General features: G+C 45.5%; 4 protein-coding genes across 18 annotated transcripts; 1 reads left to right on the forward strand and 3 right to left on the reverse strand.

Moving 5' to 3' along the window:
- Positions 1-12,406: 12,406 nt before the first annotated feature.
- LOC1276923 (GPI ethanolamine phosphate transferase 3) lies at positions 12,407-16,769 on the reverse strand. The gene is made up of 3 exons (XM_061651450.1): positions 16,238-16,769; positions 13,099-16,164; positions 12,407-13,029 (listed from the first exon to the last, which is right to left on the reverse strand). Exons 1-3 carry the CDS (start codon positions 16,418-16,420, stop codon positions 12,835-12,837), a joined length of 3,444 nt encoding a protein of 1,147 aa, XP_061507434.1. The 5' UTR covers positions 16,421-16,769; the 3' UTR covers positions 12,407-12,834.
- A 349-nt stretch (positions 16,770-17,118) lies between these two features.
- Positions 17,119-108,046, reverse strand: LOC1276925 (tyrosine-protein kinase Src42A). 15 transcript variants are annotated; one of them, XR_009765516.1, is made up of 10 exons: positions 73,372-73,951; positions 54,647-58,943; positions 27,277-27,398; positions 26,999-27,162; positions 21,697-21,865; positions 21,424-21,582; positions 21,171-21,339; positions 20,914-21,080; positions 19,205-20,834; positions 17,119-19,166 (listed from the first exon to the last, which is right to left on the reverse strand). XR_009765516.1 is itself a non-coding variant. In XM_061651438.1 (10 exons), the coding sequence occupies exons 2-10, from the start codon at positions 104,246-104,248 to the stop codon at positions 20,626-20,628; spliced, it is 1,527 nt and encodes a 508-aa protein (XP_061507422.1). In that variant the 5' UTR covers positions 104,249-104,760; positions 107,886-108,046; the 3' UTR covers positions 17,119-20,625. The 15 variants fall into 15 exon arrangements, 14 of the variants coding, with proteins under 14 accessions (XP_061507422.1, XP_061507425.1, XP_061507431.1 ...); XM_061651438.1 differs by lacking the exons at positions 54,647-58,943; positions 73,372-73,951 and adding exons at positions 91,841-91,935; positions 103,976-104,760; positions 107,886-108,046 and having other exon boundaries at positions 17,119-20,834; XM_061651441.1 differs by lacking the exons at positions 54,647-58,943; positions 73,372-73,951 and adding exons at positions 91,841-91,935; positions 103,976-104,788; positions 107,886-108,045 and having other exon boundaries at positions 17,119-20,834.
- Positions 108,047-109,414: 1,368 nt separating this feature from the next.
- LOC1276926 (zinc finger protein 605) lies at positions 109,415-110,826 on the forward strand. The gene is made up of 2 exons (XM_316336.5): positions 109,415-110,005; positions 110,067-110,826. Exons 1-2 carry the CDS (start codon positions 109,588-109,590, stop codon positions 110,753-110,755), a joined length of 1,107 nt encoding a protein of 368 aa, XP_316336.5. The 5' UTR covers positions 109,415-109,587; the 3' UTR covers positions 110,756-110,826.
- An 8-nt stretch (positions 110,827-110,834) lies between these two features.
- LOC1276927 (mitochondrial potassium channel ATP-binding subunit) lies at positions 110,835-113,640 on the reverse strand. The gene is made up of 4 exons (XM_316337.5): positions 113,376-113,640; positions 112,928-113,297; positions 112,763-112,860; positions 110,835-112,695 (listed from the first exon to the last, which is right to left on the reverse strand). Exons 1-4 carry the CDS (start codon positions 113,429-113,431, stop codon positions 111,063-111,065), a joined length of 2,157 nt encoding a protein of 718 aa, XP_316337.5. The 5' UTR covers positions 113,432-113,640; the 3' UTR covers positions 110,835-111,062.
- Between the last annotated feature and the right edge of the window lie 30,539 nt (positions 113,641-144,179).

Raw genomic sequence — 144,179 nt, forward strand, 5'->3', positions numbered from 1 at the left:
TTTAGTATTATTAGAACAGGTTTACGCGGTATATGGAGTGATTTTGCCAATAGTAGTGCATTTTGTTGTTAAACATGCACTTTCTGGTGAATTGTAACTGGAAAGTAGTGATGGGTAAATACAATTTTTTTCCGGAGTCGGATTGATCCAACTCCGGCACCCCTCGGAGTCGGACTCGGAGTTGCTCCGGACTGTTTAGCGGGGGGGGGGGGGGGGGTGCGTTCGCCAAAACCCTCGGACTCATCGACTCCGAGTCCGAATCAGTCCGGATCAGTCCGGATCAGTCCGGATCAGTCCGGATCAGTCCGGATTACTCCGGATCACTCCGGATCACTCCGGATCACTCCGGATCACTCCGGATCACTCCGGATCACTCCGGAATTATCGTTTAGACAATTCTTGATGAGTTCATTGACTTTCAAGTCGTACATCGAATATACGAAAACTGATCCGGAGTGATCCGGAGTGATCCGGAGTGATCCGGAGTGATCCGGAGTGATCCGGAGTGATCCGGAGTGATCCGGAGTGATCCGGAGTGATCCGGAGTGATCCGGAGTAAACCGGACTGATCCGGACTGATCCGGACTGATCCGGACTGATCCGGAGTGATCCGGACTGATCCGGACTGATCCGGACTGATCCGGAGTCGAATTCAGTTATGATCCGGAGCCGGAGTCATATTATGCGCACCGGAGTCGGAGTTGATCCATGACTCCGCTCCGGATTACCCATCACTACTGGAAAGGCAAATGTGCAAATTGGCACATTTTAACATGTTGTGATGGAAGATCTCTTTTACATACAGATTTGATTTAAAATTCGCTAAAATTTGCTAAATAACTAAAAAAATTATGCAAAAATAGTTTTTAGGGTTATACATACCCTACACTAGTTCTTTAATGCCGATGTATAGGTAGTGAACATTTCACCGAATAGAGTAGTAATGGAATCGAAACTATCGAAAGAAAAGCGACTAAGTAGCGGAAAGCGGGGCAAAATGGACCTGTAAAGGATTTTGGTCTGTATCGTAGTGGTTAAACTCCTTTACAATGTTATTTTGTCGGCAATCGATACTTCAACATCTTTTTCATGAAAAACAATCAGAAGTTTACGCAATCATAACAAATATATATTCGTTTTAAACGAATTTTAAAAATCAAAGTCAAAAGTTATGAAAATGTATGGGTAAAATAGTCTTGCTATGGGGCAAAATGGTCTTACATGAAATGTCAAAACACATGAAAACAAAGGGGCAAAATGGTCCACAATATCCGGCTGTAGGCTTTGGTTATAGCTCTTGCATCTTGGTAGAATTAGGTTAGACCGTTAGGTAAACGTTGTAGATAGAAACCTACAAAATATTCAAGTACCAACACTACTTCATACGATGAACTTGAACGCTCCAACTAGGAATCAACGTACGCGTTAATATATTACCATCCGTCATCACAGAAGTCATTTTTACCCTATCAATATCAGCTAGGTGTCATAATTTCACTAATAACTACCATTTATTTGACTTCAACTTCCTGCAAAAACGAATTGTTTTGTATATCTGCGCATCTCACACCTCATACACATCTTCCTGATTAATAATGATAATATAGTCCTTAAGTAGGATATGTTGGCACATTCATGCAGGATCCTTAAGATCCCAATGAATTAATAAATAAAATAAATTAAAAAAGTCTACAGCGTAAGAGCCAAAGTTTTATTGCTCTTTTGGTCCACTTTTGTGACAGTAATTTGAGGAATTTATAGAGTAACTGAACTGTTAACTCTCAAGTTGTTTTTGGTGTACTTTTGTGTATTTTTGGATCTTTTGCTTCATACTAAATATCTCTTACTTTGCGGCCTTGCTCTACCTCGTGTTGCTGCAGCTCTTGTGTCTGAAATTGTCGACGGTCTTGCGCCTAGCTGAATATCTCTGAACTGTTTGAAGATGATAAAAAATACCAATTAATCCTGATTAATCCTCTATTCTTAAATTCGATACAGGATTTACCGAGCAAATCGATAGCATCGTCAACGAATATCGTGTTTTTGATGTATTCATGGAGAATTATTGTCAATATGCTGTTTGAAACTTACTTCCTTTAAGACTTTTGACCTTAGTTTGTTAGATTTAATGTCAGTGTCTCATACTTTCATAAATGATAGTTTTATGAGCTGAATGTGTAAAGATGATAATTTCCATTCGATTGAAACCGTTGAATCGTGCTTCTCGTCATGGTTAAATTATCTTCTTTCCGAACATTTTGAAGTTTGTTGTAATTTTAGGTCCTTACTATGCCGCTGTTAGGCGAATGCTCAACATAAATCTGCTTCCAACACCAATTTACCATGCGATCACGTACAGACATGCAAACGTTAGCGTAAAGCGTGAAAGAAACATGCCCATCGCATCGTAAACATATCCAGATCATTCGACCTTCCAGCTTCCAGTTGTTTCGCACAGAGCAAAACATAATTTTAACACAATGTTTTGTGCCACTTCGTTTGCAGCATCTGCATTTGCAATACAGTTTTCAAACTCCCCGAAAAATACAAACTTATCAATCATTCTGGTGTGGTCCGATAGCTACCTCTCCCCACCACCAGCGGGCAATGTGCGAATAATTGTTTTTAAAGTTCATCAACGCGTGTCCGCCCTCGGTTCGTGGCCCACCGAAAAACTGTGTTTTTAAATGAACGCTCATTTAGTCTTGATTTTCGCTTCCCAGCACGTTCGGTCCGCAGACAGCGCGTGTATCCAAATTGGATTGGATTCGAAGCTTTGGCTGCTGCTGATTCACGACCGAGCGGTGAATATTTAAGCTGGACGGTTTTGGCTTGCCCCGATTTCGCCGGTGGCAAACGTTGGTTGTGACGGCGAAAGTACGGCCATGACGGTGTGTCTGACGGTGTGTCTGACTGACTAATCAACCAACTGGGCGGCATATGATGAGTCAACGGTTGTAAGAGCCAAAAGCCCGTCCGTGGATTTCGTGGATGGTTTAAGGAAGGAAATTAAAATAAGAACGAAACACGATTCATGCTACCAATTCCACCGTTTCAGGGGTCGACGTTCCCCCAAAGAAGAAGAAGAAGAAAAAAAAAGAAACCACCGGTTGATTCTGGCCTGGGGGGCCTCTCATACCGTGTCAAAGAACGCCGTGGCATGTTCCGTTCTATTTTCATGCATTTTTTAGCACAACCCTTCCCACCACTCGGCCCGCAAACGCACGACGACGACGAGGACGTTAAGCGCAGTTCCATGGCGTTCGCGAATCCGCACCCCGTTCAATGTCCACCAGCTGGCCCCCACGTTCCTATCATCCAACCATCCGTCTATCCGTCACTGTGCGTGAAATGACACGACACGACACGATGTCTGTTCAGTCGTCCTCGTCGTCGTCAAACGGTCACCCTGTGGGCCTGTGGATTGGATCAGCGCGATTTTGCTAACCTTTTTGCCACAAACACACACACACACACACACACAGCCGTGAGGTAGTGGAGAAGATGAAATAAAATTAAAAACAAACAGTACGTAAACATCAAAATGTTCTGCGACGTTTAATGCGTTCCCGGTGCATTTCGCGGACGTCTTCTTCTGTCTTCACCACTTCCCATCGACTTCAGGGAGGCATTACGTAATGGCATCAAACGGGGGAGCGCTCATTATACGCCACATGGGGTGGGGGGATGCATTTGCGCAAAACGCAACATTTAGATGCCGACGAATATGATAAGCCGTAAAAGTGGAGGGAATGTTTTGAATGCTGCCGTATGGAAAATGGTTACAAATGGTCGGCGAAAACAAACCGGTGGTCTATTCGTGGGGCAGTGGTTAGTTGTGTAGTAGTATGTTTACTTAACCATTTTATGTTGTTCGGCGCAAAACTGACAGTCAGTTTTTATTATTAACGTAATTAATTTTGGTGCGTAGACTCTTGCTATGCGCAATTTATTGCATCCCAGAAGTTGAACTGATTGTTCTGGCTCAGGGTTCAAAAATACTATGTTGAGACAAACATTTGAGAATCGTGAGAATTTGGAGATACTTCTATGAGACTTCTACAAGCTATTTACACGCTGGGTGTTCTATAGACTTGAACACTTAACGCTGGTTGTTACTATTATTTTTCCCAATGGCTCTGGGTAAAATCATTCTAATTTGGAAATCAGACCATGAATCATAGTTTCTCAAAGGAAGTCGCATAAGCTAGTAGATAGTAGAAACGCACATCCTTCATATATGCGTAGGACCATACAGCAAAAAATCATTTCAGTTTCTCTAGATTCAAAAAGACACACTTGTGTTTCGAATTTTCTCTATCATGAAAATAGTAGATAATTTTAAAGTTGTGATGTTAATTGAGAGAACTACTAATAACGAGCGGTGAATTTAATAGACTATATACAGGGTTTCCTACGATTTATTGGTTGGTTCCCATCAATTTTTGGTGGGTTCCAATTTTTTTTTGGTGCGTTCCCACGATTTTTTGGCCATTTTCCAGAATTTTTTGGTCCAATTGTATTGATATCCAATCGGAAAATACCAATAAATTATGGGAACGAACCAAAAATCTATGGGATACGATCAAAAAATCGTGGGAACGCACCAAAAAATCATGGGAACTTACCAATAAATCGTGGGAAACCCTGTAATAGACATTAGCAGGCAGTACCTCCAATGTCAACAGCAAAAATGCAAAGATGTCTCGCACGATCGTGCACATAATCTTTATCATATCTCTGCGAGTTCTACGAAAATGCATCACTGTGCTGATGTCCAATTGTGACTCAGTTTTGTCCACCGGAACTATTGGGAGCAAGCTAAACCTGACATACACGGTGGCGTCTAAAGAGGCATAGCTTCACAATGTTTCTCACCAAGCACCGTCAACTAGCCAAAGCCAACCTCAAACTCAACTGACAGACATTGAAGGCCAGTGTTGGATCTTACCGTAATACTTTTGCACCATTCTACCGGATATATATCAGCTTTGGCCTCCGCTCATTCTATGTGCTTTTTCAATTTGACCTCAAAAATCATCACACCTGTCAAAACAAAAAGCGAATTACCCAACATGAGGATACTTTTTCGTGGATTTTGACCGTATCCGAAGAACAGGGAGCATTTCACGAAGTTCGATCAGTCGGGATGCTTCTGGCTACTCAAGTATAAAAAAGAGAAAAATGTCATTTATATTGCATTCTTGCAATGGAATAATGAGGTTATAATTTGAGCCCCGATGGGTCCCCATTACGATGTGCGAGCAACTGGTGGATAACGTTTGGACAATTTGTTGAATTGAGCGAGTCTTTTATCGCAATTTAATATGTTTTGGCTTTTTTTGGTATCATCTTGATTTATAGTACTTTTTGGATGGTTTAAAATACAGTCTTTCCCCGAGTTACGCGACACTCGAGTTACGCGAATTCGAGTTACGCGAATTTTTATTTTTGACAGTTCAGATGTCAAATCAGTACAATTTTCTCCATCAATTGTCAAATGAAAAATAATTACCGATAAATAACTAAATTTTCTACACCAATTGCATCAAATAAGTATTAAATTACATAAATGAACTAAATTCAATAAAAAATTATGATAAATAAAGTATATTTTTGCTGTAACATGTGATATTCGACTTACGCGAAAATCCGAGTTACGCGAATGTCTCCGGAACGCATTATTCGCGTAACTCGGGGAAAGACTGTAGTCAAAATGCTAGTAAAAAAAACACATGTTTAAGAGGCAATGAATGCAAAGTGATAATATTTCAGTTAATAATTATTAACCGTAGTTAATAATTTAACAAAACATACAACATAAACCCGATTAGAGCGGTGTTATAAGGCGGCATTTTCTTTAAAAAAACACCAAAAATAAACCTCCTTCTATCACTCTCAATCGACCCATTTCGCACGCATTGAATAAACATTAGCACCTTTGTAATTGAACCGGCGATGCACGGAAGCCATTCGGCTGTCGACTTCGGCCAACATTATGTGCCATTTTCGCTGCTGCTCACAGTTCATTAATAACGCTTCTTCTACCATGCGCGAAACGGTCGCCCTCCTTCCCTGCCCATCAGGGCCAACGTAAACAGACCCGCGCCACACCACCCAGCCAACACACACATGTGTGTGCGCAACCAACCTCCTTGAATTCTTCCGTTTGTGCGTTCTTCGGTGCGCGAACCCGATTTGCAATCGTTTTCTAGTGCGTGCGTGCGCTCGCTCGCTTCGTTTTCTTTCTTTTTGCCCTTTTTCTGGCATGCGTGTGTGTGTGTCTGGTGAAAGCAGCATTCTGTGAGACATATGAATGCCACATTTGCAAAAAAAAACGAAGTGAATGCACTGCATACCCCGGACCCCACGAACGCGAAAACAGGCAACTCGAGGAAGGGTTCCTAACAACGCCCAGATGTTGGCTCTCGAGAGACGACATTCCGATCTTCATTCGTACCATCGGCAGTTAGAACGGTACTTTCACGAGGGCAAAAACGTACCCTATTTCCCCTCCATCTTTTCCCCTTCTTGGGCTTCCGATGGGTACTGATAATCAATCAATTTGTTGCTCCACCACGTGGCTGTGAGCGAATATTGCGCAAACGTCGCCAAGCAAACAACAGCAAAGCGGTAAAGTCCGCCACATGATGGTGTGTGATCATCTTCGGAAAAAGAACAAGAACTTTCCCTTCCCTTGCGACTGTGTATGATGACTGTGCGTGTGTGTGTGTGACCATTTATCAAAAGATTGCCATCGAGGCAGCAGCTTTGACAGGGGCGTGATTTGAGCCAGCCAGGGCAGCCAGCCACGTGGCGTTACGGGTGGGTTTTTTTTTCTCCCCCCAATGGCAACAGACCAACGATATTCTGTCAGCGGAATTGGGTTAGAATTTATTGCCTTTCGCACAATGTACCACTACTGGCAATGGCCGGTGCGGGTTGTTAGGGATGTGGTGTTGGTGTATGAAACGAAACAATTTATCAGAGTGCATGCGTGCGTGCGTGCCGTGTTCTTCTCAATAGTTGCGTTGTGGTTGTGTTTATTTACGCATCGTATTTTGACAGCGCAAAACTCTGTGCGTTACTGGCACTGTTGATCGCTAGGGGTTCTGTTTCCGGTTACTACCCCTTTGGCCGATGGTGGAATTCCGTTGGCCGTGAAACAAAAACAAGATGTTCCTGCGTGACGATACGCTGGTGGGTGGTGGGGTGAATAGAGTCGATTGATTTGATTCGGTTCGCGGTTCAGGACGAAGAGGGAGCGTGTAGGGAAAGCAAATAGACGAGGAGCAATGTGTGCAATTGTACAACCATACATTGTGTTCTGTTTAGAGAATTGGAACGAATTTAGCTAAAAGGATGTGTATTTGTGATTACTGTATTGTTGTTTAATCAGTACCGTTTGCTTTAGTTTAGTTAGTATCAGTTTAAACTGTATCAAGAATGTCCTTCTGACGTTTTTTTTTCTATTTGGCGTAAACGTCCAACGCGGACAATCGTTCCTTGACAGAAATAGATCCAGATATAGTTATCTAATTACAAGAAGTGCAGTATCAGTTCCAGCATCTGCTTCGGTTCAGAATCAGTTTTAAGACTAGTATGGGTTAAGGAACATTTCAAGCGCTGGTTTGGGAGTAGTTTGAGGATCAGTGTTGCGAACTGCAACAGGATTCTTTCTTTCAGCCCAAGTAAATTGTTTTTATCAAATCAAGCGTTTTTTAAGCATCGATATTTTTATTTGCGAAGCTAAAAATCCGTCGCTTGTCTCGGGGTTAGGAGAATGAATGAACTTTGTTCTCTCCTGCAGCTCCGATCGTAAGCGTTCGGGAATACTCGGCCCGATCAGCGTTGAACGTTGACCACACTATACGCGGGCCGTGTCGCCCTCTATCGATAATTACTGGGAACAACACCTTGCGATCGAATCGGTCGTTAATAATAATTAACAATCAGTATGAAGTCAAGATATGGTCCAGGAGCTGTATAGATGAAAGATGAATTCTTTATAGGGATGAGCGTTCAATTGTAAAAACGATATAGGTTGGGGATCAGTTCCAGGAATAAGAAAGGATTCACATCTGTCTTAAGTACCTGTATATGTTCAGGGATAGTTACAATACTTGTATGAGTTCTGGATCAGTTCCAGAAATGGTATGGGTAACCCGCTCCAGTATGAGTCTCCGGTGTGAGTTCAGTATCAGTTCTAGCAACAGTACAGGTTGGGGGTAAATTCCAATTTGGGTATGAATTACAGATTAGTTCCAGGACTTATATGGATTCAGCATCACCTTCAGAACTGATATCAGTTAAAGATCAGTTCGAGGACTCGTATGGGTTTAGGACCATATCAAGAATCAGTACGGATTTGGGATCAGTTCAAGGATCAGTATGAAGTAAGGATATGTTCTAGGACCTGTAAGGATTCAGGATCAGGACCAGTATTGGTGCAGTATAAATTCCAGAAACAATATGAGTTCTAGATCCGTTTCAGGATAAATGATGTTGGTTCAGGATAAGCTCTTGAACTGGTTAGGGATCAGGGTCAGTTTTAGAACCGGTATCAGTTGGTTGGGGATCAGCTCCTGGTATGGTATATGTTAGGAATTAGTTTCAGGACCTATTTGGGTTCGGGATCCTATTCAAGATCGCTATAGGTTCAGAATCAAGCTCAGAACTTCACTTCCGGTAATGTTTCATAAAGAGTCATCCATTAATTACGAAACTCATTTTTTTACCCTGCCTCCCCCTTCACCAATAAGCTTTACGTAATTGATGGATGATGCCTAACAGGAGATCATCTAAATCAGGAGGAAGATCTATCGATCTACTCGTTATGTATCGATCCACTCGATCGACCCTAGATATGTATGTCCCATCCCGACATACTCGCTATGGTGCCAATGGCCCATTTTTAAGGGCATTATCGGCTGTCAACGATTCGTACCACTTGTTGGACTATAACTTATCTGTATCTTGTTTTCGTTCACGGCTTCCAAACCACATCTCTTCCTTTCCTCCATAGTCCTTTTCCCACCTTGTTGTATTTTCATCTTTACCCTTTTCCTTTTTTAAATGGATGGTTAATGATATAAATGATAAAAGTAATCTGATTTCTTTGAAATATGCATTGTGTAACAGCTCCAAGAATTCTATCTACTGACACGAAAATGTTCACAGCATTTAAATTACCACACTCTAACCCTGCCATTAATCATTGTTCACCTTTCTGCGTTCAAGCGTATGCGTGATGAAAGCATCAAATCGATCAAGTGTGGTAAACAAACGCGCAAGAGTGTTTTTCTTTTCTCCTCGAAAGCTGCTAGCGAGCAATACAGGCGGCTGCCCCGTGTCTAGCGCCACTTAACACTAATGGAGACGCTTCTTCCCACTGACAGGCCGATGTCAAAAGCTGTGGCCCAGGTGTAGCGAAGGAGACAGGTCAAGTGTGGCAGACAAACGGCACCATCGGCGAACCGCAACGTCATAATTAAACACTCCATTACTCGGATCAGATCGGTACCGGTAAGTACGCGACTCGATGAGGAGGGGTTGTGCGGATCTCGATCACGATCTCTTGCTCATACGTCTTAATCATCTAGCTTACCGTGTACACATTTTTGCTGTGCCTGCACCGGTTAGCAAATGTAAAAATTAATCATCTTTCAATCGTTGACTCATGAAATTGGTATCTCTCATCAGGCTACATTTGATTCGCTTTTATAATACGGCATAACACACCGAACGAACGGTGACACTAGACTCTGACCGTGATCTCCGTGTGCGACATTAATGCAATTGCAACGCTTCTGCACCGACCGACTGCGTCACCATCTTGTTGGGCGTGCACGTCGCTCCCATTACAACGGTGGCTACACCTGGCCTCCACGTCCACCATGTCCACCCGCTCAACGAACACGCCATTTAGCGATGAAGATGGATCGTTTTTGACTAGCCTGGTCACAAAAATGGCAAAGCGCAAAATCACACCACCAATCAAGCAGCTCACCATCCATCTCCAGCTGGTGGTCCCATCGGGGTGGATGGTGCTGATGGGGCGGTGCGCAAACTAGTTGACACAATTGATGGCAGCACGTGATGCATATCGATGATGGCAGATCCCGCAGGCAATCGGCGTCGTACTTTGCATACAAACAGGGAAATGGGGAATGCGCTTTGCTTCGATGGCAATCGAAACGACTCGTGGTGCACCACCGCAGGTCAATTCTACGCGACTAACTGTTAATGACTTTGGACCAGAAGGTGATCTAGTAAGTGGGCTTTTCTAGGAGCAAAACAATAGGTTCAGTGTGGCGTAGCCAGGAATGATGCGATTGGAATCTCGCATCGATCGATGTTTGTGCTGCATTGTTTCATATTTGGTATGCTCCTTCAGCACCTGGAATGCAAGGGCGGTTCTATTAGTTTAACACGTTTTGCCACAGGTAATTTTGTGAGTTTTATGGTTTTTCGAAGCAAATGTTAACTATACTTAGTTGTGATCAGTTTAGTATATAAATGACTATCATTATCCCCTGAGAACTGTGTCCAAACATGTGTTTCATAGCAATTCTTGTGTATTCTGTCATATTACAGGGTTCTCATAGCTGTGGGACACTTAATGAACTCTTTCTAACGTGAAATGAATTTAATGTAATGGGAACTGGACTCTATAGCACCCTTGTTGGACAAATCCAATAGGAATTTCCTAGGGGTTTGTCCAAAAAGGTTGCCATAGAGTCCAATTTCCATTATATGAAGTTCACTTCCAATTAGAAAGAGTCAAGGAAGTGTCCCACAACTATGAGAACCCCTGGAAAACCCTGTATCGTGTTATTATAGGCATAACTGAGGTATTTTCTCATGATTTGGCAATTGACAAGGACTACAGACAGCATTTAAAACGTCTAATCTAAGCGACCGGCTAATCAGCCAGTCTCGTGGTACAGTCGGCAACTCGTTCAAGTACATACCTTTAAAGAAATTTTCCACATCCACGGAAACCAGTGGATACTATCTCATGTTGGTTATTTCACACCAAAATCAGTCAGTCAGTGTCTATGATAGAGGCAGGTTGCGCCACAATGAGCTGGCTTGAGGCTCAGCATGCGAGCGGAACTTAGGAATGGGACAAACAACAGTTTTAACTATTTTCGTGTTTTAAAACGCTGTTTTAGTAGACTAAAACCACCGAGCAGTTATTGTATTACTATTATTTAAAAAATCTATTACGAATAGTTATTTAAAAAATCTATTACGAATCTTTGAGGAGAAAAGATTCGTTACCTGTTACACGTAGTGTTATTATTGCCATTTTTATGCCATGATTGTTTCCTTTTTTTTATATTTTAAACAGAAATTCTATAAAACATGCACATTTTTTACTTAATACATGATGTTTGTTGACTAACCTCTAGACTTTTTTGAGATTGAAACGGTTATTTTCATTATTTTATTCAATTATCTAGATTTAAAAGTCATTAAACTTAACAGCGATAAATGATTTATTTGCAAAATATTGTATTAAATGTATTTTTTTTTAAATTTCAGCTTCTTTTTGGGATAATTCCTAAAAATTTATAAAAACTGAGGCGGCGCTCTGGGACCAATCGAACGAGACAAACAAACACGACTCTGTTCGATAGGTGCTCTGTCAGCTGTTCGATGTCTTATAGACCTGTCATGATGCACTGTAATACGCCTATGTTATCAACTCGAAAATGAAGCATTTTCATAGTTTAAATGAACATCCATCTGCAGGGGGAAGATTCAACAAGTAATATACTAGTTATTCATATCAAAAATAACATAAAAATCATTCAAATTTATTATTGAAAAATGTAAACAAACGTCCATGCCAAAACACATACAGTGCATATACATGCATTGTGTACACGTAATAGTTTTATACGTTTCAAACCTGTATATTTGATGTTATAATTGATTGTGAAGCATTGCAAATATTATTGATAGCTATTCTAAATATTTTGTACGCAATTTTAAGAAGAAAAAGTGACAAACTACGTAAAAAAACTTGAAAATGTCCCGCATTGAATTCTATCTACTGTAGCTGTGAAGCGTTTGACAGCCAAGGTACTCACAGCACAGGTGGGTATCGAACATCACAGACAGAATCAACTGACATGTTCGACTCGAGGTTTGTCTTGTTTGTTTGTTTGTGTCTGACAGTGCACCTCCATATGATTATATGGGTTTGTTCGTGTCTTATGTCGTGTTCGATTGCTGCTAGAGCGCCGCCTGAATCCGAAGCACATGAAGCGTTTCTTCTCAAGCGTGAAACGCTTGCCGCTGCAGCTAGCGCCCTCTAGCTGTCAGTGTGTGATATTTATCATTACGAAAGAGAAGAGCGGATTTCAACCAAATGAAACACCGAGAACAATTAGAATTAATTCTATCAATCGAAGGCTGTATTTGTGCAAATGCAAAAGTTAACAACGAAAAAAAAAACATAAAAACACTAACTCCATTGTGCCGGACGTGCTGGGGTGAAAACTTCACTCCACACAGTACAGCAAACTGTCGGTCAAATTCATTACTAGTTTCTACTAAAAAAACAAAACCTTATCTAACAATGGTGTCTCAAAAAATCCTGTTATGGTCAGTGAGATACAATACCATATATTACGAGGACCGGTCCTCCCTTACTACAGCGACGAGCATTACGGAAGGCTGAGATACTGAACACAAGACTAGAGCAGGTGATGGTGGTGCTGGTCGTCGTGGAGGATGATGGAAAGGAGATCCTACCTCCAGGGGAAAGAAATGCAAAAGGCGCTACCCTAACTTACCCTCGCTGCCTACATGTCCTCGGTCCTATCGGCTCTTGTTGATGGCCGTTATAAGCCCACTGACGGAACGATGCACCCGTAGCAGCAGCAGGAAGCCCAGCACTACCCCAACAAACATGACGTAGCTGGCGATACCTTCGTAGATGAACCGGGGGGCAAAGATCTTCCACACCATCAGATGGCGACAGTGCAGCGTGCAGGCAAACATGGCACAGAATATCTACGGAAAAGAACGAGAAGAAGGGTGTGTTAATTAGCTCTCCTTTTAGGGGTTCTTTAAGCAACTTACCCTCAGCGACTGCAGCAGAATCAACTGACAGCCCGTCTTGAACACGGTACCGATGAACAGCTTCTCATTCTCGTACAGATTCAGCTCCCCCTTGGTGATGTCAAAATCGGCCGCCGACACTTCGCCCGTCTCTTCCGCCTTGTGCACGGTAACGCTCCGATACTCGACACTGCCACCGTCGGCCGTCGTTTTCCTCAGCGTATTGCTCGTCTCGCCCTTTCCGCCGCGAACGGGCGGCGTCGTGGTCGAAGTGTTCGGCGCTCCCAGCGGTGTCCTGGGAGCGCTGGTGACTGGTCGCTGTGCCAACGTTGGCCACATGGTGTACACACAGAAAGGCACAAACACGAGCAGCGGAAACAGCACCGACAGCAGAAACGTCACGGAGAACGTGTTGAGCAGGACGAGCGTACCGGACAGGAGGTTACTGCCGTCGAAGTGGTACGTCCGACCCACGAACGCCGCATTCCAGTCGATCTGCGACAGGGTGGGCTGGTGAGCGGTCGCAAAGAACCCGTACTGCTGCAGTATGACCCAGGTGAGGAGCGTCGGGAAGGTGGGTTGAATGCATCCGGCCAAACTGGTGTGCGACTGTTCGTACTGCAGGATGGAAGCGATAATGCCGTACGCAACGGCCACGCAGTTCACGATGATTAGTCCCATCGTGCCGTGGGAGCCGAGCAGCAGCGCCAGCGTGATGGTGAGCAGTGCGCCGGCAGCAACGAACACGGACGAATAGACCGTCCCAAGACCGCACACGATCGGTATATCCGCCGGGCTGACATCGTTGCCCGACCGACCGCGAAAGTTTTCCTTCAGCTGACGATAGATTTCGGGCGCCAGGTTGCTCCGCTCACCGCCGTACAGGACGTTCAGCACGTCGGTGCGCTTGGGCAGGACGTACAGAAGGAGGGGCGAGCCAACCAGCACACCCACCTGCACCAGCAACAGCGCGTACACGACCCAAGCCAGCGCGTCGACGTGCAGCTGCGGCACACCATTTTGGACGCCCGTTTTCGACACGGTAAAATGCGCACAGGTGCACACGACGGCCACGGTTGGGCCGTACCGGGCCAGCAGCACGTTCACGCTCGTGCCGGTCAGATTGCCGCACGCTTTCAGGTACATGCGGCTGCAAACGATGTACAGGACGAGGGCAACGCATGGCAGTAGCCCGATGTCGGCGCTCGTTCCACGCCTTCGTTGCCCTTCCGTGGGTGAGGTTGTGCTCGGGGCTTTCACGAGATGATCCGTACAGTTCGCTTGCTCCTCCCGGCAGCGGAAGTACCCGCCGGACAGGCGTATCATCACCAGCGCGAACAGGGTAAGCGCAACCAGCTTCGCAAGCGTTGATTTACGCACCGCCGCCCAGCGCATACGGGGGAGGGCGAACCGTCCGCCTAGGCGGTGCAGTTGGTAGAGCGCGGTCAAGAAGAAGCCCATCAGCACGTACGAAAGGATTTTCTGCTCCTGCACGATGAAGCTGTTGGCGAAGAAAACGCACGTGGTGAAGACGAACGAGACGCGCGTCAGTAGGTTGGAGGACCGTTTCCAACTCGCCATGTTCTCCGAGATGGACGCCCAGTGGCGTATGGCAAGCAGGGCTAGTAGCAGTACGCTTGATACCGATCCGAACATGATGACGCCGTGCTGGGCCGAACTCAGCCCAAAAAGCTCATGGCAAGCGTACCCGGTTTGAGCGGCAAACACCACCAGCAGAAAGGCGTACGAGCTGTTGTTGCCCTCGGTAAACATGGCCACCAGTTGGTGCGCGGATGAATGCACAATTAGGATCGCCATTGAGAAACAACCGAGAAAGGTGATGAGCAGTCCGTGCGAGATGAGTTGCGGATCGAACTTGACCCAGATGCGCCGGTAACCGTCCAGAATGCCGCGCAAATAGTGACGCAAATCGCCCGAGAAGCTCTGGAAGGCGGCCTCCGTGTAGACGCTGTTAACGCGCTGCGTTAGCATAAGGAACAGGTTTTCCGCGTCGTCCAGCTCCTGCTCCTGGTCCGGTTCGAGCGGGTCGGTTGCGTCGGCGATCGGGCGTGGTTCACCGTACTGTTGGTAGTAGTTCTGCACTTGACGCGCGTTCTGCCACAGATGCACCAGTGCCAGCTGGTAGCGCAGGAAGCTGTCAACGCGCTTGTCGGGCAGCAGCTGGAACATGATCTGTCCGAGGTTCGAGTACGGCACCGGTACGCCCAGCAGGGTGGCAAGCGTCGGCACGAGATCGATCTGTTGCATCGTGTCCGCGTGTCCATCGTACGCCCGCGGCAGCAGTGGACTTCCCTTCGAGTAAGCGAACAGCAGCGATTCCACCTCATTCTCCGTCTCACCGCCATGGTCACCGGTTTGCGTCATACCGTGGTCACCGATCACGAGCAGCGTCGTACCGTCCGCCATCTGCTCGGTAATGTTCCGGATGACGTCGTTCATTTCGCCCAACTTTCTCCCCATCTCATCGTGCACCGGCCCGTACCGATGCCCGCAATGATCAACGCCGAGAAAGTGAGCCACAATCAGATCCCAATCCCCGCGGGCCATCTCCCGCGGCAACTGCCGCTCGATCGCACTGTCCACCGTGTCGAGATCGTAGATGTTAAAGCTCGGGTAAGCGTACTCCCGGGTAAACCGGTGCGGGAACAGCTCCGTCCACGTACTGTCCCCCAGGAACACACTGGTGCGATTCGCACGCACCACCTGATCGATCAGATTGTCCTCGTTGATTTCGGGCGACGCAAAGTTGGAGCCAATGTCGATGAAGGTGGGCAAACTGCCGGTCGTGATGCCCTTCAGCCGCTGCATTGTGGTGGTCGGTGGATCGGCCACGAACTTCAACCGCCTGCTATGATCCGGATGCTTTCGCAGCAGCTCCGTCATGATCGGAAGCTTGTTTTCGTACGGTGCCGGCTGCGGATTGTCCGGATTGTACAGGCCAAAGTCGTACCGCAGCGCGTCGATTACGAGCAGGATGACGCGTGCCTTCGGTGGAAAGCAAATGCCGGCCGCAATGTCGACGTCACGCAGTATCGAGGACGCCTTCTCCGCACCGGCACATTCACTCTGTGTGTGAAAACAGGGGAAAACAGGAATTAGCGAAATGGAACTGCTAAGAGCAACGGGTGCAGTGGGTTACCTTCTGGGTGGAACCATTTTTGCCATCACTTTCGCACCGATACTGGTCGTAGTTGATGCAGCTGCTCTCGTTCGTCTGGGCGACCCGGGTCAGCAGGAACCCCTTGGAGAAGAGATGTATGCCGGCACTGATCAGCAGGGCGAACCACACCAGCACAAACACAAAGTTTCTACTCTTGGCCATGGTCTGTCTTCTCCTCGGTGACCGCCGGTCACCTTAGTTTAGGAGTTTGGTGGGCCCACACACACTCACTCGCTCGCTCGCTCGCTTGCCTCCTTAGCAAATCATCTAACTTGCGGCACGTCCGTCCACGGATATTGCACAACTAAAGCCGACTGATAGGTGTGGTGCTCGTCTGGCGCAATCCACTATCAGAGCAAACAGCAGCACCACCGCACAAATGCGCTAATTACGGTGATAATAAAGATATTAAGGGATTGACGGGAGGGAAGTCCTGCTAGCGGCCAGGCACAGGGACAGACAGAGTTGTTAGCTTTTTTCTTGCTAGCCGACTTGTTAGTCTGTCTCTTTCTTTCCTGTGGGGTTGTGGGGAGTGTTGGTGCTGTCTTTGTTGCACATTGTATTTTGGTTTAGCTGTCATCGCTCGCGAGCAGTTACGTTTATGCGCATGGGTTGAGCTCTCTTCTAGACAGCGTAACGTATGTCTGTGCACTGTCCCAATCAGCTGATTGATTCAAAAAGCAGAAAAACCGTTGCGAAATCGTGTAAATTGTGCAATTGTTGCTCAATTCAACGGATATTATAATGAATTTGATTTTATTTTGTTTTTATATCGTAATATAACAAAAAGTACTCTAATATTTGTTCAATTTGTCAAAAAACTCAAATCGGAAGCGATATAAAACAGACCGCAAAACGCATAATGTTCATATAGTTCTATATTTTATTTCAGTTTTCTGCGTCGAATTTAAATCGCGGGTGACGCCGATGGAGGGAGAGAAGACTATGGAAACCTTCAACTATCTCCCCATCTGCCACCCGCGTATCATTATCCTTCTTATCATCCTGCTGCAGTACACGTTTGTTTTCGTTTGTTCTGTTTCGTATGATTTCTCTATTATCCCTTCTACCCCGGTTTTGTCTGGTGTCAAAAGATAATAGTTTTCCGTTTTTTTCCGTTTCACTTAACGCTATAATTATGCCGAGCCTTTGCTTCAACTCAGCTACTTGCATATTTGTTTGCCCGTTTCATCAACACACATTTACACTTATACAAAAAAAAACAGAGAAAATCCTATCCATAGTGTATTATATTCGACACGCGCTGCTCTCTGCTTGCCTTCACATTTAAAAAAGAACGCGTGAATGTGTATGATGGTGTTGGCTGCTGCTGCTGCTGCTCCTATTAGCGCCTACTAATGAGAGCCTAGTGCTTTTGGAGAGAGAGAAATATATGTATGTATGCATGTATGTATGTATATTGCGTATATATGCTATAGAAGATGAAACTTTGCAAAGCTTTATACAGGGTGGGGCGACTTCAGCAGTGTTCAGAGTGTGTTTGAAAAAAGTTTGTCAAAGTTTGTCCCCGCGTTCTCCCTACTACACCGGATCACTTGCTCAAAACGATCACTCGATCAACCCTACGGAAAACATACAGTTGGGCTTTTGTTCTCACTTTTCTCACGCGTCTCTCGATATATTTATATATATTTGCACAAAACAAACACACACACAATTACGAAATTGTGATGCATTTTGCTCCTTTAGCGAAGGTTGCAATATGGGCTCACTGTTTTTTTTTTTTTGTAATATTAATATCATTTGTATTTATGTTTACGTTGAGTGTGTCCTTGTATTCGTCCCATTGTCTTTGTATGTGATTTATTGTGAAGGGGTCAGGTTTTTTTTCGTTTTATTTTCCATTACAAATAGCATTTGTAAATAGGTTTCATCATATCAAGTGAAATTTGCTTTATTATGTTTCCTGTCTGCTCTCTTTCTCTCTCTACTTCCTGCTTCTTGGCGCGCAAAACCAATTGTAGATCATTCATTTTACTAGCATGCCAACACACGTCACATCCCTATATCCGTTAAGAACTTTGTATCAGGGACAAACTGAATTCAAGATAAAAGAATGAAACAGAAAGAAACACGTACATGAATACCGATATCGGCTACTGGGGTCACTAACAGGGGAGATGATGTGTACGAGAGGGAGATAAAATATGAAAAAGAGTGATCTTCATTCGAAAAAATAGCAGTAGAAGCATCGATCGTAACATATTTACACTTACATTATATACTTGTGTTTGTGTGTGTTTTCGTCGTATAAAGTTCCAGTTTTTGCTTTAAATGAGTAATGGGATGGTGGTGAAGCAAACGGAGGAAACTACCACTAACCACTAAACTCTGCCACTACCACTGATGATACTGAGAAACGATTAATTAACACGTACCGAGAGAGTTTGCTTAAACATAAATGCACCCGCATTCCACTGTTGCTTCCTTTTGCTTACCCACCCTCCTCCCCCCTCCGAACCCCGTACTCTTCTGATGAACGTGAGTGAATTAAGAGATTGATTGACTTTTGATTGTTTCATCCACACCACGTGTCTCTAATCTCGTTGTGTTCGTTCCCCACGCGCGCGCGCCCTTTTCGTTTAGTAACTTAAACAAGACACAAAATTGGAAAAAGGAAAGAAAGAGAAGCGTTTTAAATCATCAGCAAACAATGCTACAGTTTAAAAGAAACAAACAAACGAATATTTAGTACCACATTGTCGTTTTCTGGTTCTATGCTCCTTGTATCGCTCTCTTTAACCGATCGTTCTCTCGTTAACGCTAAGCTTGATCTCTTCCTCCCGCGTTACGATGTAAAGCTACAGGACAGGAATGATACGACAGGCTCGTGTTAGTAAGTGTTTAGACAAATAGATACTTTGAAGCTGCTCTAACGCTTTAAAACCTGTCAGCGATATTACGAACGAGGGACCCAAAATACACACGCACACACCCGCATGAAGCAGCTGCCCGAGGAGTAACAATTAGAGCAATCGTATTAATGTGCATTTAAAAAAAAAAAACAAAACAAAACTCAGTAAAAGCAGCATACTACAGTAGAACCTACACAAGCTGATGTTGTTCAATTAAGCTAACACTGCACGCCTGTGGACGAAGGTCAAGCAAAAACGTACAGCAAAACAGCACAGAGCGTCCACGACACAGAGTAAAAGCAGAGTAAGCAAACGATTTGCAAAAGAAACAAGCGCGCCGATTTCTTCAACTAAAATCAAACAAAACAATCCTCCCAAAGGGGGACATCTCATACACGGAGTAGTACTGTGAACTTCAAGCTACTATTGAACTGCGATCCGAAGTCAGCATAGCACACATAAAGCATTCACTTACATTCGCGAACTGTAATGTAAAGTAGTGGACGTACGTGGAGAGCAACAAAACGCGAGCATTAACTATCGTAAACGCGAAATAAAGCGGAATTAATAGAGAAATCATCTACGTGCACACCAACGGGGGGTGTTAAGGAAAGGGGGACAAAAATTAACACAAAATACCACAAAAACCCCTTGCCGCATGGTACGCACGGTCTTACATCCCCCTTTTTTGCGCTAATAAATCACACTACTACTGATTGACCGTGCACGATTGGCATATATATCTTTCTCTCTCTCTCTAACGTTCACTAAATACGCTTCCACGCTCAGTCCGGGAAAGGGTTGCGTCTTTCCCTTTTGTTTTGTTTTTTTTTTAGCTAAACGATTCGGGGGGGACGACTTCAGCATTGGCAAAACACTAAACTCCCTCCCTGACTCAAAACGCGTTTTTACTTTTTCCTTTTTCCCGTTTTATCTTGCTGTCCCACACCCCGGGTTGTGCGCGCCTGTGACACAGTTTTTTTTGTTTGTTTTTCGTCTTCCCGCTCTCGTAGTAAACCTAGTTTTTTTTAATACGCCATATTACATATTACAGTATATGTATATATGAGAGCTAAGCAGCGGTGAATGTGTGTGTGAATGCATCGTAGAAACCTAAATAAATAGCCGAATAGTTGCTGCATTGCCCCCACCATTCAGGCTCTCCGGAGCCCCACCGCATATGAGTGATGTTAGTTAGCAGCGTCTCTGCGTCTCAATTAAAACAAACGACCCGACCCGGACTCGGGTGTACAATGTATGTGTACGGGGAAGAGGAAGAAGTGCCACGGTCCGCTGTTGGCAGGGGGGAATTGGGTAGAAGAAGAAAGAAAACGAAACCCGGAGGGAAGGGTGGACTGCGCGCAGAGATACCGGTTGTTAGTTCCGGGCTGCAATCACTGCTGCTGCTGCTGTTAATGATGATGATGACGAGGTTTGCGCTCCGGGCGACGGTAGCGACGTTGAGGGATCGGTGGCACGGCCGGACATTTATCAGAAGGGTGCGGCCTCCTTGTATTCACTTGGGTCCATGGTGAAGAAGTCTTCCAGCTTCCACTGGAGCGTCTCGAACGTGGGTCGCCTCATCGGGTCCTTGTTCCAGCACTCGAGCATTATCTCGTACAGCGGTGTGTTGCAGTTCTGCGGCTGCGGCATGCGGTACCCGTGCTCGACCTGTGTCAACACTTCCGCGTTTGTCATGCCTGAAGAAGGGCGAATGAAGAAGGGTACATACATTAGCATAGGCATTTAATGACAAAAACGAAACCAAAGAGCACTTACCCGGATACGGTATTCTGCCGTACGTGACCAGCTCCGTGAGCAGGATGCCGAAGCTCCACACGTCGGATTTGATCGAGAACTTGCTGTAGTTGGCCGCTTCCGGAGCGGTCCACTTGATCGGGAACCGGGCACCGACCCGTGCCTCGTATTCATCCTCTTTGATTAATCTGCAAAATTGACGGAAAAGAGGCATTGTGAGTGAGCAAATCCTTCTTTTTCTTTCCGGTGTGGCTTTCTGCCCTTCCCCGCAAACGTACCTAGCTAATCCGAAATCGGCAATCTTGACGATATTGTTATCACCGACCAGCACGTTACGTGCGGCCAAGTCACGATGGATGTAGTTCTGGGACTCGAGGTACGCCATGCCGGCCGCAATCTGGGCCGCCATATCGATGAGCTGGGGCAGCTTCAGCGATCTGCCCTTACCTGTGTGTGTGGTTTTTGTGAGGGGAAAAATGAATGATTAGCAAACATAAGAATTGGTTTGCTCTGTTTTCTGTGCACACTTACCCTGCAGATAGTCTAGCAATGAGCCGTGCTTCATGAGCTCTGTGATGATGTAGATCGGTTCCTCCAGCGTGCAAACGGCGTACAGCTGGATCAGCTTGACGTGCCGCAGCTTCTTCATGATCTGTGCCTCGGCAAGGAAATCCTTCGGATCCATCGTGCCTGAGAGAAAGAGAGAAAGAGAGAGAGAGAGAGAGAGAGAGAGAGAGAGAGAGAGAGGAAAGAATGGGTTAGGTATTTGACGGGAAAGCCTTTTTAATGCTCCTTTTTCCTTACCTGATTTGAGTGTCTTGATGGCAACCGGGGTGGTGTTGTTCCAGAGTCCTTCCCACACGTCGCCGAACTGTCCCGAGCCGAGCTTGCGCACAAACTTGAGGGACGTTCTATCGATTTCCCACTGATCGCGTGTGCGATGAGATAGACCATCCGTGACAGGTTTCTCGATCTGTGTGGAAGGAAGAGGGTCGTTTTAGTACACATGTTTCGTTTTGGTGTGTTGTTGTGCTTCATACTTAATAGGCGTTAGGCGTTGTACAATACAAGGGAATGAGGGGAAAAATATTTTACAAAAATAGCAAGCAAGAAATAAACGATTTAGCAAGATAAACAGTCACATTGAAATTCAACATTAATGTGTAAAAATGAAACGAACGGACGAGGACGGGAGAAGGTTTACACTATCAATTATGCGTACACAGCAGCGAGGTAGGTCTTCGTTCCGGAAAGAGACACTGGTGTGATTTGGTTTTGTGAGATACGAAACACAGACACACACACACGGGTGTAAGAAACGCCTCGCAACAACCATTAGACACCGAGGCGACAGCAGCAGCTCGGAATACCTTCTACCACCAGCGCGCGCGCGCGATCGTGCGCTAGCATCAATAAATACTACAGGACAAGAACGGTGGAATGCGACGACGACGTTCTTTCCTTGGTCAATGTCCAGCAAGCAGGTCACAACGACGCCAACAACCCGCTTCGAATTCGAATTCTGCTCGTTCGTGAAGGGATCGCCGTGTCGTGTCCCGCCCAAAGTGTAATTAAACTTGCAAAACGATCGTGTGTGCGTGTGCGCGAAGAGGTGTGGTGGCGGCATTGTGCCGGTGGGTAGGAAGAAAGTCGTTTCAATGCAAATGCGTCCCGGTACACCACACAAGAGGTTGCACCGTGGCAGAAAGATGAGCTGTACCACGCTGACAGACACACACCCAACAACGAACAGTGCGTGTGTGTCAACTAAAGCGCACCTTAGGCTGAGTAGGCGAGGAAGCTAAAACAAAAAAAAACATCCGCTCACTGTGTCGTTGGCCGCGCAGGCGCAGCGTTTCTTCCGGCAATGTACAAATAAATTCGCGCGCATGAAGGGTAGGGTAGTAGGCGCAAAAGGAGGATCATCTTCTTGCGCACACACGAAAACGCGCGTACGGAATGTGCGTTGCTAATGGGGTAACAGCATACTGTACGCTTCCGCAATCGGTTTGTGTGGTCTTGCTTTTTTGCCTTGCTGTTTGTATATTTCGTTCTAACATTTTAAAGCAACAGGTAGCACAATTCCTCTCGCCTGAAATGAAAGTGAACGCGCGCTGGCGACGGAAGGGGCAACCGCACAAAGCCTTACCTTTGTACTACACACCCCGTGCACACCACCATTGACGTCACGCATTAAGCAGCGTTCACGCTCCGTTAACTTTATATCGCTCGATTCTGTTCTGTTCCCAGCAATAAACAGAAATTGGAAGTACAATTTACGTTTTATTCATCTTCATTCCAAGAAGGGTTGCTTCTTTCCTGTGCGAAGATCACGATCGCAAGCAAGGGGGGTTGTTGAGGGTGTTTGGGGTTGCAAATTGCGGTTCGTCGCCTTAAGTCTTCCTGGGCGCTGCTTTGTTGCATTGGCGATGCGCGCGTTTGAATAAAACGTCCATTTCCGGAGTTTCGTGCGACACAACCGCAGAGTGATCGTGTACGTCAATCTCGTCCGAGAGAGATTGATCTGTGTGTGTGTGTGTGTGTGTGTTATGTGCCCATCATCCTGCATCACCATCGTTCACCCTTGCTCCTTGCCTTTTCGCTTGAAAATAGTGTAATTAAAAGGCGTAGAAGTTATTTTTCAATCTTGTAGCTGAAACACCAGGAAGAGATCAATCAGGATAGGGGCACATATTGAGCCGTCGTTTTGTTTCTTTTCCATCGGCAGCAATAATCACGCAAAGCAACAAATGCATTTCTAGAGAAGATGTATGCAGTGCAGATAGCAGAGGTATGCCCCTGTGGACTGCATGCATATGTGTTATTGATTTTTGTTCTGTTCTTTATGATAAATTGCAGTACATTTATCATATGCCATTCGTTGGTGTGGTTGCTGCGGGCAGTCTCCTCGGGTACGTCAGAAACACCCGACCGATGGGGCTGCTGTTCAGTTTTCTACCAGATAAATTGGAAACTGGAAATTGACCGTGCTTGCTTCTTCATACGATTTATTGATTTGCCTTGCGCTATTGGTTCGTTCACTTCCGTGTGTCGAGCTGCAGGGGGTGCTTTTAAATTAACCACACACAATTGTATGTAAAACAGTTGTGAAATATTGTTCAATCGAAAGCGGGTAGTAAGCGGACGAAATTTATGTTTCAATTAAAATAATCAAACATATGTGGTCAATCGGATTGGCTAGAACTTGTTCTAGAACGTAGAACAAATACGCAGTACGGAGCTTTATCCGATAATCATCCATGTGCGACATCGCGTTCTTGTATAGCTTTGTGTACCGCGATCGATTGAAGCTCCGATCGAACGGTCGCAGGGGGGCAGTTAAACGGGTGCGCGCTCGTGTGTGTGTGTGTGTATTTTATGTCTTGAGTCGAGCATCGCATATCAAATGAGATGATGATGCTCCGTTTTCATGACGTTACGTTTCTTTGTGTGCCTTTTTTTTTTGCTCGCATGCTTGCAAAACAAGCCATGACAGATCATCCATCGAAACGCCACGATCGAACGATCGGAACACCACCGAGAGCACACCCTACACAGGTAGCAGGAACAACGTGGCCCGGGAATGTGTACCGGTGGTGTGTGTGGTTGTTTCCCTTTCCTTCCCCTTCCACCAACCTCCCAGAGCAGCCGGCAGGAAGCCATTGAACGCGCATTCTTTTTTTTCGGTGTGTTTTTATAGCGGCTTGGCTCGGCGGCGGCGGCGGCGGTTTGGCCCGTTAGGATCCAAGGCCGTTGGGTGCATTGAAACAACGCCGCACGATCGCGGCGTCATTCGCGAAGATGACGTTTCGTGGCGTGGGGTGGGGTTGGGAGAATGGTTGAGTTACAGCCCCCTCATGGGTTAGAGCTGGGTACCGTTAGGTTGGGGAAAAAAGGAGGATCAACTGTGCCGGTAAAGCCTTGCACGAGGAAAAGCTTCTATTGGAAGGAGTAGTTTATTTACAAAGCAAGAGATTGAACAATTTATTTACACAGACAACATAAAAGTTTAGGAAGTATAATTTAAACATTTTATAAAACAAAATAAGAGACTCTTAAAAAGGAACAAAGTTTAACACTAATTGTAACCATTAAAATCAACACTCAGGCCTAATCTGTTAACATTTGTACACTAAGGGAGGCAAACTACGCAACATCAACTAACTATGTTTACGTTTACTGTACACAAATTCATTCCAACGGATAGCTGAAGACGGTGGAATGGAGCATTGCATGGAAATTCTATGTTTAATGTTGATTTTTTTTAAATTGATCATCAACGACTGAGTGGAGGGGGCGGGAGAGTATGCTGTAGTCAAACAAACACTGCTTCCTACCTCAAACAGCTGATAGTAACGACTTGACTGTGCAAATGATTGATGTTGATATGTTGAGGTGACGAATGAGAGAAAAGATGGTGAGGTTGTTGTAGTTGATCGGTTGGTTGATTTTATGGTCGTTTTGAGAATTCCATTTATTGGTTCTCGTTCGGTTTGTTTTGTTCAAAAGTGAGGTCGATAAGATTTTAACCGATTTGAATTGATTGATTTTGATCGTTTTTTCATGAGTGCGCGTTATTGCGTTTAATCCGGTTTGTTTTGTGTTTTAGTTTGATGAAGATGGTGAAAATGTTGACAGTGAAAAAGGCGCACCAAAAAAATGAAGACGATAATACACCGCAACCGAAGGTTAAACAGAGAAGCAAAAGTAAAGAGAGAAAGAGAGAGAGAGAGAGAAAGAGAAAGAAAGATCTGGTTAGAAGAAAGCTCGGGACGCCCTTGAAAGCGGAGAGAGAGAGAGAGAGAGAGAGAGAGAGAGAGAGAGAGAGCACGGACGCGTTAAGGAAGAGGAAGTACGTTCGCACGAGCTAAAAGAGACTTTTTAAACGCCCAGCGACGAACCTTTCCGAATGACGGATGGTGGCGCACCCCAACACACCCACCTACCCACCGACCGCGCAACCAGGACGAGTCAATCGCCGTGTGGTTCGCGAAAACGTTTCTTCTTCGGCCTCCCTGTCCGTCCGTCCGGTTTGACGTAAGACTTAAAACCATTTGTGAGGTGACGATGAGCGAGGAGAGCGATAAAGGAGCGATCATCGCGAAACATTCGGTCAGCGGAGCAGCACTAATGGCGTTTGGGTGTGTGTGCTTCTACTCTTCACCTCCAAACTCTCGCACTATAAAACGCAGACAGACAGGTGTGGCGGTCGGTGGAGCTGGTGTCATTTTTACGAGTTGGGTTAATTGGATTTTTAGTTTTCCAAAAAGCGACGGGAGTTCAGTCGATTTTAGCCGTCAAAAACTTAACCATTAATGGTGGGTTGAGCCGCGGAGGGACAATGTAGGGGATTTTTATTGTGTTAAATCTACCCAACTATTGCTTGATGGCAACGACAGCTCCAAAACGGGACAGTGCAAAGGAAAAAAGGAAAATGGCATCAAAAAGAGATTTGGCGAAATGAAGGAATAACAGCTATAAACCGAATCTAAACAGGGGAGGAGTGTTTTAGAGGCAAAGAAAATCAATCAACCAAGAAAGCACCATTGGTCATTCATGTGCTGTCTAGCTGGAGGAACAGTATGCGGGAATCGTCAGATTTCGTACTGAGCTGTGAATTCCACCGTTTTGGGATTTATATGGGATGGCACAAAATCAAAGCAAAGAGTGCAGAAGACGCACATGTGGGTATCTAACGAGTCAGAATAGGCATCTATAAACATTAATCGTTTCTTGTTGTGGTGTAGAGAAGAACCGCTGTCATTAAATGTTCTATTTTGCTTGTAAAAGAACACATTCAACATGGAAAGCGAAACTGAAAGCAAAGTCCACAACAAAACCGTAACGACAAAACTAACGCAAGAAACGACCAAAGCATCACAAACACACACAATTCACATGTGAAACAGAAGAAATTTGCGCGAAATAATAGAAAAGTTCTACCGATTAGAAGAAGCGACCGAGAATGAAACGATTTCACATAGAAAACAAAAAAGAAAGAAGCAAACTCTCGAAGCATCTCACATGGGAAGAAGGAAAGCGAATTCCGTATTGCATGAAACCGATTAAAGGATAATAAATGAGTAACACTTCGTTTGCGCCTTACCTGTACGCACGGTTTGCAGAGGTTCACGCACAGCCCGTCCGAATCCTTCGAGTAGTGCTCGACCAGCTCCTGCAGCGTGCGGAATGTGGTCCTTCGGGCGATGAAAAAGCCGCCCTCGTCCAGCTGCCGTATGCGGTAGTGCTTGACCGTATCGCCATCGCGCACTGGAAATGGAAATGGAATTAAGCGAATTAGCGATTATTAACCGTCAATATCCCTGCTGCTGCTGCTGGCCCGTCCATCAAGAGAAGGAGCAGGAAACCTCAAGATTTACTTACCGGATAGGGAATAATCATTGTGACGGCTTTCCGAGTCGCGGATCAAGAATGCGCCGTGTTCGTTCTCCGGTAGCAGCAGCTTCTTCTCCGCCTCTATTCTTTTGATCTTGCGGAAGTACCATCTAACGAGAGAGAAGGAGTAAGTAAACGAACAGATTAGCAAAATGACGTAAGGGGTTTGAATAGAGTTTTATTCAGTACAGCATGGCTCTATCGGTGGAACTTTGTATAGAAAAAATGTTGAATTTTTGTCCACAAATTAGATTTTCCGAGCTGAAATTACTAGTTCAGCATCTAAATTGAGCTAAACTTATTTGCATATTACATTTATTGCCAATTTAGCAACCATAACCTAACATAAAATTTGTTTATTGACTGTAATTATTCCTAATACAGTGACACAACCAAGAATTCATCAAAAAAAAAAAAAAAAAATAATCCAAGAATTGAAGGAATAAAGTGAAAGGAGAAAAGCGATTTATTTATTTATTTATTTATCTATTTATTTATTGAAAATATCAACATGGCTTCTTATGTGGCCCAAGCAACTTGAAATCTATCCTATACTATACTGCACTATCACTTGATATCCAATCAATAACTGGAGTCATGTTGAGTAAAAAGAGCTAGTAAGGGTTTTTTTAAGAATTAATAGAGAATAATTAGAATTCAAATCAGAATACACATGGGATAGGCCATGGACAAAAAAAGGTTCATTAGAGTTTTACTGACATCTCCCAAAAGTTAATACTTGAGAATTCATTACGTCTTAGTGTCCTAGTTCTAAGACCAACAAATAAAAAATTTGCATTTCTGTAGTTCTTGTGGGTAATAATTTTAACATATTTCTAAGAGTTCTTATGAATTCTGATTGGTTGGTTTCTGTATTTTGCGACAATTGTACATGCTGAATAAACTCTCCTGGTAGTCTGAAGTTTTGTTCCAGCACCATTTCTGCAGGAGTTACCTGTAGGTCTTCTTTATGAGTTGCTCTTATTCCTAACAGTATTAGAGGCAGTTTTATCGACCAAGGAAGTCTTAGTCTTAGTCCTGTCCAAATATTGAGGTTAATTTTGGCCTGCAGATATGAGGAGTCAATTGAGTTTGAAAGTAATTTAGCCCCAAATACATTTTGGGCAACCCTGTATTATCAACATTAAATATTGCGTATAAACGAGTATATTTTCTTTGAACTGGCTTAACCTTATATTGAACCAGACAATCTAATAGGAACACCAAATAAGTGAACAATACTCAAGTACAGACCAGACAAACGATAATGGAACGAGGACATGCTCCGTGTTCTCCTTTATATTTGCTCTAACCTAATAACATTCATTGCAAAAAAACCCTAATTGCATTACAAAAACAAGGTGTAAAATTCATAGGAAATCATAAAGCGAGATTAAAGGGTAAAACTGTAACAGACGCGCGAAAAAAAGGGCAACACATTCCGACGGTGTTAGGAGGGCTTGATTGCAGTTGCTATCCCAGCAACCACCATCACCACCACCGCCACTACCTACACTACTCTACTGCCGGACTTCATTTGCTGGAATGAACGACCGCACCAACTCCCCGAAGGAAAGGCCCGGAGGAAAGTTAATTAGCGCCTGCCACACGCAACCGAAACATCCTAGGGACGGCAGCAGCCGCTGCCCAATGGGTGTCGTTGGAAATTGTCCATTTTGGACAGGTGACTATCATGCAGGCGGACGTGGCCAATCTAGACCACGTGTGGTGGACCCCTTATACGGTGGCGGTTGACGGGCGGGCTGGTAGGATGGCCATTTCTCCCATCACAGCACGCCAATCGCTCCCAAAGGGCCGAGGGGAGAGTGAGTGCGCGCGCGCCACCCGCTTGTTACGAAGAAAGTCTATAATTACCCAGCACTACTACCCATCCCTTGCAGGCAGGCAGCCAGGCAGGGTGTGTATTAGATACATTTCCCGTACCGCGCCTTCCATCGCAGCCCCGCTCCTTTTTGCTTCTCTTGCCACAGGATGGGCGATCAGCGTTTGACATATACAGGGGAGGCCAGTGATGAGGATGGTGGTAGCAAATCTGCATCTCTGTGGTACGGTTAAAAAAAAGCTAATCATACAAATACGGCGGGCCCGGGTGTGCATAATTCGCAACGATAAGGCTCGCAGCAGCAGCAGCACGACCCTATCTCGCCCTTAATTGGCATCAGGGCGGCAGATGCATTTTTGCCCATTTCGCAACGCAACTCCGGGTGAGGTGGAGACAAAATGGTCCTCCATCCTTACGAGTGACATAAGCTGCGTTTTGCCTTCCAGGCCCTTACGCCGAACCTTCCCGCTCTTAACACTACGCAGCGTTTTTGGAAAGCTCTCGACATGGGGGGCTTGTCGATGTATTAAACAATTTCTATTGGAGTACAACCACCCAAAGCGGTTGATGATGATGCTCCTCTCCGCACAAAGTGACAATGGGGAATGTTTTGCAATTTTCCACCGATCGAAAGGGACCATCATTTTCTCTTTGCAATCCACAAATAGATGGTGGCGTTGTTAGGGGACACATTCGTGTCTTTCATTTGCACATCTAATTGGGAACTAGTTTCTAGTGTTGGTGGCTGGAAATTTATGCGTACAGCAAGATAGTGTGGATAGTGTTTGCGTTGGCAATTGTCGAGCAGTGCGCCCCACAGGTTCCGGTGAGAGAACAAAACTGCGCGATACGGGGGGAGATGATCACGCGCCCATCATGTGTGTTTCTCACGCATTGCGGCAACTGATGTACTTTGTGCCGAGGGGATCAATTATCGACCCAAAGTGCAGGTTAAAAATAACGCCACATTAAATCAGCTTGTTTGAGGTGGGCGATGAGGTGGTGGTGGTGCAACAATATCAAAGCCCCGCCGCAGCAAAGTGTATCATCATCATCCGGTGGCGTGCGAGTAGAATCACTGTAAACCCTGTGCAGGCTTACATAAAACCCAAGCCCGAACAGGATGAAAGCACACTGTTTCCATGGGTACAAGTTCCTCATTGGCGTAAATAATAATCAATGATTTACATGCCCGAATAAGTTACAAGCGTGTAACAGAGCTTTAATCTTGCCAGAGCTTGTCGGCACTTGCCGGCAAAAGAGTAATTGTTTTGCACACAATTTATCTGAACATCCACAAAAGATAAGCCAGATGCATTGGTAAATTATTCGAAATAAGCGCATTAATTTGCCACGACTGCGAGACGCTCGGTGCCATCCACATCCGTTCGATGCAATTAATATCTTTCGATGCAGCACACGATGTGCGGCGCAGACAAATTGTGAACCCTCCTCTCTCTCTCTATCGCCTCACTAGCAGCGAGCTTTGAGACAGCAGTAACTATGTACGGGGCTCAATTTACGCATCAATCAGACCCTGCTCAGACCTGTTCAGGTTCCATGTTCGTGACTGTATGATAAAGCACAAAAATTCGCACACACGATCAAATGCACGCAATTAGCAAAAATAAAGAGGGTTACTACTGCACAGTTGCGCCTTGTCGATGATGATTCCGCACGAGACGGCGAGCCCAGCAGCGATGCTGCTGTTTATTTAATTTATTGTTTTGTTTCGTGCTGTTGCCATCATACGGCTGATAGACAGCGAGACGAAACTCACAACTCATGGGACAATTATTTGTTTGTCAGATTGTGTTCAGCCACTGTACTGCACTATGTGCGTGTGTGAGTGTGTGCTGGTAATTATATGCCCTCAGTTGTTGAATGTAATGCTGCTGGTTTGGTTGGTTGGCGCCAAAACAAAAATTAATTGTAAAAAAAAAAAACAAACCCAAAGAGCAATAAACCACACACGTAAACGTTAAAGTGTCTGGAGCTTATTTGCATTAAGCAATAAAAAATAGAAGCAGAAAAAACTAGTCTAAATGAACGCGTAAAAAGGTGTGTTAAACACGAAAACGGTACGTAATTGTGTACGGTAATTGGAAGCACTTTGGCAGTTTAGCGAATTGTGACAGACATCTTTTTGTTGTCAGTTGCTTTGTTCGGAAGAGAGCACAAACACACCAGACAGCACAAAATAGAAAGAGATCTTTGCGATTTTCCCTTATTGAATTAGAGACACATGACAAAGGGGAGGAGTTTGATCAAAATCATCACACACACGCGCCTGTAGTGGTGCCTGTAATTGTCATTAATTTACATTTATGCACGGCTTATCAGGCTTAGCTTGGAAATTACAACATTGCAACCCCGAGAGCGTGAAATTGTGCAAATGTGAGGCTAAAAATAGCTTACAAGTGGAAATTTTTCAAACCAACCACCATCGTGCATCCGCCGACAATGAAATGTCGCCTCCCTAACCGGGGAGGTGACGACGATCGGCTGATAGGGCGTGAAAACTTTCCACCATTTTCCAGAACAGTCACCAGACAAAAGCAGACAGATCGCAGATAGGGTGAGTGATGTACAGTGGCGCTGATCTTTATTTTTAATGCCGGTGTTTGTGCCACTATTGAAAGGGCAAAACAATGGCGAAAAACAAGAACGATGGTCGTTAAAATGAGGGTACAAACATGCACAGAATTTCTGGAAAATGTCACACGTTTCTGTTGGAGGGATTTCCCAGCTTAGAAGTTTGCTTTTACAGGGTTTCCCACGATTTATTGGTTGGTTCCCACGATTTATTGGTGCGTTCCCACGATTTTTTGGTCATTTCCCATAATTTTTTGGTAGCAACCCACGATTTATTGGTCGGTTCCCAAATATTATTGGTCGGTTCCCAAATATTATTGGTCGTTTCCCAAATATTATTGGTCGGTTCCCAAATATAATATAATATAATACCGACCAATAATATTTGGGAAACGACCAATAATATTTGGGAACCGACCAATAATATTTGGGAACCGACCAATAATATTTGGGAACCGACCAATAAATCGTGGGTTGCTACCAAAAAATTATGGGAAATGACCAAAAAATCGTGGGAACGCACCAATAAATCGTGGGAACCAACCAATAAATCGTGGGAAACCCTGTATTGCTGGCATTATGTAACAGCGTGGTTTATGAGGCTGTGGAGAAGTGAAGAAAACAATGTAAGTAAAAAAAGCACAAACACGTACACCCTCACAGAAGCAACAATGGCGGCGCAAACGGAGCTTCAAAATGTTGCTTTGCATCATCAATATTTTGGTATTTAATTTCTTCAACATACCACACTCATTACATCATCGAGGCGAAATAATTTTCGCTGAGATCAGCGTGGCAGCTCATCATCTCTGCCTCTGTGGCGGTTGTGGTAAAGGCAAAGCCTTAATTTCAAATTCGAACCCACTGCTGCTCAATTCTTAAGACTCATCCGATCTATTCTGGTGCGATTCCGTGCGTTGTTTGCCTTTCGCTGTCCGCACATTCGACGGGTGTGTGAATGCTCTTTGCATCCGTGTCTTGACGCAACTGTTGGGAAGAATTTGCTGTGGATACTGTAAGCCCAACGCGTATAGGAACAGTCTGAAGCTCATTGAAGGAAGGTATTCGTATGGCCAAAAAAAAAAAGCCTGTGTAAATCCAAACACAGCAACGCGGAAAGACTCAACCCGGACCGTGACGGCGCGATCGAAAGAGAAATCAACTGGCGGACGGACGAAAACAGTAGCAATCATGGGGCGATTAACGAAGAATTGTGAAGATCATTCCGTTTAATTGAATTATCGTGGCTAAGGTGTGGCGTAGTACTTTCCGGGATTTTCAGCAGTGGGAATTGTGAGGTGCTGCTGAGTATCGAAAGAATGTTGTTTGAAGCTCTCTGTGATGGTAAATCTATTGCTAGTTGAGCTTTTGCGTAATGTGGTGAAATGCTTCCCGAACTGGAGAGCAAGCAGTGAGATATTAAACGACTTATTTCATTATTAAAATCTCTTTGTCCGTCCGAAAGCAATACGTAAATGATTAATAGACCTCCCTTGAGCAGCTTGTACTGCTGCCGTTTGCATTTGTTTGGCACAGTTGAGGGCAGGCAAAATTCGCACATTATTAAACAGCACACACTGCTAATAATAACACAGATTGAATGGCGTGCGATCAATTGAACGGACGATCTAGAGCCGCAAAAAAATAAGCAAATTACATGCAATTTATGCGCTGGGCGTTGAGTAATCCACAATACGCTAATAAAAAAAGCCTCTTACATCTGCCCAGCGGCACCAACTCGGAGTTAATTCGCACTTTTGGGCAGGCAAACGATGACGGTATAAATAAAGCATGTATAGACGCACGCAGTTCACGCAGAAAAAAAAGGATCGTGCATTTGAAAATGAGACTAATCACGGGTGGCGAGCGGTGTAGGCTTAACCCGGCGCCGCCGTCATCGGGCCTACCGGTGTTCCGTGTGTGCCGGAAGTGTGAGATCACCAGCACCGCCAAAGACAAATGACCATTAGTTGCGCAGTTAGAAAAATATAGTTTGACAAAAAAATGGCTTGATATAGGATGTTATTTTTACAGTTAAGAAGTTATATTTATATTAAGTTAAAGCTACAGCGTTGAAAGCAGTTTTTCGACTAATTAAGAAATTTATAATAATTAACCTAGGTAAATAAAATCATGAACGTAATAATGTTAAGATTAGGGAGTAAAAAAAAACAATGGTATAACAAATATAATAAGCAGAAAGGATGTAAAGATGGGTTCAATTTGAAAAAAAAGACTCATAAAACGAAACGAATGAAACAAAAAAGCTTTTTTTGATCGAACAAAAGCGATACAATGCAACAACAAATTAAAAGAGAAAACAATAAACCAAATTGAGCTATTGAGCAAGAAGAGGCAAGATAGTAATTCTAAACAAATAAATGTAGTAGAATTAATTTAATAAACAAGAAAGGATGTAAAAAAACAGGAAATCACGAAACAAAACCAATGAATCGAAACGAATGAACCAATTAATGATATTTTTAAATAAAACTAAAACAATATAATAAAATAAAAAAAATAAAAAGAAAAAAACTACATCAAACCAAGCTATTGCACGACACAACAAAAAGGCAAACCGCAAAAGATGAACATGAACAGCTAAAACACAACTATAAATGTATCCTTCACAATTGCACGGTAGACACTTTCTCACACAATCGTCTGGCATTTGACCAAAAACGGAAAACTTATGTGCTCATTACACGACCGCCCCGATAAACTCACCGCGATAAAGTGTGAGCCCATATAATTGGCCACTTTATTGCGGACAAGCCCATCTTGTGCAGCGGTCTCTAAATTCTACCCGAGGAGCAACAGCACAGAAGAACACACACTGCATTATGCACTCCAAAAGGAAAGCATTTATTTGGGAGGGAAATAAACTCAACCAAACCTACACAGACAATACGACAGTGCAAATGAAGCGCTCCCCATATGGGTGGTAGTGGCGACCTATTGGCGTCATAATTCCTCCCCAACAATGCTGCTGCTGCTGAATTTGCAGGTCGATGTGGCCAACCAATGCACCACATCTCCTTCTCCTCGTCCAGCAGGTGGATGTGCCAAAAAGCAGACACGCACGCACTGGTGTGCATTGGAGCTATGGGGCCAATCGGAGGTTTTCGCACGTCACAGTGGCCAATGCCAAATGCACCGATAAGGGTAACTGAAAACAGGGGACAGAGAGAGACAGGAGGAGGCGCAGCCGTGTTCCAACTGGGCCATAAAGCAACAGAGTGAATGGGGGAGTGGGATGGTAGATTGTTTGAAGTGCAATTGCACACTGTTTGGCATAGTTTTGTGTTTTGTTGTTTCTCCACTTTTTGTAGATGAGGGTTGAACCCGTAAAAACAGGTGCATTACTGTTTTATCTATTTTCGTGTGTGTGTGTGTTTTTTTTTTTTTCAAATCGTTTCGAGCAGGGTTAAAGCACTGGAAAGATTTTCAACGATGCGTGAAACAAAGCACTGACTTTTGCGTCCCTTCTTTTCCCCCAACTGTATCCGCCAATAAAAAATTATGAATTATTTTGACAGCCAACAACGAGGGTGGCGGCGATGACCTAGGCAAGCCGTAAAAGAGCATTGTGCGTTGACCTCGTTTTCCATCGCTGCAGTTGTCGCATAGAACGGCACCAACCAACCATTGCAACCCCTTCCACCACACCTCCATTGTTGCTTTTTGCATATCAGTCGTCGCCACGTGGACCGATATGAGTAATGGGGTTGTGATGGGCTTGTTTCCTTCCATCCGCTCGGTCGCGGAGGTTACAAAACGCGCTTTGCCCATGTGTCACCACCGAGTGTGTGTGTGTGTGAATGATAGTGTAGTACGGGGCTTCTCCTCCGCAATGTGTCACTGAGAACCACCGTGTGTCTGTGTTCTCTTCTCTGACCTTCCGCTCCCCCGTCTGCTGAAAGGTTTATTGTGCGATTATGACGATGTTGATGATGATGACGATGAAGCACGAGACGCGGAGATGTGTTAAAGATTCACATTAGTGCGGATGGTAAGCAGAGGGCACCACCGGCGCACGACAATGAAGAGGAAATAAATGTTTCTCCACTGTTCTTTTTTTTTCTGCAAAACACACAAACGCTGCACACACATAATTGCATCACACACGTCCGGCCACGAGGAGGTCGGCGCATCGTGCGGCGAGAAAATCGAAATATTAAACGTGCCGTTCCGTGGGAGGGTAAATTAGCTTGCGCGGTAAATGGCTGCTTAATGCTCGTCAAGGGAGTATGTGTCGTTAATCGGCAACGGTCGCTAATGGATCGTGTGAGTGTGTGTGTGTCCTTTCGGAAAAGGATGTAAATTAACACCACCCCACAGGCAATGTGTAAAATAGTGTAAAAGTAATCGACAAATGGCCTTTTTTAGCGTAGTAAATGCGTTAAAAGCTCGCTTTATTGTAATGATATTTAAAAAGAGGGTAAATCAATCTGCTGAGTGGTATTAATTTCAATTCGCAGTATTTATTACACGTACTCGCGCCTCACCTAGATTGCACAGAGATCATTAAAAAAGAGAAGGTGATTATGTGCACACACAAAAAACAAAACAAAAGCCAAACCACACAATCTTATTTTGCCCATCCCGATTTCTAGTGACGCAGGAAGATGGAGCTGCATTCGCGTGCACGGGGATGAAGTGAGTGAAGTTAAATCAATCAATTCAAGCGTCTACCCTGTCATTAGAACGTCTTGATCGGGCTGCAAAAAAACAGGCTACACGGATAGAGCTAATAGGCTCACGAGCGAATAAACAAAACAAAAAACAACCTAACGACCACCGGACGCAGGAGCAGCTTTCCAGGGCGGCGGAAGATGCACCGAAACGATCGTACGCCCAATAGTAATTGCACATCAAAAGTCACATTTTCAACCACGTTTTGCCGCCAGCTGGGGCGTGTGCGAATGGGCTGACGACGGACGAGCAGAGTCATAATTGGATTGAGCGTCGTGCCAGTGTGTCGAACTCATCCTTTACTGCTGCTGTTGCTTTGTGTCCGTTTGATTCAATCGCAATTCGTCGATGGGAAAAATAATCTCGCAATAAACAAACGAACCCTACACCTCTCTCCTCCCGTACTCGTTTTCCGTTCCAACGCGTCAACGGGGAGCTTGGTCGATTCTAATCACTATCAATTCCGTTGCTGCAGCAGCATGTGCGCTCGATAATTGGCGAAAAATATGCACGAGATGCGCGCAATGCAATCGGCAAGATGCATCCGCGGAGTAAGTGTAATATTTCGCACACAGACACACAGGCCGCCGGCGCGCAAAAATAAGATCACGATCGTTAGAAATGATCGGGAAAGGGTGCATGTGGTGTGAGAAAAAAAGGAAGGGAAGGAATCTATCGCATCCAACAACTCTATCGGCTGTTGATTCGTGTCGCGACTTTGGCATCGAGTTGATCGAGTTTGGATGAATTTAATTCGCACGATTTTGCTGCTACCCACTTCCCCTGAAGAGTCAAGGTTAGCAATGTTTTGGTTTGGTTTGTTTGTGAAGCGCTACACAGAACGGTAGCAGTTTCTCATCCCTCTACCCCCTTCCTCCCCGGGAGCAGGTTTTGAAATTTGGAAGCGCGCTTGATTGGAAAAAAAGAGGTGTGGTGTCTCGGCCGTTCGTATGACCTCAAATTCGTCCCACAAGTAGCAAACACCCCTGATCAATGTCTGGCGCCAGGAGAGTTGGCCTGTTCGTTTGGCGCCCGTGCTGAACATCTGTGTCTTGCTTGTGTGTTGGTGTGCTCTTTAAATGTTAAAGCACTTCATCACTGTACGCGAGAGAGAGAGTCTGCCTGCTAATAACAGTGATGCGTTTGACAGGGGGGGGGGGGAATCAGAATCAATCCTAAGGGATTGATGCCGCTTGTACAGCAATCTATGCTGTATCTCCCGCGTAAAAAAGCAACACAAACTCCAAGCACTTCCCAGCGGCCGTCCCCGATGTGCTGCTCCCGAGTGGTGTGCCTATTCCCTTTACCCACTTTATGACACCCGGCGGACAATCGACAATACTGACATCAATCGACGGTAGAGAGGCATGGGCAAGTTAAAAAATCAATAGACATACAATACACACAAACACACACGCATACAGAAGATACGATCAAATGATACGAGTTGAAAATAAATGCTCCTTTATGTTGGCCCGGGTAACGAGTGAAAAACGGTACATAATCATGCTGCTTGCTCTGGAGGTAGGATCGCGATTAGGCCGAAGAATGGCCGATAGAAAATGGTCAGATTTATCGACCATAGAAATGCTCGCCGGGAAAGAAAGTTGTCTGGCCGATCTGACCGATTGCAGAATAAATTTATGATTTCTTTGAAAACGGAACGACTGAAGCCGTCCGCTGCCAATGGCTGTCGTTGATGTAAAGAAATCTGTTGAAGCTTTTATCGGCGAAAAATTACAATATTTTCATTTGTGCATTAGAGATCTTTTCAATTAATGCTTTCTATATCGTATTTTAAATTATGATATTTGTGAAACCATTTAAAAATATATCTACTTCTCTGCATTTTGTTTTAGAAACTTAGTATTATTTGAGTCGTACAAAAAGAACGCTTTTGGTCGATTTGAACAATGCAAAATTTCGAATGAACAAAGATGTTTAGTTCTGAACCGTATAGTGTGGATCAATTTAACAAATTGTAATAAAACTATTTAAAGCTAGCTCTATTAATTGCTTCATATTAAATAAAATGCGAAACAAAAAATAGAAGATGATAGCTAACCCTATTTACCTAAATTAACTTGATAGAAAACGAAACCAAATGGCTTTTACTTCTTGTCACTTTTCCGTTCTACACAAATTCCTAAGCTTCCTGTGATTAGAAAGGTAAACGAGAAGTTTTTGCTCAAACAAATCTCCAATGCACATTAACAGCACTCAACCCGACAGGAGAAGCACATGTTTACCAATGCTATTATGCTACTCTTCACGCGTTGTGCCGCACTAATGGCTCTTTTCACGCGGCACCGCGTGAGCAGAGCAGTGTTTCTCTTCGCGTGTTGCGGGCAAGAACACCTCAAACAACTGTCAAACGAAGGATTGGACTATTGGACGTTAGATTAATACACACACTGGTGTCGTCAATATATGCGTGTATTTGTCCGATCAACCACTGTTTTAGGGATGAAAATCAAAAGTTAGAAGCAAAAATAAGGGTGAAAGAGAAAAAAAACAAGCCACCACTACACGCCACCAGGCGGACGACACACCGCACTCTCCACATTTTCGTACGAAACTAGGTTACGTTCACTTTTCTTCATCCGTCTCTGTCTTCGCGCCAGAGCCTCCGTACACCACAACCGAGCCTTTACTACTTTTTCCCGCAAAAAAAAAAAAACACCCGATCGCGATCAGAAAATGCTGTATCGCTGAACAAGCAAACTTCTGACGACTACTGTGCGCTTCCGGTCGACGGTTTTGGGGCCTGCGACCTGGTGCGGCCTGGTTTGTCAGCCAGATTCCGTCTCATTGCAGCCCCACCACGCCGTGCAAAACATGTTTCGTGCTTGCAAGCAGAATCTGAAATGTTTTACATCGCCAAAAGCGAGACACAGTTACTAACCGGTGGCCAACCCTGTCCCTGGCCAACCCTGTACGTAAAAAAAAAAATCTCCCAACCTCCATTTAAGCGAGCATCCGTTTCTGCCTTTGCCAATCCATCCCACCACAACTTTGTAGCAGGTGCGAAATAGCTCAAACATATAAATAAAAAACCAACCCCAAGCGGCACGAAGAAATGTCGCAAAGGAAATGCGAACCGACGGCGCGATTAAGATCGCGATCGTGGCTCGCGCGCGCGTAAACTTGCCCTGCGCTAAAGGCAGAAATGCCGCCACGATCGTGTGCGCGCCCTCGGGGCAGGAAGAAAGTTATATGACAACTGCGCGAGATGAAACACGGATGCCCGCAACGCAAAACAACAGCACGGCACAGAGAGGAGTTCAACATACACGGGCGGGCTTGTTGTTTTTGAGCGATGTCTTTTTTGCGATCGCCGCAGCAAAGCATGTAAAGCAGAGCAGTTGGCAAGGGTAAGGTGTGTGTGTGTGTGTGGCAGGGCCGTCGCCAGAAGGAAGCAAGCAAAACAAGTCGTGTGGCCTGCTAAAAATAGCAAATGGCAATTCGCGTGTCGCGCGCATCGAGAGCGGGAACGACCATTTGTTGTGACTGTGTTAAGTAATGTAATTTGATTTCTGTCGCGCTGAATTGCCGTTCGGAAGGACGGACATGATGCTTCCCTCCGCGGACCATTCGTATGCGCCCGTGCCGGTGTGCCCTGCCGACGCCTCAACCCAGTTGATTTGTTTATCGCGACCAACTGTAATTGCACGACAATTACGCACATCACTACTGGCCCGGGCGAAAGGAGTTCTCTCTCCCCTATCGTGGGTATCATGATCAGGCCTGTTCTGTGACTTCTGTGGGACGATGATACTGCTGCTACTGCCATTTGAGCCGGAGCAAGAAGGAGGCAAAAGCACCGTTAGCGTTATATTGCGTTTATGCATCCACATTCGAAACATCGTGGGACCTGAGCACAGACCGACCGCGATCGTTTGGCGCTTTGCTACTTCGCGTGTGTGTCTGTTTTTATTTATTTACTTTTTTTGCGCGCACTCGCGTATCTGCTAAAGCTGGCAGAATTGCACAATCGTGGCCAATATAGTAGTGCTGGCGGGCGAAATCAAAACACTAATCGGTCCGGCACGGCATCGGCCACCAGCCGCCGAGCAGGCAAAAGAAGAAAGACGCGAGATTGTGTGCGACCGAAGCGACAGAAAATAGGCCATCGAAGGTGCTGTGGCATCGGCCCGGGTGCCCGGAGAGAAAGATCATGTTATCATCATCATGGCCTGGCGGTGTGCTGCCTGCCCTGATATGGGGCTGGCAGCGGAACGCATCTTCGCATTCCGATCGCACTGGCGCACGGAAATGAGGTTAATGCGCAACGAAATAAATCTCGTCCTAACGCGGCGACACTGGCTCTCTTCCACGTTTAAGGAAGCGCGCGAGGGCGAAAAAAATGCGCAAAATTGCGTGCAAGAATGATGAGGTTCGTCGCTTAAAGTCTTCTGTTTCGTTGATGACATTTTTAACCGGATATTACCGGGAGGAAATGCTTGAAAATCTCTTTATCTCTTTATCTATGGGTGAAGTTTTTGGAAACAATAGCTACTTCTAAGAACCAATAAAACAAAACACAGATTAATCTTCATAAAAGAAAAAAAGAGGTTCGTCGCTTTAAGTCTTTTATGTTCACCATGAAGGTTTGATAGCAGAAGATGCGATAAATATATTTATTTAATTCAAAGAACACAATCTAGGCTGGCTGGTTGATAAACTCTACCCAGCTCCCCCCTTCCCCATTTCCAATTAATGAATAATCAATCCAAACGAATCAATTCGCAACCGCTTCCGTCCTCGAGAAGGACGCCAGAAGACGAACGAAACAAAACAACAAAAAACATGTCGCAGTGCTACTTGACCACATAATATTGGCGCGCTCCCTCGGGTCCACCGGTCAGAGCGGCCGGGTGGGTGGGGGAAGGAATGACGCTAATAATTTCTCTCGAAGAATTCCTTTGCAGCAAGGACGGTCGCACCACGTGAAAGCGCCTGGCGCCAGCCCACATCGAATGAAGCAATAGTTGAACGAATGAAAGAAGAAAAAAAAACACACACACAGTTGGACAGAGAGGAGTGCGGGGCGTTTCCCGAAGGTTGCTACCACACGCACAAGGAGCCAAACAGGGCAGGGGCAGAGAAAGGGGGGGGGGGGGGGGTCGTAATTTTGCTGCAAATGATATGGAATCCCGCACATAAACCTCTCTCCCACCCGCTTCACAGCTAGTTCCTTCCTCGTAGAGTGGCGCGACCTCGTGGCGATTCTCTGACTGATTTTTTTTTGATGATGCTGACCACCAGATGATGCTGTTATTTGACGCTCCCCACGCATGGCCGATGGGGTGGTTAGTTTATTGAACGGTGAGCGAGACAGATGGATTTCCAGGGCCGTCGTCGTCGCCCGGCGCGCGAAGAGATGGCGCCGGTAAGATATGCAGGAGAAATGCACGGGAGAGAGGAGGCAACTAGAGGGGCGCATTTTTTTCGTCTCTCCCCTCCATCCGACCCGAGGGCACCGCGAGGAGAAGGCGATGAACTAATTTCTCGTGTGTTGGGGAAATACGCCCTGCCTGTCACACGGTTCGGGGAATCGAAAGAAACACGCGCGTAAGCTTTGCCCCCCATAACGATGATTACGGCTGTCATTCGCGATGAGCGCAGAGATCTGTGTGTGGTTTAGAAGGTCCGGGTCCGCGTGAGCGATCGACCGTTTCCCGAGCCCCCGTGTGTCGGTCCGCCGGAAGGAAGTTAGCATTAAGAAGGTGAAGGATAAACACAGTTTTTCCCCGTGCCACAGCGGTGTTGTTTGCCTACGTTTTATCACACGGCTGTGAATGGACGCAAAAGGGCTCGGAAAAGGGTGTCATCTTTCGACCCACATAAGCTTCACACACACACTAATGGTGAAAGTGATTTGGGGGGTGCTTTTGTTGCGGGTTTGATCTGCGAGCCGAGAGATTACCTGTCGGCAATTCCGACGCCTGCGATTGTGTGGTTGCTTCTGCGGCACAAACAGAAAGAATGACATTTACAATTACTGTGTATGTGTGTGCGTGTGTGTGTGTGGCACCATTATTATCTGCACAAACAACACGACGGCGGCGATGGTGACGAGCCGCCTGCACCGCCACTTTCACGCCATAGACACCGCCATCAGTCAGCGAGGGGCGCAGTAGCTGCTGTGGCTGTGCTCATTATAAACCCATTTGCCGCGTTGGCTTATCGTTTGGCAGCAGCGAATGGGACTCGAATCGAACGGTAGCTGGGTGCCACAATTGGCAAAATTGTTTCAGATTGTGCAACACAAAAACGGAGCGCGAACAACAAATATACAATCGAAACATTCAAGTGTCGACACTGGGCTAAACACAATGCACGCTGCTCCCACAGCGTAGCATTTTTCACCATTGCCATACCATCCTCAACTGTGAGCTCTGTTTCACCGTTGTGGATTGTTACCAGCGCGTCATAAATCCCGCCGGACAATTTGCCCAAAACTCTGATCTGTCCAGAGCAAAGGCTCACTTGCATAGCGCGCGCGCTCGGTGTAATAATCTTGGCGCCGCCTGACACGCCACCGACTTTTGATTTGTGTCGGCGAACTTTTGTCGATTTGTCGCCATCCCCCTTACGCCCAAAGGGGCACATTGGCAAAGAGCATTGGTTGGAAGAAATTGAATTTCTACACATGAACGGTCGTACACGCCGTGGCACGCCGGGCAACACGCGGATCGTGATTCGCACTAAATATAAGCAAATAACGAAACAAAAATAGGCAACGGCGCACGGCAACATAACAAAATCGCGCACCGCACCGGTCGCGTCAGCTGACCACCTTAAAGCTGGCTTAAAGGCGGATTGCCCAGCCACCAACGGGGGACCAACCACCACCAACCAAGGTGGCACAATGGTGCAGGTGCGGGCACAGGCCAGCAGTTGCGTAATGGGCCTATTGCGAGGTGGATAAATTTATCAACCTGTCAACGGTGGTATCGGTTATCGGTGCTGCTGCATCAGCGTCGTCGTCCACGCTGCACTTGAACCGCAAACCACAGTCGCACGGTGCAGTCCGCAGCTAGCTTGCTGGTACATTAACTACCCTTATCTGTAATGCTGCTGCAGTGAATATAATAATTGTGACGTCACCGGAATATCGCCGTGTAGTTTGAGCGGTTTTTTTTTCTCTCACCTGCAATGCCAAATCGCGTTTGCGATGCGTTGGAAATCCCAACGCAACCCGTCTTTTGCAGAGAACGGCGTTCTAAATGCGGCGCCTTCGCAAACATGGAAGAGAATTTGGCGGAACTGGTTTTGCGCTTCATTGCGAGGGGAAGTTTCGTTTTGAACACGCGAAAAATCCATGAGCGACAACAAGTGGGAAATAACCTTGCGTAGGTTGAGTGGATTAACACTGAATGTTGTGCAATCTTTGTGCTAGCTTAGATAGATAATCATTTTAAACCGTTTTCGAGCCCAAATAAACATTGTTGAGCAGCTTTTGTACATTGTTCAACTATAAGTAAACATTTGACGTTCAACTGAAATACTGCTGCGTATCTGAACTTCGTTCAATCGTAGCTAAAGAAGTGGATCTTGTGTGTATGCCTTCATTTACAAAAAATGTTAAATTATTTAACAATGATTTATCCAAATACTTCCCAAATTAATAATTGACTATTAAAAATCAATACAAATGAAACTTCAAACAATTTAGCTTCAACAAAATAAACATCAAAGAAACGAGCCCGTGTAATATAAACGTACCTTAATATTGGGAGAAACAAATGTTTAGAACAATGTTCAGAAAGGCATCAGAATTTCAGTTGGCCGTTAAATGTCTACTTGCAGTTGGACAATGTTCAAAAGTACCTTAACTAAGGCTTGAAAACGGGTTAAGTTCTAGCTTTATGTGTAATTGGACTAGTTTTATGGTGTTTTAGTTGTATTTTTGTTTTTTTTTTGTTTTTGAACTATTTGTATGATTTTTAATTCATTTATTCATGCATTTTTAATAAATTGAAACAAGCAGTTGGTTTCAACTTCCTAGGTGTTAAAGGTTCCAAGGTGTGTTCCTAGGCCAGTTAATATTTGGTAAATTCAATAAAATTCTTCAATTAGAGCTTCATAGAACAGGTTTTTGTGAAGTTTTCCAACCGAAATGTCAATTTGGAACATTTTAAATCCATCAAAAAGACATAAAAGCTCGAATGTCTTGAATATTGACCATAGCCAACATAGAATTAGAAATAGCTATGAAGGAATGACGAATCTCTTCATATAAAATGCCGTCATTTTCAAAACACAATGTGAAGCATCCGGGGGTAAGTCGTGCACATTCCATTGATCGAATTAATCGCGTAGCAATTAGCGCTCGGTTGCAAAAAAAGAGGTTAAAATTGCGCTTCCGTCACCCTGCTGAGAAATTAAAACAGAAAAAGACACACACAATGCTTCCTCATAAAGCAAATTTCCATATTTAAGCCTCAGCAAAATGAATGAAATTTCCGCAGTAGCAAACCAGTCTCCACCCATTTGCGCGCTCGGGAGAGAGAGAGGGGGAGCTAACAGCACACCTAGCAACAGCTGCAACCATCACACCACACAACAATACCAGCTTCTAAACACTTCATTCATAAAAGTGTGATTTGCTGCTGCACGCAACGTGGTGCACAATCTTGTGTGCTTGATCAGTTGATTTCTCTGCCTTCGAAAATCGGTCACGACAACACGAGGAGGCGGTGGTGGCAGAGCTCCAGAGAATAGCAAAGCAAACGAAAAAAAAACCCACCATGAATCACAAACCTGTGAGCGTCGCTCAATTAGCAGCACAGCGCGACGTAAACACGATGAGCAGAAGGGTGTTGTTGGAGATGATATTAGGTGTGTTCTCCGCTTAGTCCGTTTGCACACCGGCCAGCTTTTGCTTAACCAAACACACGCGATCACGCGTGAAACTTTAGCTCAATTTTCTGTTGAATTTGAAGCGAAGTTTAGCCTGTTTTGTTCCTGTAAAACCCCAGCAGCGCGTCAATTGCATAGTTCACACCGTCCGGAAAGTGAAACTCGACTGTTGCACGGGCGACACACATCGCTGGTACCAGAGCGCATAATACCTTCACTGTAAGCTGCGAACGATTGTGTCCTTCGCCGCCGGCTCGAAGGCAGCACATGGCATTTTCGCGCACAAAGAACAAACGGGCATGGGGTTTCGCGGCAAGCAAATTTACGGCAGCGACCTTACGTTTTGGCACTGTGGTACGGCTCATAAGCATGGCAACACTGAATGGACAAAAATTGGAACGACAAAACAACAGAAAAACAACTTCTTAAACACGATAGATCTTCTCCGTCCCCTTCACCGTTGGAAAACCGTACCGATGAAATAGTACCAGGTTGCGAGGTTGCGGCCGCAGCCTTGCCCTCCCGTACGGCCAGCCAAACTCAGCTGTCCCGTGATGCCAGCAGCATGCCCCATGTCAGTCAGTCAGTCAAATACCTGGCTCTGTTGGACATGGCTCGACGCGATGGCTGACAACGTTGATGGATCGCATAAGTTATTCTTCACTATCGCTGCGCGCGCCCGCGTTTATAACCTGTCACACACACACACACACACACACTTTGCGAGCGATGTGGCCGTTTTCACCGTGCATATCCTTTGCAAACATTGGCAAATGGATTTATGGTACCATCTCTCCAAGCGTGTCGGTCGTTCGTTGATAGAAGAATGCATAAAAATGAAAGTTATTGATATGGCGCGAATTGACACGATGTCAAGTGGCAAGCGAACCAGTTTCCTTTCATTACAGTGAAGCGATAGTGCCGGAGGAATGGCAAGTTAAACTTTGGTGATAAAAAAATGCTTTAAAAGGTAGTCGCATGCTTCGTGGTTCGTAAGAAAACTTTGCTAAATTTTACAACCTTCAACCAATTTTTGGTTTTTTGTTCAATTTTTTTATCCAAAATAATGATATTTGTTCAATCTATTTCAAACTATTTGAGAACATCATGTTCAAATGCACTTACACGACATAAAAGTTAAAAAGCAACATGTTCGCTGATGCATCGTTAACTGCGCTTGCCAACACGAAGGGTCATTCGCTTTACATCCGCACAGCTTCAACCCCGTTGGAACTTCCACTTCCGTCGAGGCGATTTTCAAATACCCATTTGTTTTTGTTTCTCTGCTTTCCCTGCTCACCACCACAGAGCGGTGGTTCAGCCTTACCATTAGAGCATATTTTAACGCTTCAAGGCATGCAATGTCCTCTGGGTAAGAGAGTAAGTAGAAGGCGTATCCCTTCCCATATCTCGTCAATCATGAGCGTCAGCAATTCCTCCGACGAGCGGGCTCTCCGCGTGCGCATCGAAGCAACGGAGATGAGACTTGTTTTGCACAGCCCCCCAACCGGGACCACATAGCTCATACCGCCGCAACAGCCGCACTGGGAGTATCCACTGGACGATAAATATGCAATAGATAACTAATAATATTTCCCCCGTCCAAACCCACTGCTCCTTTCCAGGCAGGCGCCAGTTGCTTCGTCGATCGTCGAACGCTTCCCAGCACAAATCGATCCCCCCGCCCCAGCCCTGTCCCCCACCGATCCGTTTGTTACCCACCTGTCCAGGTTGGTTAGCTCAGGCGAGCGTGTGGAAAAAGTGGAGAAAGGTTGCAGCGGCCGTGTCACGGTTGCCCCACCAGGCTCGCCGAGTAGACCGCGCCAGAAGTCAGGCCACGGACCCGAGCGCCTGCTATTTTTAGCGATGCATTTTTTTTTCTTTTCTAATTAAAATGCAGCAAATCGCCCGCTTTGATAAGCGACAGCCAGCGGGCAGGAAATGAGGTGCGCATCGAGCGAAGTGACATATGCTCGGGGAAAGGAAAGGGGTTGGGGCTGGCTGGCTGGCTGGATAACTGCACTGTTTATAGTGCACGGATAATTAAACTGTTTTATCTTCACCATCGCCCAGACTCGGCCGCCAAACCGAGGCCACCAAAGGGCGGTGAGGAGTGAGGGGACCGTCTCTTTCGCTGCATTTCATTTACCCTTGGTATGTGTGTGTGTGCGTGCTTGAACAGCGTACGCGTCAGGACGCCCTCTTTGTCTGTGGAGAAGCATTCAGGTTCGTCTTTCTCCTCAAACGAAAGCTCCCGCTTCAGTCACGGAGAATTATGTCCATTAAGTGAAAGATTAGCCACGTCCCAAGGTGTCCCAAGCAAGAAGGCCAGGGTCCGCTGGCAGGGCGACAACACAGGCTCCCCCAATCACCCCCTTTTTCTCCTCTAAACTTCCCTACCGTAGCGAGTACAGTGCCTGCTGCTGCAAGAGGAGTGAAAAAATGCGTCTTCCTCCGTCATAAATAGGCGCGCGCGTTGCTTTGCCATCGATCTTTGGCAGCACACAGACTCTTTCTTTGCGCACTTTATTTTTTCTTCTTCAGCTCCCTCTCACGTATCTTCTAGCGCAGAAGAAATGCTTCCTCATCCTAACATCCTGGTTGGTGTGCCCGCGCTCGCGCATGCCATTTCTAATTACCATCAAACGGCACTGAATCAGTCCGCACCTGGTGTCCTCTCGTGCGCGGCAACTATTTATAGCCAGAATGGACCGTGTCTCTGGTCACTTGATGTACGTAGAAAGAAATGTGCTGCGACACGATCAACCGCGCCGTTGGCTGTGGTCGCGGAAACTGGTCGCGTGATCGATCGGGGCGCACCACGGTTTCCAAGTTTAAGATCGCTTTTTAAAGCTCTGAACCATATCGGGAGTGTAGGTATTTTTAGCGGACCACCCGTAGTAGCAACCACCTTGCACGCACAACGCCACCGATGGTCATTATGGAAAGTTGGTGCAGTTGTCCTACATAGCGGCATCTCTAGCGGCATTTGAGCCTGGCAGCTAGGTCGATGTTTACAGATGTTAATGACGCGTACGGATGGATGACAGACAGAACGGTTGTTGCTCGCTTGCTTGCTGAGGGGAATGTTTTCTTTTCGCTTGTGTTTGGTTTTGGATTGGTTAAGCTTACCCGAGGAGATAGAGCCATACACAGAAAGGCACACAAAGGTTGGGAAAGGTTGGCAAACTTACCTAAAAAAGAAAAGAAATGCAAAAAAAGAACAAACATTAGTAATATATTCATAATATTTTAATAATACTACATATTTCAGTCAATAAATTGCCCTTTTTACACCAATGATCCAATGGAATGATCAAATTTATCGAATTGCAGTTTTTGACGCCAAATTTTGGCTTAACGGCACTAGTTTTTGACTCCAAGGCACTCATTTTTTACTCTAAATCACATATATTTGTTTGTAAGTCAACAATTGTTGACTCTTGTAGGAATCATTATAATTTTACAAGGTATTTGAGCAGATTTATGACAATTGTTTAATAAGCAGTACAAAAATTTATAAATTCATTTCAATGTTTTGAAAAATACTAAGAAATATAACAAATTATCAACACATAATTTGCGTCTAAAAATACATGCCATTCTTTTCACTTTATTAAATCGTTAAAAATTGTCAAAATAGTTGATTTTTTTTTGAAATTCTATCAGTTCTATTATTAAACACAAAAAATAATTAGAATAAGTTTGGCACACACAGCAAGGAATTTTGTAAATAAAGCGATTGACTCTCACAGTCGAAAATTGATGCCTTAAAGACAAAAATTGAGGAGAACTGTCAAACATGTGTGCCTTACAGACAAAAATATGTGAGTTAGAGCCAAAATGTTGTGACAACGACAGTAAAACGTAAAAGAAATCAATAAAAAGTACTAAAAACAATTAAATAGAAACGTACGTTGAACATATTCAAACTCTCAAAACAATAAAGACATAAGTACTATACAAGTCTTAGAGCAAGAGCATCACACGCGCTTGGCGTTCTGAAAATAGAAAGTATTGAAAGCGAACACAAGCATGCGGGGCGTTGTTCTGCGCGAAGATGTCGTAATAAAGTAGCTACAAAGTATTGCCCGCTGATCATTATCCTACGGTTACACAGTGTTGGTTGCGTGTGTAACATTATGCACGCGTATGCCCATTAACATAAGGATATTAATTTACCTCATCATTCTACCACCGCCTTCTTCCCAAACCCCCGCCAAGCGGCCTCTAACGCAGCAGTGAAAAAAGGAAAACCGTTCTATTCTTGGAAACCGATCGCCCCGCTAGGTTCATTTGCCCCGGGGCAAAGGGTATTATACCTCGCGAGATTTTCCACCCCGCTTTCCATCCCCCCATTTCCCTGTGTCTCTCGATCTCCTGTAATCACATAAAGGGAACACTTTTGTGTTGTACGTGTGTGCTTTAATCGCAGCCGTTAAAGGGCCCCGCGTGATTCCTTTTTTCGTCACGTATCGTAAGCGCAAGATGCGAACAGAGGGAACACATCACACACACGTCTCCCCCTCCTCTCTTCCCACCACCCCAACAACACACCATGTGTGCGCGTTATAAATTATGATTCGTTTAATGTGATCTGATGCCCTCCGATCAGTGCGCGAACAAAACGGGGCACACTATTCTGGCGGTGAGCAGCATCATTTCCATTGCATCATTCTGTCGCCGCTATGCGCGCGCGCGCGAAGAAAACCAAAACAAAGAGGCATACACAAACGCGCGAAGCCAAACGATCGCAAAACGCAATGTAGTCGGGTTCCACTACCCTTTCTCCCCCCACCCACGGGAGGATGATGTTCTTGACCGGGATCCGGGATGGAAGGAAGACGAAGACGACCATCACCCATTAGCAACGCGCGCAACCAGAACACAACGGCATCGCGAAGGCGCACCCGCCGCGAGAGATGGGCTCTGCAAAAAAAAAAAAAAAAAAAAATGGAAGAAAAAAACATTGCCCGATGGTGCAAGCGACGAACCCCGCGCGTGGTGTTACTGCACTCGATGGCCGATGCACTCCCCCCGATAGCTGGTGCATTGTGCCGCGGATGGATGGAGTCGTTTGCCGTGCAGCAACAGCAGCAGCAGCAGCAGCAGCAAAAAAGCAGGGAGAAATAGAGGGCAAACGAGTGCCGTCGGTGCTGCTGCAACTGGTTTCGAGGCGGAGGCTAAAGTATGTTTATTGGCCGTATTCCTTCTGCCGATGTTTCCCCGCGTGTCCGTGTCCGGCGGAGAGGAGACTGTGTCGCTTTGTCTTCCCTGCAGCAATGTGCATCGCAAGTCGATCGATGGCATAACCTTTTTTTACCTTTCCCCTACTGCCCACTACTCCGCCTGCGGGGAACGGGATGCTTTTGCTCGTTGCATCCGGAAAGTGTTGTGCGCTCGCGGATGAAGCCACACAGCGGCGCAGCAACAACAACGGCACCACCAACCGGACTGAATCTCTTCGGCGTAGCCGTACCATTGCATAATAATACTACCATCTCTCCTTGCTCCGGAGTGTTCGGAGTGCCGGTCGAGTCATCGATACGTGTCCATCCGGATGGGATGCGATACAATAGCGCCTAGCTACGGGGCACGATGACGCACGGCACCGGCCACATAATCATAGTCGCAGTGAAAAACCAAAAGGGAAAATAAATTCTGCCGTTAGGAGTTGATGCACTCGCTCGCTCGGCAACGTTCGTCGCTTGCTTCCAGCAGAGCCCGTGCTTCTTCTAAGTGGATGCTATTCTGCGCTGATACTATCCACGTCCGAAAGGTCTATTAAAAGCATAATGGCTTCCAATCGAGGGGCCAACAGCCCTCTCGACCGGGCGAAAGGCCCTTCCCATTACAATACATTTGCTACAACCGAGCAGGGTTCATTGTTGATTATCGTAGGCATAAATGCAGCATTCATTTCCAGCATTGCTGGAATTCTCTAACAACAACACCGACCCGGGCAATCAAACACTGAAGCGTTCGATAACATATGTGCTTGCGCTCTGGTGGGTATAGGAAAATCCCTCCGCCGCACTCATTAGAATAAAATGCTCGTTTTGGCTTGAAACCGGTGCATTTTCGGCGGCTGTCCGATAACCGATGAGGGTGTAATATTTCCAGTTTAATCGGTCGCATACCACGGCATACAAATGTGAGGGGGTTCGTCGCTTGAATTAACATAATACGCGCAGCACTGGGGAAACGTAATATGCCATTAAGAAAGGAACCAGTCGCACACCGTTACCGTTGCGTTTCCGGGACCCAGTAATGGCGGAGGGGGGAAAAGGGGGCAGAAAATGCTGTCGCTCCTTTCTCCCTCCGCGGTGGACACACCGCCGCATTTGCTAGAGATGGCCTAATTTTGGTGGTAAATTTCTTTTGTGTGAACCACGGCAAGTAAGAGCCATTCGATCGAGAGGAGTGAAGAAGAAAACCAAAACCGGCAGCACCATTCAGTGGGGATGCCGCGGTGCGCAATCTCAGCAGTGCCCCCGAGCGAAAGTGTCATGTTTAATGGAAAAGCACACAAAGAAAAGTGCAGCCAGTTTTGTGCAATTTTCTATTGCCCTTACCCGCCCGAGACGGTTGGGGCTTGCAGCAGCAAACGGAGCTGCACCTCTCATGGCGGATGCATTTGCTCACACCACCAGCATCTTTAAGAATGAAAGTCATTTTCGTTTAACCTACATTAACCGTCCATTATGCTCAACCGGAGATATGATGCACACGCTGGCCGCTCTAGTGAAAGCGACACACAAGGCAAGTGATTAATCTCTGTCGAGCCGAGCAACAGCAAGTCCGGCGGTGTGGTGTGTTCAGCAGCAATCAAAGTTATTTTTAAAAACACCAGCAAATATTACTACCACATTCCTTTCATCACCTTTCGTCGAATGAATAATCGTCAACAGCAGCAGCAGATCGTTTTGTCACGAATCCACGATCCGTTCGCTCATTCATCGTGTCAACACATTTGTAATAATCAACGCGCTACATTGATCATTGATCGAGCTGACTGTGTGTGTGTGTGTGTGTTTCTTGCGAGAATGAGCGCAATTTACATCAAGATGCAAAAAAGACGCATCCCATGGCGAAAGAAAATTACGCTTTCCCTTTACCTGTGTCCAACATTACGTACCATTGGTCAGCTTCAAAATGGGCGAAGCAAAAGGCGCTTATAGCGTGTGTGTTGTTTTAATCATTTAAGGAAGCTTAAAATTGATTGGTCACCATTAAGCGCAAACTAAAAACACACAAACAATCGCTAATTAAATAACAATATTGTCCTGCTGTGTGGGGCAGTGAGTGAATTGTTACGAAAGTCCTTGACAACTTGTCGTCGGCTCGCCCCGACACTTGTACCGAGGATTTCCATTTCCGTACGGATATGCGGCTTCGTCGAGGGCAAGGTGCGTGCGTGCACAGAAAGGTCATGCCCGTGGCACAAACCCCCAGCCAAATTGGTGTCTTGTTTCCTGTCGTTAAATAATCGACCAATCGAACGAACACACTGGAGGACAGAAAAGTGATAATACTGATACGGCGTGTGCAGTTTTGCTCGATGTTGGAGCGGTTGTTGGGTGCACCAGATGCAAGGGAGAAACCAAAGCAACCTCAAAACCAGAAGAAGGATGCTTCGATTCTGGTGGTTGGAAAACACGGGAAACCCCTCAAGCGCAAAAGGGAACGACGAAAAAAACCTGTTCTGCAGCAGCCGAAAAGTGGACAGCCCCAGCAGTGTGTCCAACGGGCTATCAATATTTACTTGGGCGCTTGGGCGAAGAAGTTGGCTCGACCATCAACCCAACCCAACAGGCGATCCCGTGTTTCCAGTTTTGCTCGGAAGGTTTTTCGGGCCATTAACCAAGCCAAAACGCGCGAGGGAAAAAAGCAACCGAAGCAAAGAAACCCACAAAATAAAACTGGAAATCAAACTCCTAGCAGCACCGTATCGGAAGGAAGAGGAAAAAGAACCGGGGCGTAAAACGTTTTCGATGCCTTTTTGACGCTTCGCAAGGCCGCACTCAGTGCGTTTGCCCATGAAAGGAGGTCCGGGCCACTCAGGGCCAAGATCATGTTTTATCCCTTCTCAGAAAAATTAATATTTAACAACACCAGCCCCATCCCCGCAGTATCGATCGCCCAAAAACCGATCACGTTTTTTCGTTCTTCTTGCGCATGCTAGCAGGCCGTTTTTTCCCTTCTTTCGTTTCGCATATTTTCTGTATGTCCCACTTTGCTGCCCTGAAGGTAAGAAGAGAGAAGAGGTTTGCGTTTCTTCTTCTCCTGTTGGGGTTGAATTTTTGTGGTCAACCAACTGCACATCTCGCTCGAACCTGCCAGAAACGTGTCAGAATGGAGAGTTTAAGAAAATATCAATTCCTTTTTTCGAGCAAGCGTACACTCGCTGCTCGCCCGAGGAGGGGGGCAAACAGGAGGGCTTAAGATTACATCCAAGGGCCCACACCAACACCCAAAACCTAATGAAGAACACCGTACCGCGCCGCCGGAGGAAACAGAACATCGGGCCATTTGGGCTTTTGGAAATAATTTTTAATTTTCATTTGGCCGTAGGGAAGAGTAATAACTTTTCATTTCGTTTTGGTGGTGTATATTTACGACTTTGCCCGTTGGGGATGGTAGGCAACAGAACAAACCGGTCCCCCCGGCCGGCGGGTGCATTATTCATATTTATTTCCTTTGCAGAAGATGCTTCTGCAGCACAATAGGGCATTGAGGAGCATTGAGGTGGAGTAGCCAAAAGCACCCCATGCCGTGATTTTGAGCGTTTAAAATCGAATGCACCACCGCCATGTCCCGAGCGAAGATGATGCTGCTGATCGTGCTTCAAATTTGTTTTTTTTTTTTTTGGCAAAAATGATGCACCGGCAAAGGTCAGAGTCCTGCCGGCCGGAGGCCGATTATTTATGTGATCGGTTTAGCAGTGCTTAAAATAGCCCCAAAAAAGAAGCATAAATTGACCATCCGGAGCGGAGCTAATTTATTCTTCGGATTGGGCGGAAATGAGTGTTGAGCAGGGAGAAAAGCGAACCATGAGAGCTCCTGTGTGGTTTAATTTACAATTTGAAATGCATTTTAAGAAGAAGAAAAAACAGTGGCACGAAGCATGATATGTTCTAGAACATATTACAGAACCTTTTGTTGGGAAAACAAATAATAATTAATTAATTTTGGTAACAACGACCATGCGCCTCCATTGCATATTAAAATGTATTTTAAACTATTTAAAATCTTTTTCCTCCATTTTAATTATTTTAGAACACTTTTCATAAAGATCAAAAGCAAACAATATAAACCATTCACCCCCCCCCCCCCTCCCCAAAACTCTCTACTTACGGTTTCTCGTTGAGAAATTCGCCGCGCGTAAACTCGGACAGCCGCCTCGTGCTCTTCTTCTGCTCGCCCTTGCGCATCGGCATGATCAGTGGGGACAGCTTGCGGATCGGCCCACTGAGGCCGCTGGCCGCGTCGTGCACGTGCTTGCTCCAGCGCGCCGTACGCGACAGCTTCTTCGGCGCAAGCATGTCCAGCGAGTTCGATTTAAAGATCGTCCCGGGCTGAACGACATCCGCCGCCGACGCTAACTGCCGCCGACCGGGCACATCCAGCAGATGGTGCTGCTGCTGCTGCGGCCGGGTCGGTTGCAGCGGTTCCAGCACCTTCACTGCACCACCCTCCACCATCGCTCCTGCTTCACCCGTTTCGCCAACAACTTCGTCGATCTTCGTACAGAGCGCCGACGCGACGGTGGCCGATTTGCGCATCTTGCCGATGCGCGCGTACAGCTCATCGACCGACAGCTGATGGCGCTGGACCTGCTGCTGGGCGGCCCGCAGCTTCGCCGTGGCGCTCTTGTACAGGTCCTCATCGCTGGCCGCTATCTGCTTCAGCCGGGCACTGTCCAGGCGGGGCTCTTCGGCCGGCGCTGTTAGGCTAACCGTTGGGCAGGACACCTTCGGCGACGGCGAGTGCGACGAGCTGTAGGAGAGAATGTTCGAGAAGCGGCGCGTTCGCGTTGGCTTTCTCGCTTGACCAACGGATTTCGGTGTCGTGTAGTCGGGTGACGGTGGTGCCGTATCGTCACCAGTCTTTTGTGCAGCAGCTCCTTCCAGGGAACTCCCCTTGGCAGGGGTTGCTGCACTGATCGGCACTAGATTCAGCTCGTTACGATTGTTCTCATTGCTCAGGTGCAGCTCCTCCTCGGTGATCTTCTTCACCAGAAACCGATTCTTGCCGGCATTATCCTTCGGTGAGGCCGCCGGATCGGCCGCCTTCTTCGAGTGGATGATGTCGTAGATCGTGGACAGCGTAGGCGGCGGCTGAGCATCGTCCGGACCGGCGGGCGCAGACTTCTTCCTCGCGTTCGTCCCTATTGGCAGCTGCTGCTGGTGCTGGTGCTTGCCCTGCAGTATGTCGTAGATCGTGCCCAGCTTCACCGAGCCGTAGTGGGTGGCCGTACCACCGACCTTCCGCTTGGCGTACTTCTCCGACAGTGCGCGCTTGCGCAGAAAAACGTCCTCGGCCGCGTCCGACTTGCGGTGCAGTATCTCGTAGATTGTGCCGTACGTCATGTACTTGTCGTACCGCTTGTACGCCTTGCTGCCGTACGAGATCAGCTTGTCGTAGATCTTGTAGTTCTTGCGGTAGATCTCATCCGCCGTCCGCCGCGTGAGTGCCAGCTGGCCCAAATCCTTGATCAGCGGACTTGCCGCCGTCCCTGCCGGTGCCGACGACTTCCGATCGCTGCGCAGAATGTCGTAAATGGTGCTCCCCTTCACCAGCTCCCGGCCCGACGCCGACCGCTGAATGTCTGCTGCGGGCGTGCCGCCTCCGCCCGCCGTCGGCGGCTTCTTCAGGCTGAGGCGTCGCGAGTTTTTGCGCTTCATCTTAAACAAGTTGCCGACTGCCGAGGCGCCCGTTATGGTGCTGGCGGCCGATGCGGGCAGCGTTGCCGCTCGTTGCGCCCGCGCATCCTGCTCCTCCTCCTCCTGCTGCTCCCTTGACTCCCGGTCCGGCTCTTCCTCGGCCGTCGTCTTCAAACTGCTAAAGCTAGTATCACAAATTTTGACTAACGCCTTGAACTCCTCGTATGACTTGCGGCGCGCCTTCACGCTCTCCTTCTCGTCCACGCTCGGCAGCGGCAGGCCGGCCGTGTTGCTGGCCCGTCCAGCGTGCCCAACAACGTCACTGGCCGGAGCTGCTGCTGCTGCTGCCGCCGCCGCCGCCACCGCCGTCTCCTGCCGGAACAGCGACTTGAACTCTTCGTACGACTTGCGCCGATTGCGCGACTGCGTCACCAGACACTCTTTGATCTGCACCTGCGACAGATCGTTCAACCGATCGTTTCCATCGTCTTCCTCCTGCTCACTGCTGGCACCACCCTTCGGCTGGCGTTCCTCCACCGTGCTTTGCTGCTGTTGCTGTTGCTGTAGCTGCTGCTTCAGCTGCTGCCGCTGCTGCTGATCGATGAAGCCCGAATCCATCGAGCTGACGGTGCAGGTCGAGTCGAAGCTTGTCTTTCTGCTCGTGCTGCCGAGCGGCGGGTGCTTGAGCGGCGAACCGGACGCGCCGGAGATGAAAATTTCCGGCATTGCCGGATGGGCGCCGACTTCCTCCTCCTCCACCACCAGCTGCTGCTGCTGTCTGTCGCGCGGTTTGCTGGGGCGCATGCGCCGTCCCTCCACCATATGGCCGCTGCGCCGCAGCGCGTCCAGGCGCGACTTTAGCTTCAGCTTCTTGTTCACCGTCGCGTACACTGGCGAACCTTCGGCGAAGTGTTTCTTCTTGCTGCCACCACTATTACCACCTCCACCACCATCCGGGACAGTGGTAATACCTGCTGGCGTAGTGTCTCCCGCACCAACAACACCAACACCACCACCGGATCGATCACTTCGGCTGGAGCTTTTGCGTATGACCGGGCGACGGCTTTTGGTGATTTTGTAATTGATGAAGCGCTTAAAGTACAGGTTGGAGATGCTGTACACTGGGTCGCAGTAGAGGCGCGCCTTCGCCCGCCCGTTCAGTACGCGCGACAGCAGCTTGGAGCTGTTGTTCAGTGCGGTCAGGCTGCGCGTGCGCTGGCTGGGCAGGTTGGAGCAGCTGGACGTTGGGTCGTTCATGCATTTGGCACAGCACAGAAATTCGTACAGCAGCTCGGGCCCGAGCAGTTCGGCACCAAGCGACGAACCTCCGCTTCGCTCCAACGCTCCCTGCTGCTGTTCGCCATCACGGTGCTCCTGCTGCCGCTCTTCACCGTCCACGTGGTTGGCAGCGTCGTCGATTGGAAAATCAATCATCTCCTGCTGCTCACCAGCACCTAGACGATCGTCTCGAGCGTCTGTCGCTTCTTCTACGCCTCCTCCACCGGTTCGCCTATGCTCCACCTCATTCTCGTCCTGCTGTCGAGGTACCGTTGCATTCGCCCGATTCGGATCAATGTCCCCCCGGCCGTCCAGCTGCTGTTCGAGCATGACGCGCAGCTTCTCGGCCGCCTCGAGCCGCCGCCTCCTATCACTACCAGTCGCTGCTGCTGCTGCTATTCTATCAGACTCATCGCTGCTGTCGCTACTGCTACTATTATGATTATTACAGTCTCCTCCTTCCACCCCGTCGACCGGCGACGGTTGGTCACAATTATTGGCAGCAGGCCGATAGGGCAGAATTGATTTATGATTGCCGGCCGCTGGTAGTAGCAGCTCGCCATTTGCTGTGCTGTTGTTGCCAGCGGCTGCAGCGGCCGCTACCTCCTTCCCTGCCTTACCCTCGATCACCATGCTGCCGATGGAGAGGCCGCAGTCGAGCAGGACAATGGCACCGTCGGTCGGCAGCAGCAGCCGGCCCTCCGACGCCGCATTGATCAGCTCCTTCATCGCGAGCACATGCTTCTCGGTGATGTTGCCCTGCAGCTGGATGCCCTGCAGCGCGAACGGTTGCTTCTTTTCCGACGAGTTCGGGTCCGAGCACCAGACGACCGGTACCGCGGACATGGCGGCTGACGGTGAGCAGGATCCGCGCTAAAATATGAAATAGAGTTCGATTTTGGGGACGCGGCCCCTCACACAACGCGCCTGGTGTACTGCGCTCACTCACTTACTCGCTACGCTGTACTGCAACTTGCTCTGTTGCTACTAAGGCACTGAACTCCCAGGGCGAAATTACACACTTTGATCACTTCCACAGCGTGGCACAACGAATCAGTCACATTTGAATGGGTCACAATCGTTGCGGATCGATCGAATGGAATTATGGTTGGGTGGGCACTGATATTGGCGGTTGGTGAATTCACGCAGTCTTCTTTCTTTCCCTTTGTAAGATGCTTTTTTAAATATTTTTTTAATGCACTGCGCACACACGACCAATATAATAAGGGAGCTCTAGCACACACTCACAAATAGGACACACACACACTAGGAACAAAACGGAGCAATTCCTTGCAGGAACTACGAGCTAATGGCAAGATGGTTACAGGATTCGTATCACTGCTTATCGATTGTACTTTGCACGTGTATGAGAGAAAAATAGGGTTCGTCGCTTTGTCGTCGTCGTTGCACCAAAAAAACACTTGCTATCACACTGCACGTTCTGCACGTTCGTAGAGGTCACAGTGCGATGGACGATGTTACTGTGGGTTCTGTGGGTACACACGACGCAATTTGTGGAATTGCGGGAGGATTAAAATGATTAGTTGCGATGTCGTAACGCTTCGAACGTCGACCCCATCCCCGGCGCGGTGGTAGCATTAGTGTGTGTACGTGTTACCGCGGCGCAGACCTATTTTCGAACCTCGATCAGTGGGGAGACTAGATCCTTAAAGTCGCTGTGCGCGCGTTCGTTTGCGGCATTATTTGTGCAATGTATTACGATCGAACACTACTCAACCTACTTCGCGCTTTTATGTGCATTAACACGGGACGAGTGTGTGTGGAGTGAGCTGGCTGTAAATCTAAATATAGATCCGACGGGGGAGCAGCTAGTTTGGTATGCAGTAGTAGCACGCCATGTGGTGGAGCGGACTTCAAATTCATTCATCCGCGCCGAAGGTTCAAACTGCTGCTGAAATTGCCAAAACTTATCTAACATTACTAATTGCGTGACACCATCTTGGGCGGTGCTGTGGGCAGGTGGGTTTGATCGTGTCACCTACCCCGATGGGAGGGTGTGTGCGCGCCATAGCGCCATTTATGATAGTCCACCAACGCTTGTCGAGTGTTTGACATTCAGCAACGACTGCCCGCGATTATCGTGTTTATTGCCCAAACATGGCGATTTCAACGTTTTGTTTCAACCGGGAAGGGGAAAAATTTCACTAAATTGAACTAATTCGTTTGATGTAACCATAAAGTAAACTTCTTGACATCAGTTCCAATCAATATTTGATACGGCAAGGTCACTCTCATTGAATAATAGACAAAACCACGCTAAACAAGGTAGCTGATGTAACAAAAAATGCGTTATTGCAGGGATCTCTGCAAATGTGGATAAATGTTCCTGAGGACCCTATTGGACACATTTCAAGAATGTTAGCAAATAATTTTCCATCGCTTAAAAGCTAGGAAATATGTCCGAAAGGGAAATTTGGGAATTTGTCAACAAGCGACGAACCCCGTTAGTTCACTTTTTAAAGAACTGCATCAATGGCATCCCTAAAAAGTACTAAAAACACTGAAAATGGAAGTTGTATCCCCTCCGCTGTGTAACCCAGACATTGATTCACAGGATTATTGTCTATTCTATATGATAGTTGGCAAATTTGTTTTGAAATTTCACGATTTTGTGTAACACTAATGAACAAGTGCAAAAAGAATGAGCAAAGACCTAGATATCAAAATCACTATAATCTCAAATAAAATATCCCAAACAAGGCTAATTTCAGTCAAAGAAGAATATTACGTAGCCGAAAAGAAGAACGAAGCCACAAATTAAGTAACGACAGATAATTTATGAAATAATGCCAACCGCAACGCCTCGCCCTACTCCAAAGCGCCCCCGCACAACTAGGACGACGCTATTATCGGTCGATGATTTGTGCACCGACCTGATGCACATCCAATTCGATGCGATGCCATTATTTGCCTATCGGTGCGATATAATTGGTGGCGTGCAGTGCCTTCCCAAAACCACGACCCGCTGCAAGGGAAACCACACGCACACACACATACACACGCACGAAACGTGCTTACCGCGTGATCAGGTGAAACCCCTTCAAGCCTGCCTGTGGTGCTGCGTACTTAGTATTCCGGCAATGAGTTCTACTAAAGCGGCTCCCACCACCCGTGCGGCGGCCCATCACTCACGCCCTGGCTACCGTTATTAACCCTGCGCAGGTACCCCGATTTGGCATTGCAATGCTACACAACAACAGCGCGCTCGGCCATTTCGGCTGCCTCTTCCTGTCTCCCAGCCAGCATTATTATACGGCGATGCAATCCGATGGCTGGTGGTGGCCGCCGTCGGGCGAATCGTTCGGCCATGGATCGACGGTGAAATAAAGCAAAACTAAAGAAGAAAAGCAACTCCTCCCCGCCCTTCACTATTGGGGGTGCACCGGAGCGTGAAAAGTAAACACTGCCCGTACTGTTCGAGAGCGGTCTACAAATGGTTTGAAACTAAAAGTCAGTGTGGTCCAAGCGCACAAGCGCACAGAGGAGGGAAAACGCTGCTTTCGTGTTTTTCAGCGGGGTTAGATGTCAATAATTTTGTTGCATATTTACAACACACATACCTGACGGCGACGAGATGTACGAAAAAATATTCGCCACAAAAACACACCAAACAGTTGGCCAAACACCCTTGTGCGCCCTCTCTTTCCGCTCAACGTTCTCCCTAACGCCGCTAAGTTCAATACGGTGAGCGAAACGGATTAGTAGCCGCGATCGCTACATCACACACACGCACACGTACGTACACACACACACACACACACTCGATCGTGCGCACGCGTGTGCAGTCGCCGCGAGGTTAGCCAATTTAAGATGGCGTGGAAAAACCTTCGGCCGGTCATCTACCGGTGGGCGAAAAAGGAGGTCCGAAAAGTTTTTCACGGTGAGCGTGTGCCACACCGGGTGAAGCCCTCCCTCCGCCCCATCTCCACCTTAAAGCCCCTTCTTCAAAGTCGATCGGATCGACGCTCTGTCATGGTGGATTGCTTTATGGGTGGCGGTAGCAACAACTAACGGCAAGCGACGAACCCCTTTGGCTATCGATGCAACAACACACAACCGAAAAAAAAGATTGTGGCCACGAAACTGCTGGCGTCTTGGGAGCTTTGGGGGCGTTTTAGGCGTGTCGCAAGGTACACTCCAAGCAGGTTGCATAGACAGGCGTGTATAAAGTGTAGCGTAAGATGTATGATTTGCGATTCTGATTTGTTTTGTCCCTAAATGCTGCTGCTGTTTTTGAAGATTTGCTCTAAAAAGCATCGTAAAAGGTTGGAATTTTCCTGAATTTAATGTCCACGCGTCGGTATCATGCTAGATCGCCTTGTTGGCATACTCATGCGAAGTGCTGAGAACATGGTTTTTAACTCGTTTTTTTTGTAATTTTGTTATTTAGAGCAATGATGCAAACGATTTAATTAATGTTAAATAAAAATCTATTGACAAATTCTGAATTTGGTGCTGCTTGACAAGTTTGTATGTCAACAATTAACATGTCTGACGGAAAAAATCCACGCAGTTAAAGGTTCTAATTGTTCATTATCACTACCATTAAACAAAGTGAAATCTTCAAGATACCTGGGGACTTTAAATCTATCGTTAGCACAAGAAGTGTTAAATACCTCTAAGAGGTGACATACTAAATAAAAGAAAAGTTCTAATAGTAACAGACAGCAAATGAGTTCGGTTTTTGTTCTTTTGAATTTCAAATGAATTTTGTTTGAATTCTGATGAACGTAAATGATTTTATGTCTTCAGTTAATGCCTTTTTTACTTCAACCTTCTTTTTGTTTTAATTCACGAATAAGGTCTAGGACCTCTTAATTCCCTCAGACTATCTTCAGACAAGTCAAAATGATGTCCTAACATAAAAAACAACCTTCTTGCATACACATGTATTCTAGGTGCTGCGTCGTGATGAGTGGTTGTATAAAATCAAATACTCGTTTTCATCACTTTCCGCTAAGTCTAGGCCTCGATCACCGTGCCAACTAAAGCCTCGATCATGAACTACGGCTCGTTAGGTACGCACCCCCAACACCATTCACTGAGCCGCATTACCTCCTCTACGCCCCCAACGCTCCACCACCAAAAACTGTTGGTGAAATCGAAATGTGACGCTCACAGAAGCACGACGGAGTATATCTACACTACACACTACCGCGGTCCATCATAAGCGTAATGGGGCGCGGAAAATCAAGGGTTGTGTGTGCAGACGACGACGCGCACGCTAGAGAGTGTGTTGAGCTCGAGAGTAATCGCGCTCGAACTGAGAGATTGCCCCTCTGTGCCTTCGATACACAATCGATTCACAGAGCACAATGACCTTGAAACAGTTTCATACAGGGGTGGTAAGAGGGACTCCAACTCCATCCAACACATACACACACACGCGTGTACATAGCACTTCAATCAGAGCTCCACGCGACAGAATTGGAAGAACCAAACCCTTCGCCCAAACCCCAAAACGCCAATGTGCTGGGGGTGAGCAAGTAGCGCGCGCAAAACCTTGCCGAAAGGGGGATGTCGGTGGATGGCCAGACCAGGCCAGTGTTTAGTTGGCAAACTTTTTCGCCCCATAAATTGCGCGCAAACCCCCGTCCGCCGCGGAATGGTGCGAAAATGTGTGTGAATAATAGAAGCACCGTGCTCCGCTCACAAACACCAACAACTTTTGTCACTTTCGTGTGCGATCTATATGCTTTGGAAAGGGTTGCATAGTTTGTGCCCAGTGAATGCACAGTTTGAGCGCATATTTTTACTCTTTTTGCAAATGCAAAAGCTTATCCGCAATCGTTTCCTTACTGTTTCATTAACAGTATTAGTTTGCATTTCAGCGTACATAAACGGTACGGTAATAATGCATTTCAAGCATTGTGCACCATATCTACGAGCAAGAATCATAAATTAAACTTGTTCTGGGTGCAAAATACCGCTGCTGTGCGCATCCAATCGTAGACATTTTGAAACGCACCAGCTCCAAGTCACAGGCATGCCAAAAGGGAAATCGGCGCGCGCTGTCACCGTTGACGAATGGCGTGAATCTCGCACGTCGCTAGCAATAATCATTAGCATAAGAGCCAACAAATAGTTCTGATGAGCTGCAGGAGCGAACGAGGGAAGGCTGCAGGAGAGCGTGGTGCGGAAAATCAAGATTACACACTGATTTGCATAAGATCGGCGTCGAGCGGTGCGTCGAAACGGAGACAACTCTGGCTTCCCCGCAGAACGTTAAAGCCAGTCTACTACTCCTCCTCCTCCTCCTTGCTGGTGGTTAGGATTAATTTGTTGCTGGCAGCCAACTCTACCGGCATCTGACGGCGTAAAGCTCCAAAGGGTTGACTCATAACAGGGGTACACACAAAAAAAACTTGTCTCTGTGTGTACGCACGGGACGCTTGTGCGCTTGTGGCTGCCACGGAGAAGTGGTTCTCGTTTTGCTGTGACATTTTTTCCCCTATCCTGCCTTGTCCGCCGTCTACTATTTGCTACCGGAATGATAATCGTATGCAACCTGGGGAGTGGTGTTAGGGTGCACATTAAGTCAAACGATTATTGGAGGAGGTGTGTTTGCGTTTTTTTTTGTTCTGCTTCAAGTCAGATACGGAGTGTGCCACACGCGCCTTTAAGTGATGCGAAGTAAGAAATCAGAACTCAAGCTTGAAGCTATGGAAGTTCTTTAGAGCAAAGTTAAAAGAAATAATACACATTTGCTCGATAGAATGAGATGTAATGTAAATAACAAATTGAAGAAATAAAATACTCTTCATAATTTATTCTTGCTTCAGACGTATTATTACAGCACCCACGCTCCTGCCCAGAGCCGCATTATTATTTCACAATGTGACACAAGACGTTCCCTTAATGGTAAGATATTATTCAACCCAGCGAATGTTTCGATGCGCGAAGCACCAGAGCAGCAGCCGCTTATCAACGGAACCACGTACGTGCAAACGCAGCAACAACGCAAACGGCAAAATAACAACAAAAAAGGAACGGTTGCCGTCGCTGCTGCTGCCGCCTGTCGAAGCTCTCCTTGCAAACCTTTGGGCCAAGAGCTGGAGCTGCCCATACGGTTTCCACTGAGACGGCATTTAACCTTGAAATCCAAATCGCACACTCACATACTTCCACTTGGAGGCAGGCAACAGCTCCAGCGGTGCCCACCGGTAATAACTTAATGGTCCGTAAACGCTTTTATGAAAAAAGTCATAAAACGGCTCCCAAGCGACCCAAAAATCGTCACCAGAGTATGAGAGAGCGGTACACCAGAACCCCCAACAGCTGCTTCTTCTTATAGGCAGACACTTTTGTTTTGCAAATTATGAAACTCCATTCCACCGTGTCTGTTTTGTGCCTTCCTTTCCAAACCAAACCCCTCGAGAGCAAAGCAAAAATGCCACAGCAAATGTAGTTCTACTGCTTGAGGAGCGCTGTTCTGCTCTAACCACGCTATACCACCTCGGTGGGGGTTTAAAAATCAGCTGTTTCCATGCAAGCGCTACGCCACTCACTTCCTCGATTGAACCGCCGCACCAACACCGAACACCGAAACACGACCCGGCAGCAGCAGCAGCAGCGGATCGGCATTCAGCCGCTCGTTGCTGCGAACTTTCTATCGGCGGTCGCTCGCTCCCCGAACCTGAAGCTGAAAAGGCAACCACAGGTCGACTCGGTCGTCAACGATCATGCTGAAGCTGTAGCTTTGGTCTGGCGGGGCAAGATCTACACAAAGCACAATCCACAACAACTCGCAGAGGGCCAAACCCTCTGTTTGACGTAAAACGGGAGAAACCACTTTGCACCAACACCGTCACAGGAAACGCACTTCAACAAACCAGCCTACACACACACACACACACACACACGCGCACACAAACACACAAAGAAAACGGGAGTGGTTTGTGGAGTGAAAAGAGAAAATTCTAACATCCATTAGATTTATGCTAATTGATTTCACTGTGCCCGACACTGGTAAAGGCAAATAAAGGGCACAGCGCGGCAAGGGTGTGCAATGCGATAATGAGACGCATTGGCAAATGCCATCCCCTTCCCTTTCCCGCTCGTTGGTGCAGAGGAGTTCGATTTCCAGCCAGGCTGCGTTAAATGTCACGCAGCACACTGCAGAACTGCGCTCGCCCTAACGAGAATCCGTTGTGCAGCTACTAACAAGCTTTATGCAGCCAGTCTGTAAAAAAACAACTGAAGCAAACTATCCTCGTTGAAAGGGCGACAATCTGGAACAATTCCGCAAGCTCAATGTTTCGCGATCAACCACCGCCGCCAAGTGTTGTGCACCAAGCAGCGAACTAGGTGAAATTTGCTCAACCCATCGAGATTGGCAACATTGTATGCTCCGTGTGTCGTGTGCCCACAAATGAGAGCATAAATCGAGTACCACCAAACCAAAGCGAGGAAAAGCGGACACAGCGAACTGTCTTCGATCGGAAAGCAACACCCTTTTGCACCGACAATTTAACCATTTTCCCTTTCTTTACACCACACACTTAGGGACTCGGTTAGAGCTTCGTGCGATCGATTGAGCGACCGTTGATTGAGCGTTGCGCTCTCTGTTTAGATTGGCATTTCACAGCTGAATGTGATTAAAGAGCGATTTAGCAAGCGCTCGCGTTAAAGAGCGCCCCAGTAATGCATTCAGCAGTATTGCATTGACGATAGGGTAAATCAATACATCGTTAGTGAGCTCAAGGGAAAATTAGAAGGACGGCAAACTATACTTACTGCAATTTAATTCTGCATTAAGCAGTATGATGTATTAACGTTTAAATATTCCTACATGATATTGTATGCAATAGAAATTAGAAATCTCTTCATACAGCGAAGTAAAGGTTCCCAAATTGAAACCCTTTTTTATTTTCAAAAGCAACAGCCTAAACACACCGCTCAGAAGCTCCCACCATTCACGTAACGTGGTGGTTGTTCAAACGTAAACCTCTGTGCAAGCGAGACAGCGTCACGGGACGGACAGTGAAAGGAAGCGAATCAGCAACACCGGAAGCTTAATTGCGAACCAAATTGCAAATTGCTGCTCGGGAGTTGGATGCACTTTTTATGCTGCTTTGGTGCTACGATTTATTTCGGTTGCACCGACAGTACACCTTTCCCTCGTACCTTTGCAACCCTTCCGTTCACTGGAGTTTCCAAAGAGTTCAAAGACATCAACACACACACACACACATACATGTTGCGATGGAATTAAAATTCAAACGTATTGTGACGAAACCGACTGACCGCGTAGTTTACTAATTAGTCAGAGAGCATTCGCTGCGATGCAATATCGAACAAAAAACGATGTGACAATCGAAAAAAGAAAACTAAAACATGGGGAAAATTGTAACAAGTCACAAAATATTACACACGCAACTCATGCGCCGGCCAGTCCGCAGTAAAGCGACGCACGCATGATGGAAGGGGAGCATTGTAAGCGTGTTTGTAAGTACGCTGGGGTGTTTGAGGTGCTACCCCACCGTTCCGTTTGATGCAGCCGTTACACGAACGGTGAGATGTTTCTGCAATCAGCGTAATTTACTTACAATACTATTTCTCCCCCTCTCGACTGGACGGTTTGGGTGGATTGATTCTCATTTCAAATGGACAAACGGTAGGGTGTGAAAAGGGGATCTATTCAATTGGAGGTTTAGAATAACACTCAGATCGCGTGAGTGTTAGAAGGGTTGCTTAGTAGCGTTTTGCGTCGAGGTTAATTTGATGCTCGATATTTTTGAGAAATTATAATGCAATCAAAATCACAATGCACTTGTGTCATGTATATAAGTGGTGTGCTCTCTGGACCGGACCCACGACTCCGGCTATTATTAGTTCAATTTCGACTCTGGTAGAATCTAGTACCGCCTGGAATCAGAGTCATCCGGAGTCGTCCGAAGTCAGAGTCTTCCAGAATCGTCGGGAGTCGGCTTGAGTCATCCGGAGTCATCCGAAGTCATCTGGAGACATTCGAAGACATTCGGAGTCATTCGTAGTCATCCAGAGTCGTCCGTAGTCGACCAAATCCAACTTTCGACTCCGGAAAAATCGTACCGCCCTACTACCGCCTGGTATCAGAGTCATCCGGAGTCGTCCGAAGTCAGAGTCTTCCAGAGTCGTCAGAAGTTGGTTTGAGTCATCCGGAGTCATCCGGAGTCATCCGAAGTCATCTGGAGACATTCGAAGACATTCGGAGTCATTCGGAGTCATTCGGAGTCATCCGAAGTCATCCGTAGTCATCCAGAGTCGTCCGTAGTCGACCAACTCCAACTTTCGACTTCGGAAAAATCGTATCGCCCTAGTACCGCCTGGAATCAGAGTCATCCGGAGTCGTCCGAAGTCAGAGTCTTCCGGAGTCGTGCAAAATCGGAATCGTTTGGAGCCTGCTAGAGTCGGGCGCAGTAGTCCAAAGCCGGATTAGCCAAAGCCAAATTAGCAATTTGAGTTGGACGACTCCGGATGACTCCGGATGACTTCGGATGACTTCGGATGACTTCGGATGACTCCGGATGACTCCGAATGATTCCGGATGACTCCGGATGACTCCAGATGACGCCGGATGACTCCGGATGATTCCAGTTGACTCCAGTTGACTCCAGTTGACTCCAGTTGACTCCAGTTGACTCCAGATGACTCCAGATGACTTCAGATGACTCCAGATGACTCCAGATGACTCCAGATGACTCCAGATGACTCCAGATGACTCCAGATTACTCTAGATTACTCTAGATTACTCTAGATTACTCCAGATTACTCCGGATGACTCCGGATGACTCCGATTTCGTACGACTCCTACTTCGGACGACTCCTACTTCAGACGACTCCTATTTCGGACGGCTACTGCTTCGGACGACTCTGGGCGAAATTAGCATTAATTGAGAAATTTTCATTCAATATTGCAATTGACGCATATTCTTAAAAGCGTGTGCTTTCCTAATTGCAGCTAAATCTCAGCTGAACCATCCGTCATTTCGCAAACTCCCCCTGTACCTTCTCCATCTTCCAACAGTAAAAGTGTGTTTCACGTTCCCTTACGATTAGTCACGAACATCGGCAATGGTATCCCACGGGTGGTCACGAACGATATGGCACGGGCCACACCGAACCACTTGCGCCAGCTGCCACCAGCCACCAACGAAGCGGTTTGCCACTGATGCCATTAATGGCGGGTAATGCGCACCAACTAATGGGCAAATAAAAATATCGTTTTGATTGCAGTCCCTAACACCGATGCCTCTGCCCGGGAGGAAACATTGGCGCTGGTGTTGCATCTTCCCGGTTGCGCGGGATGCGTTCACAACTCCTCAGGGTAGGGTGGGGTTTCGCTTTTTCCCTGCTTTGTTTTATCCAACGGGTCACGTTGGTACAGGGATGAGCACAGCAGACACACACACACGCCTGCGAAGCGATCAATTCACACTGCACGATGCATTCCATCGCTAATCGCCGGCCAGTTAGCGAGACGCGCGATCACGTTGATAGACAACCTCTGCTACCCCTTTTAAAAGGCCCACCAATGGGGGAGAGTATGGGAAGCGGCACCACACTCCCAGGCACGCACAGTTGCGTTACACATTAAAACACAGATCATCGCCAGCGCAAAGGAAAGGCTGAGTGCTATTGTATCGATTCATCAGCTAACGGTTGTGTACAACATGCGTTGAACAACGTGGAGCAAAATTGTTCCCAATTACCTGCCCAATGCTTTCTTTGCGGAAAAGGGCAGCCGAACAGGCGAACCCAAAACCCCAGGCTTAAATGTGGAAAATGAGCGAATTTACAATCGAAAAGCGTTTCCGGACTGCGTGAGAATTTACACAGGAATCACGCAAAGTTTCATCTCGCCCAGCAGCGTTGAAACAAAGTTGAAACGAGCGATGCGGCAAAACACAATGACTGCAGAAAGTTAAGCATACAACACACATAACACACACTAATAATAATTTAAGCATTTGGTTTCTGCATAAAATATTACCATTGCAAGAAACCAATGCCAGACGTTTGTCGTCTCCTGTGGGTTGCCTGTGATGTCTGAGCAAAAAGAAATCAAACTAACCACACCAACCTTCCCACATCCGCCTTGGCAGCCAAGGAGACTGGCCAGCCTATAGGCTCTGGCCTATGGTAATGTGGAAAGTACAATAAAAATGCACACATCCGGTGGTGCAATAAAAATAAATCTTACCAGACTCGCAGAAACAGGACTGCAGCTCCAATCGGAATCGTTTGAAGGGGGTCTAGGCGAAGGAATAAATAGCCTTGCAGCGGCGGCAAACCGCCGTGATCGTGTGGCCATCATCATGCTCTGGGAAAAAGGGGGACCACGACACATTTATTGTTTTATTGGGCTGGATTGGGCTTTACAATCCGCGCCAAAATAGGAGAACATGTGCAAAACTGAAAACGTTGGCCCACAGGCAATGCGAATTTTTCATTCAATTAACGTTAGACAAAACGATGTTTCTTCCACTTGATCGTATCAAACCAACCCATCAGTGTTGGTGGCGGTGGTCGCCTTCTTACTCCTTACTGTGCTGCTCAAGCTCTTGTTACAAAACGCTCCCCCAGTGACAGGGGTTGTATAGATTGAAGAGCGTTTCCTGGGCTGCTTAGGGCTTCCAAAGTTGAATGGCACCATGGGCAACTCTGGCCGGTCGGTTTTGCAGCGCTGGCCCGGCCCGCTTGGCATGCCGTTCAATGCGGTCAGCGGCGCGAGCGAGCGCGCGCGCGTTAAATGCATTAAAAATCATGTCACATAGCGCGTGGAGACGCATCGCACTGTGACAAGTAAAAGAAAAGATACTGCTGCGAGGCCACAGCGAGGTGGAGAAGGTAGCATTACACAAGATGGGGAGAAAGAAAGACGAACTGTATGTTTCCAATCAGCCCAAGGCAGACGAGGTACGAGGAGCGCGCGAAGGTGTGAAAGGGCGTTACTTTTGCTTTTACCTGCGAGTGAAAAGGGACAGTAAGGGAGCTTTTTAACCTGAAGCAAATTGTGAGCAAAGCTCTTCTCTGCTGATTGCTCAAAGGTGGCACAAAGACACAGCAAGCAGCAAAATGAAGCACATTGAATTCACAATTTTGCATTAGAAATTGGCGAAATGTGAACGCTTACGTAACAGAGCCAGAGCCACAGACAAACTCGTTGCCCGGGCGTTGCAAAATTGCCATTTTCGCCAATATTCATCCCACACGCGCTCGCCCGCCCGCAGCGGGATGGGGTCTATGGTAGCAAATTTTTGCAAATACGCCAGCCCGACCGGTTCATCTTTTTTGTCTGCTTCCTACATGTGAGCCAAAAAAAAAATGAAGAAGCAACAAAAAACCTTTCATACACACACTACGCCCATCGGAAAACGACGATTCAACGCTAATGATTGATTAATGAAACAGCCACGATGTGTTCCGAGAGGGCGCTAGACCAAGCGGGGTTTGTGTGCAGAAACAGAGAGGCTGCGGGAAATGCGGGAAATAAAATTCCCTCAACTCATCGCAAATGGCAATGGCGAAGGTCTTGAAGGTCAATCGCCGGCTTAAAGTAGCGTCGATCGCTCGGCACGGGGGTTCGAGAAAAAAGGGTCCAATAAAAGTAATAACGAACACGAAAAAAAGCACTCCAAGACACACACAAAGATACTTTTATGGTGAGAAAACATGGACGGCGTTTAGTTACACACAACACACACACCCAGCTCGTACGCGTCCATCTTAGCATACTTTCACGGGAAGTGGTCTGGAGTTTAGCTGTGCAACACTAACAACTGATATGCTGATTGCGAAGCTGGCACATAAAGAAACAAACACTTGCGCGCGCACAGACACAGACACACACACACACACACACACACACACACACACACACACACACACACACACACACACACCCAGCATCGCTATGTTGGAGTTGGAATGGCTCCAAAACTCTTGCACCCTTCTGTTCTTCCGCGTGTTTTATACACCGTGCGCTGCGCTGCGCTGTCTCGTCTGGATGCCAACGGCTCGAAGCGAGTTGTTGATCCCATCATCCCCGTCTGTCCCAGCGGTGGTTTGATGGTTTTCGGTTCTCTCGGTCTTGCGGGCGGACCCTACACCGTTAATCATGGGCAGGGTTGAAACACACGCGGTTGGAACGTCATCTGCCATCGTCGTGTACTGCGCGCAGCCGTACAAATGGAAACAAATGGAAGATTCCACCGATGAACCGAGCGAGCAGCGAAATGGAGTTGGACGCGTCTACCAATGCACTCCCCTGTTCTCCCCACAGTCACCACACTAAAAAAAGGGATGTCTTGTCCATCATAAGTTCGTATTCGGGCAGTTTTTTCTTGCCCATCGTTCACTCCGAGCCGTAACCACTCCGGCAAAAACCGCCGAAGAAATTGTACTCCGCTCTCAGCATTGGAGGTTTCTGCTTTTCTTTTCCCATTCCCAGTTCAACTCCACCAAAGCCACCAAGGCCCGGCCGTCTGTGTTAGCGGTTCTCGCCGACCGTTGTGGCTGCCGTGAAACACACCCAGCAGGAGCAGGAAGGTTGGAAGGCAAGTCCGTCACAAGATCGAAACCGGATCGAATCGACCGACGGGCAGAACATGATGGCTTTAGTTCGTTTTAGAAAGAAAAAACGGCACCCGAGTAGCTCAGGAATAGAAGAAAGGAAAAAAAAACAGTAAATAGACGGATCGATAGTCTCCCCCACTCTATACAAAAACGAACCGAAGGAGCACACACAAGCAGCTGACAAAGTTCCTCCGTCTGCTGGTGGCTAAGCTTCCCGGGAGTACACAGCGGTTTCTGTCCGTGCGACTATCCCATTACAACCAGATTCCTCAGCGCGGTGTTACTAGCAGTAAGTGAGCAACGCAGAGAAGGGGTGGGGGTATAAATATTCAACACTCTTGGATGGCTGACTTTTCGCACCTCCCCGGGAGGGGAAGGCGATTGAACGATGGTCTAATCTTACGCAAAGACACAATCTCTATTTCCATTTGCAAAAAAAAAAAAACCCTGCGTACTCTATTCCCCCAGCTTCCCTCAATGTATTGCCAACTCAAACAACCACTAAACTAAACATAAAAATACACATCAACATTAAAAAAGAGGTGCAGCAGCAGCAACAGCGCCGCGTTTGTTTGTTTGTTTGTCCCCATAACGTGATCATACACAGCTCCAGCACACTCTCACACACATACACATACAGGGCACATGGATACACACTGCACATAGGCCCGTAGCATTCGACCAAGAGTCAATCAAGCATTACCAATTACTTTTCCTTCGTGATGGTTCTGGTGCGCGTTCACGTTTACCGTGACGGCGAGTTCGTCGCTTTAAGTCTATTGTTCAATATTAAATTGTTTGATTTTTTTTTCTTCTGCCTCTTCTTCTCCCTGTTGAGCGGCGTTCCGCGTTGAATTCCACCCGTAGAAACACGTTAAATTCTGACACTGATTTTTGTTTTAATTATTTATGTTTGGCCAAATTGTTAGCTTCGCTGGGGTGGGTGTTGCAAACCGCCGTCAGTTGCTGCTAATTGAACGGGTCGAAATTTTCCTCTTTTGCTTCGCCATGCTCACGTTGCTGCAGTTTTTGCTTGCTCAAGATCGCGGCGCTAATGTTGGGGCTGATCGAGACATCATAAAGAACCACCGTACACACACCTAAATACCGTCGTGGGGCCCACCAACCACAAGCTACCGTGGACCAATTGCGCACACACACACACACACACACGATTTCACGTACACACTCTATGCCACCACCACCATCGTCACCCATGAACTGTGTCGCTTCGGTGGAAAGCGAAATGTGGAAAAGCCAGTGTGTTTGCGACCAGGCGGCCACAAACACATCGGCAGATAGATATATCTTAAGCAGTAGTAAATGGCGTACACGTACACGCGCGCAACTCACAAAACATGCCCTCCCCCCCGGTCGTCCGATGGGGTGGGTAGGTTCACTACTCGGTAAGGCGCGCTGGCGACTAAAATGTAACCGTGTTGCAGGTAGGGGATACGCCGTGAGCGGTTAGGCAAGAACCGAAGAGGGGAAAAGCGCCATTGGCACCAAGTATATATGCTGCCCTCCTCCCTGCGCCCGAGAGACGACCAGAGGGCGCACAATGCACTAACGAACTGTAATTTTGTTTTGGTGTGTTATTAAACACTGGGTCAGAAATCTAGCTCGAACAAAAAACCAGCCACTGCTTTTTAGACGGGAAAGCACTACTACTTTAGACGTTACGGTTTCGCGCGTACTTGCCCGGACGACGGGTGGTGCTCTGCGAGGGAGTAAAACAACGCCGACAGACCAAACAAACGAGCAGGCACAATTTTAGTGCTGCCCGAGTGCGAAAGAAGGGGGTGTGTATAGAACTTGAAGCGTTTTTTTGTTGTGTTTGTTTGTTGGAAAAACCGTAAAACTGTCGCGACGCAGACGACACACGTCTTCACTGAGCGCGCCTCCGAAACTGACTAAGTGGTAGGAGCGCTCACGCCTGCACCCATAGTCATAGAGCCGGGGTGTAGTGCCGGCGCTTGGCTCCGGCTCACGAGAGTGAGAGCGGAGAGACCGCTGAGCGAAAACTCTCGTAAGCGAGTGAGAGAGTGGCCGAGAGCTTCCCTGCCGAGCTCGCAGGGAAAAGGCACGATCGCGATCGATTTGAGCGTTCGGAGCGCGATCGCAGTAGTGACCAGGGGATGGTGCAGCTTTTTGCAGAGAGGGTTAACTCCAAGTGCGGTTTTCCCAAAGCGGTTTATCATCTCGTTCGATGCTGCAAAAGTGATCTCTCCAAAGAATTACTTTTGCTGAGAGCATAGGAGATGAGCAAAGCAGTGGAGAGACAGAGCTCCACGCTCATCGAAAGCTCACGCGGCTCGGAAGCTTTTGCCATGACGAGCGCTGCTGCCCAACATTCGAACGAGCAACTTCTCCATGATGCGGCTAATGAAGGACGCGAGCAAAAAAAAATTTTTTTTTCTCACAACCTTTGCATACTACATCCCCTCCCCCCTCCCCCCCACCCTGGCAATTCGATATGGTTCAAACCCCGTTTGCATCTGGTTGTTGCTAGCTGCTGCTGCTGCTGCTGCTGCATCATGCGAAGATGCATCACGGGGTCTTCTTCTTGAAGTGGCAGATTTGCTGCTCGAAGCAAACACAACAAACGATGCAAAATGGATTTAGAGCTGCGCCATAAGCTTTTATTAGCGAACAGAACAGAGGAAACAGGGGTTTAAGGAACGGGTACCATGAAGAGATCCACATTTGGGCTTAATTTAAGTTTTTTGTTGTTGATAGTAATATAAGGTATAAGAGATCTCATTCCAATGGACTCGATGTAAAAAGGGCTTACCATAACACTAACTGAGATAGAGCTTAACCACTTTAAATGAGGATCTTGTAAACTTACCTGAAACAAGAAAAAGATAGAAAAAAAAGATTTGAATAAAATGCTTTCAGTCGAAGAGGCTTAATTTTTACATGAAATAAATTAAATAAATTAAATAAAGCGCTCATGAATCCTCCAATTAGCTTACACGACACGACACAACTGTCCAGCTCAGCTTTATCATCGTTTCCGCACAGGCTAATCACATTCGCGGCTGGCATCCGTGTGCACAGACAAGCATGAGCGGCTTTGCTCGTCGTCGGCATTACACTCCTCACGACCAGGATCTAAAACCGATCTTGTAACAAGACTGAACCAGCCAGCTAGCCTACCTCCGCCAGAGGCATCACTCTACCGCAGGGGCGACGGGCAGGACGTCTGAAGCAATGATGTCATTGACATCGATTTGCAACGTCATACTAACAAATGTGCGAGCAAGCGCGCGCCCGTTCGTTGATGAGAAGTTGCACAGACATTAAAAGCCACCCAGGCGTTAGAAGACAGAATTGATTTGAAATTACGATGAAAGTGGTTCCTTCTTTTCTATTTCCATGCACGGTATCATATGCATTGAATAAAAGCGGCTCGATCGATAACAGTTTTTGCATGATCATCTCCATGTGCGAGTATCGATTTATGTAAGACTTCACAGTGCCACATGTTATTTAAAGTTAGGGAGCGGCATGACGACTTCGTGAGATCTCCAATATTAATGCAGGTTATAACTAGCGTGCTTGAAGATAAACGGGGTTGCAGTTACTTGATTAGATCTGATTGAAGTATTCAATTATACATGGGTGCATTTTTAAGAAGCTTGTATCATCTAATGTTTTTTTATTGCGGATCTGAGTTTCAGATCAATTTTCTTCTTAATAAATCGGTTTGAGACACTTATTTACATTTAAAATTATTCTTCAAATTGTTGTTTATTATCGGCGTGTTATCTGTTTGTGTTATCTATCGATTAAAAAAATACTTAAAATCGTAAAAGACGCACGCATTGCAATACGAATTCATTTTCATTTTGTGATAGTTGTTAATTTTATATCGATTGTTACTGTACACTAATTGGATAAAAATGTGATCGAATGCCAATCGAAGCTAATGAACCTCTTGCTATCTCATTGTTGTCAAACACGTGTCTGGCCACCGCGTAATCAAAACACCAATCTCTCGGACGCCATCTAACTCACCAAACACAACAACATCATCATCCCTTGCGAATAACACTCGATTCGTTACTAACCTTCCTTTTTGCGCTGCCGCTGCCTAACGTTTACCAAGCAAATTAGCAAACATTCGCATTCGACCGCAGATACCCCTACCTACCTACCCACCCGCAAGCTAATCCCGAGCCTAGAGAGACCTCTCCCTCCGCCCACCTCCTTGGGCCCCACGAAAATGAAAACTAAAAACCGTAAGCTGCGATCTTCCGTTACCTTTTTCAATGTCATTTTGGCGATCGGAATGAATAATGCCCTCCCCTCCCCATGGCTCATGGCGCACACGGAGATACCGCCCCCCCTTTCCCCGTTCTCATTTCACCACGCACATGGGAGCAAGTTTGCATGTAATCATTCAAACAAAATAAAAAAAAAAAACGAACGAGCGATTGTTCTCCCTTTTATGTCTTCCTTCTTTGTTGGTTCGTTTGGCGTTCGTTTGGTTGTTCGCGCTTGCATGCCCCGGTTAATGTTTGGCGCGGTGTCTCGCTGCAAACGGCGGGCTGTACCCCAGACGAAACTGTAAAAATCTATCAAAACCGAGCCACCCAAACGCCAGCCACAAATTGGCCGCGTAGCGGGGGCCGTCCAACAAACAGGACAGTTCGATAATAGGGAAGGCAGGCGACCAACGAGTTTGTGTTGGACTGCTTATAGCGTGCGGTGGGAAGCGGCGAACGAAGCTGTGCACACAAAACAACACGCGTCTGGAGAAAAATTGTGTGAGCAAAAAAAAAACACGCACAAACAACACGCACACAATCTGACGCTAGTTCTATTCTGCCCGCCGATGATTCACCGCCCAACGGTTCGCATTCACAGTCACGGAACGGAAATGTGTGCGCATGCAAAAGCGGCCCGAGCCACGACTCCAGAGAGCACACATGCGGCAGCATCGAGCGGTGGCGGGAGAGTAGAGGATAGAGCATTCTCGCACCAGGCACGTACTGCGAAGAATATTTCGAATTTAGTGATAGCAGCGAAGGGCGCGAAAGGGTGTGCACCTGATGCGCTGGTCGGCCATCGGTCGAGATGATCTCAGACAGCCCAGATAGAGCGAGAGAGCGAGAGAGAGTGCAGCAACAGCCGGCCGAGGGACAAGAATTTTGCCACATTTTTTTGACGATGCCACACAAATCCGTGTGCGCTTTTCCAGCTATCATAAACGAGAAGAATCGCTACCAACCTTGTAAAATGTAAATTGGTTGTTAAATTTGAGGATATGGCTTTATGACAGACGGTGGACCCGGGTGAAAACGAGCGCACGATGGCGATTTTGGTGGTTCCTTCCCCATTTTCGGTGACCCAATTCTACGCCTAAGCCAATGCTTTATGGCAAACGATGTGCTAATTTTTGCCACCAAACACACATATCCCGTGTCCCCCCCCCCCCCCGTGTATCGGCGGCGAAGCAGCAACAGCAAGCAGCTCATCTCGTACGGACCCCGCGCCCTAAATCGATAAGTGTGCCACACAATCAGCTGTTTTATCACACATTTGGCTGCTTTGGTCTTTGTTGTCGTCATAGGGGTTTTTGTACAGCACACTTCCAGGAAGCAAACCATTCCCGAAGCTGATTTTATTTAGGTCAAAGTTTAGTCAGGTGAAAAACAAACGCTCACGTTGGAAAGTTCTACATATGAAGTCTTCGATTTAACATTTGTGTACGTTTTTGTAATGGATTTTCCATCCATATTGTTGTTGACACAGTTTTTTGTTACACAAACAAGAATTACAAGATCTTTTTATCTCTCTCTAACGTCGCTAGGTCCAACAGTAGACCAGAAAATGGAACATTTTCTATAAATCGTTAATCCTTTCCATTGAACTTGTGCGTGAACTCGATTGTCACGGTCGCGCACAAATTGCAAGCTCAGCACACACTCAAACGTACACGCGAGTTAAGGTAGGGTTAACCTGTTCGCTTTCCACGCACATTAAACGGTTTGACATTCACGCAAGCCGCTTAATTGCGCGCCTGTGTCATTGTGAACACAAATTATTTTGTCATTTAGTATCATCACTATGGCAGAAAAAAACGAAATGTTATGTTTAATTATTTCCACTGAATACTTTCCTCGTTGATTGTTTGATTTTTATAGAACAGAATCTAGATCACGTTAGGCTCATACTACAATGCCAGACACTTTTATATAATTAAATGCAATTATTCATACTCCACACTCTGTCCCATAGTGCGCCTGGGTGCAGTGCGCGGGGTGCTGACATTTATTTGTCCGTAATAATGCGTTTAATGCTTCAGCGAGACAGCTTCTGCTTCACTCGGGGGCTTGAAACAAAAACGATAATGCTAATCATTGAGACTGCTCTGCGATACCGCAAGCCCTTATAGAAGCGTGGATAACGACGATCAACAAATCAAACGACCGTTCATGTTTAACATTTTGCTCAGCTCATTTGCAATGCAGCCAGTCTCCATTTGCTGCTGAATGCAACGATAAAAAGCGGTTGACTTGATTTGTTTTCCATCATATTACGACTTTTCTTAGGTTTCTAACCCAACCGTACTGCGACACTATCGGGAGCCACGTATCGTCGAAGGTAAACAGACCCGTTTAAAGAATTACTCATCATGTGCCGGCTTACACGCTGGTTAGTAGAGCCGAGCGTCCGGATGTCACCAGCCGTGGAGCTGACAACGAACTCCCGTCTACCAGTGGCAGTGTACTAAACAGCGGCAAGAACAATATTTGCACCCCGGCTCCACACGGATGGTGCCCAAAACGTGTGGGGCGACACACGCTTACACCCTCTTTCGGTGTGTATCCCGTTTCCTGCGACAATTGTGTATCATTTTGCGCACACGAAAACACACCCTCGCCCGAGCGATACTACAGCCCAGCTGTGCAAATTGCGAATGTTCGACGAATCAAAGCGGTTGCCTGTTGTAAGGGTTTTACTCTTTTTGTAAGCTTTTCTTGATCAGCCGGAACCATCGAGAAGGAGAACCTTTTATTTTAGAGTTGATGATGCTAAACCTGCATTGGCAAAACGGTTAGCTTTACACATGGTTTTGGGAAAGTCCCGGCCACTTGTGCTCGTTTCACCCAGCTCCGCCTAGCAGTAGCCGAGCACAATTAGACGATTGATCGTTGCACTTAGTCGCGCGCGCGCTCTGGGTGGCCCCAGGACGCACCAAACAAGGGGCAACAACAGACCCGCCGATGGATTGCCATGTTACTTAATTGCTCGATCATCGCCCGGTGCATTTGATCGATTAGTTTTCCATTCTCAGCGTGTGGAAAGAGCGCGCTGCTACACCCGATGGGTGGTATTTGTTTTTTTTTTTTCTGCCAATGCACCGGCCATGAAGTGCATCTGTTTGTCGCGTGGATAATTTTCACCCCTTTTGACGGGTAGAACCTACCAGAGGTTCGTTGGAGAATGTGCCCGACCACAATTCCTCTCCATTGTCATCGAGCAATGCAGTGAAAAAACGTCCAGAGCAAAGAGTGATTGCTTTTCACTTGCAAACAACTCAACCGAAGCATTGGATGATGCAAAAGAATCAATCCGCCCACTGACAGGCGATGATTTGTGCTACGAGCTCTGACAAATTGCATAATACACCGTGCCGGACCACAGCGAGGCCGTTGAGGGAAGTGATTTTTACGCAATCACGGTTGACTCGGGACGCTTAATTACTCAGCATGCTTGAAGGGGAAGGCATGTTGCGGTCGAAGGGGACTAGGACAATCGATAGAAATGCTAAGTTGCTAAGACAAACACTCCCCGGGAGCGTTCTATTGCAGTAGAAAAAGAGCAGTATGAAAACAAAGAACCTAACGGAGTTCAATTATCTTTCATATGGTAGATAGTTTGTTTAACATTTCAGCTATAATAATGTTTAGTTAATGATATAAATGACACACACCTTTAAGCTACTGATAAATGTACAACTTTTTACAAAGAGGTTAAAGTTTAACTGTCAGCTCCCATTATCCTGACGTCGCTTACAGTTGGCAAAAGATTAAATCCAAAAACCCTACATCGCGCGGTAGCTCATCTACTTTAAAACGGCTCCTGAAGCTATCGCTATGCTCTAATCCTCAACGAAAACAATAATATTGACGAAAGCCAGCAGCAAAATCTAAAGCGACAGAAGCAAAAAAAAAACATAATCTCCAACGACACTTGTGCCATGCTCCGACGGCAATCTACTGAAAAAGAACGTGCACAAGACAGTCCCCCAAAAGATGAAATAATACTGGCTCATACGTAATCCTCCTTTTCTCACACCACCGCACTTGCTACCCACGACATTCCCAACTCGTCATTGGAAAGAAGCATACAGTATAATGAGGATATTCCGGGAAATGCCATTTCCTTAAGCTTTGGGGGGGAAACCGGGACGAGACATTCCATATTTCCCATCAACGACGTGATGTCACCTTCAGGACCAGCGAATATAGAAGCTCGTCTGCTGAAGTAAGATGGAGAGTTTGTGGAAAAAGGTAAGCAAAATCCTCTTTTAATCGAAGAGAATCTAGAGCAGGGAAAATAATTTTCCATTTCCTGTCCATTCTAGCCAACCGTACCTGGAAAGCAAATGGCAGCTTCTAGGGTTCGCTTTCGTCGGTACGGAAAAAAAGGGAAAACAGTGATGTGGTGGTTCGTAGAATTTCTCTACATTTGAGGCGCAAGTTGCATTTCGCTGCAATTAGTGTAATGGTGAAATGTTAAGAGCGTCATTGCAGTGTAATTATGATAGGAATGAATATCTTCTCTCTGCACAAATCGTAATCAGGAGGGGTAAAATCGGTTGAAAACATGTTCTACTACTATGAAAATAGAATGCTTCTTCAAATGCATGCATGCATTAAAAGATACAAGTGTTCAGAGACAAGTACTGTACATATGAATAATGTAAACATATATTTGAAAGAATTTTTCCACTTCAAAATGCAACGAAAACACACTACCGTCGTAAAGAAAGCTGACTGTAGTGGCTCATAAAACCCAAAGTGGAAGAATGATTACAGACGACGCAGCGAGGGACCCATCTCACCAGTGACACGAAATGGCCATAAAGTTTATCGATCCATTCCCGCGGGCCCGACCGCAAATACACCCAAAGAGCGTCATCAACCGCGAAAGTCATCAACAAACTCGCACCCAGGCGCGCCCGAGTTGGTCCTCGGGGTGCGCAAATGGTGCGAAAGCAATTAATCGAAGAAATTAATCGGCCCCGTCCAGGCTGCGCCTTGGCAGAGCCCGCGGTCAACACCAGAAACAAAATAGAACACAAAAAGGGCCCGATATAAAGGCACACACGCACATAAATGCAGTGCTGTAAACAAAAAGCAAATCAGCGCACGTACAGCTCTCCCGCCGTGTAACGAGAATCGATTTCAATTAAAATGTTTCACTCGACTGGCTCGTTGTACGGCGGCGGGGCGTGAATCACAGCTCACCCGTCCCTACAGCTTGCGCGACAAATTATTCCCGTCCCGGGACGGACTGGTGCGTCCGTCGCGTCCTGCCTCGGGAAGGATAATATTGCAATTTAATCGCGCTCAATAAATACACGCGCATCGGACTGGCGACACCGTTGTGTACTGATCTCGGTAGCAAAAGGGCTCGGACAACGCGCGCGCGATTTGTGGCCCCGCAATGGGACGGCGGTGGCCGACGACCTGTTATCTACCTGCCCGATCGATCGCACGGGCACGATAAATCGGTCGCAAACCTCCGCACCGGACGCACCGCAGGCTCAATAATTTATTGATACGTGGCGCGGGTCGCGATCGTTCCCTTTCCGTTTCGTCCGTGGTGCATCATCCGCAAGCGAGCATCAAAGGGGAGGTTGGATGGGGCGATTTGCCCGAACAAATATTGAAAATGTATTGGCAGCTTGACGACGACGACGACGACTGCACGCGCAAATAATGAGACACATTCGGAAGAGCCAGTGCGTAATTTGCATGGAAAGCGAAGGAAAAACTTAATGTAGAACTTTACAGTGCGCGCGTCCTTGCTGGGGAGGGGACACGCCGCGAACAATCGATCCGCGAACAATCGGTAATTGCACATTTAATGCCAATATTTGCGGGGCCTCTGGCAGTTCTAGGCTTTAGCATGCCGTGCCACAAAACCGATGGGTGGAGAGGAGCGCGTCAGCGCAATAAAACAATATTTGTCCGCGCAGCGCAGAAGCGAACAGCAACACGCCAACAATTGCACAAATTTCAATGTCAAAAACAAAGCTCGCCTACAAAAGGGTCTCGGTCGCCCCTGGCGCCCGTCCCGAAGGATACATATCTCATATTTGCATTTGCAGCCCAACCCACCACAGCGGTGGTTGTATGGATGCACGTTGACGTTGGCGCGCTACCATTTCCTAGTCGCATATATATTCGTCCGGCGAAAAATATTTACACAATTGCTGCCGGTACCGCGCGGCGGTTAAAAGGTAGTTTACGACGAATGCCCGCGTTTGCACGAGGCCAAATTATAGCGGAATTAATTGAGATGCGACCGAACGGCGAACGTGGACGGGGGGGGCTGTTGGCTTCCCCAGTGCCGATGTCGAACGATTTTAATTATGATAATGTAAAACGATATAATATTGATGTGATGTTGATGAAAGGGCATGCCTAATGCTGTTGACACACACGGTGATGGGACCGCGAAGCACTGAAGTGCAGTGTCCGCAAGATGCGCAATCGTTTGACGGAAGCAAAACATCGCTTTTTTTCCTTGCACGACATAATCAACAGCGGCGAAGAGGAAACAATTAAATGCAACTGCGTTAAACCGGGTTTCGAGCTAATTCGAAGGATGTAGTATCATTTTTAGAGCCCAAAAACGACTAAATTTCAGAACAAAATCCAAACATAATAACATATTTGGATTTGGAGAGCGGTTTCGTAGCAACAACAATACCCAATACTTCTTCAAACTTAACTCTCTGTTTAGCGTAACCTTAAACTACTCGTTCGAAAGGGGATTGAGCAATTCAGAATCCAAAATCCATTAGCTGAACCCATTTTTTCCAGGTCATTCTACTGATCGGGACAGTTGCGAAATGGAAACAAGTGGAGCGATCATAGGCACAGGCAGCGGCGGATATCGCAAAGTCACTCGAATTGATCATATCTGCCGCCGCGGAGCATAACAACGGCACACATATGTATGTGCCAGCACAAGAAACGCGACCCGACTGGTGTACCGTTAAATTTGCCGTATTTATGAAGAAAGGACTTGGCAAGAAAAAAAAACTCAAAGAGGACAGTTGGTGAGGTCAAAGGCCTTGGACAGATAGTTGAGTTTAAAGTTGGAAGGGAAAATTCAATATATATTTCTTTGTTGCAACAGAGCGTTGTACAAAACGATGCCAAAACAATCTTACATAAGGCTAGCATTTGCCAACAAAAGCGACCAAATCTAGATCTTCCAAATACGTTCTTTACTTTCGGTTCAAGTTACCCTTCTTCCGTGTGCCGGTTATAAAGACGATCCAAACAAAATTGAAGAAACCTACTCACACACCACGTCTTCAACAGACGACGCGCTATTGAACTGCACTAACAATTATCGATCGCCACGTTCCAATCGCGGTGGCAGGAATGCTGCCTGCTGTTGCCACCGTCGTTTGCTTGCGCGCTTGCCTTGCTGAATGTAAAAAGAAGTCCCCACCTCCACTTCACCCTTCGCAAAGACGATCTTGTCCGGGCATCGGGTCGCCATGACATTCGCGTTGTTGCACGTCTCATTACGTACGTCTCGGAAGCTTAAGCATGTAGCACACAGAACACACACACGCAGACTTGTTAGACGGAAGGTCAAATGTGACCCGACAAACATTCCACGTGAGAATCGAACAAGAATATTTTACAATGCCGGAATCACAACCAACCATTCCTAGAGACCGGGGAGGTATCTGTTGTGACATTTATCACCATTTGTACCAAAACATACCGACATGCATGCTTACTCGACAATCAATAAGCGTACACCGTACAGAAACAAGTACGAAAACGCAAAATCAATCATATGTTGAGGTAAAACGGACTCCAATCCATCCACAAACACACGCACGCAACGGTAACGGGGTTTTAGGGTGGGTGCGAAATTCGGCTACACTTCCCGTCGTCCCCGGTTGACCCTGAGGCGGCGAAGCACGGATGCACGGCACGCAGGACACGACGCTGGTTTTGTTTACCACCAAACGCCAGTTCCTTCGACCCGGAGGCGACCGACAACAATACCTCGCGCTCGCGCACACACACACACAAACCGGTGGCTACGTGCGCCGGAAGAGGTACAACTCCAAATCGGAACCAAAGACTCTTGGTGTTCAATGGTGATGATGATGTTCCGAATCAGATCCGGATGGTGTTTGACGGTAGAATTTGTGGTAGAAATTAAAAATGGATGGTATCATTTGATGGTTTTGATCAGCAGAAGGACGGCATAGAATCGGCGGTACGAGCATGGCATACGGAATGGCTTCTTAACAGAGTGTTTCAACATATCCACAAGGTAAACATCACAACACAACACATTACTTTTGTTTCAAAAATCATGACCAAAAACAAAGCTGTTGCAGAGTACAAATATTTGACTGGAAAGTCCTCAGCAATGTCCACCCAAAGCTGCCAGCTTGGATCAACTACTCTCTAGCAACCCTGCAACGACTTCTTCCGTGCGTTTCGCACATAAAATTCGATTCGGAATTGGAAAACCCCACAACTGCGGGCAACCCCGCGAGAGGGAGTGGTGCATTAAAGCAACTACCACTACGCGCGCTCCATAAAGACTCCTTCTCCCCGCGTGGTCGTTCGGTTCCATCAGCACCATCGCACCATCAGCTGACGAGCCCAATCATGCTGATTGAACTGTACAGTTGACCGTCTTCAGGGCCACCAAAGGCAAGACGAAAGCACGCCACCACTGCGTCCCAACGGAACACAACACCTCCGTGCTCCGTCCAAAGTGGTTGTTTCTGCGTAATCCTCAAGCACCCCAAAATACAGCCACCGACAGCTAAAGGTCGTTGGGGCCGAGTGACTGAAACAAAAATGGATCCTGCGCACCAGACACACACGCACACACACACACATAGGGCATCCATTCCGTTGCCACTTACACACTTGGCTCATTACCATAGCGAGAAAGGTTCTGGCCTTGACAGTGAACTGGCGCAACCTGATGGAGCGGCGAAACGTCCACCCATGCCACGAAACCCGGCTTTTCTTAACGGCTTTTGTTCGTGACCGAGTAAAAGGTCGTAATGTGGGAGGCATCTTTCCCCGGCCGTTGCGCAACAGTAACGAAGTATCAAAAAAGGGTCAAATGATGTTGGGTTTCTTTTTTTTTTTTTTTTTGGGAACCACATAAGGACACCGACCGGTCGGTACTTTAGAGAGATGGCACTAAAAGATCCCACAACATGAATCAACAACTTCGTGCACTTTAGTGCTAATTGAAAGTTGTTGCTATGTATCTATACTTGCTCTGCTCAAATTGAACTACCAAAAATTGTCGACAACGCAAGAACAAATTAGAATGCTTCTAATTTAGCGTAATCGTTTCCGAGAATCGACGGAGGGCATCGCCAACGGAGCTGACTTTGAAAAAGTTGTTCTGGTTTTCCCACCCGTCTGGATTCTGGGGCTCGTGTTAAAATTCTTTCATACGCATCGAAGGAAACTACAATCGAACGAGATGATGAATCAGAAACACACGACCGCACAACGCTTCCACCCACACCCCCCAATGTCGACTTGTTTTGTTGTCTGGCTTGGGCGAAGGCCGCACACGACCACGAATGCAATGTTGCGTGCAAGCTTGAACGTGCTGCGCACGTATGGGCAGTGGGAATTGCCTATCTTCAGGCGCTTATTTGGAGGAGATGGAAGCTACAGTGATTGCTAAAATTGTCGCAGATTCGTTGGAATTCACGCAGAGTCAATTCAGTAATTGCTCGTTATTTAATAAGTTTAATTTAATTAATTTAAAAAAAAGAGAGTAATGCAATTTCAACACCTCAGCTCTGATGTGTTGAATTTAAAACACTTAATAATGTATGTTAGTGAGATCCATGTAGCAAAGTTTCACAAAAAAAAAACTCAATTATTCAACAGTTGCAGTTGCTTATTGCAGTTTTTCTGAGTATTCTTCAAGCCATTTTTAATACCATTGATAAACAATTATATGATATTTTCAATTCTTCAATAGGCTTTTAATAGTACATGTTTAAAATCAAATTGTAATTGAAAAACTGGAAATGTCTAGCATTAACACCCAATCTGTAAAGTACATTGCCGTAACTACTATCGGACAATACTTCCAGCGTTCACCCTACGTTTACAACGACAGTATCCACACATCGCGTTACGTTTCGTTTTATCACATTTTCATACCCATTGATGACACACCGAGCAATGACTATTAAAAGCCATGGGGTGCTTTTTGTCGGTGCAAAGTGAGAATTGCATGTCACACGATCATAAAAAAAACACTTGATCACAACTTCCACGCGTATGGACAGGTTGGTGCATTGTGCACATTCCATCCGATTGAAAGCGCACGGAAACGTAAACAGAATTAGACGCAAAAGGCAAAAGACGCATCATGATGCGTTGTGCTCAGTAGGTCAAAGTGCACCGCATACTTCCTCCCGCGCCCGATGAGGAAGCAACAAAATAATGCCAACTGTTATATAAAAAAACACGGCCCGCTACGCAACGGGGAAGTGAGCGGATCGCCGTCCAATCCAATTCGTCATAGTACACATATTTAATAACACACTTACTCCACACCACCGGCTCTAATCGGCTGGATGAGCACAAAGGACGTGCTTGACAGGCAAAACTTCGCCGCTACACGCTACAGTGCCTTCTGCTTTGGGTTGCTTGGCAAACCGAGCAAACCCGGGGGCAAATATTTCGACAATCGTTACTGTAGAGCGGCGGCGCCACCACCCGGTAGCGAAAACACATGCAATAATCGCACAACCAAACTCACTCGCACATGAGCTGCAAAAGCCTGCAAAAGGACAGTTCCAGTGCGCGAGTGGGGGGGAGGGAAGGAAATGGTTTCGTACAGACTCGTGAAACGTTAAATTTACCCATTAGTTCGACCAACGTCTTTTGAACTAGATGGTCGACTAGACACACACACACCCAGCCGCACATGTGGGGCGATACGTCTAAGCGATGTAAGCGGTGGATAATTCGAAGCGGAAGTTACCGAGCAACGAAACCATGGCGGCAAAAGCACATCAGTCGTTATCGTTGCTGGTGTAGTCATCAAGTCATCGTTAAATGGCGCTGTTCTGGTACAACATCCTCTAGGTTTTTGTGTATCATTACATGGCCGTTGGGCGCCGGTAGAGAAAAACTGTTTACCATGGCACAATTTATCCGCGCAGGAGCGCAGGTGGTTGAAGGACTTCATCAGCAACGACACAACGGAAGTGTTTTATTATGCAAAAGCTTAAGTAATGTAGTGTCGTTCTATAAAAATCTTACATAATTATCATTACAGTTGGTAGCAAATCAAATTGAAGTGCATACTTTTTGCTAAATCGACGACCATACATTCATCAGAATTCCAGAACGAGAAATATAAGATATTCGTGAAGATTTTTCTATCTGTTTCCATTGCCATCTTTTTCACCAGATGTTGTGTATGTTTTCTTTTCTTTTGAAAGCGAACGTTATTGTAGACTTCGCCACATGTGGAATTAACTGTTTTTATTTTTTTATTACCTCCATTGTTTAACTATAGAACTTTTGTTATGTTTTAAATTTTAAGTAATTTCTACTGCAATACACACCAGGCAAACAAAGTTGGAAGAATAATCAACAAACCAATATCCAAATAAATACAGTTAATAGGTACAGTTAAAGGGTTTGTTACTCCCTTTTTTAATTGTACAAAATAACAGAAAGCATTACTGTAAAACTACATGTTGTGTAATGGTTTATTTTACCTTTTTTCAAATAGCGAAATTAAACATTTAATACCTTCAACACTGGTTTCGTATTTGTTTGATGCAAATCAATGGAAACGAGCAGTAGTTGAAGCTTTCGCATTTACGAGGCATAATGTACTTCATTTCATGGTACAAGTATCAAAGGTACAGTACGGTACAATAACTACAATTACATGCCAAAAAGGTAAAAAAGGAAGTTGAATAAATCACCCCCCCAAAAAATCGAACTCAATTTCCCGCAACTCATTGCCCGCGGCTCTGCTCGGAACGATTTGTCTTACTGGAACATTCAGGCACATGGTTCTATGGGAACTGAGCCGGCAGTCGAGAACGTAAACATCATGCTGGCGGCCTCGCTCGGTTTTATGGGAGTTTCGTTTACGTCGGTACTAAACTCTTCTACCCGTGGTTCAACGTTCCACTATTGTGTTGTTCACTAAACAAGCCGCCAAGAAGGAAAGGGACAGCAAGTGAAAGGGTTTTGAGGCGAAGTTCAAAAATAGTTTTCTCCTCTCGCCCGTGAAAGAAACGGTGTGTACTGTCCGATCGATTCCAGTTTACTGACCGAGGGAGTGTAGTTATTTTTCAGCTTCACTGTTCACTTCAACATGAGATACATCCTCATCATCATCATTTATCAATTACAGGTTCCATCCCAACTCCTCGAAGTAAGTTTGCAACCCCAAGTGGACTGCGTTTCCTCAGCGTCCATCACCAACAACGTCATGAACTAATTTCTCTTGCTCTTTCACCGGGGCCGGGGTAGGAAAAACGGTTCGGTTTACCAGTGGTGGTCGTCTTCGTGGCTGGTGAAAAACATGCTCCACGCAGCGACGTACCCCATGTTGGACGCCACCAAGGTTAAACCGCAAGCTTCGTTTACCGCTCACAACGTTAAAAAACTCCTTCCTCGCAACCGCAACATCGAAGCTAACGGACCGTTGAAACGGACACAATCTTCCAAACAGCTCAGAAAAAAAAACACAACAGCAAAAAAATGTAACTAGAAAAAGAGAGTAAGTGAGCTGCAAAGATTCCGGATGAAAAGGAAACGGGTGCGAAGCAACAGCCAAGCGCAACGCAGCAAAAGTGAATGCATGCGCAGCAATCATGCCGAAACGCCACCAACATTACGGTGCAGTTTCGTGCCATCATCTTCATACGAGACCATGGACTGGCCGTCGTTTAAATTATGCTGTATGCCTCCTGTATGAATGCACTTGTTTATCATCAACCGTGCTCTCGCTTTTCTTCACCCGTCGGCTTACATTTTCACTCGGCAAAGCAAAGGAAAACAACAACAAAAAAGCCCGGGAAGCGAGTGAAATGTGTAAGGAAAGTTTTGGCTTTAAATTTTTAATTTTCACTTTTCCGCAGGTCGTTAGCTTTTGAGAGGGGCAGGGTAAGCAGAGCGGACAGCAGTAATTCAAAATAAGGCGGCATCTTTTGTCGGCAGTCGACACGAAAAGAGGATAGTGTTAGGAAAATGATAATAGGCAACCCGGTTGTACGTGAATGGGTAAAATTTGATGCAAACGTTGGCAGCGCGTTTAGCAATTAAATTGTCAATCTGTGTTTTTACAAAAGTGAATGGAAAAGACGACAAGCGAGAGCAGAATACGTTGTTAATGTTTGAATAACCTGTACATATAAGAGAAACTATATTAAACATATCTTTTATCGGCATTGCTTCGCTTTCACAGCCTATTCTGCTTATTTGCTACACTTCAAGGACATTTTTGTTAATTTCCCATCGGCTGCATTCCTGTTTCCGATAGAAGCGAACCGCTGTAAAAAGCTGCTGGAAAATGACACCGACCAGACACGGCAACTAATTTATGCAGCGTGTGACCCGACACCCGTGTGCACAAGCGCAGGTGGATATACTTTCGTTTACCTTAGCATATAATCGAAAATTTAATTATTCATCCTTCAGAAACTCCGGCACCGGCCACAGCATCTGATATGCCAGCCTCAGAATGGAGATGTGCACGTGGGAAATTCAGTTCATGCGACCTACATACTTCCCTCCCTTCTTGAACCAAGACTCATTTTCATCTCCAGCAAAGCGCTTGTGCGCTCCACATCTTAACGTTTTCCATGGAAATACTTAACGCTTTTGAAAACGAAAAATCCTCCCCCAGCCCCATTCCAAACCACCTTGAACCGTAACCGTCTGCACCGCATGTTTGACCTATCGCGTTAACCCTTGGAGAGCCGTTGTGCAAAGAAAAAACGCGAGTGTGCGCGAGCCTAAAATTTGCCAAATCCATGTCTCTTTCTTACCAACTGTGTTGGGACGCGGTGGCTGCTGCTGCTGGCTCCACGAGTTGAACCCGTTGCATATTTATCTTTATGCTGCTGTTGGGCTGGGCCCGTGTTTATGCTTCCAACACGGACGGCTCACCAATCCGTGCAACAGCTGGCATCGTTTTTTTGGGGAGCGATGTTTTATTTTTGTTTCCGACTTTTCGAGACGATGGGACACGGCGGCCGTTTTCCATGCTCTCTTTCTATTTGTTGTTACTTTCAACGAAGCTTGTTCAAAAAAAAAAAAAAAAATAACAATATAACCCCTTATTGAACGTGTTCAAGTGTACAAAAGAAAAATACAACCGTGTGTGTATGTCTTTAATATGCGTGTTGCTTTTGCTGCATCTTATTACTTCGCTCAACTCAGACAAATTGGCGAGACTTGCTGCTGCTGCTGCTGCTGTGACGGTCCCATTTGGGAGATGTAAAACTATGCAGCGCTGGTGCTTTTCATTAAGACGCCGCGCGCCTATTTCCCTCCAAACGCTGCGTTGTTTGCGCTCTAGTTTGCCGCACCCGGCGGCACCCGTTTACCCGAAGATGGTTTGGGCTGGGTGCACGCGTTTTTCATCATCTGCTTCATAGCGGGTCGTTGCACACACATCTTGATGCGGCGGCGGCGGTCTTTTGGCCGCACACGCACCATATGACGATTGCGATGTGGAATGTGTTTTTTTTATTTCTTGATTTAACGATGCCCAATTGTTTGTGAGAAGCGAGGAGGGACGATGATTTAAATAACGTCCAAATTCCAGCAGAGAGCGAAGCGCAGAATGCACTTTCCACACTGGGTTTTCCATACCGTGGTGTGTGAAGAAAGTGCGGCCTGATGAAAGCAACCACAACAATGCATGTACGAACAAATGCGTTGATGTAGTAGTAAAACGATTGGCCTCTTATTTTCATAAACCGGTTTATGTTCAATTGAGCAAAACTCCAAAAGCAAAAGATGAGCTGTTGAGGTGCCGAAACAACAACCTGAATGCCCAAATCAAATCACCGACCAAAAAAAGAGGAGAAGATTTAACACGTTAAGCCGATTGCACCGCCAACACGATCGTGTGCTGTAAAGTGCTGAGCAAAAAATCATAAAATTATCAGACCGTGATTGATAAATGAATTAGCTTGCAGAGCACGAAACACAGGTCGCGCGGCATTAGCTGCACTCACGCGAGAAGATAAGACGGAGGAAACCAGGGTGAGCATCGCGCAATCGGCCCCTGAATGGGATTTACGGAGTGAATCTTTGAAAGGCAACACTAACGAGAAGGCTAGAAACATGTAATTAATTGCTGCAGATAACGCAGCCGGCGACCGAGGTCTAATCAAACATTGGGTGGATCGTTTGTCAAGTTTAAGCTGAAGACTGTTATACAAGTGTTGGGAGACATTCATCGCTTTAAAATGGAATTAAAAAGTGTTTTTCGGCTTTGATTGCAAAAAAAAAAAAACTGAATTAAAATGGACAATACTTACGGTTCCGCTTCGATGGATTTCAATTTGGCAACGTAGTTTGACGGAATGTAGCCTTCCTGTCGTGTCTTTTTACTGCGAGCTAACCACCAGTCTCCCTGTGGGGCAAAGAGAGTAAGAACAAGAGAGGATAAATCAATGAGAATAAGCAGAAGCTATTAAACGAATGGTCAAATCAGGAACCCAGTTGAGAATTTGTTAATCATCGATCGATTCATTAGCGATCGAACGATCGATCAGCAGCGGCGAGCGGCAATTAGAACTTTCACGCACAATCAGTGGTGCGTTTTTTTTCCTCATTCACTCCCTGGCTAATCTCTTCCATCGTTAACCTTCCACTGTTCTCAAACTACAACCCCAGAAACGGTTTCTACCATATGTGATACGGTTTCTACCGCCTTCTGTAGGGTTTCCCCGTGTGTGGTACCAGTGGGCACCTCCGTGTAACACGCACGATTGGAGCTGCCAATGCACTTCAGGTAAGCACACATTTAGGTGAACGGGCCAGGGCTAGTGAAATTGTACCATACACCCTAGCTAGCACTCGGCACTAGCAGCCGTTCTGTGTGTTTTGCACAAACCGGAAGCTACCACTTGTAATTGCCGCCCGATGCAGCCAGCGCTTGTGGGTATGTATGCGAGTTGTTGTGTGTTATGCACACTTCTTACGAGTAACGTGCGCTCGCGTTACGTTTCGAGAGCGATCGCGTCTTGCCCCCGTACTCGCGTGCACTTGGGATTGGATGACGTGTGCCAGTGTATTTTCAGTTAAGTGAATAATCGTCAAACATACACGCCGGTAGTGGTAGTGCCCTTCCACCTACAACACACTGGTAGAGTGAGGGTTAGACAAAAGGCCCAACAGGCTATCGATGTATCCATTCGATCGACATGAAGATATGATCTGAGAACAGGTTTAAGAGAAGACTAAAAGAAGGTTTTGGAATTAAAATAATCATCAATCATAAATAATGGTTCATTACACAAAAAAGATAGAGGATTTGTAAACAAAAAACTAACTTTCACATATATTTCAACAACTAGCATTAGAGCTAAAAAACGAAAATTAGAAATAATATTAAATCCTTTTAATAAGATAAAAAACATATTACCAAAATGGGATGAAAATAAGAACATTTTCCACACGAAAACAATAATGACGAATGTAAGAGGTTTCATCAGGTAAAAGACCATAAAACTGTTACTTGTTCACAATAAAAGTAAAAAACCATGTGTACGTCATCTGCAGCAAGCAATAAATGTTTGCAAATTTACACCAGACGCGGGGTGTAAAGTTGTCTGCAATTTGATGTGCAATTTCTAACAAATAACGCTCCTCCACATCGCTTCAACTCTCGTGCGTCTATTCGTACAGAAAGAAAGACATTTCTACACTTTATTTGATGCGCCAAATGTTTATTGGTTCAATGATGTTACACGTCGTACACGGCCCCTTTCAAGAGGAAACATTGGCCCCACGTATCACGCAACTTCCTGGAGAGAATGGAACACAAACCTCCTCCTGGACAGAAACAGATAAATGCCGGGGCCGATTTGCGCAAAACCTGCGCGACGACCTTGGAGCTGGTGTGGTCAGTAACCACATTTTATCATCACGCCACGCTTCATCGACCCCTAGGAAACAACCACCCGAGTCGGACACATCAGAATGGCACCAGCCAATCGTTTCCTTTTATTTCATCTCCTGAACACATGCAGCAATTGTTGCACACGAGAGAGTGGGTCTGTGTGCATGTATTGCGGCGGCTGGCAGCTTGCCGCAAAAACCCTTTTTCCCCCTTTTATTTTGTTTTGGAGACCACCACTTTTCGCACCGTATAACTGGTGCAAAACAATGCAACACACAGCATTTTGCGCCCTGCACAATCCACCAGCGTGAGAACTAAGCCAACCCTCCACACACACACAGACACACAGACGGAAGGACGGACGGACGGATAGACGGGTCGGACTGGTGACAGCCGTGCCGTTGTTACAACTTTTTTTATTTGCTTCATTCTTATTCCTATTCGAATCCACCTGTTTTTATCGCACTGTCCGTGTGTCTTTCGCTACAGTACTGCTCACTTTTTGGTGACATGTTAGTTCTAGGGCTTTTTAAACATAAAAAAGACGTTTCATTGCATTCGATTTGGACGCAACAACTGTTGCAACAAAACAGCTCGAAAGGAAACATCCAACAAAAAAGGTTTTTTATTTGTATAAACATTTGACAGTTCGGTCCGCCATTTTGGATTTCAGCAATTGCATAAAAACAAAGATACATTTAAATTTGTTTTTTTTTATTAAATTTTTTTTAAATGCGTTATATTACTTCAGAAAAAAATTCAATCATTTATGAGCTAACCTGATCACGCCTGCGACAATATCGGCGTTTAATTACATTTTTTCAGGCTGAAATAATCTAGACTGAAAATCAGAGTTTTGTGTGTGGTTTTGTATGGAGTGTTGACATGATTTCAGCCGCCAGTTGTCAAACTCCATATAAAACAGCTGGCTGATATCGTAAAAGTCCCCAAAAAATGAAATTCTCCTTAGAAAGGTTGTGTAATAGAAACCATTCTTATCGCTCTTTAAAGCAGCTTTATGATTTTACCATAATATTCAAACGAAACACTGTGCGAAATGCTTAACCGGATAGCCATTTGTCAGGCAACAGAACGACACTAGCGATCGATCCGGTTAGCATCCGGTATGGTCAAGCCGGGTCGGTCGTGCTCGTCCGCTTGAAACAAAATGGCACTGCTACAATCGCCGGACAAGGATGACAATGAGAGCGAACCCCGTACACAACGTACATTCGCACGGAGTGTCTGTATGCTGTTCTGGGCTGCCGGGCTAGGAGGAGAAGATCATCCGCGAGAGAAACGAATAGAAATAGTATTGGCAAAAGGTGAAAATATACAAGAGCGCAACAAATATAGCAACAAAACGATTCTCCTCGCACACACAAACACACACACACACACACACACACACATGACTGGAGCAGCATCGAGTAGCTGGGACGGGCCGAAGTAGCAAAGTCAGCCAGCCGGGGCCCATGTCGAGCGTGAGCGGATGAGATGTCTTCCCAAACCGGTTCCTCTTCCACCATCATCGTTGACGTGGGGGCCGTCTGTCGACAGTAGAAGAACAGGGCGAGCACATGTAAGGTCAGGTGGCTCCATCCCCAACGCCCCCACCCCACCCAACCCCCGTGTGCCACACTCCCTTGGTCGATTGGTCAGCACGGCAAGATAATCAGCAAGGGTATGTTTTTGGTGTTTCAGCTTTTATCAAAGTTCGCCGACGCGTACTTATGTACATAGGCAACTAGAAGCACCAAGAATCGGCCTTGCAGAAGTGGCAGAAGTGGCGTTTTGATAATTGAAATATTCCACGCCCCAGCTCTAACGCTCACACACGCGCACAAGTACTACATTATACGTCCCGGATAGGAGCAACACACCCATGATGGATCGGCCTATGCTGCTTCACAGGGCATTCCCAAGCACTGTTGTTGTTTTGGAGTACGAGGAGGTCCCGCAGTCCATCATTCAACACAAACACACACACACAGACGCACACACAATGAAGCGAGCACCATATTCCAAAGACCGATGCAAAGCACTTTGTGGTGGTGGTTGTTGCGAACAATCGTGCCCTCGTGTCCCGACATTTATTATACCAAGTCTCACCAAGCACCACCAAGAAGTCGGCAAATGGATTCAAAACCTCCGGGAGACACGCGGGACCATGGCTTGGGACCCAGCGCAAAAGGAAAAGTCCGGTTTGGACGGAAGTCAGCGACTGCATCACTTGCTTCATTCTCTCACGTTCTGCTGGAACGGGAAAGCGATGGATCGGATGGGATTGGGAGATAAGGTTTGGGAGGAGAAAGCAACGACGACGACGACGACGACGACGTTGTTTATGTCACATTAGGCGTACGAGAATGCAAAACAGCCTTTGCTGTTTGTTGATCAAAACCGTTTCTTATGCTTGCGCTCAAACTTATGCAGACCAATGAAAGGGTAATAACGATTGGACTGATTGTTTGCATTTCTCAGAAATTTTATACGACAAAGTGCTATTTCATTGGTGTCTACAAATATTGCACTCACAATGTTGAGATCACTGAACATTTATAACTAAATTTTAAAACAATAAATATATTGCAGGCAGAAAACACATACAATATTTCAAAGAATTACCAATTGCTTGCTAATTGTGCAATGAAGCTGTTTACAAAACTCAACAACATATTAAAACCTACTAATTTATCTGACAAACATAACGCTTTGCCGCAATCGAACAGCATCGCATGAGCGTGAGTAACCAAACCGGAACAACTAAAAAAGAAGGTTAACAGCCGTTTGCGCTGCCCATAGCACACAAGCACACGCACAGACAAATTAATTTAATTCACGCCTAACGCTACTATACGGCGACCAACGGTAATCGATCCGCGGCGTGCCTGTGTGGCTGTACATTTCAAATGCAAAATGGCCGATGACTTCCGTCGCATCGCAAGTCCGGGCCTGTTCCCGGATGATTGACGTGTTTCGAGTTCAACTCCAACGTTGAGCCACGCTGCTGGCGTGCGTTGGACGCGGTGGCCAGAGACGGGGTTAGAAGATTGCGCGACAAAAAAATGATCACCACTGTTGTCACGACCACTTCGAGAGTTCTAGATAGATAGATAGATCGCTTGCAACTTCTGCCCGGTGCATCTGGATAGAGAGCCACGTGCAGCAAACACGGTGTGGTGCATCGATACAATCAAGTTGGGAATTTCCCACGGGAGAATGGCTTTAATTTATTGTCGCTACACGTACGCACTCCCAACGGGTGAACCGGTACTGGCAATGCAGGGACGTGATTTACACATCGTGCAGCAAGGTTAACACTAGTGGTGGGTAAAGTTGGCAAAAATCCGGAGTCGACTCCTATCATACTCGTCTGGAATCGCCCGGAGTCGCTCGGAGTCATCCAGAGTCATCCAGAGACATTCAGAATCGGAGTAATCCAGAGTCATTCAGCATCGGAGTAATCCGGAGTCGGAGTGTTCCGGAGTCGTCCGGAGTCATTTTCAGTCATCTGGAGTCGGCCGGAGTCGTCCAGAGTCATAGTCTTCCGGAGTCGTCTGGAGTCATCTGGAGCCTTTAAGAGAAATTTGGAGTCATCCGGAGTCATTAAGAATAGTCTGTAGTCATCCGGAGTCGTCCGGTATCGGAATCGATCTGAGTCGGACGGAGGCGGTCAGTTCTGTTTTTGCTGTCAGGCATTTCATCTCCGACACCGACCGACTCTGGACGACTCCGGACGACTCCAACTCCATAATATCCTCACTACAGACTACTCCGACTCTGGGTGGACATGGTCGAAGTCGGATCAGAGTCGAGGAGGCACTCCAGTGAACACACCAGTAGTTTGAACACATAAAAAAGCCTTTCTCTTGATTGGTTTACTAGCATGGATGCAGGAATTTCCTCTGATGCATCATATTCTTATCAGCATGATTCTTCTTAAATGTTGACCAAAAATATAGTAGCTTGGATACAGGACTTTCCTCTGATGCATCATCCTCCTATCAGCATGCTTCTCCTAAAATGATGAGTAAATACATACACTGAAAGTCCTTCTTTCAAATGATGTGCTCCATGTAGCACAAAACATCCTTAACACCTAAGCTAATTGAATGTTCAAGGTTCAAAGTGTTGCTTTAAATCGAAATCTCGTCCTAAGCAAATTCCACACATATCAATCATATTCTCCTGCTTCACCAAATCAGCAGGCAGTGCTATAATCATACACCAACACACCAAGCGAGTGAACAAAAAAAAAACCAAAACAACTCACATAATCCACACACGAAGGAGAAAGTAAACTGCAACCGTTGCTTTGCTTTCGTTTCACCCCAGCTTCGCTCAACTACCAGCCTTTCCGCGTGTCTACATGATGCCCATCGCTAGGGCTAGGGCACGGAACGCGCTGACGATCCGCCATTTAGCTCGGGCCATTATCTAATCAACGCAACCGGGTCCGCCGGGACGAATGCGCTTCACGAGGCGGAAAAAAACGGCAATGGCAATGAAAGCATAACCGGCACTCCCAACCGCCACCCGCACACACACTCCTACAGGCAATGCATGCGAACGCTGAGCAGACAGTTCCTTCTTGGCTCCCCGGCTCCGAACGGAGACAGACCGTCCAGGGCCTTGCGATTTGATGAGCCGGCGCACGGAACGACCAATCATCATTGCAACGATTTTTCACTTCTACTTGGCACAGTGTGCTTGGTGGGGCGCGCTTCTGCTGCGTTTGACTTTTCTCCGGCTGTCGCGCTCCTTTCCCTACGTTCGCTTCGTTTGGAGCATATGATTTGCGCCAGGGAGAAACTTTCGTTTCCGGTGCAGACATGGGCCGTCCTGCGCTGCGATTGCTCATCGTCGTGGTCATATGTTGTCCCTTTATAACGGTGTGTGTGTGCCATGCGAAACTGTTTCCATGACTGTATTAAAGGGTAAAATAACAACGAAATGACATACACCGAAGGAATTTGGAGCATTATGGTCTTTGTACAACATGCAGCGAGTTATTGATAGAACAAAATACAATAACATTGCAAATTAAAAAGATTTTTTTAACAAAACCTTCCATACATTAAAACCAAAAATGAGCTTAATTTTCACTGTTGAATAACAATTGTATGAAATCTAATTTAATCAATTGGTAACGGTAAACTTAAGCAGCGCATAGTTCCATGATTAACTTAACCCACTTTAAACAAGCAATGAACAGCTAATGATTTTTGCCGCAATTGTTCGAGAAGATAACTATCGAGAACTAGCAAACTTGTGGGGAAATATAATCACTAAAAAATCAATACCGATTTCACACCCAGTCTAGACCACCCTGGTGCACACCCCTCGCCACCCAGTCCAAGGAGGGTCCCGGCCTACCAATGCGCCTTGTACAATCGTTGAAAAAAACATTGAATAATGTTACGGTTCATTGCCCACCACACACTCGCATAAGCACACACACACACACATACATACAACAAATTGACGTGCAACATTGGGCAAAAAATAAGTGTGTTTGTGCAACCCACTGTACTTAAACCCACCAACACACCCGCCGCGCGCGCGCGCTCCACGAGGCACGTTGCAATTTTGCGCGCTTTGTTTGGTGAGGCATCAACATGGCATGAAAGGATGAGTGAGGCGAGAGCTGTGGGCTGCTGATAATGTGCATGTGCGCGATGATTAAGATCATTATGCTATAACGGTCGTAGCATATTACTCACGCAGCTAGTAAGGCTCAATTTATGACTAATCGTCAAACAATATTTGTTTAACAAGCTTTGATCTTTTGTACTGTGTTTTGGACGGTTTATTTGAGATAAATTTTGAATTTTAAACATAACATTGACAAAATGATTTTAACGGGAAGAAAAGAACATAGATTTCCTTGGAAAAACGGTCATTAAATCGACAAATTATCTTAATCACACTTTAACTAACGACGCAAATCTATCATTTAAATAAAAAAATATATATAGGTCATTAAAATGATTCATCTACGTGTCACAAATGACCGGTTAAAATCAAACTATGAACTGTGAACACAAAACTACCCTGTTTGTAATTGACCATCCAAAATGAACAACCAAAACCGTTCGGCTCATCGTTTAATTTAATGTTTGCGTTTTTCACGCCCTAATACACACTTAACGAACAGCGCAAACAGTTGTCACCGAACCGAAATCATGGCCGAAAATGAAGGGGGGGAGGGGGGGGGGGGATTTTCGGTCACGCATGAGCAGCGGTGCCGTACAATTAGTGAGCCAGCCAGCCAGCGTTCCCCAATTGGCTGTGATTTTGCGGCCCGGCTCAAACTAAACCGGCAGCCAATTATAGAGAATAGACTAGTCGCTAGTAAAGCAGTGATAGTAAGTGGTTCGAAACTAATCAACGCACATTTGAAAACTCCATTCACTTGACATGCTTTTAGTTCAATAGTTCAGATAAAGCAAGCGATTGAGAAGCACGCTTTGCTTTCTATATTGTTTATTTGGACACATTTGCCATTTCCACACGAACTTATTGTTATCAAACGAACTGGAATTGATGAAATGGTACAAATTATCACTAAATGCTCGCTAAATACATGTTACACGTAATGAACAAATAAAATTACTTTATCAGTTGCCAGAAAAATGGCTATTTCTCAAAAGGCAATACAGCATACCGACTGATAAGCAAGCGCAATGCCAGCAATCCCTAAATTGTACGTCTCTATCGGTCTAAGCAGAAATAAAATCCACCCGATTAGGCGTCAAAGGTATAAAAAAAGGCAAGATAATACTCAATGTTGATCGCTATCATGTTCTGCGAAGGATTTGCACAACATATTGACATACGGGTTGCTCAAAAAAGGGTAAACACCACGATATTTCGATTTTGCAAATCAACGGAGCGTGTAACCAAACCTTGCAGAAAAAGCTCAACCGCCAACGTTCACTTTCCACAACACGGGCCCAAGAAGGCCAACAAAGGGGAATGGATGATGTTCAAGATGTACACCAAATGCTTCTCCCCACCACCACCACCATCTTTCTGTGTGGTCGGGGGGAGAGTTTGCCGAAACACTCTTCATTTCACCGACGAAAAGAAAGGCCTAGAAAAGCGTCTTCTGCTTCGGCCCATTAGTTTGCTAATAATGCTAATGGACTGGGGGCCACTGGTCGGTCCACTCGCACGCCGTGATTGCTCTCGACAGCGTCTCTCTCACCCGCCCCGATGTTTTCTCAATTGACGCACCATCACCAGCACCACCACCTGTTGTTGGGAGGGACGCAACTTTTGCAACAAACTGTTAAAGACGCCACCCGGTCAGCGCCCTATCAGGGGTACAACAAGAGGAGCGCTGGAAAAGCGCACCGTCGTTATGATGCGATTAGACGGCAGGCTTGCCGCTAACAGTGCAGGAATGAGGAGGGCCAAGCGGGCCGAACAGAGCAGCGTAGAGCAGCCGATAACGATTTCATGGAGAGAGAGAGAAGGGGGCTTTTTGATTCGCATTCAACCGAAACAGTACCACAACATATCGGAGGAGCGGTCGCCATCGGTCGAGCCGAAAAACTTTCCCTTTCGATGCATACGCGGGACCAACGAACACTCCGATGGCGTTGGCGCTCCGTCCGTTGGGCAACACACAATCGATAGTGAGCATTTTAGAAACATTGGCTGTAGTAAAGCCATGGAAAAAGACGGAGATGAAAAGGCATACAAATTATAATTCCGATTTGAACATCATCAGCGCGCGTGTAATTGAGGTTAGAGAGAGAGAGAAAGAGATCTCAATGTTGTCGGATGATTGCGACAGACACCTTTCGAATCCTGCCAACCAGTGAGCTCCATATCGGTGTGTAAAAATAGCGCACATTACAACACACACGACTACACGTGTTGCATGATATGATTTATGTATTGATTTTAACCAGTTTTCCCCAACAAACACATAACTGAATCTCCGATATCTATCCACTGCATTGAGCAAAATAGATAACAGACAAGAGATCCACCCAGTTTGCTTGAACGATTTCGTCATTCCACGGCACCATGGGCAGAAAGCAGAACACGGAATAACTCTACCCGCAGCAAATGTGCTCATCAACATCATCATCCAATGGAATGTGGTCGATCAGGAACCCGACATACCGACATACCCCTCATAATAGAACGTTTGCCACCAACACCCAGAGCGAGGCAAGCAGCAGTCGGGCCAAATCGTTCCTCATCCCTAATGAGGTTTAGTAGTCCGGGGCAGTTTTCTCCCTCTCTATATACCTCTCTCTCTCTCCCTCTCATTATGGTTGCCAACCGAACCAATCGAGGCTGAACCTAATGCAGGGTGATCAAACTTACACGAAACTACGGCTGCTACGGTTTGAGATATATTTAACCTTCTAAGCGGAACCAGATGGCATATACGTTCAACCGTTGCATTGGTACATCATTGAGTCAAGCCGGCGGCTGCTGCTGCTGGTTCGGTCCGGGTTCCGGGGTCCCTCGGAGGGTTCGTTCTTGCCGACATGTTGAACAAATTACTGTACACAATATGCATGGGACCTGTCCGAGTTCCCAAGTTGCGTAACAAAAAGCAAAGGGTAGTGTATGTCCCAATGCTGCATGCATTTGGATTGTCAAAAATTTCCGAATTTAACTTGTTTTCAAATGTTTCAAAGGCATCTGGCCACTTGGATGAGTCAATCGACACTCGATTATTCCATTGATAATCGTTTTGCAAAAATGATTAATTCTTGCCATCCAAAGCAATTCAGCTTGATAGTGAAAGAAGATTCTCAGAACCGGTTCAATATTCCCCAATTACTTATTCATCAAACTCATAAATGATCACTAAACAACGACCCTTCAGATGAAAGGGTGTAGTTTATTCCTTGAATTCTTCTTTATGGCATAGCACCCTACGCAGTCTGACCGGCATTATAAAGCTTTCTAGACATGTCGAAACCCTTTACCACATTGTTAACCCATAGCTAAAGAGGAGAAGGTCTACGCACCAGCTTGCGGCTTCCATAAGACTTCCAACAAGTTCTCCTGAACTTTATCTACAGTTTTGCAAACACAATATCATTTTATCCTTCATTTTCTGAATGATGTCTTTATCTGTGGATCATTAGATCTGATAGATTATCAGCTTGTTATGTTAATATAATAACTACTATAAACTCAAGAACCAACGAAAAACTGAAACAGTCTAAAAAGGAACAACGGAATGTCACTCAATAATTCGCGCTACAATCAAAGGTTTAGGTACAGATAGTTACCGAATGACAATAGCCAGCAACAAAAACCATTTTAGAGCCATCAAATGGTTCTGAGCCCGCCAAAAAAGTGTCTTTCTATTGTGACGAAAGAAAAATTGCCACTAATCGTTCCTCCTTTCGGCAATTTCACCTCGTCATGTGGTGATTATAGCGGCAATAACAGCAACAACAGTAACAGAAAGACCAACATCAAAGGCCTCAACCCAACCACCCAGTTTTGAATTTACCTTTCCGCTCTTCTCCTAGAACCTAAAACCTTCCATCAAAGTTTCGGATTACCGAAACACAACACACGCAGACAAAAAAAGTTCCAAAAGCGACACCACTACAGCTCGCACAACAAAAAAGAAACGAGCTCCAAAAACATAAACATATGCACCCTGGAACACACCGAGCAGTACCCACGATCAGTGTTACTACCCCCTTGCGTCATGATCAAATCCAGCGCCCAGGCCAGCGCCAAAACAGAACCAAACAAAACAGGAAAAAACGCCAAACAGCCCGTAGAGCAGGCACGGCCAGGGGACCGGGGCGAGCACACTATGGGCCCACGATCGGTGGACCTTTTAATGAAAGATCATCGGGTCGGATACGAGCGTCTGTGTGTGTGTGTGTTTGTGTGTTGGGAACAAGTTCTATTCATTCTCATTCTCCGCTCGCATCAAACAAACCAACAAAAAAGGCACCAAATTCCATCCCTCTGTCCCTGGCTTATGCCTTTTTTTTTGTCCGTTGGTTGTTGCTCTGTGGCAACTTTCCATTCTCCATCATCATCATCAGCCTGCGTTCAATGCTTCTGATGCTGGCTGACTGGCTGGTGGCGATAATTTTAGATCGAGACATTCTCACAAGACACGATTGGGCCCCGATGGCCGTCAGCAGAGAGCACAGACCACAGCCCAATTCTTGCTGTGCTTCTCATTCTCCCTTTCCGTGTGTTTGTGCTGTTTGTTTGTTCCCTTCCTTCGGGTTCTGGGCTTTCAGCTTGGGCAATCATCGTGAGGATTTGGTAATTTTATAGGCTTCCCGCGGGTCCTTCTGCTCGTTCGCTTCCCATCCCTCCTTCCCAACACCAACAAACATCCTCATGCGGGTTAGTCTTCGCTCCGATAGTTTACTGTTCTCACGTCTACATCCTCCCAAGAAAAAAAATGATTTCGATCCTGCGCATTTAAAAAATCTTCAATAAAAACCGACCACAAGTCCTCTCCTGTGCTCCTTAGCGGAGTTTTATTACAACCTTCCGCATTCCCACAGCCACCTTGCTGCACACCTACCTGAGTGTCGTTGAGTATCTCCAAATGTTCGCCCTTGCGGAAGCTCAGATCCTCGTCGGTGCGGGCATCGTAGTCGTACAGCGCGACGAAGATCTTGGCCGTGCTGATCGAATCGTTGCCCGGATCGGGCAGGGCCGGCATCGGCTGGCGGATCGCTTCCTGGGGCGGCGTGGCCACCGGATTGCCGGCCAGCACCGGCTCGCTGTCGATCGGTCCCGGTCCGATCGGGTCCTTCGGGTCGGCCTTGGCCGTGCTGCTGAAGCAATTGCCCATCGTTCTGTCGGAAGCACTTCACAAAATCGACGATATTTCCCGTGGTTTTGCGGGAATTCTTTGTTGCCAAAACTACGGACACACACACAGACACACACACACTTATGCCTTTCCCTTTTTGCTGGGTTGGCGAACTTTTATTCAACAATTGGCAAGTGTAATCACACCTCGATAATTTCACTTCACATTGGGGCTTTTCCCCAAACCGTTGAGCCGATGGGATGGGAGGACGGGAGTGTTTGCTTTCTCTCGTTCTCTCTGCACTACTTCTTCTTCTTCTTCTTTGCTACACTTTCTTCTTACACTGCACTAATCCGCACAAATCTACGACGCTGTCATTTCACCTGTTGGTGCGGAGGAGGTTGACTTTAGAGACGGGTTTTCCAGCTTTCCCGTTGCTCTAGCAGCCTAACTACTACACATGCTCACATACACTGACACGTCTACAGACGATTACATTTCACATGTACACACATACAAATCACACACACACACACAAACACGCACTGTTGCTGTTGGGACAAAGGGAAAGAATAAACACTTTGAAATGAAACACTTTAGTAGGATTCTTGTTAGAAAAATGTGAGCCCACATTGGAATTGTATGACTTCACACCTAGGCGAGGCCCTATTGGACGCCTGTTTTACGCACTCTTTCTTGCGGGTGTGGGTGGGTATGTTTGCCTTGTTTATTTTTTTCTAAATTCTTCACATTTCTTAATGCACACATGAACATCTACACACTCGCAGAAATAAGGGCAAACACATGATGACACATACGCAACGCCCGCTGCAGTTCGGGAAGGATAATTGTCACAAACCGTTCGAACCGTTCCACTACATTGACACCACTCACAATCAAAGTAGGCCTGAGACCTTTCCTCTATTTGCTTACTTGCTCATTTTCATCCCACCGCCAAAAAACAAGAGAGCAACCACGCCACTGTTCTCCCGCGAATGACCTCGAAATTTTCACCTCCCCCTCCCCCTCCAAAACATGCAGCTTCCCTTTCGCGGGAAGGATATCCCGACATTCACAAAGAAAATACAAACAAAGCGGCACTTTTTTGTTTGTTTCTTTGAAAGTTTTACTTCTCAAAGACACACACGGGAGCATAAATATGCTGCCCTGATATGGTGCACTTGTGCACTTGTGCTTTGTGTTTCATCTGACCTCATAAATTCTCCCTTTTTTGACGCTCTGTATCGTCGTCCTTGCTGTATCCCGAGAGCGTTGTCGCACCAGTTTGAACATGAACAAAACCAACCCGACCCCACACAGCGCACCTTCCCTGCCCTTCCAACTTTGTCAAACATATATTACACACGCACACGCTCACATACACATACACACCCCTATTCATCAGGGGAATTGCTCAAAACAATACCAAACTTGTGATTTACTGTACGCTGAAGAATGCAACACACAACACAGCATCCCGCCGTCTTCACGCACTCTCACGGCCACTGCCCACTCGTTTTTCTTTGGGGTTTCTTGTGTTTTGGACACACGGCACACGACACCGAAATAGCAAGCAGAGCGTTCCTTCTTTTCACTGTGTGTGCGGCTGTGTTGTTGGGATATAGGAATAAGAAACACAAGCAGCATACACACTTGAGCCAATCTAGCGACTCCTTTTGGTTAGCTGGCTTTTGCTGCTAGTGCTGCTGCTGCTGCTGCTGCAATCACGCACCACCAACACATTTGCGCCACACATACACGCGCACGAGAAGGGTGAGGAAAGCCGGCACGCACACCACTGCACTATCGTTCATTTCAATCGATTGGCTTGCAGGGTTTGACAGCAGCTAGCATAATGTTAGAGCGTGACATTTAACTCATTGGAAATGATCGTATTTCTAATTTTTTTGATTAAAATTTGTTTTGTTGAGTTAAAGTAAAGTTTATTTTTGTAGTCATTTACTCAAGAATACCAAAAGGATAATAGTTCAAATACAATTTCCCAAGAAATAGGTAGAGGCAGAAGGACAACATTGTATCAAGCGAATGTCTCAAAAAGTCATTTCTTCAGGCAGTTGCTTTTGTATTTTAGGTTCAACTCTTAAGCTAAAAATTTCTGTTATTAAACTTAATACTTGATCTATAACAAAGCACACAATATTGGTGTGCTTTGAAGAGAAATATAAAGTTTGTTGGGCTTATATTCAAAATATCTTCTATAATGAGTAAGTACAGTGAACTCTCTCAAATCTGCGACTGCTTCAATACGAATAAAACACTCTTAATTGAACAGTTTTGACAGTCCGGTCTCGTGGTACAATCGTTACCTCGTACGACTGAACAACATGCCAGCAATGGGTTCAAGCCCCGAATGGACCGTGCCCCCATACGTAGGACTGACAATCCTGCTATGTGTAATTAGTAAGTCACTGAAAGCCAAGCCCATTAGTGATAAGCCTTTACCGACCACAGTTCTTGACCCATAGAAGAAGAATTTGGAAAACCTCTGAAATCTGTGAAACCTCTTATTTGTACATGGTGTTGTCATGTTTATTGAATGATGTATGTTCTAATCTGCAATTGTGTTCGCAGTTCCTTAGCCTCAGCCAAGGCTGCATATTAAATGTTCTATGTCTTTCTAGTTTGTATGAACATTTCATTCACTTTCATTCTCTCTAATTTGAAACCCCCTCTAATGTGAGTGCCATTGGCTCTCCAATAAGAGAGAGTTGATTGTAATTAAGTAAGTTCACGAGTAAGTTCAGCAATAGCTAATACTGAACAATGCAAATTGTCCAAATAAATTGAATCGTTCTCGCACTGCATTGAATTACTCTTCAATAAGTAAGTTATTTTGCTAGTGAAACTTGGGCAAGTATGGGCAAACATTAAAAAAACTATCCACTTTACCAGAATACTTTGTGAGCAAAACTTCATTTTTCCAACTCAATGCCTTCAACAAATTGTCTTAAGAACCCTGCAATCTCGCAATTCGTACACATATTCACCCACACATACACCGTATCCACTTTGCTATGTGGCCCCTTTCTCGTCGTCGTCGTTGTGTGTCGTGGCTGTGGTGTATTTTTTCTCTCTCTTTCTCTCTCGCCTATTTGTCACCCTACCAGAGGTCCAATCACTCAATTACTTTCTATTGCAGCGAAACATAAACACGTAAATGCACTTTATTGAATGAAAACTGGCCCAGTTGGTCGGGCACGGATCGGCCCCGGGTTCCCGGAAGCAGCAGTTCTGCCTGCCTTTGGTTGCCCCTTTTTTGGGCAACACACACCACTGGGGACGGTTTTCACAGAGCACGCACGACGGGACACGGGGGTGGTGGATCGTTCAAGTTTAACCTTTCACCGAACCGAAAAACCAGCCCAATGGATAGAAACTTGAACAACCACACACTCTGCAAGAATGCATACTTTTCACTAGCAGTTAATCAGCAAAGCAGTCGCATCCGAAAGGAGACACTTTTCTATCGAACGGGTATCGCTCACTATCTTTCTCACACTGCACGCACGGACCGTCCCTGCCCTTGTCAAATTTGGGCCGAATTCTGGAAGCCACGGGGCAGCTACTGCACACAGTCAAGGCAGCCTCGGAATCACACGCCACGACGATGCACACACATTGGCAAGGCTTTGGGTTGATTTTCTCTTTCTCCTACCTGTCGGCCGAAACGAAGCGCTGCACGACGCGCCCACCACTTGGAGTTGTTTGCCTGACTCTTTGTGAATTGTGCTCACGTTCACAGTCTGCCACACTCACACGCGCTGCCTTCGCTGGGCTGGCTGATTTTCGTATGACCCGTCTGGTCGGGGTATTGTGTTTACGGATTGGCGTATTTGCGTGTGTGTGTGCCTGCGTTGCTTTCTGTTATTTTGTGTCATTCCGAAACGTCAAATATTTTTTTGGTTTATGGCAGTGAGTTGTATACTTTCCGTGCGAATTGTGATTTATCGGCATTTTATTTATTTTTTATCTTTAAAATAAAGTAACTTTTATCGAAATTTATCAATCTTTTCATAATGATGTTAATTTGTTTGCTACAATGGCTGTAAATTATTAAAAACAGCTTTTTTTCGAAAAAGGTTGCGGCTTCTTGTTCGCTCTAGTACTCAGAGTGACCAGAAATACCGATTTATCCATATTCCTACCGATTTTTGATATGCCTACCGACTCACAGATGAGCCTCCTAAAACTACCGATTTTTCATTTCTTCTTCTCTCTCTTTCTTCTTTGGCTCAACAACCGTTGCCGGTCAAGGCCTGCCTGTACCACTTGTGGGCTTTCAGTGACTTATTGATTACTCCCCATAGCAGGATAGTCAGTCCTACGTATGGCGGCACGGTCTATTTGGGGATTGAACCCATGACGGGCATGTTGTTAAGTCGTACGAGTTGACGACTGTACTACGAGACCGGGTTAATTTTTCATTTATCCTACCGAAAATCACAGATTTTTTCGTAATACTGACCAAAAACTCATAAAACCATTTCCCAAATCACTTAATGTATTAAACTCTATATGGAAATCACGAGCAACCAGAACCAGAAATTCAACAGAGAAAACAAAGAAGTTCATGAGATGCGATGATACCGGACGCGCTGATAAAATTGTATATGGGATTTGACAGATAATGTAAGACGTGCGATTTTGTCATACGATGGAATCAATTCAGGAGTCATTTATACAGGATTTGTAGAAACCATCTCTAATTTATGTTTTGTTATCATTTAAATTACCAATTCATCCAAATAATCTAAATAGTTGCTGACAGCACATTCGATTTGCACTGTCCTAAGCGGCCGCGTGGAGCCCCGAAAAGGGATTCCTCAACGCTCTGAAGCAAATGTGCATCTCAATCATTCGTTGGGTTAGATTCCCTAGTACAATTTTTAGATCGACACTACCGAAAGGCCTCATGTGACTGCTATGAACCAAATATAAACTATCTCCTTTGAATAAATAAAGGATGTATTTGCTCATGCTGCTGAACCTTTGTTGAGCAGATTAGCTTCCATCTAGACTACTCTCCCCCCCCTACCCCCCCCCCCCCACTCTTCGTGCTCAACAATTCAAAGCCTACTGAAAACTACCGAAAAAATCTGAATCTCCTACCGAAAACTACCGATAAAATTTTGATGCGCCTACCGAAAATCGCCAAATTAATCTGGCCACTCTGCTGGTGCTGCACTTGCCAACTGTCAAGCAGGTTTATTTGTAAACAAAACAATTCCGAAATCATTCCAGCGCAAGCAAATCGATTACAGAAAACGATAAAAGTTGTTATTTCAAGCAATGGCTAAAGATTTTACTTCAGAGAACAAGTAGAAGATTTCTTAAATCAACGCTCAAACAATAACACCATGCAATCTGAGCTACACACGAGCAGTTATTCCACAACCAAAACGACAAACACAACACCGGTACGACACCAAGATGGATATTCGTTGCAGCTTCCAGGCCGAATCAAGATAGAACGCTTACCACACGCCGAAATCCAACTCAGCTATGCAAAAATGATCGCCAACTATCAAATTAAAAGGGAAAATGATTCAACTGAACTATTGCCGCAAACGATTGCCGATGGAACAGTGAGCGAAAGTTACTTGCTGGCGGCAAGCAATGTGCATTCAACGGAAAGTGCCGGAGAATCCTCGTTTGTGAGTGAGATTGAAATCGGTGCCACAACGATTGCGTCTCAGTTTGAGGAAAATGTACAAATCAAAAGGGAATACAGCTCCAACGACGAAGGTTCGTTGGAGCAGCAGCTAATAACGGACGGTAAGTTGACAAATGAAAAGAGTCAATAGAATATATGTACGAATTATCTTCTTTTATGTAGATCATACCACAGAACACTTTACAAGGACAACGGATGCAGAAAACCAGTCGCTTCCATTTGGATGTGAATATTGTGACGCTTCGTTCGTGAACCTTCGCCAGCTGAACAACCACCGGCGTAACCACCAGCTGGACATGTGTCCCGTATGCAAGAAAACCATCGTTGCCCGGTACCTCAAGGAGCATGTAGCGCTAAACCATCCCAAATCCGACGCATTGCCTCAGAAGCGCATCTACAAGTGTGATCAGTGCGAGAAGCTGTTCTACTGCAAAACGCTGCTGATCGATCATCAGCGCAATCATCAAACGAAAGAGTGTCCTTACTGTAAGCAGATGGTAAAGCTGCGCGTACTCAACATGCACATCGCTCGGAAACATTCGGCGATCGTGTCGCAGGCCGAACATTGCTCCTTTCCCTGTGATCAGTGTGATCGAGCGTTCGGCACAAAGGCGCTGCTCGTAGACCATCAGCGCGATCATCTGTCGAAGAACTGTCCGGAGTGTGGGGTGAAGGTGTTGGCGCGCTGTCTAAAGAAGCACATGGCCCGGAAGCATCCGCCCGGTGGGTTAGGTGTTAAGGCAAACCGGAGCTACCAGTGTGAGCAGTGTGATAAAACTTATTCCAACAAACGAACGCTCATCGTTCATCAGGCAAAGCATCAAACGGAGGATGAGGGAAAAATTGTGTGAATGCTGTAGTTAACAAGACATAAACCTGAAACTGTTGAAAAGACAATAGAAATAAACGATTGTAAACGTTACATTTGAGTTTGTTTTAATTTTTTTCTATGAGCAAAGGCACACAATTTCCTTTATCTCGTCGTTTATTCGAGCCAAACGCAATGCTAGCATTTGTTTCGTGTAATAAATAGCCCCTAGTGTGCATGATGTTGCTTCATTAAGCAATAATTGTCTTTTGATTTTGCTAAACTCCCGGCCCCAACCATTCAGTAACAACTAAACCCTTAACCAAGCGCAACACACTAACGCCCACCCTCTAACCGTACGATCGTGCATCGTGCTCCTGCCGCTGTTGGCGCTCCTGCTGCTTCACCAGCTCGTAATAGTATCCCTGCGCCTTCAGCAAGCTGTCATGCGTGCCCACCTCCACGATCTGTCCCTGATCCAGCACCACTATCACGTCCGCATTCCGAATCGTCGACAGGCGGTGCGCAATGACGAGCGTGGTCCGGTCGAGTACGGCCGCATCGAGCGCACGCTGGACCACCGCTTCGCTGGCCGCATCGAGCGCACTGGTCGCTTCGTCCAGGATGAGTATCGTCGGCTGCTTCAGCAGTGCCCGGGCAATCGCGATCCGCTGGCGCTGGCCCCCGCTAAGCTGTATGCCTCGTTCGCCCACCATCGTCTCGTACCCATCGGGCAACCGGCTGACGAACTCGTGCGATTGTGACATTTTGGCCGCTTCCATCACCTCCTCCCGCGTCGCATTCGGACGGCCGTAGCGAATGTTTTCGTAGATGGTGGTGCCAAACAGGACCGGCTGCTGCTCGATGAAGCCGATCAGTTCCCCCCGCAGCCAGCTCGGCGCCAAATGACCCAGCTCGTACCCATCGATCGTGATGCGACCGGCCGTCGGTTCGTAGAATCGTTCCAGCAGCGCCGCCACGGTCGACTTGCCACTCCCGCTCGCGCCCACCAGTGCCACCGTTTGGCCCGGTCGAAGCACGAGATTGAAATCCTTCAGCACGCGCTGATTGGGCCGAGTGGGATATATAAACTGAACTTCCTCGAAGCGTATCTCGCCCCGCAGATTGCTGTCCGGGATGATCAGGCCATGCTTAAGGTCGACCCGCGGCTCCAGGCTCAGGAACTCGAACACACGCGCCCCCGCCGTCATGCCGCGGATGACCGAGCCGAGCAGGATGGAGCCCTGGGCGAGCGATCGCTGAACGCCCTGGGCCGCCACCAGGAATGCCATCAGATCGCCCGCGCTGATGGAGTTCGCCGACATGAAGTGGCCGCCGAGCAGGAGCGTCGTCAGCACCATCCCGTTAAGGCACAGATTGCTGAGCGCTTGAAAGACGGCAATGCCGGCACCGAGCTGCTGCGACAGGACGGCCGATTTGTCCGTCTCCACCCGGAACAGCTCGATCTCGCTGTACTCGCTGGCACTAGCCCGTACGGTGCGAATGTTCGACAGTGCCTCCTCACTCACCGATGTGGCTCGCTCGGATTGGGCCTGTGCCTTCTTGCTTAGGTGGCGCAGCGAGCGCCCGAGCAGGGAAAACATGGCCACCGCTACCGGGACCGACACGAGCGCAATGCTGGCCAGCTGAGGCGAGATCCAGAACAGGGAAATGCCACCGCCGACGAGCTGGGCGAAGCTGCGCAAACCCTGCGAGATGCACTGCTTGAAGCTGGACTTGAAATCTTGCACGTCCGCGGTCAGCCGGTTGACCAGCTCGCCGGTACGATTGTGATCGAAAAACTCCAGATCTTGGATGATGATCTGCTTGAACAGGTCCTGCCTGATGCTGGCCGCCATCTGCTCGCCGATCTGGCTGAGCAGCAGAATGTACAGGAAGGTAAAGCCGGACTGGGCCAGATACATGCCGAACAGCTGCAGCGCAGGGCCCCGCATGTCCCGAAAGAAGCTTGCGGTATTGATGCTGGGGGAAAGTGAAGAAGATGGTTTGAAGTTACGTTCCCCATGATTGAGAAGGTGATTTTACTCACTCTTTAAGGCTGCTGCCTGCATACCGGGCCAGCTTGTTAACGATCACTCCGAGCAGATTCGGTATTTGAATGTTGAAATATGCCACGGCAAGAGCAGCCTAGGATTCGAAACCATTTTTAGAGCATTATGTTATGTTAAATCACCTTTTGCATGTGCTTCCTCACCATAACGGCACCAATCAGCTTGCCCAAATGCCGCCTCAGGTAATGCCAAAACTTCCACCAATCGAACCGCACCGCCCCATCGTCCACTAGGTGCCGCTGGCCGGCCAGCCGGTTTACGGACGCCTCACAGTGCACGAACGACTTCCGGTACTGATAGCCCAGCGTGATGCTTACGACCGTTCCACCCAGCAGCACCCTTATCAGTCGCGATCCCTGTGAACTGGTTTTCGTAACCGTGTGCGAGGGCCGGACCACCGTTCGCTGGATGGTGTTACGGATCGGTTGCAGGAACCCACTCCTCCCCAGTCCGAACGATTGAACCGTCTTGTGGAGCAGCACATTCCTTCCCTCCGTGCTGTATGGAGAAGACCTGAAACAAACAAGAAATAGCAGCAACGGAACGAGGTTGAGGTTATGCAATCTCTCTACAGAATCGGCCACTACCGACCGAGTCAGTCCCTGCCAGCAACATTGTCGGTGCGGGGAGAGTAGCAACTTCAGCATTGCTCACGAAACCAGTGCAAAACACGTCCGGGCGTAGCTCGTAAGCCACGGATTGTTGGCCGCGCTCGGAGAACGCTTCTTGTGTCCGGTTGGTTTGAAAACAACGCAACACTTTCGCTGTTGCACAGACTGTTGTGATTTGTGTTATTTTTTTGTCCACTGCTTTTTTCGTAGTTGTAGTACATGTCAAAAGTACCGGTGTAAACAACAGCTGATTGTCAGTTGCGCACAATGGAGCGGTAAAAGGATTGTGCAGCGTGACATTCAACGGCAGGAGCTTGAAATGTTTCCATGTTTTCTGAAATGTTTTGTGAAATATTTCCGTTTTTTCAAAATGTGCAGTTTATCTAAGTACAGTAGAACGTCGATTATCCGGGGGCGGATTAACCGGCGGGCGGCTTAACCGTGCGCATAAATGTGACAGCTGTTCAAACGTACAGCGAACATTTGCAGCGATAGTCAAGTGGGCAACCAGATTTTTGTGCAGCTCTAAAGTGTCTAGTGATATTTTCGATATTCATTTTTGTTCATGAACAGTTGTTAAACCTATAGTTATTGATTAAAATAATATTTTACTAACGATTAATCGATTTATTCAAGTTGGATTAATCATAAAACTAATAAAAAACTAGTAATAAAATAATTTTTATATGAAAATGACATTTCTTGGACCATTATCCGTGCAAATCGATTAACCGGCAACCGTCCGGTCCCGAGCTGCCCGGATAATCGACGTTCTACTGTAATCCACCGTGCAAATAAAATGAAGAATAACGCACATTAGTTTGTTAGTTCCTAGCATGTAAGGGAGCATTTTCAGGATCGATTTGGGTTCAAGATCTCTTCTAGGAATAGTTTGGGTGCGGATTCTATTCCTGGAACTGTATGGCTTCAGGGTAAGATTCAGGAACGGTGTAGTTTCAATATAAGTTCCAGGACCGGCATGAGTATATGGGTTCAGATCGAGTATTAGTTTAGGATCCGAATCAGCCTATATGGGGTTAGAATAAACTCCAGCGTTGGTAAGGGATAAGGATTTGTTACATCAACAGTATGTTTTCGAGAGTAGTTTGAGTTCAGAACTGCCATGAGTTCAGGAACAGTTCCACAGTCGGTATGGTCTTTAAAAATATGTTTCTGGAAAAGTAAAAGTTGGGGATATGTTCGATGACTGGTATCGATTTGAGATTAGTTCCAGGTGTGATATGGACTCAGAATCAGTTCCTGAACAGTTAAGGATTTGGACTGAAATAGGTTCAGAATGAGGTCCTTGTGCTTAACAATATGTCTACCCAAGTACCACAAATCCACTGAACGACCATTAAACGGGTTCTAAACGGCTCAAGTTCTTAACCCAAAAATAAACTAAAAAGACTTCGTTTAACAGACGGTGGCCAACTGGTGCATTCTAAAAATAGCAAAAAAGCTTATGGTGCCATCTGCTCGTGGGATAGCCACACAGTGGAGCTTTCCTCGCTTTGAGAGTTTTCTTCTTCCTTCTGTACTGTTCAATGGTTTCGCATAGAAGTTATGCATCGAAACTAGAACGGCGAAACGATTGTTTAAATACTAAACTCCAATTTCACTCACTAGCATTGAAGCAAGTAAAAGAGACAAATGTAGTCTAAAAGACTCAAAGTCTCTATTATCAATCAAACAAACAAACAAACTAACTAACGTTGTGGAACCTGGGCAGTAGTTCCAGGGCCAGCATGAGTTCAGGAACAGTTCCAAGATTGATATGGTTTCAAAATAAGTTCCTGGACTGGTAGAAATTTTGGAAGTAAGTGCTCGAGGAATGGTTTCGGTTAGGGGTCGGCTCAATAAATAGTATGGATTCAGGGTCAGTTCTAGAACAGTTGTGGATTCAGGCTTATGTAGATTCGGAACCAGCTCTATGACCAATATGGCTAAAGCATCATTTACAGGACCAGTATGTTTACATGATCAGTTCCAGGATGAGTATGGACTAAGGATCAGTTTCAGGAATGATATGAGGTGAAGATCAGGTTCAATAGCACTTCAGGTTCACTGGTACAGGTTTAGGATTAGTTCCGCTAACAATAAAAGATACGAATTTTGCTCTCTTGATGAATTATTTAGATTGCAGGGGCATCTGAGAATTCATATTTCTAAATATCTTTGCCTACTGTAGTTATTTTGATAAATGAAATGGGATTTGTTAGATTTTGAGATAGGCAGAACACACCCTTAAGTTAGGCAATGAATTAATAACGCCCATGCATAGGCAACACGCATTACATATATTTTCCGATTAGACAGAAATCCCATTTAAACTAGAATCCAGTTGGAATAGAACCCAACATTCAACACAACGAGAATTGAAGAAGAAAATGTATGTATCGTTAACGGAGCACGTAGGCTCCTGATAAGAACACCCCTGAAATTACCAGTAAATCAAGTTAAAATTCCAGTGTAGTTGACTAAGATCTTACATCAAGTTTTTGGTGAGCAGTGCTTTTATTGGGAAGTTCGATTCTCAAAAAGAGTGGCAAGACTATTTTTGGCAAATTCCGTAGTTAGCTTGGCGGAAATTTGCAAAAAATTGGGGTGCCAGCCTTTTTTAAGGCTATTGCTCGGGAGTACTGCTACCTCACTTAATACAGTCCACGAGACGGAGTAGGCCCTAGGAACCTACAGGATTAATACTGCTATATATATATTTATTTATTAAAAAACCACTTGTGAGAGATAACAATCCCGAACTCAGCAATATAACACTCGACATCTTCTATCGTCATTGTAAATTCTACAGCTATAATGATTCGGATAAAACTATTCCACCAAAATTACAAACAATGAACAACCTTCTCACAATCGTTGCAAAGAGTGCACTCAAATGAAGTCAGCACGATATTCCACAAACAAACGGTTGCAAACGAAAGTATTAAATTAAAACAACTCCGTTGCGCGATGAAGTGAAATGTGCACAGCTTGCATACCATTACTGTCCAGTATGGCAGCACATCCAACGGGGAACCATCTGGTAGCCTGCAGCGCTGGCAAAACCTTTACACCGCCCACTGCGCCTAAGGCAAGCGCAATATTCAAATTCAATTGCCGATATGCTTTTCCACTCTACCCCGTCCAGTTTCGGTGCGTGCAATAGTTGTTTTTACGTTGTTGTTGTTGTTGTTAATTCTTTTCGAAATTAAATAAATTCCCATAACTTCACATGACACAGCAAACCCGAAAATCCTGGTCAACCCGGCGTGTGCCCGGACCACAGTGTGGACATACAGTGCAGTCCCCGGGATCGTGCGTCCCAAAACAAACGTGCGTGTGTTGCGGGTGCAGGGTGGTAAAGGCAGGAAAGGGGGTAGTTCCCGGCTAGGGATAGAATTATTATCTTCCATGGAAAACGCTCGAACGGTCCACTGTGGTTTGCGTCTGCATTATGAGTGTAGCCTTTCGGGGGAATTGCACTTGTACCACATACACAAACACGCTGATGCGTTTCGGCGCATCCCATCCACCCGACCCACCCAAAAAGTGCCCCCCCCCATTTCAAGGGTCAAATTTTTGGCCCCATATTTGTATGTTAGTTTTGTACGGCGCATGGTTGTGGTAGGGAACCGCACGTTGACACACGGCCTTTGCGGTTTTTAGTGGCCCCGTTTTCCCAGCCCTGGTCTGGCCTACAGGGACCATTGTCGCACAGACACACATCTACACATGCAGCACCCAGTGTATCCTGCAAATTCCCCCCTTTCCCCCCCCCCCCCCCTATCAACCAATCCCCTGGGTGCATTTGTAGCAGTGTTTTGGAATGCATTTAAATACAGAACGTTTTCCCACGGGACCTACGGTGGCGCGAGCCCCCAAAAAGGTGGGGGCCGCTATCGATTCCGGCGGGTTGTTTTTTATTCATACGATTCTGCCTTTCCCATTCCCCCCCCCTCCCCATTCAGGGAGGCTCCTCTCTTCCTCCCTGTTGCGGCAAATAAAAAAACCCGCGGCCCGGCGAGTGTCCAACCGTGCCCGGCGCGTCACGCGTACGCGAGCAAACAATTTCGATACGCATGAAATGATATGAAAATATTCATAATACATTTCAAATTGACATATTTTCCGATTTTGCGGGAATGCGGGACAATGCTAACCTTGGGCCTGGTGAGGGTGGCTTTCGGTGTTTTTTGGGGGGAAGGGAAATAGGGGTGAGGGTGCGAGACGCGCGCGGTCGTTTCGATTTTTTGGGGAGGCAGCGAGCCGATTGCATGGGGTGAAAAGTACCAGAGTTTGCTGCTTCTGTGTGTATATTTCTGTTCAATTTTCGATCAACTTGGTAGAATAGTAGCAGCAGCAGCAGCAGCAGCAGTGGAAGTTGGACATCATTGGGGGCGTTTTTTTATAATGTATTCAGTTGCGTATTTTTCATTTCACTTCGACGTTTCTGCAGGAGTTGGTGTGCTCTGTTCATTTTCGGAAAGGGAGGATGACCATGCTGTCCAACTCACGTGGTAGAAACTACAGCTGCACGGGGAGGCGTTATTTTTTTGTTTGCATTTTTCAACATTCATTGGGAAATGGGCGCGAGGAGACGAATATTTTTTGTAATACGGATCGGCAATTTCAGGCTACAATGATTTAATAACGATCATTCAAATGTTTCCGGTGCGACAGGAATGTGCGACGCCCATCCGCTATGGGGGGAGAATTTGTGCGCTTTGTCTAGTGAACGAATTATTGATGACATTGTTGTACGGTTGAGGGGGGGAAATAGCATTTTTGTAGTGTAAGTAGGGTTTTAAAAAAATATTTTTGCATAATTTCATAACGAAAAATGTACGAATGGCATGTGTAATGTAACTACCATTCGCAGTAACCACCAAACAGACAACGTTCAGGCTTATTTTATTTTTGTTATTGAGATGTCTCGACTTCGTGTTCAATATTGCTAAGGAAATTAGGTGTACTTTGCAACTAATCTATCCCGCTTCCAATAGCGGTTTCATGTAAATGTTTCAAGTAAGAATGTTTTACACAAGAAAGCACCTAAGTATTTTTTTCAATACGAGGGTCAATTCTAACCAGCCATTCTTGATATCAATAACCCTGCAGGAAATGGATCGAAAACGATGTTTTGACAGTTTGGAAATATAAAATTTCCAGTTTGCTATGCTATGTTTGCTGCTATGAAATATTTAGTGTTGTAATGTGTTAAAATTAATCAGATAAAATCCTCCAAAATCCATTTAAAAGGGATACTTTGGTGAAATTAGATAAAAAAAGCTTACTTCTTTGGATTACCTTATAGGAAATTCCTTATTATTTGGCTAAGATTCAAATTATGTTAACGTATTTTGAAGTGCATCTTTGAGTATTTTAAATACTCGAATCTAATAGAATCGAGATAAAAGCAAAGAATAAGTTCCATTGTTGTATAAGTTAACTATGTACATAACTCTGATAAATCATCAAAAATAAGAAGGCTGGAGCTCACGTTATAAATGGACTATCAATGAACACCATGGACACTATCAATTTCACGATAGTGGCCAGTTTTTTTATACGGAGTTTGACAGTTGGCTATTGAAGTCATAACAACACTCCCCTACCAGCATCAATCAAAATCAAAAATCAAAATAAAAAGACAAAAGTCTATTAATGGATAGGTCCCGTGTTATTAGACAATTTGTCGATCTGTTGTCTCTTTTGTGTCTAATAAGATTTATTAGACTTAGTGTCTAATAGTCGTCTAAAAAGTGTCTAAAACGCCTTACAGGGTTTCCCACGATTTATTTGTTGGTTTAAATTAATTTTTGGTGGTGCGTTCCCAGATTTTTCCATATTTTTTGGTGCGTTCCCACGATTTTTTGGTCGTTTCCCAGATTTTGTTGGTCCAATTGTATTGATATCCAATTGGAAAATAGCTATAAATTAAAGGAACGAACCAAAAATCTATAGGATACGACCAAAAAATCGTGGGAACGCACCAAAAAATCATGGGAACTGACCAATAAATCGTGGGAAATCCTCTATTAGACTTACCGTCGTAAACCTGTCTAATAATTGTCTAATAATTATTATTAGATGATATATTACAACAAATGCATAAATTTAGCCTTTCAGCCTTTGTTAGACAGCTTGTTCAACTACATGGATTAAATTGTCTAATTTGATGAAGTGAAAATTAAAAAAGGAGCTCGAAAATATGCTATATATAAAGTATTCAAGGATGTACGAGTTTTCCTCATTTAAAACTCTACAAATGTGATGGCGTAGAACCAAGGACTGTGTAGGAACGAGGTCAAGTAATGTGGAACGATTTGACAAGTAGCCAATATTTCGTTACAGTAGTTTGACATCCATTTGGAGGCCATTTTCGATTCAAAATTTAATCATGATTTTAGTGAGGAATCGGCCTGGTAATCGCAAGAATTTTTTTGACTAGTTGCTGTTGTCAAATGGCATTCAAAATGGCCAAACCGATTTTGGCTAATATTTGACCTCGTTCCTACACAGTCCTTGCGTAGAACCCTACAATTTTTTTTTCTGCTAGTGGTTTTGATTTTTACTGTCTAATAATAACTTCCATTCGTGAACCTGATAGATGCCTAATAGATAGACAGTTTAATAGATAGATCTATTAACGATTTTGACTGCTAGAGTCCTTACAAAACCAGACGCCTAAATACTCTCTTGTTTTTATGTTTGATCAGGTCAACTCAATTATCACTTTTCTGCTGCTGAACACATAGTTTGTGAACAATATCAAGAAACAAATCCAAAATTTGTTGAAATCTCATATGGGGTAAGGCAACTGTCAAATGGGTATGGAAAATGCGAATAATGACAATTCTTCCCATGATAAGCTAACACTTCAGCTTTTTAACTTTTACTATCAGAAGAGGCAAAAAATAGAGGTTTACATTTATCTTGATCACGACAATATTATTAAAAAAAATATTGAAAATGATATAGTGTTTTTGCCTTTTCCGTTTATTTCCCATAATTTATTTTCCAAATTTCAACGAGCTCAAAACACGCACTAAATGACTTGCAATTAATTTAATAAGCTACGACGAGCTCAAACCCTTGCTATATTTTTAATAAGTTGTCTTGTAATGAGAAATTTTCCTCCAAAATACTTAGTACATCTTTGTATTAGTTTTTTTCTGCGAAATTTATTACTACGCTTTACAGCTCTAAAACGCGTACCAAGATCACTGATTGTTTTCCACGAAACAAGAAAAGAACAGTTGCAAAAAGCAAGCATAATGTGAAGGTGTTGAACAAGGAGTAAAGCTTGTACCGCAAAAGAACTACTAACAGCGAGCAGCACCGATAAAACTGTCCCACGAGGTATGTTAGCAGTGCGCTTGTCACTCAGCAACAACCACCCAACCAGGTACCTTTTTGGACTGCAAAGTGACAATAAAGTTGTAAGCCATGTTCCGGCTGGCGAAAGGGTGTCAGCTGGACATAGAATCCGCCTCACTAGCCGGCTCACTCCCGCCTGAATCCTTTATCAGTGACACTCCCAGGGCGTCGGAGTTGGCTCGGTGCAAAAGTTATGCTGCTGTTCTGCCTTTCGGTGCTACGCTTTGTGTCGGTAGGTGTGTGTGTGTGTGTGTGTGTGTGTGTGTGTGTGTGTGTGTGTGTGTGTGTGTGTGTGTGTGTGTGTGTGTGTGTGTATGTTTTCAAATCTCTTCTTCTCGTCTGAGCTTTAGTTTTTGCTTGCTTTCACCTCGCCACCTTCATAAGCACGGCATGATGAGTGGGTGAGATCGATTCGAGAAAATGTTAGAGGAAGATTGCACCAAACGGTGCAGTGCAGTTGAAAAGTGCAGACAAGTTTTTCGCCTTCAGACTGAATTTTTTGCGAGGTTTTTCTCGCTCGAACCGAATGGTTTTGTATTCGATACGCATGAAAGTTGTATGATCTATTAAACAACTTTATGATGGGGAAATATTTTTCTTATTAAGAATTCGTTTACAAGAATTCAAATTTCTGAAAAGAATATTTCAGATTAGACGGATTAGTTGTTAATAGCTGCTCAATTATTCACTGCTCACAAGTGACTTGTTATTATTAAAAGCACTAATGATTACTTCAAAAAATCTGCTCTCAGAAAATCCATTTGATCTGGAATTAAATTATTATGCAGATATTTTTAATGTACCTACACCTTCGTTTCTTGAACCTATGCTCAATTAAGTGCCGTTCAAACTTTTTTCTTCAGCAAAGGCAGTCTCTACTGCACTCACAAAAACCATCAAAGATATTATCATTTATCATAGGATTCTGGTCGCAACGTACCAAGAACGAGTACACACACAAAAAAACGGACAATCTTTCGCATAAATTCCTCAACTGTGTGCAGTGCCCATTGCGCCATTAAAAGTCGTACCTCACCAGAAAGTCATTTATATTTATTAAGGCCGTAATAATCCTGCTCGTTAGTAAGTGTTCGCCCATTAGCCTGACCGGCCGCGCCATTGATTGTGTATTGGCCAGAAATGGTTTCCGCTCCACCCCATTCCCCCTGCTGCTGATTGTTGAAAGGGCCCACAGGAAAGCACTTTTTCCCCGAAACAAAGTGAAAAGAAAAACAGAATCTCAAAAGGGCGGTTCTGCTTCCCGTCCATTTCCCTCGACAACAAAAGCTCTCGAGTGAGGAAGTGAAAGTGCTCGATGTGTGGTTTTCGATGCTCTGCACCGTGTAGTGTCGGATGATGAGCTGTGTGTCGTTGAGCGTGGTCGTCTTTGGCTCTTAACACACAAAAAGAAAAAAAGAAAAAAAGCGAATGCGGTTGCTGGCGGTGGCGCTATAAAGTGGAAAATAATGGTAATACCACCAACGCTGCCAAGACAGGATATGATGTAGCTAAAGCACCACAGACACACACACGCGCCTTCACGCGTTTGATGTTGCGCTAGGAGAGCGCAGGAAAATGAATCGATGAGTGAGTCTATGGTGCGGCCTCGTGACTCGTCAAGCGTAAAGACGGAAAGCTAGCAGCCGCACGCGTTCGTCCTGCTCCGTTCGTTGGCCCGATGGATGCTAACGTGCATCCTGCCGGTAGATGATTATTTGGAAAATGACTTGCCCACTTGTACCGCCCCCTTCCCCTTCCCCAACACTCTCCCAGTGGTTCCAGTATCGGTATCGGTTCCGTACCGGGCTGTACCATGCTGCACACACATGAACCACCAGGCGTCTCCACGGCATTTCAAAAACCACCAGGCGGCTCCATCGCACACAAATACACAAGGCCCAGGAGAGATAGTCGTTGTAAAGTAGAAGTAGAGGAAGGGCTGACTGATGACAATTTCCCCCCGCTTCGACTCCCGCTCCCGTTTCCAAACCACCTCGAACGAAGCAGCACCGATGGAAGGAAAAATGTTGAGAAAGCCGTTTATCATTGGGCCAAACCGGGTCCACCGCCAAGTCACACAGGAGCAGGGCGCAGCGCCACGTTCCTGAAGAAACTAGTGAGCCGGGTGGTCTGCTTGCTTGCGCTGTGATTGAATGGAACATGTGGGCGCGGCAGGCGCGGAAACCATGCGCGCGCGCGTGTGTGTGGTAACGCCAACTAGCGTAACCGGGTTCGGGAGGACGGTACGGCGCGGGGTAGAGCGAAATCAGTGCGGCCCGGGACCTGGGACCGTCGTCGACCTCGGGAAGTGTGTATGGGATGACGCACCGGGATCGTAATTTTCCGGCGAACGATAGATATTATAATGTGACAATATATTACGACGCTCCCTCGACCACGTCGCATGGGCTGGGGTGCGGGATGAAACGGCAACGCATGATCGGCCGGCTTGAACAGGTTTTGAGGTTAGGGCAATAACGTGTCAATTATAAAGTTGGCTCGACGGGGCGAATTAGAAGATGGGCACGATGGGAAGCTGCAAAGCGCGATGGGCAGGACCGCGGGGGAAGATGGACGGGATCAGGATGGCCGAGGATGGAAAACCCTGTCCCGTGTGGATGGGCGATAATTTTCCCGTAATGAAGTAGGTCGGTTCGAAAGTTCGGAGTGTGTATGCATTTAGCATACCGCACTGTCGCTGTGTGTGTGTTCGTTTTGGGGAGATGTAGCATTGGGCTTACACGTGTGGGCTTTTCGATCACGTCGATTCGGAGTGCTGGGTTCGTGGATGGTTAAACAAACATGTTCAGTTTTGCTGACAGCGTCGACTTTGGAGAACAGTTTTTCACACACACACACAACCTCAATCGAGGTGGGGTAAAAGTTCACTAATTGAAAGGGGGGAGTGTTGGGGGTTGGTTTTAAACGTCGCGTGTCATCACGGTCGGGTGTCGGGAGATTTCGATTTCGGAAAACTGTTGCCTTTATTGTTCGCGTAAACTTTTGCTCATTAGTTCGTTTTGAGCAAGGGGAAGCATTATTTTACTTTTAAATTTAAACATTTTCATCGAACGGCAAAACATAATAGTTTACGTGTGAAATTTTAAAGCATTAATTTAGTTTGTTTTATTGATCTTTTATTTTATTGGAATATTCTAGGATTTAATTTAACAAATAGCCCTTGGAACGTTATTTGAGCTTGGGGATTTAATATAAACGAAGTTTAATATAAAACAAACTGGGATCCCAAGAATCATTTTCTATACTTTTTACACATAAACAATTGTAAACAATGCTTTACAGGTATTTCCCATGATTTTGTGGTTGTTTCCCGAATTGTTTTGGTAGCTTCCTATGTTTTTTGGTGTGTTTTCACCATTGTTTGGTTCAATTGTATTGAGGACGAAATTGGACGACACCAAAACATTGTGGGACCGAACCAAAAATCTATGGGATACGATGAATAAATCGTTAAACAAGCCGTACAAATTATCGGAACCAACCAACAAATCGTGGCAAACCCTGTAGTGTACTAGGCCACATATTTTCACCACGACTTTCAGAAGATGCTGAACAATTTTTATTGTTCGATAATCTTTAAAACATCTGTTAAAACTAAACTTTGGAGCTTTGATGGTTGGCTTTATAAACCTGTAAACGTATTCTCAAGTTTTGCGACTGTTTAATAGAGACTAAGACGTTAAGATCAACTGATCTTATTAGCGGCTTATTAAGTCTTGGATGAAGGGAACTCACAACACACTATACAACTTGTTGCCGAGATACGCTATTAACGCAAAACGTGGAGAAACAGGATTTAAATTTTCGCTTTAATATTATTTCGCGGTTCTCAGACAAAATATATTAAATGTTCCTGTCGTTTTACCTGTAGTGGGTGATTTTATCCCCTACAAGGATTATTAGATATGATTTTGAATGAAGAGTAAATGAAGCATTACTTTCAATTGATTTTCGACGACAGAAAATTCGACAGAAATGATCCTTTAAAAAAACATGGTGCTCTCAACTATTAATGTATTAAATCAGAATAATTTGTCTAAAAAACTGTATAATACCAATATGTCTAAATAAGCGTATACCAGGTTCTGTGTATTTCAAAGACTTAAAGTTATGGGCTGTTTACAACTTTCTTAGCCGCACAGATTGCACTTCAAATCGTCTGAATGTGTGATCAGGAAAATCCTTCTGATCTTAATCTAATGGAATCCAATTGTATTGAAATGATGTTTGATTTGTGTTTGCAATATATTGATATTTTGATATACAAATTAATAATTAACATGACAAATAGAAAAATGGCAAATTTCTGCAACGCTTTCTACGTCATGGTTATTATGCCACAGCCTTCAAATAGTTGATTGTGCTAATTTAGGGCAGTTAAAAGATATCTGTATTTTTAAAATATAATTGCTTAAGCTAAATAGATACATTACTGATGAACTTTTTTTATATTTTAAATAATTATAAAGTATTTCAACAGTGATTTTTCTTTGGCATGGGATTCTGCTCTTACCCAAGCGATTTCATTAGAAAATATCAAGACAGCATTTGTCAATTATTCTTAAGCATTATTATGACTTCATAATCATGATGGACATCATTATCATGACTGCTATACCGTCCCAAGAACAAAATCATAGCAATGAGTTGTAATTTCAATAATTTATTTGCGCTTCAAATCTTAAAAGAAGTTCTGTAGATAGCCCATTTTAGTCGTCGGTGGGGTTTATTATAGTCTTATAAGGTCATACAAGGCAATCACATGAAAAAGGAAGACTTAATGGACTAACCAACAACATCGTTCAAACAATGATAATATTTAAAATTTTCCTTGGGTTATTAACTATCTTGTTGGGTACACTACGACACACTGTAGACACTTTAAAGGTAAAAGTATCATATATAAAATAATTCCCCCAATTCCGCAGTTGCAAAATCGTTACAAATCATTTGTCGTAATCAACTACCAGAACTGATCGAAGCATTCTGCCTGAATACCTCCAGCCTTTTGCCTGAACAGCATCAGAACAATTCGCAAACAATGCAGTTTGGCGGAATTTACCCATTCCGCTGATTTTTTTGACTCACCTCACATCAGTTTGTCCACTTTTACAACGGGTTTTTGCATGCGTTAAAATTGCCACAGCACATCGCCGGCACATGAAGCTGGCTGCAACATGTTCCGACACTCAACAGCACACCCATTCGCTAAGCTTTCTCCCGAGTCGAGTGCATGGGAATGTGGTGGAGCTGCTGGAAGAAGAATAAAAAAGCTCTCTCGTTTTCACTTATTTTACCCTAAAATTGCAATCAGTTCTGGCGCATAATGGTACACAAAAAAAAGCAGGGGAAAACCAGCACAATCAGCACCCAGTTTAGACCCAGGCTGCTGAATCGACGTTCCCGATTGGAATGATGTTCCCCGAGCAGCTCGCAAAACTAGTGCGCTTTTTCCCGAGCACAGCACGGGCCGAACACGGGCTGTCGGGAACACACATGCAAGCATAGTCACGGTCGGCGGTCTGCTTGCGCTCCATTATTCATCCAGAGGCAAAACGGACCGTGCTTTCGGGACCTGGCACACACACACACAAAAACCCCCCGACATCATCTTTTCTATTTGCGCGAATTGGAAAATAATCATAAATTGTAATGAATATTTTCAGCACATGATCCCGATGAAATTTTAATCACATGCCCTGAGTTCCCTGGAATGCTGTGAGAAGTAATAGTAGATAGGAGGAAGGGATTGGATGCTCTAAAATGTGTTTTTGCGCGCGCGTGTGTGAGGGCGAGTTGGAAGTATGAGAACCACTATTTCGACGAAGGGTGACAATTTGCAAGCAGCTTTTTTTTCGCAGGACGGGACATGAATTGGTGGCTGCTTGGCTGGCAGGCTGGCTGACAGTGCAATGGTATGAGGCACACTATGCGGAGGAGGACGCATTTTAGATGGGTTTATGCGCGACGGGTGGCATTACAAAGCCGGTTGGTGCGGTTGGCTTCACCGTGCGGTTGCGGCTTAGGACAGCTTACGAAAGCTTGGTGTGCATTTTTCTTCTCCGCATGCGGGGGACTCCCTGGCCTGGCGGGAGATTTTGGTGCGTAGAAGGCAGTTTTACCGGTACTAATCCTTCACATTTCGTTTTGGTTTTATACCAACGGAACCGCAAACGGCAATGGCTTTAATAATGTTTCGTTTTGTTGTTTACGGGACGGGTGGGTTTCGGTTTCAAATAGAGTTCTAGGATGGAAAACACGCCTGAATCGTATAATGAGGTTTGAGGTTAACGCAAGCCTAAAAATACAAATTCAAGAGAATTTGTCATGTTGCTGATGCTTTTGGCAGACTTTGTGGAATACTTTAATACATCAAATTTAAATATCTCGATTGGTTTGTTCATTTTAATTGTAATCAAATGAGAATCCAAGCTATTAACTTCATTTAGATACATGTTTAAAGTCACAATGAGATAATAATCATCAAACACTCAATCAGAATTATTGAAAAAGCAATATACTTATTAAATAAACCGTAATACAATACTTTTTCAATTTTCTTGTTTTTGCATGAAATTGAAACATAATATTGGTTGTTAAGTCGTGCGAGTTATTTATACATTTCCACCAAAAAAAAACAAGTAACCCAGTGCACCCAACAAAGCCCCATATCGATTACAATCATTTACAGCGATGATAAGAGAGGACTACCATTTCATCCAACCCTAGAGCATTACGCCTGTTTGTAGCACAACAAAAGGTTAATTAGATCCATTATGCAGCCGTTCCGTATGAAATTATTGAACCAATTGATTATGCTGATATGATACGATGGCGAGCATTATTTCTAGCTAGCAAAATTGCACAAAAAGCAGCAACCACGCGTACCGAACGCATTGCCCGAAGCCGAATTGTTGAGTCACATTGTTGTCGCCCACAAACCCACCCCGACCCCTGGCCGACACCGACACTGGCGGCAGCAGAAATATGCTGGCACAATCAATGTATGTCCATCAAGCAAAAGGGCACAAAAGCAAAGTGCTTGAACCTACGCCCGCTGCCAAACCACATTATACATTGCATTCTACGAACGCTGGGAGCGACAGTGAGGGGAGTTTTGTTCATGAAGGATTTTGATTGAAGTAGGGCGGCCATAGTTTGGTGGAATTTCATGGCAACGGTTAAATTAGTGAAACTAAATGTCATGCTGGAAGAGGTTTTACAGCGGGAAAACAGGGAAATATTTTCTATTGTTGCTGGTGGATTTGACAATGTCCACTACGTGGAGTTGGGTTAAATCAACTATTTGAAGAATTGATGTTTGAGTGGTTTTGAGTTCCAGAAACTGTTTCAATGCAGATGTGCTGAACCATGACTCTGGAACTCCAGGAACTGTGTTAGTGCTGAACCATGACTCTGGCAATTTCTACCTTTGGTTTGAACAAGCAATTCTAAAAACAAATAATACTTCATCGTTACAAAAAGACAAATGAATAGAGCCCATACTGAACTACTAATCAACAACAAGAATCTTTTTATTTGTGCAATATTATCCGGAACATGTCTGTCGCCTTTGATCAAACGCATATTAATCTATTCTTGTAGGCTTTATTGCCTATGTGTTGGCCTTCGATTGAACGCGCTCGTCGGTTGCTTGTTGTATAGTTATTTGCTACACATGTTCGTATTGTACATCAGTCATATCTCGTGCTATAAGGTAAGCGGGTTAATAACAAAGCACAGTGTAGATAGTTCTACCGACAGCTAGAAGCAAAACTGTGGAAGCTGGAGCTTCCGGTGGTGCAAAACCCCTTTTCTACCGTGACCATGTCACAGACAGACAGATAAGTGTCCCTGCATCGAGTGCAATCACGACAAAAACAGTCTGCTCCATTCCTAGCGCGTCTGACCAAAACGTAGCTATACAGCCATGACCACAAGCAACGCAACGGACGGTTCACCAAACAATTGACTTACTCAACGTTACCATTGCTGCCCGGTAAGGGCAAACAGCACGCAAAAGAATACGAGTACAAAGCAGACCATCTTCAGGTTCTGCTTAGGACAGTAGAAAGAAGGGATGCCATTTCGTCTCAACCACAGCCGCTAACGCTGGTAATGAATTTCAACCAACCACACAGGAGCGCTGGTGGAGTGTGTGTGTGTGTGTGTGTGTGTGTGTGTGTGTGGACAGAAGCATTCGTAAACTAGGCTTCATCAGTAAGGGAAGAGAAAGGGGGAAAAATCGCCCGAGTTTACCGACGAATGTGACTCGTGTCCAATTGCATCGCACAAGGGATACATAAAACGGAACCCTTTCCTCCGTCCATCCTACCCGCACGTCCAACGTCCCAAGCGCATTGTCGGCCTTCGGGTCCGACCCTACTCAAACATTGGCAAGGGCATTTTTATTGATTTTGAAGACATTGCGATGGAGAAGCGGTCGTGTTTGGGGTGGCAGTAGCAGCAGCGAGCCACCAGCTGAGCGAAACAGCCATTCCGAAAAGGTCATGGTGGCCGTTACGACCCGGTACGATGGGAAAAATTGCAAAAAAAAAAACAAAAAAAAAACAACCGAAGCAAATATTAGGAACACAAAAATGTCAATGACAGCGATTCTAGCCGGGATGGATGGGTGAAGGGATTTTATCGAGAAATGTTCGCCAGTGACCGATGGCCGATCTCGTTTTTACTTATCTTTCATTCTGTCGCTCCTGCTCGCTCTCTCTCTCCTTTGCCCTACACTTATCTTATTTGCGTGTAGGGAGTGGGAGAAGCCCTAGAGCGCTCTGGAGGTTCGGTTTGAAAATGCAGAGGTTTTTTTATTGGGAAATTTTTTAAACAAACTTATTACATCCTTCGTTGTCCACACGGTACGCAATGTAATTAAATGGGCAATCGTGAGACAGTATTTTTGATGAGGATCGCATCATGCTGTGCAAAAAACAAGAAATCTTGTTTTTTTTTTTTCAAATTTTTAACTTAAATTTAGCTTCAATATTTAAATGCTTAAATTGTGTCTCCATCAGTAAATTTTCATGATTTTCCATTTTTAATAAGAAGTTTATCACTTAATAAAATAGCTTTTTCAATATCATGAACTCTCAACACTATATATCTATAGATTTCGCAGGAAAAAATTCTTTCCACCACCCAGAAGCACGACATCTGCACGACAGGGGCACAGAATTTATGAGTTTTCTCGCAATTTTCACCAAACGCCAAGGCAAAGGTACTGTCGTTGCTTCCCAGTCGTTGACCACAAATAACAATTGCAACCATTGCCTTCGCCTTCACCCCCTCTCTTACCGTACACCGCTCGCCCTCAGCCAGCAGTAGCATAAATCGTTGATTTTGCTCAAAATTGCTCCAGAAAAGCAGTGGAGGGCAGCAGCAGCTGCAGCCGAATGGTTATGGTAAGCCACATGCGGGTTTACTCGCATCAAACGACTCGCACAAGTGTGTGTTTGTGTGTGTGTGTGTGTGTGTGTGTGTGTGTGTGTGTGTGTGTGTGTGTGTATGTGTGTGTGTGTGTGTGTGTGTGTGTGTGTGTGTGTGTGTGAGAAACATTCCTCCACCGGATCAACACTTCTTACCTTCCAGCGAGGGCAAAACCGAGAAGAACCATTGGAATGCACCTTGGCAGGGGCGCAGCAATGGTGCCGATTGAAGATGGACTAGGTGGTCCATCGAGCGATTTGCATCTGCACGGATCGAGGTAAAATATGAGAAAGTAAAGTAGGCAAAAAAAGGACACACCACACACACTCCACCCGCTTTTGTCACGCGCAGGCAATTTCGGAAAGGACCAACTGGTACGCTCCTCCGCAGAAGGTTGGAAGAGAGATTTCGTCGAAGCAAAAAAGGTGATGACCGATGCCGGGCGAGCTTTTCAATTCACCATGGGATGTGACATGGTAATAATGGAAGCCACGGAACGGGGTCAACCCCCGTGAAACGAGTGATCCTTTGCGGCCTTGTACCGGCCGACACGGAGCAGAAGGTTTGGGACCGACACACAGATAAAAAAGATCACACATATAGCACCACCGTCCTTATTGCTTTGGCCAGCCCGTACCAGAGGCAGTGGGGCTCACAGAAAAAAGTGAATCTTTTCGTTTTCGATTGGAAATGTCATGCGTTACTGGGCGGGTTTCGAGCGTTACTGGGCACTCTAATGAATCTCGAAATGTGCGCACGGTGCAATGGTGCAAAGGGGGCATGAGGGAGTGTAACCCAAGGGGTGGGGGGAGGGATGATCACAAGCTGACAAAGCGACCCGGCACAGCGTTTTCCGGCCTTGGCTTTTGAGGCTTGGGTCCGTTTTTGGGTACAATCCTGGAGCCGGGTCCCTGTTCTGGCCGGCTATGGAATGTACCCACTGCATGTATGTATGTGTGTGTTTGTGTGCATGTGTAAGTCCGGGTGTACATTCCTTGCATCCTTTTCCCAGGCCGGGGTTTCCTGCCGGGCATGCATGGACCCAATGGATGGTTTTTTTTGCTTCGTGCAAGAGGAGCGAGAATTTCCATATGTTTCACATAAATTTCGAGCGTATAATACAGTAAAATAAATAACACATAACCGGACTCCATGAGGCTTCGCCTACGCCCCCCCCCCCCCCCCCCAGTGAGATGGTGGTGATGCGGCCCCTATATTGTCACTTGCTCCGTGGGGTGCTTGCCCCCTGCTTTTTCACACCGCGCTTTGCCCACTGGTTTCTGCACTGTCACCGAAATACGCTTTTAAATTACCGACCATCGACGACGACGATACGGACGACGACGATGGGCGAAAGTAATATTGAGCAAACCGGACATCACGCCGTGGGCCGTGGTCACGGAAGCGGATGTGGATACAGTGTGCAACTGGCTTTATCTATTTTTGGCGGTTTTATCCATTTCGGAACAGTAATGGTTGATGGGTTTCAACTGTTTTCAACAGTATACAACAGTATTAGTTTATAACAATTTAATAACAGTTTAATTATACTTGTGTTTGCTGCCAGACTTATTAAAACATTATTAAATAAATTAATAAAATGCTCTTGACTTGAAATATACAGTTAAAAATTTGATGAAAACTAAAAAAGTAAGGAACAAACCTTAAAAATAGATAAATATATGAAACTAGTCAAAAATAGATAAATATATGGATTAGTCAAACTAGTCAAATATATGAAATTTAAATAAATAAAAATACAGTGTGATACAATTAATATTTAAAAATGCATTGATATTGAAAGAACATAACAGACACTACGAGAATCGAATAGCAACGACAACAATCTCAATTGGTCAACGAAATGTGAAAAAAAAAATCTTATTGGCGTTCCATTCCCATCCTATACGTACCTTTATAAAAGGATTGGACCATACAGAACGAATAAATCGAAGAATTGTTTGATTAAATGTGTGTTGCTTCACTAGACATAAAAACTTGTTTTAATTTTTTTATAAATACGCTAAAAATAATTTTCAAAAGTACTGCATTATTAAAAATACATTTTTTCATATAAAATAAATTTAAACTATTGTAATGCTTTAGTTCTATCATTTCACTCTTCTGTCCTTAACTGTAAACATGTGCTAGCATTTTGCGTTAAATTTCGGTTACCACCCAGCTCAACGTGCTGGATCTGCTCGGCTCGCAAACCGACCACCATACCGATCTGACGGGCTGGGCTGATGACGAAGAAGAAGAAAAAGAAGAACAATATAAAGAAGAAACAAAAAGCACATCGCATTCAACCAAGGGATGGATGATGTCAGATTTTTGGTTCACTTTACCCCCCCCCGTGCCCACTCGGTCTCCGTCAACTCGTCCTCTCTGACTCGTCCTCAACACCCCCGGTTTGCTCCGTTTTCCAAAATCGGCCAGTGCTTCACCGTGCTGGCAGTGTGCCATGGTCCCTGGTCAACACATTCCTACAATGTGCCAGCAGCAATTGCCTTTGCTGGCAATCCGACCGTGTGAGGTAGAACAAAAAAGAACAGAAGCACCCGCAAGAGGACACACAGCACGCTCGGTCGTACCGACAAAAAAGGTTTCGGGACTTTACCGTCAAGCATGTGTGTGTGTAAGTAAGAGCAGCGCACATTAAGCCCGCCTGATAAAGATCTTCTCGAGACGATTTTTAACAGTGTCACCCATCACTAGCAATCGGGATCATCCTTCCGCGTCAGCAACGGTCAGGGACAGCCAACGATCAGGAGGCAATAATGCGCCAGCGAGGATGCGGCGCTGGACGTTATTCAGCAAAATTGTCTCTGACGCGCTGTTGCAGTGCAGTCGTCGCTGGCCTTGTGTGTGTGTGTGTATACGGCAAAAAGGGGGGAATGGGTTTTTCGAACAAAGTGCCATCGAGCAGACGAGGCCGTGGTTTTTTGTTTTGTTTCGGGAGAAGAGTGTGGGGATTTAAAGATTTGGCTGGCGTGGATGGCCACCCAGCTTGGGTGTGTGTGTGGGAATAATGATTGTCCTTTCTGCGTTCGGGACGGGCGAAAGTTGAAGGCTTCAAAGCACTTCTCCTGTTGCTGTTGTTATTATTGCACTGCATAGTACAATGCCGCCGGCAGCTTATCGTGCGATTTATGAGCTTCCAGTGACAGAGGTTTTTGTTGTTGTTATAGTTCAATGCTGTATGTTGTGCTGTATCAACACTTTAAATTGATTTTAGAACGTATCGGGCAGCTCAAGTAAGATTCATTTCAACTAAGCGGATTTTGTTACACTTGATAGGAAGGGGATGCTGAAATGCATTTGAAAACCATTACTAAACGGTTAGCCCAACTGTGCTTGAAAAGGTAAACGATGTAGTGGTCTGCATTGGTTGGACATTTTATGGTAGAAAGAAAAAGGTTTTGGTTTTATTCAACACATTTCAAAGGATTCGAAGATCACTTGAAGGACTCGCTAAAAATGATATTTGATCGTGGATAACGTACATGGTACACAGCAATATCGTATAGAGATTCTTTCTAAACTATTTCATTTCTTTGCTTCTACTCAGATATTACAAAAACTACCTTTTAGTGGTATCGTTATCCCTCCAACCTTAATTTTATTGGTCGCACTAATGGCACTCTCTGAAGCTAAGGGGCGCAAGCATAAGTTTTTAATCAATATTGAGGCATGCAGTTGGAACGTAGCAACAAGCATTCATTTTGTTCGATTGTGTAAATATACTTGACAATGGCATAATGTGAGTATCGTGAATATTATGCTTAGATAATTCGATCGTTTGCTTTACTTATGTCCTTTTTATTTATAATCTTTATCTTTTTTGTGGACAATATAGCACTCCACATTAAGATATATTCATGTACAAATATTTATTTTTCGAAATAAAGCACATCATCAAAGTGCTCTTGGAACATACAATGTTCCTATACAATGTTGCTATATAGTATGTTCCAAGAGCACTTTTTATGATGTGCTTTATTTCGAAAAATAAATATTTGTACATGAATATACAGTGAACCCTCTCTTATTTGAGAGGCGACGGGACTGTCGAATAAGAGGGGTTTTCAAATTACAGAGGTGGAAAGTGAATGAAAGGTCCATCCAAAGAAGAAAGAGACAGAACATTTAGTATGCAGCCTTAACTGTTACTATAGGAAACTGCGAACAGGATTGCCAATTTGAGCATACATCATTCAATAACCATGGCAACACCATACACAAATAAGAGGGACACAGATTTCAGAGGTTTTCCAAATTAGAGGAACAAAAATGTACTGGAAATCAAGGGACTGTGCAAAATGTTCAAATAAGAGAGGTTTTTCAAATTGGAGAGGTGTCAAATAAGAGAGGGTTCACTGTATCTTAATGCGGAGTTGGTCTGCGATTTCAACTTGCTTCTTGTTTATTAAAAAGTAGCGTAGTACTTCAGCCAAGCTTTTGTCAAGCTTTAAAACAATTATTCCAATGCCCAGATTGTGGATGCTGCAGGAGGTTTTCTTAAGTATGATTAAAATGCTCAATATAACTGAAGCTAAAGTACAAATTTTTTGTGAAAAAAGGTGTGAAAAACAGTTTGAAATGATATTTTACAACTATTTTATGTATCGTATTTGAGCGTGTATCATTTACAGTTCATAATTGCAATTGCAATTGCATAAAAATACAAAGAATTACTCCATTTCATCATCACTACTGTTTACAAACGAAATATCAATCATGTCATCCTCATCAAACGAAACGAAGCATTGCAATTTAAATGTATAACGTGTATAACGACTCCTTTCATTTGATTTTGGTTATTGTTGACCTAAAGAAGAGTTATATATGCTATGTATATATGCTACACTCGAGCCGGTCTCGTAGTACAGTCGTCATCTCGTACGACTTAACAACATGCCCGTCATGGGTTCAATCCCCAAATAGACCGTGTCGCCATACGTAGGACTGACTATCCTGCTATGGGGGGAAATCGATTAGTCACTGAAAGCCAAGCCCATAAGTGGTACAGGCAGGCCTTGACCAACAACGCTTTGCTTTTACATTTAATGCTTTTACAACAAGAAAGTTCTACCTCGCACGTGTCTTTCCTATGAATAGTACTGACTAGATCCGATATTACTGTTATTTGATCTGTTGTTCTTGGGGTTAACTGTGCGTTTTGTTCGTTCAAAGTACTTAAGGAAAGAAAACAATATTTTTGAAGACTTTTTTCACATCGTATCGTACACCCTAACAGCTGCCCGAATAAAAGCATTTGGTGATTCACAGAAAATGCACTTAACCAATCACTCTAAGGTAAGATGAGATTACACAATTAATATGCTACCTTACTTCTCGGAAGCTTTTAAGGTTGCGTTTAAGATAGCAAAAGCTTTTAGTTTTGCAGTTAGAATCCATAGAGCAAACCACTTGTTTTACTTTAACTCGTAAGTTGCTATCATGTTTAAACTTTTCCTTTTAATCTTTGCCAAATTGCAGTTGTTACACAACGTAGGTTTTTGCCTTTTATTTTTGCTAATGAAACGAAGCAATTATCGCAAGCATTTCCTTCGCCCTAAATAAGGCGTTACTTACGCCACGATAAGTATGATGCACACCAACGACACCAACTCCACCACCATACATCAACTATTGAAACCATCTTTTAGCTTCTCTCTTTCCTCCCCCAGGGACTATTCATTCAAGTGTGCATGATTCGCAAAATTATTAGCATCAAAAGCACACCCAAACTGATGTCGTAACTGAAAAACAGCTTTGTCCAGCTTAAACCAGTCCCAGCGAAAGCCTGCAAGTAGTATATTTTCTTTCGCTAAGCCGTCGCGTGAAAAATGTAGCTTCATTTCGATAAAAGCTTCTTCGCAGCACAGCCAGCACGGCCAGAGTAAACACACAAAAATAATGCAGGCTCTCGCTTTCTTTGGAGTGAAGGGAGTGCAGAAAAACAAAACCTCCAACCGTTTTGCCAAAAAAAAAACGGAAAAAATAAACAAAAGACACCGCTCGGTACAGCGTACGGCCGTCTTTACAGCGCCACAGCCAGTGTGCTTGGGCATGAATTAATTCCGAACAATTAGATAGTCTTCTGCTGCAAGCGCTGAAAGTGTGTGAATGTATTTGTTTTTTTCTTCATTCGCATTTTGGTTTTCATTTCTTTTCACTCCTTTCTTACCGCCTTTATCGAAAGTTACAGTGAGTGAACGAGAGTGACTGGGTTGGTACTGGGATTGGGTTTTGTTTCTACGTTGTTTGCTTTTTCTCACCGAAGCGACTACTTTCATGTTTGTTAGTGCTACTTTTTTTGCCTCATGGTGGTGGGTGGAGTAAGAAAAAGAAACATCTTTCCGTTCGAAGGACGCTCCTTCCGACACACATTGCCTTATTCTTGCAAATCCACGCCCCGTCAATGCGTTTTGTGTGGGTTTTTGTTTTATTTCTCAAGGTTTTTTGTTGCTGTGCCATCGGAGCATCGGATCAGTGTGCTTTCAGCGTGTCTAGTAAATCCGTCCATTGCATCTGGTGGCTTTAGACAGTTGCAAGCGAACCGTTGGGCACAATCGGTGGAAGTGTTCTTGAAGAACGGGCTACACGATCGGGGAAATGTGAGTTCTTGTTTTACCGGGCGCGCAAAAAAAATGTGGCAGCAGGTGGCAATGGCAGGATCCTGTAACAACAAATCTTCCCTCAAACAGCCGGGGAAGATCGGCAACAGAGGTAGAAAGCTCGAGGAAACACAACGAGATCCTGAAACTTTTTAAAAGCTACGCAGACACATCTTCCCTTTTGCACCGCAGCGAAGAAATTAAAGAAGTATCGTACGTGCGCCAAGCGTTTACTGTCCCACCCCACCGAGAAAGATGTATGAAGTGGGAATGGTAGTTTTGTTTTATATTAATCCACATTTTTTCTTGCACAGCTCGGAGTTTGGGAGAATTTTGTTTGTTTGTGACTGTGTTATGTCCAGTCCAATCGTTCGCAAAACCACCCACCGAGCCGTGATTTTGATGAAGTGACGAGCAAGCGATGCAAGACGGGCTTATTAATTTCTGCTCGCAATGTGCTGTTGATGAAATGAACAAACACGGTGACGGAAAGCAGACCCGTCTTTGGAAGAAAAAAAAAACATAACACCGGAAGCTATGTGGGAAATGAAGATCTCTTGTTACATGTGAGTGGAAATGCAGGCAAAAAAATCAAGCTTTGTAAAGTAGTGAGTGATCATTATGGTGATTAATAATGTTATAAAAACTCACATAGAAGACACATAGTATTCAAGGTATTATGGCTGTTTTTATTTTTCGTGTGAGTTGTTCATGTACTGTGTTGAAATCGGTTTTATCCTTTTCAATGGAGGACAGCAAGGTACCGCAAGAATATGATACGCTCTTCAATGTTTGCACACATGTCTTTGAAGTCCCGAAAAGCTTTGAACTCGAATTGAATTCCTGCCGTTTGATCGTAAGAAATGCAATGGTTTGTACAATGCTTGTAAACAGAACATTATAGAGTCGAGTCGTTTATAGAAGTTCAAATGTTTGAATACGTTGTAGAATCTGTAAAATAACGTGAGTGGATCTTACATCTAGAAATTAAATTAATTTACTTCAAAATTCTACGAAATTAAATTAAATAAATCTAAGATACCTTTACAGTCCCCGTAATCACATAGGTCGTTGAGACGTGGACACTGTCCACATATAACGATTAGAAGGATTTTTGGAATTCCCGTATGTTTGGAAGGACAGTCAAAGTGTCATAACTACGACGAGTTTTAAGAGCTGTACATATCAAGCTTGTACACATTTCATGACCTGCTGCATATCAAGCTTACCTGGCTGGGTTTGGCATTTTTAAGCCAGACGATACAGTCCTTAAAGGACGTTTGTTGTTACGGGATGTCTACAAGGACAGAGGATTTGTGTTTAGAACAGCTCATCGATCGGGGTTTTTTTTAAATATTTCATTTGCCTATCGAGGTGATGCTCACACAGTTGGTGTGACCAATACATCATTGGTCAATTACTTTGTCCTGATTTTTTATTGAAATCGTCACGAGCTCGACTGTGATAATCAGTCGTGCGACATAAACAGTTGGAGCGACATGCATGGTGACAATTATGCTAGCAACTCTTGGTCAGTCACTTGGTGGTGATATTTAATGACGACGGGCGTGTGAGTGGTCCTAAGCAAAAAAATAAGCATGCTTTCTCGCTCTAATGCTTTATCATTCTACCCAACAACAGATATAACAGACTATCAAAGCGGACATAGCATGAAAGCATGCATATTTTGTTGCTTGTGACTGTTCACCAAGAATGTCATAATTATCAAAGCGAGAAAATGACTATGAGTTGGGTAGGGTAGGGTATCATATACCGAAATGGCACACGGCGGCATGAGAACGTCAGTGGTTTCGAACACGCCTGTACCAGATCAAGTCCACGAATTAGCCATTGAGGCCAGATAGGAAGTTACAAAGCAGCTCAACTAGTTTATCAAACTTTAAAAATAATTAAGGACAAATTATTGAATGTTTCTATTTACAGATAAAAACTACCTGGATAAATTACTCCTTGAAATGAGATGAGATCCTCTTAGCGACACACTCGCTTGTGATTCAACTCGTTCTAACTAGTCTTTAGTTGCCATGATCGACTGAGTGTATTGAATCGTAAATGAATCATAACTCATCATGCTCATCATAACTCATCATACAGTAACTTAAAGGTGGCAAATTTGAAACATGTGACTGTTTAAACATATAATTCAAAAAATCATTAGTAAATTTTGCTCTGTTTGATTAAATTTCTCGTTTCAAAACGACAGTATGATGTCGTTGCTCGTCAAAATATCATAACATCGTTTAAACAGCAAAAACGAGCCTTGGGCTCGTAATTTATTATCTCTTATACCAATCAACCTCCGCCGCAATATCTGTCACTTGAGCAAAAGCGTAGCGAAGAAGGGCAGAAAAAAGAACAATAAAATTCGATAGATCTCACAAAAACGCCCATTACATTACAGCGAGCCGGTCCTGCCAACAGCAGCCGGGCGGTCACTTCCAAACCGGCACCCGAGTGGTTGAATGCAATCAAAATGGTAATAGAGTTCGATTGTTGCAGGGGCCAGATGCAGAACAGAGCGCCCTGAGAGTGCGCGAGCCCAGTAAGACAGGCCGTGCTGCATGGGTTGCGGTCATATTGCATTTTGCGTCCCTTCGAGAAGGCGTTCGAAGTGAAGAACGCCGAAAGCATTTGCATTTCATCTTTGTTTATTTCCCGCCCTTCAGTTTGAAGATAAATTTTTTTAATTGCATTCAACGCTGCGTTGATATAATGTTTTTTCCTCCTCTTCATCGTGGTCGCACCACGCGTACTGGTGGCGTGATTTGTGTGTTGGCGTTTTTATTTCCGTCCAGTCCAAATGTTTGTTTTATGCTAATTTGGAAAGTTTCTGATTCAATTCCCGGCCCAGGAGCGCGGTGGCAAGTGTGGGCCAGGTCCGGGCAAGTTTTCTTCTCCGGCAAGAAATATGAACAAATAATGCAAAAAGAAATGGTACACGCAGCGCACCACGACAGTTGGGTCGCGTAACAGGCGGGCGCGCCCGCGCCCGCAAAACCTTCATGTTCTGTGTGAAGCTGTGTTTAAATTTCAAACCACCATCACCACCGCCAGCGTCTATTTTCTGTCCCCTTGTTCATTCATTTTCTTTTCTTAGATATGTGTGTGTGTGTTGTTGTAATTGTTGATTTTTTATTCTTCAGCTTCGAGATGGAAACACTCTCCTGACCACGAGTCGAGTTTTGTGATTTCGGGGGAAATTTCCGAGCTCCTGTCACTGCCATGCCAAACGCATCGGCGGCAAGGAGCGGGGAAGAAAGTTAAACAGCATAAAAATAGGTAAGGTAAAAATTCAACCACGGTACAGTAATAACAGAGTGTAGCGGGGCCCAGCCCGAGAGGCGGTAAGAAAAAGTGAAAGAAGAAAGCACGAGATCTGGAGATGAAATAAGCAAATAGTACCGCTCGAAAAGCACTTGTTGTTTGCCTTGGTCCCGGGACGAACCGAGGACGAGCAGGCGTGTTGTTGTGGCCGTTGTTCGAGCTTACCGCCTGCCGGACTGTGGTTATCGGTGAGTAGCGAGTCGTTTTTTGCTTTATTTTCGAGCCCACCTTAGCCCGAATTGCGCCACGTTTTTTTTTCCAAGAGCGACGAGAGCGGTACTATTCAAGGCTTTCCCGAGGAGCTGTCGCTGATTATGTTGCTTGACGTTTTAATTAAAACTGTCCCCTACGGAATTGAGTTGTGATTTTCGTGTCCGTGGCTTTTGGGCTGCTGTTGTTGTGTCGAGAGAAGAGTTTGGAGCTTGTTTTTTGTTTGATTTCTATCGAAACTCAAAACTCTTACACACAATGCTTCCTTCCGTGAACAAACGGTCAATGGGCAATGGGCAAAGCTGGGAGGGAAAATAGCTTCCTGAGTGGCAAATCTAAACAAAACGACAAACCACGTTGGGTAAAATTGTGTGTAATTAGTTTGCGCTGTACAATGTAAATCACAGCTGTTTTGAGCATGAGCAAAAATTCGCGATGGATTACTTTCCACGCGCTCAATCACGCTTGAGCAAAGTGGACTTTTTCAAATTTTGTTCTTGCATCCTAAAACTATTTAATAAATATTTAATAACACCACCAAAACCTGCTACAGTACAATGATCAACGAACCGCAAAGCAAATGCGAAAGTGCAACGTGCCCGAGCGAAGCCACTGCACAACCAATCTTAAGGGAAAGTGGAAACGTTAACCTCGCACCAGCTTTTCCCAGCTCCAATCTTGAAGAGCTTGCCTAAAGGTCGGGCAAAAATTAAATTTTACCATTTGGTGGTTTGGATTGAGATTATTTTCGTTCCCGGTTACCTTTCTTTGCTTTTGCTTTCCTATTCGAATGCAGCTACTTTCGGGAGTGTTTCGTTGTTTCGGGTGAGAAGAAATTTAATTAAGTCCCTCGTGAGGCGGACGACTTGCTCTTTCGTGGACGGACGCCGTACCTTGCTGCAGCGCTGTATCGCATGCATGCTTAGAAAGTGTTGAAGCCAAAACAACTAAATGAGACGAGAGCAGTGATTTTGGTACGGCTTTGACCAGCAGACGGCCACCAGTACATTGACGGGTGGTTTCAACGGGCCCAAAGGGACGAACGGCTGGACGTTAAGATGTTTTATTCGGTACTGCTTTCGGGTGTATAACCTTTGCTTTAGTGTTTGTATCTTTTCTGAAGCTATGGACTACTATCCCGAGCTGAATGCACAGCGACTGGCGGAGATTAAAGCGGTAGTTGTTGCAACAACATTTAAGGGTAAGACTTGAATGATTCTTCCTTTAAGTGATGATACCAGGAATAGAATATGTTTGAGCACCCCTGAATGTATGTCGGATGACACGAAAAAGTATTTTTATTTTTCTAATGATACAAACTAGTGATGGGTAAATTCAACAAAAATCCGGAATCGCTTCCGGATGACTCCGCCGAAATTGGAAGCGATTCCGGAAGGTAGGTGCGAAACTCCGACCTCGGAGCCGTCCGGAGCCGTTCGGAGCCGTCCGGAGCCGCTAGTCGGCAACCGGAGCCGGTCGGAGCCGTCGGAGCCGTCGGAGCCGTCCGGAGCCGTCGGAGCCGTCCGGAGCTGTCGGAGCCGTCCGGAGCCGTCCGGAGCCGTCCGGAGCCGCTAGTCGGCAGCCGGAGCCGTCCGGAGCCGTCGGAGCCGTCCGGAGCCGTCGGAGCCGTTGGAGCCGCTGGAGCCGTTGGAGCCGTCGGAGCCGTTGGAGCCGTTGGATTCATAGTTTTTCCCTATATATACGGAGCAAACAATTGTTTTTGACTTTATTGTTTAAAAAAAATACAAAAAAACTTCAGAACAATAAATGAAGAAGACTATTTTTTTACTCGTAAGCTGTTTCTTTTAAAATGAAATCATCGCTGATATCGGGAAATTAATGCACTTCAGAAGACTTCCGACTATTACAACGACTCCGACGGCTCGAACTGGCTCTGTCGGCTTCGACGGCCCCGACGGTCCCAACGTCTCCAACCGGTTCCGTTGGCTCCAACGACTACGACGGCTCCGTCGGCTCCAACGACTACGACGGTTCCGACCGGCTCCGGACGGCTCCGTCGGCTCCGTCGGCTCCGTCGGCTCCGGACGGTTCCAACCGGCTCCGTCGGCTCCAACTGCTACGACGGCTCCGACCGGCTCCAGCTGCCGACTAGCGGCTCCGACGGCTCCAACGGCTCCGACGGCTCCGGACGGCTCTGACGGCTCCAACGATTCCGGACAGCTCCAACGGCTCCAACGGCTCCAACGGCCCCGACGGCTCCGGACGGCTCCGACGGCTCCGACGGCTTCAGCTGCCGACTAGCGGCTCCGGACGGCTCCGGACGGCTCCGACGGCTCCGGACGGCTCCGGACGGCTCCGACGGCTCCGGACGGCTCCGACGGCTCCGGACGACTCCGACGGCTCCGACGGCTCCGGACGGCTCCGACGGCTCCGACGGCTCCGACGGCTCCGGCTGCCGACTAGCGGCTCCGGACGGCTCCGGACGGCTCCGGACGGATCCGACGGCTCCGGACGGCTCCGGACGGCTCCGACGGCTCCGGACGGCTCCGGGCGGAATCGACGGTTTGAATTTTTCGGAATCGGAGCCAGAGTAGCAATGCTCGGAAGCGATTCCGAGCCGTGGGTGCGATTCCGGCTACCCATCACTAATACAAACTCAATAACAAAATGATATCAATTGATTTTTCAGTTGTAATATGTTCATGGTAGAGCTCATTGGTGTCAATAAGGACACAATTACTGAGAGCATCATATCAATAGAGATATGTTTTCCCAACTCAGCTTGACACGGAGAACAAGACAGTATAATCAGAAGGAAAAGTTGAACTCTTCTCAGAAACCATAAATTAGTTTTATGTGTTTTCTTTCACTTCAAATGTTATTCAAACGTATCTTTATGCTACCAATGCACAATGGGCATTTGCCGGGATGAAATTCAAAAAATCAACTTTGTAATAGCGCAATTCCAAATAATAGGTTTTAATACTAAGGGTTAAACTAAGAAAAATACCAAATATGAGCTCTTTATCTGTTCTGGTTCTCTAGAAAACACCTCTCAAAGTCGAGATTTGTTAAAAAAACGCAGAAAAATCTTCACTTTTTTGGAAAACTTTAAACATTTGTAACTTTTTCAAATATGAACCGATTTTGATAAATTTAGACATTTTATAAAGGATATTTAGTCAGCTTTATAAACACATGAAAAATTTTGAGCTAAGTTAATTTTATGCAAAAATATACGATAATAACTGAAGAAACCTCCTGAAAATTTTCATCATTTAAATTTTTGACTTAATGCCATTATAAAAGTGGCGTAGAGTGGCGTTGTCTCATATATGTCACATCATAGTGTAATATATAAACTATCAATCTGTGAAGAAATATTCTGCGAAAGTTTGCGAACGCGAATTTTATTGAAGTTTTTTCACATCAACTTTTTCTAAAAACAGACACATGCGTAACTAGGCGGCTCCATAGGTGCCTAGTGTAGCGTATTTCGTGTATTCTACAAAAATATATTCTACGTGCTTTTGATCAACTTTCATTTCAATTACGAAGCTGTGTATCCTAGTTTCAGCTCATGTACTTATCTTATATGTAAATTTATATTCTAACCTAACTTTATCATTAAATATAATGAAGCAAATCAGAACCAAATACCTTTTGGTCCTACTGCAGATTATAGAAGGATATAAGGAAAGTAATTCTTAAATTATACGCATAACAGGAAAACGTTATGAATGCAGTAGCATCTATTGGCGTTTTGGGAGAAGAAACTCCCAAAACTCATGACAAACTAAATA

The sequence above is a fragment of the Anopheles gambiae genome, chromosome 2, assembly GCF_943734735.2.
Source record: "Anopheles gambiae chromosome 2, idAnoGambNW_F1_1, whole genome shotgun sequence".
Lineage (NCBI taxonomy): Eukaryota > Metazoa > Arthropoda > Insecta > Diptera > Culicidae > Anopheles > Anopheles gambiae.

Bases quoted from the DNA above. Each gene is read 5' to 3' on its own strand.
- LOC1276926 (XM_316336.5), top strand. From the start codon at position 109,588: ATGCAATCTGAGCTACACACGAGCAGTTATTCCACAACCAAAACGACA. The intron at 110,006-110,066 runs GTAAGTTGACAA...TCTTTTATGTAG, and splicing joins GCAGCAGCTAATAACGGACG to ATCATACCACAGAACACTTT.
- LOC1276925 (XM_061651437.1), bottom strand. From the start codon at position 58,299: ATGTCCGCGGTACCGGTCGTCTGGTGCTCGGACCCGAACTCGTCGGAA. The intron at 27,163-27,276 runs GTAAGTAAATCT...TTCCATTTCCAG, and splicing joins CAATGATTATTCCCTATCCG to TGCGCGATGGCGATACGGTC. The intron at 21,866-26,998 runs GTAAGGCGCAAA...CCTTCCACACAG, and splicing joins TCTGCAAACCGTGCGTACAG to ATCGAGAAACCTGTCACGGA.
- LOC1276923 (XM_061651450.1), bottom strand. From the start codon at position 16,420: ATGGCCAAGAGTAGAAACTTTGTGTTTGTGCTGGTGTGGTTCGCCCTG. The intron at 16,165-16,237 runs GTAACCCACTGC...TTTCACACACAG, and splicing joins AAAATGGTTCCACCCAGAAG to AGTGAATGTGCCGGTGCGGA. The intron at 13,030-13,098 runs GTAAGTTGCTTA...TCTTTTCCGTAG, and splicing joins TTCTGCTGCAGTCGCTGAGG to ATATTCTGTGCCATGTTTGC.
- LOC1276927 (XM_316337.5), bottom strand. From the start codon at position 113,431: ATGCTGAAGTTGCTACTCTCCCCGCACCGACAATGTTGCTGGCAGGGA. The intron at 113,298-113,375 runs GTCGGTAGTGGC...TGTTTGTTTCAG, and splicing joins TGCTGGCAGGGACTGACTCG to GTCTTCTCCATACAGCACGG. The intron at 112,696-112,762 runs GTGAGTAAAATC...ACTTTCCCCCAG, and splicing joins GCAGGCAGCAGCCTTAAAGA to CATCAATACCGCAAGCTTCT.